The 144,179-nt window shown below is 31.5% G+C and overlaps 4 protein-coding genes, 1 non-coding gene and 1 pseudogene across 13 annotated transcripts in view; 4 read left to right on the top strand and 2 right to left on the bottom strand.

The window, feature by feature from the left end:
- The window catches only part of LOC145329846 (myosin-3-like), a 50,873-nt gene extending 9,900 nt beyond the window's left edge, over positions 1-40,973 (bottom strand). Inside the window, exons 1-21 of one of the 4 annotated variants that reach the window (XM_080174280.1) lie at positions 40,880-40,973; positions 38,641-38,728; positions 38,156-38,254; positions 36,696-36,841; positions 31,745-35,897; positions 30,972-31,046; positions 28,796-28,867; positions 28,081-28,149; positions 27,726-27,785; positions 25,114-25,176; positions 24,724-24,784; positions 24,484-24,562; positions 15,390-15,429; positions 14,663-14,720; positions 12,461-12,569; positions 11,767-11,865; positions 8,393-8,443; positions 8,179-8,206; positions 6,643-6,705; positions 6,065-6,177; positions 1,149-1,269 (exon numbers count right to left, since the gene is read on the bottom strand). In XM_080174280.1, the coding sequence (XP_080030406.1) occupies positions 1,149-1,269; positions 6,065-6,177; positions 6,643-6,705; positions 8,179-8,206; positions 8,393-8,443; positions 11,767-11,865; positions 12,461-12,569; positions 14,663-14,720; positions 15,390-15,429; positions 24,484-24,562; positions 24,724-24,784; positions 25,114-25,176; positions 27,726-27,785; positions 28,081-28,149; positions 28,796-28,867; positions 30,972-31,046; positions 31,745-35,897; positions 36,696-36,841; positions 38,156-38,254; positions 38,641-38,727 (5,646 nt within the window). In that variant the 5' untranslated portion in view covers position 38,728; positions 40,880-40,973. Of the gene's footprint in view, positions 1-1,148; positions 1,270-6,064; positions 6,178-6,642; positions 6,706-7,149; positions 7,178-7,850; positions 7,879-8,178; positions 8,207-8,364; positions 8,444-11,766; positions 11,866-12,460; positions 12,570-14,662; positions 14,721-15,389; positions 15,430-24,483; positions 24,563-24,723; positions 24,785-25,113; positions 25,177-27,725; positions 27,786-28,080; positions 28,150-28,795; positions 28,868-30,971; positions 31,047-31,744; positions 35,898-36,695; positions 36,842-38,155; positions 38,255-38,640; positions 38,729-40,879 lie in introns of all 4 variants that reach the window. The other 3 variants (XM_080174281.1, XM_080174279.1, XM_080174278.1) reach the window with 3 other exon arrangements.
- Positions 22,199-24,338, top strand: LOC145329847 (crustapain-like; annotated as a pseudogene). Its single transcript, XR_013883146.1, has 5 exons — positions 22,199-22,245; positions 22,382-22,798; positions 22,930-22,987; positions 23,053-23,392; positions 23,556-24,338. The product of XR_013883146.1 is annotated as a crustapain-like (transcript).
- Positions 40,974-44,720: 3,747 nt separating the features above from the next.
- On the top strand, positions 44,721-44,792 carry TRNAT-UGU (transfer RNA threonine (anticodon UGU)). Its single transcript has one exon. It is a non-coding gene; the product is annotated as a tRNA-Thr (tRNA).
- Positions 44,793-52,401: 7,609 nt separating this feature from the next.
- Pka-R1 (protein kinase, cAMP-dependent, regulatory subunit type 1) lies at positions 52,402-133,054 on the bottom strand. Of its 5 annotated transcripts, XM_080174273.1 has the most exons (13): positions 132,884-133,054; positions 132,049-132,129; positions 67,754-67,807; positions 65,039-65,143; positions 64,514-64,602; positions 60,436-60,535; positions 59,941-60,095; positions 59,561-59,637; positions 58,741-58,802; positions 57,672-57,733; positions 56,231-56,279; positions 55,786-55,904; positions 52,402-54,589 (listed from the first exon to the last, which is right to left on the bottom strand). In XM_080174273.1, the coding sequence occupies exons 1-13, from the start codon at positions 133,034-133,036 to the stop codon at positions 54,505-54,507; spliced, it is 1,191 nt and encodes a 396-aa protein (XP_080030399.1). In that variant the 5' UTR covers positions 133,037-133,054; the 3' UTR covers positions 52,402-54,504. The 5 variants fall into 5 exon arrangements, with proteins under 5 accessions (XP_080030399.1, XP_080030400.1, XP_080030402.1 ...); XM_080174274.1 differs by lacking the exons at positions 132,049-132,129; positions 132,884-133,054 and adding an exon at positions 128,883-129,034; XM_080174276.1 differs by lacking the exons at positions 132,049-132,129; positions 132,884-133,054 and adding an exon at positions 112,850-112,984.
- An 827-nt stretch (positions 133,055-133,881) lies between these two features.
- LOC145330758 (uncharacterized) lies at positions 133,882-138,337 on the top strand. The gene is made up of 4 exons (XM_080175424.1): positions 133,882-134,205; positions 136,721-137,227; positions 137,690-137,795; positions 138,218-138,337. The coding sequence occupies exons 1-4, from the start codon at positions 134,090-134,092 to the stop codon at positions 138,335-138,337; spliced, it is 849 nt and encodes a 282-aa protein (XP_080031550.1). The 5' UTR covers positions 133,882-134,089.
- Positions 138,338-138,692: 355 nt separating this feature from the next.
- LOC145329873 (uncharacterized) lies at positions 138,693-143,897 on the top strand. The gene is made up of 9 exons (XM_080174319.1): positions 138,693-138,810; positions 139,098-139,254; positions 139,337-139,442; positions 139,651-139,789; positions 139,939-140,127; positions 140,296-140,464; positions 140,865-140,965; positions 142,739-142,939; positions 143,769-143,897. The coding sequence occupies exons 1-9, from the start codon at positions 138,793-138,795 to the stop codon at positions 143,820-143,822; spliced, it is 1,134 nt and encodes a 377-aa protein (XP_080030445.1). The 5' UTR covers positions 138,693-138,792; the 3' UTR covers positions 143,823-143,897.
- Positions 143,898-144,179: the final 282 nt, after the last annotated feature.

Here is a 144,179-nt window from a genome sequence, read left to right as displayed (position 1 = left end):
ATAGTTGCTTCACTTCATAAAATATTACATCCTGCTTATTTTATACGAACGTATATTGTAAATATGTATATGTTAGAAAATAAATTAAAGATTAATTATAAGATGACTGTCTAACACCTCTTCTTAGAATCCATTTGCTAGTAAAGAAACAAGTATATACATCATCCAAACCAAGCATATATTGGCACATTTTGTAGTTATAGTGTTGAGTCACTATCTAAAATCTGGGATCTAAAGGGATAAGACAATGGCTAATAAAATTATGTACATCCCCAATGATGATACACAAAATTCTGTAGATTACAATTACACAAAAACACTTAAATTAATTATCAACCAATCAAAATTCACTAAAGTCCCCAAAGTTGTTAGTCCAACTAATAAGGAAACGTTATTATAAACCTTTGGGGATTAGTGTAATAAATAGCCTATTGTCCCCTCTCTCTCTCTCTCTGATCTAAAATAGCGCTATATAAGAGCACTATAGAGAAAGACATACAGACAGACTGAGTGAGTAAAGAGTAGCTTTATAGAACACATTAAGAGTAATTAAGATAAATTAGATCAAAGATTAATTCCTGAAAAAAGGTTTTTCTTATTATTTTTCCTTTTTCTGCGACATTTGTCGTAAAGACATGTATAAACATGCATGAAAAGTATTACTCAAAACTAGATTTAAAGAAAAGAAAGAATAGTTATTTCTCGCATCGTATTATAAACGGCTTTCCGCGGATATAGAATGTATAATTATGAGATTAAAACTAGTTTTTTTTTAGCCCCGAGGTGTCGAAGGCACCGGCTAAAAAAACTAGTTTTAATCTTATAATTGTACATTTTTATATTCGTAGAAAGCTGGATATAATAAGATGGATGAGAAAACTAAATAACTACCCTATGAGTAGGAATACTAAGGGAGAAGACAATGGAATATAAATTGATGTACATTGTACACTCCAGATTACAATAAAAAAAATTGCTTCTATACATTAAGTTTGGACAATAATGGTTTGTGCAACCTAGTTAAGATTTTAAAAAGTCATCAAAGTTTGAATCCAGTTATTTTTCTCTCTGTATAACAAGCCAGAGCAAAATTTTCAGTTCAATTTCCCCTCCCTTCCTGCCTATTACACCATGTAAAAATGACTGACCTGTAATTTTTCTGCAAGTTCGCCATATCTATTAAATTTCTTCTTATCCTCTTCAGAAGCAAATTCCATCTCTCTAATTCTTCTCTCTGACCGCAAGGCTGCTTTGTGCGTCTCATTTGACCTGAACATTTGAATATACGCTACTTTGGGATCCTATTTTGTACACTTGTATTGTGTATAAAGTTACGCTATACTAGAACATACAAAACAATGTTATAAGCTTTTTAAAACGTGCAAAATTTGGTTTTTCATTAAGATATATGTTATATAAGTTTTGTATTGATAACGATAACAGCATTAAAATAAGCAGCATAAAAATTATTTTGTATTATTTACTTAAAACCTGTATAGAAACACATTTTTAATCAACTTCAGCTATAGAGGAAGCTCTTTATAATGCCTATAAAAAAGGGGATAAACTTATAATCTTTTGGCAGAATTATCCAGAACTTAAGAATAATGGACTATTTTTATAGGACATCATTCGGGTTACTCCGGCCAAACGTTTTTAAATTTAAACCCTTTTTAAAAGTAAAGAGCTTTGCTACAAAGATTAACCAAAAACGTGAAGAAAACAAAATGTTTTTTGGTCAACGAGAGCCGTTTTATTTGTTATGTGTTTTGTAAAATTTCTTTTGATTTTAAGAATAAATATCTCTTAAATTAAATTTAATATTACCTCGCTACAAAATATATAATACTATAAAAGGATATTGGCTTATAAGGCTTCTGTTTTTGGCTAAATAAATATATAAAATCCAAGTAAATGATTAATTTATAATTTATTATACTTAAAGACTTATAAAAGTACGTTTATTGTAAGTCATACTGTGATTTATCAACATTTTCTATCATGATATACACCTTTTTCTTTTCTTTAAAAAAATATTGTTTTTCTTACAGCTACGCCACTGTTTTTTTTCACAGACAGCTAAACATTTCTTTAATGTTTAATAACAAATTAAATCCTTTTCCTCCTAAATCACATTTGGTTGGGCATGGAAAAAAACTGTACATACAGCATAATCAAGAATGAGGGATAATAAAATTATAAAATTTTGTAAATGTGAACTAATCTATAGAGGTAAAAAGTATCTGGAGAAAAACAACAAACATACAAACAAAATACCGAAAAACCAGTTAGAGAGACAAACAGAAAGACAGACAGAAATACAGAAAGAAGAGCATACAAAAAGACAGACAAAAAAAATCAGACAGACATCAAAAAAGACAGAACGATAGGCAAAAAGAGAAAGACATACAGATAGACAGGACAAAAGATATAGACATAAAGACAGACAGAATCACAGATAGAAACACAGAATAAAATACAGACAGAAAGACATACAGACAGAACAAAGACGGACAGAAAGACAGACAGAATGACAGACAAAGAGACAAACAGAAAGACAGACAGAATGACAGACAGAGAGAACAAAGACGGACAGAAAGACAGACAGAATGACAGACAGAGAGACAAACAGAAAGACATACAGAATGACAAATTCAAATTCAAATATTTATTGGGACAAAACAACATATACATTTAATATTCAACATTCATAAATGGTAATTACATTGCATTAAGAATTTATTAATAAACTATTTTTATAAACAATGAATACTATAGGTTTAACACAATATAATACAAGTATCCAAGGACTGAAAAACGCCTGAGGGCGGTGTTGACAGCCTTTTAATTTTAGACTTCGATTTAAATGTTTTTTTTAAGCGGTCTTTTTATATAAGTAATATATGTACACTATATACAGCAATATGCAAGGAAGGATGTTTCGGAAAAGTAGGGGGGGGGGGGGGATAGGAAAGTGGAGAAAAAATAGGGTCTCTGTGCGATTATAAAAAATGTATATATTTTAGGCAATCAAAAGGTAAGCTACAGGTTGACTTGTACAATCATAGATTAATGTTAAGGTCACAGGAGGGACACAATAGCCTGTCACAGGCAACTACAATACTGTCTAAAAGCTTTCTTTTCAATTTTTTATAAAATTTAAATCTAGAAGTTGCCTGTTCCACTATAGAGCTATTGTTAATGAAAAACGCATTCCAGGTGGCTGGAAGAGTACAAAGTGGAAGATTGTTAACCAAGTTTAATCTGGCAAATGGGATGCTATAATCTTCAGACAGAGAGACAAACAGAAAGACAGACAGAATGACAGACAGAGAGAACAAAGACGGACAGAAAGAATGACAGACAGAGAGACAAACAGAAAGACAGACAGAATTACAGACAGAGAGACAAACAGAAAGACAGACAGAATGACAGACAGAGAGACAAACAGAAAGACATACTGGAGATGCGATCCTCAATTTTCAAATTCTTTGAACGTACATATAAGACTTTTATAGAAATGCTTTGCATCCACAACTATCTATCTATGCTTGATATAAAGTCAACACTTTATAGAGCAGATTATGAAGATTTGATTGACGTGTGCCCCGCAATTATCCAGTAGCAATCAGGCGCAAGACACAATTACTTTAGCTAGGCCCAAGGCATTATTTGTATCCTTTTATGCATTTATAGGCCTATCTCTACCTATATGACACCATATATGGGTAACGCTAGCCTATTCATGGTAATTTGTATGTGATTTGCTAATAGTATATGTTTATTAAAGACATTATGTTCATTGTTAAAGTAACCATGTAAACAATCAGTACAAATATGTATGCCTACAACCATGCCTGATTTACGTCACATATTAACATACAGACATTTAATTGTACAGACAAACACTAAGATCCTGGTCCAAAGCTAATGTTATAGCATGTACCTCTTAAATTTAGTTAGTTATTTATTGACTCTCCTACCATCAACTTCTCTTTCTGGCTTTAAAAGGTAATGACTTAGTTGTTTGGCATGCATTGTAGTTTAAATTTAGGCCCCTTAGTACTTAGCATGAATTGAGCTTAGGCCTTATGTTAGAATTCTAACACTTAGCACAATTCACTGCTTGGGACTTAGGGCGCATTTCTGTCCTACTCTACTTATAACTTTAACACTTATCCTGTAAATATTTTCATACTTAACTTATGCACTTGTAATATAAATACACTTTATAAAAACATTTTCCTTCCTTAATACTTAATATACTTATATAATTCTGATTGAATATCAAAACCAACCATTTATTCTTAGATTAAAGCAACATAATACTTCGCGTGGGTCTTTTGTTGAGCTTCCACCAGCTCAACCAAATTCGTATTATACTTGTGGGAATAGAGGGTTAAGCATTCTAAACAAACGAACCGACGATGAGAATGTCTATGTGTATTGCAGTAAAAGTAGGTTTTTAGTAGTACTCATAGAAGAGCGGTCTCCATACCTAAATTTGGACAAACGCCCCATTCGCACACACAAGACAGAATGACAGATAGAATTACAGACAGAGAGAACAAAGACGTACAGAAAGACAGACAGAATGACAGACAGAGAGACAGACAGAATGACAGACAGAATTACAGACAGAGAGACAAACAGAAAGACAGACAGAATGACAGAGAGAGAGACAAACAGATAGACAGACAGAATGACAGACAGAATTACAGACAGAGAGACAAACAGAAAGACAGACAGAATGACAGACAGAGAGACAAACAGAAAGACATACAGAATGACAGACAGAGAGACAAACAGAAAGACATACAGAATGACAGAGAGAGAGACAAACAGATAGACAGACAGAATGACAGACAGAGAAAACAAAGACGGACAGAAAGACAGACAGAATGACAGACAGAGAGACAAACAGATAGACAAACAAACATTTAATTATATAATAAAATATCCCTACAACCATAAAAAAAATGATAATATTGCGTGCTGTTAAAAATTATTCTTGCTTAATAGGATTTTATTAACATGGTGGAAATAATAATTATAGGACAATCTTGTTTCAACCTTCACAGCTTTTCAGTAAATTAATTTTTATATAAATATATATATGATAGTTTTGTGCTTTTTAGTTGCCGCATATCTGCCAAATTTTCTTAATTAATTGTGTCTATCAAGTCAGGGTCAGAAGGGGACATTGCCTGATTATTGCACAAGTCCCCAAAGTATTATAATAACGATTTCTCATTCGTTGGCTTATTAACTTTTATTTTTCTATAATTTATTGAATTTTAATTGTTTGATTCAATAAGTTGTCCAAACCACTAATTGATATCTACAAATATGGGAAATTTAGTGGATCATCATTGGGGATGTACATTAATTTATCATCCAATGTCTTATCCCTTTAGATGCCTTGCAAAGATAAAAAGTTATAGAGTAGCTGAAATGTTGAAAACATGTGATCATGGATAGGATTAACTCTAAGAAGCACATGGACGAACATGTAATTATAATTTACATGTGCATCTGTTAAAAGTTTTTATAACAAATTTCAATTATTTAAATGCAGGGGACAATTTTTTCTGGGGTAATTGGTTCGATTCTGTGAAGAGCATCATCCAATTCTGTTTTTACCCTTCAAGTACATGACGTGCAGAGAAAACCCCCATTATTTTAAAAATGAATTATAAATAGGGTTGTTTTTTTCTCTATGCATAAATCCTGCATGGGGTCCTAACCCTGCGGTGCTACTCTATACCCAATATAACCTTACCTCACGTAGCCTATTTTGATAATTTTAGACCAAAATAAACTATGACCCTCCCTTATTTTAACCTTTTTTAAAATATGGGGGGTGGGGTTTAGTTCTCAACTAAGAAATAATGATTAAGCTGTACAATTACATTGTTTCACCGGTTTACCGACCATGGCATTCCTTTTACGTAAGCTCATAATCTCAAGTGTCATAAATTGCAAAATTAGGTAATTTTGTACATCTTTGATATGATGAGATGTTATCTATACTCGTAAAGATATAGAAAGGTAGGACCAGTACCTGACTTGGCAGGATCCAAGTTCAGATTCCAGCATTCTGATTTTCTCCTCCAGTTTAGCAATCATCTTCCTACCATAGCTGGCGGCCACTATTTCTGCATCCTCCAGGCGTGCCTGCACATAACAATTATAGAAAGGACTTATCGGCCGACAAGATCAATGACGAGTCAGCTGCAATTCTTTACACGGCCGCAAATCCGACAAGTAGGTGCTTTCCCTCAAAGGGCCTGTCGAACACTGAAACCCTGTCTCCTTATTTTTGAATAATGAGAATTGTCGTTTTTCTAAGCCTAACTCATGAGGTGGGGGGAGGGGTTATATAGTGGATCTTTTACTTGCGGTGTCCTAACCCCCTTGTGGGACTACTAAGTACTCAGTACCAAGATTTATGTAACAAACAAACGAACGCAAACCTTTTCAAAAAAATTATTTATATTTAATTTAAGTCAATCAAACCCTCTCTAATATCATGGACATTTACATGAAAGACAATTAAGTGAGAAAAAATAGGACAATTAAAATAATCATATAATAGAATTAAATTATTACGTAGTTACGCTACTTTTGTGAAACTCATACCTGTAGTTCATTGCATTGTGCCTCACTAGTCTTGGCTAATCTTACAGTTGTATTAGAGTGCTCCTAAATAAATAGATAGATAAATAGATTGACAGTAGATCTTGGCTAATCTTACAGCTGTAGTAGAGGGCTCCTAAATAAATAAATAGATAGATAGATAGTAGATCATTGTACTGTGCCTCACTAGTCTTGGCTAATCTTACAGCTGTAGTATAGTGCTCCTAAATACATAGATAGATAGACAGTAGATCATTGCACTGTGCCTTACTAGTCTTGGCTATTGCCACAGGTGTAGTAGAGTGTTCCTAATAAATAGATAGATACATAGATATGTAGATAGATAAGTTGACAGAGAGATAGATAGACAAACAGATATTATGATATAGATATAGATGCAGATATTTGAACAATAGATAGTTGGATAGAGATAGGATAATAGATAATTATAAATAGATAGAAAGTTAGATAGATAAATGGGGATCTTAAAATAAATATTAATATTAATACCTGTTCAGTTCTAAGTTCATCTGCCAACCTTGCGGCATCACTCGCCGCTTTCTTATTTATATTATGGATAGACAGATAGATAGATAGACATACAGATAGATAGATAACTGACCTGTTCAGTTCTAAGTTCATCTGCCAACCTTGCGGAGTCCCTCACCGCCTTCTTATAGATTTAGATAGATAGATAGATAACTGACCTGTTCAGTTCTAAGTTCATCTGCCAACCTTGCGGCATTACTCACTGCCTTCTTATATATATTTGGATAGACAGATAGATAATAGACATACAGATAGATAGATAACTGACCTGTTCAGTTCTAAGTTCATCTGCCAACCTTGCGGAGTCCCTCACCGCCTTCTTATAGATTTAGATAGATAGATAGATAACTGACCTGTTCAGTTCTAAGTTCATCTGCCAACCTTGCGGCATTACTCACTGCCTTCTTATATATATTTGGATAGACAGATAGATAATAGACATACAGATAGATAGATAACTGACCTGTTCAGTTCTAAGTTCATCTGCCAACCTTGCGGAGTCCCTCACCGCCTTCTTATAGATTTAGATAGATAGATAGATAGATAACTGACCTGTTCAGTTCTAAGTTCATCTGCCAACCTTGCGGCATTACTCACTGCCTTCTTATATATATTTGGATAGACAGATAGATAATAGACATACAGATAGATAGATATCTGACCTGTTCAGTTCTAAGTTCATCTGCCAACCTTGCGGCATCACTCACCGCTTTCTTATATATATAAACAGATAGATAGATAGACACACAGACAGATAGATAGATAGATAACTGACCTGTTCAGTTCTAAGTTCATTTGCCAACCTTGTGGCATCACTCACTGCCTTCTTATATATATTTGGATAAACAGATAGATAATAGACATACAGATAGATAGATATCTGACCTGTTCAGTTCTAAGTTCATCTGCCAACCTTGCGGCATCACTCACCGCTTTCTTATATATATTAACAGATAGATAGATAGACATACAGATAGATAGATAACTGACCTGTTCAGTTCTAAGTTCATCTGCCAACCTTGCGGCATCACTCACAGCTTTCTTATATATATATAAACAGATAGATAGATAGACATACAGATAGATAGATAACTGACCTGTTCAGTTCTAAGTTCATCTGCCAACCTTGCGGCATCACTGATCGCCTTTTTATAGATAGATAGATAGATAACTGACCTGTTCAGTTCTAAGTTCATCCGCCAACCTTGCGGCATCACTCACGGCCTTCTTACTCTTTTCGTCAGAATTCTTTACACTAGAATATAAAAGAAGAAATTTTATAGGTAAGAAATGAAATGTAATCCGTATTATTATCGACGTATATTAAAATAGTTTCTCATAGAGGTCTTAAGGTATAGGACAATGGACGATAACTTAATAATTTATAGATTAAACATACCAGTTGGAAAGTTTTAAACATTACTAGTTCGGAATCAACCAATCAAATTTCAATAAGAGTGCCCAAAGATTTGTAACAACTAATTAGATAACAAGGTTTTAAAAATTTGGGTTCTATTGTTATATACAGTCCAATGTTCCCTCCCTCCCTGAGTTACATAATTATTTCAGTACAATTATAAATGATATTTCATAATAGAAAAAAAAGCCTTAAAGTAAAAAAAAAGACTTATAAACAAGATAGTCTTTGGTCAGAAATTAAAGTAATCTTTACAACCTATCTATACAACACACTGAGTTTATAAACATACGGTAGCTTCGCTATCAAAAAAAAATGTAGGCAATTGTAGAGGAAAACGTTTGCTCTCATTTTAAGTGAGATCATTTGAAAATAAAAATATACTAATATACTAATCTTTTAAATATTTAGTTAAAAATCTACCCACAATATATTATATAATAGCGCAGCTATTTTATTACTAGGATATATGTACACTAAGGAGAGCTAGATATACGAGAAGGGAGATTTCAATAAAAAACGATGTTAAAAAAATTCCAATAAAATAAACAGTCGTGCAATAGATAATAATAGATACATATTAATACAAATTATTACTTTTTTTATTTCTAGAGAAGGTTTATCGTCCAAGAAATAACCATTTCAAAATTATCTCAAATAAAACGTTAAAACATTTTAAAATAAACGTGACTAGTTGTATGCTTTAGATATGATCTATTATTGACAATCAGAAAAAAACTTCGCTTTAACAAAACTTTTCAATTAAATATAAAATAAAATCTTTGTTTGAAGATACCTTGTTACAAAAAAAAATAATATTTCAAGTGTTAAGATAAAAGAAAAAGAAGGCTTAAGTAAGTTATTAAGTGGGAGTATTCCAAGAACTAGAGTTCATATAAAAATCTTAATATTTACTAAGTATATTTGCGATAACTTTTATTTAATGAAATCTTCCAATTTTTAACATGTACAAAACGGCCTGCTTAATTGCTTCAAGATCCATGTCAGATCTATATAGGAAATAAATGTCTATAAACGAGCTCAAGTTTTCCAAGGAATATTTGTTTAAAACTCATAGTGCTCCAATAATCCATAATAAACTCTCATTGCCCAGAACGATAAGACCCATTATTTTACTTTTTTAAGAATAAATTCCTTTTTTTAATTTCATGTTGCTATTTACCTTATATCAATGTATTTAATTTCTAATTATAAAAAAGAAAATTTAGATTTAAAATATAATAAATTTAAGAAAACTCTTTTTTAAAAGAATTCGATTGTGGCGACACTTTGTGTGTTCAAATATTAAACTAAAATTGTAATCATCATCATTAACCCTTTGGTGATGGTAATGTAAAGAAAAAAATATAATTTAAAAAATCTTTTTAAAATCATTTTGATTATTAAATATTTACTTTCTTTTAGATAGTAATGCCGGGTGAGGAAAATAGATTTATTGAGAAATAGATATGCATATAGAAAACTAGCCAATAGGGAGATAATTATATCGAGCCAACTCTAGTATATTTATATAATCTAAAAGTAATTCAGTTTCGATTAATAAAATGTCATTCCTAGTAGTTTTTTATATTAGTATTTTCACTTTATCTGGTCGTCAGTCATTTACTTCGTAATGCTCTGGGGGAAATGTGATTTTCTCGGCTGTTATTGAAAATAGACAGCTAAAATTTTCATTGAAGCATATAGTCTTTACATTGTTTCGGTTGTCTGACTGTTAGTCATGCTTCATACACATAAACCTGGTTTTTAAAGGTTTCGTGATTTTCTTTGAGTTTTTCAATATTCCCTCTATCTTTTTTTTATTTGTAATAATAACTGAACAACTGCTCTATAACTCACTTTGTCTGTTTGTCCTTCCAATATTTTTATGTGCTTTACTACTTATGGATGTTGTCATCTATGTTTTTTAATTAGTTCACTTCATAATAATAACAAAAGAATATAAACTAATTAGTAAGATATATAAGTTGGAAAGAATTTTAATGTTAAAAGGAGATTTAAAATCTGCATTAAATTATAAGGATTTTTATTATAAAATTCGTTTTTTGTACAATTCTTTATCTAAAAGCGGAAATACAATTTAAGTTAATTAATTGTGACATCCGTGATAGGTGGATTGAAAACTACCTGGGCTCTAATTGGTTGAATAATGTACGACACTTAAGCTTCTCCAATCAGAGCGCAGATTTTTTTAATCCACCAATTACAGATGTCAAAATTAATTAACTTAATTGTATTTCCGCTTTCAGATATAGAATTATACAAAAAACGAATTTTTTTTTTAAATCCTTAAAATTTGATGCAGATTTCAAATCTCCCTCTAACATTTTAATTCTTTCCAACTTATATATTTTACTAATTAGATTTCCTCTGGGGATTTTACCAACAAGCTGCTTAAAAAATATCCTGTACAAACAGGATTTTGAAAAATTATAGTAACAAATCCTGTTCTAATTAGAAATAAACAAGGATGACATAAGTAGCGAAGCACAAAAAAATAATGTTTATGGGAAGAAGATTTATAGTGCATTTGTTTAAATCAAGAATAGATTTATTGGGGGGGAAATTATGGTACATTTCACATGTATTTTATATCTTGTAGCATGACTGAAACGCCAACGTACAAAGTAAATTACATACTTTATGGTCATTAGTATAGGGAATCTTTAAGAAACTTCAGATGTATATCTTGAAAAGCAACCGTGAAAAGCAACCGTCCAAATCACATTTCCCCAATATAGTAAAGAAAAGTGGATTATAGAGTAGTCTCGACATTAAAACACACAAAAAGTAAGAAGTACTTGAAAAATACCGTGTTTTTAAGATTTATTTGGAAGCGAATATAGAACACTTACTTAGAATTTATATAAAAAAAAAATACATTTCTTGGTTTTATTTAATAACTGCTTTACATAAATATTATGTCATTAAAGATGCACTTTCATTATATGGCGTGTAGTAAACATTAACCATTGTTTTTTGACTTCCCACTTTGAAGGGTAATTATGATAAATTGTTACAGGGGGGCACCAAGAATAGATCTTTTCCCATTTTTTTACAATTGTCATATGTTGAAATTTTGGAGAGAAAAAAATGGAAACCTTAATATTACCGAATGACTGAAAAAAAAAAGTGCTTACCTAATGACTAGATCATCAATTTCTTGTTGAAGTCCCCTGACAATCGACTCCATCCTGCGCTTCTCAGCAACCACTGACAAATTAGCCGTGCTCAGCTCACTAGAAAAGATAGATAAAAAAAGTTGGTTAAAACATTTAGACAAAATCAGTGGCTTGTAGAAGTATTTAAATTTAATCAGCTATGCCCCTAGAGGTCTCTAGGAGGAGGAGAGAAAAAGTAAAAAAAAGGAGGGGAGAACCTTATTTCTTGGACGATATCTCTTTAGAGGGTGGTGATACCCTCTCCCAAAATAGTTATTAACCTTCCCAGCTACACTTTACAGGAGAATCATATCGGTTTAGCGGTTAGTGAGATTCTTTGGTAAACACACAAACACGAAGGCATCCTGTAACTTTTATAAAAGCTAGGATTCCCACATAGGATTATGAATATGATATAAAAAACAAAGAAAGAGAGAAAGAAAATCATGACATCTTTTATTAGGGAAAATTAGGATTATGACAAAATAATTAGGTAGTGGTTTTTATATGAAAGGACCTTAGAACTGTTAGTTTCTCCCCTTTTTCATTGACAAAGCCTGCTTTACAGTTAGAACTTAATGAAGAAGAAAATTAGTTGTCTAAAATGCTTTAGGGCGTGTCAATAAGCCAGCAAAGATACTCGAGAATAAAACCAATCTTACAAGACGCCTACCTCACTTTATCGCGGCATTCATTGAGCTCCATCTCTGCGGCACGGCGGGCTCGATCAGCTGTTTCTACTAGAAGACGACTTTCCTCCACCTCGCTAACCAGCGCATTTCCTGAAATTGAAAGAACAGTTGAAGCATTTAGGAAGATTTAAAAAAGATAAATTCATAATGCCAATCCAAAGGTCAAACAAAATCGTAGCCATGTACGATGCTGTGGACAAATTTTGTGTTTAAAATATTATTTACACTGTTTTTGGTCACAATTGTTCCTATATATTCTTTGTTGAACTTTAAGAGGAAATAAATAGAATAAAATTTAGTTCACACAAGTCTGATCACATCATCTTGGGGCTAAACTTTAACAATTGTTGGAAGAGGAGATACAAGTTTTACTAGACTTGTAATATATATATCAAACGTTTTGTTTAGTTCAAAGCGACTTAAATTCATACGTTTAAATTCCTGTAAAATTGAGAGTACATTTTAATAATTTATTCTTCTATTTACTGCGTTATATTTTGCTCTCATAAGTTTTTTTTAAAGCAAAGTTTACTTATATTTATGGTCGGTCAGTCAAAAAACAAACAGCTCAGTCAAAACAAAGGCGCTACTACTCTAATAAAGAATTTCAAAAGTCAATAATAGTTTTTTAAGAGTAAGGAAAGGGTCTTAGGTTTTTTTTAGCTCTTCTTCTCTCTCCCTCACTCTTTGTTTTGGACATAAATGTTCTTGTTTATTTTTGAATCACCAATGATTTGAGTAAGTAATAGTATATAAGAATAGTTGTAGATCTTATTCCCAAGAGATTTCTATTTCACATAGAACAAAACAAAGCAACCCAACATTTTTAAAATTTTCTTCTAGCGCAGCAACTTTATAATACACTGGCTGTTGGTCTGGAAAGCTTGCATGGCCCATAACATGACAACCATCGAATATTTATTGAATTAAGTGATATATTTCTATTTCAACGCAAGCATCAAGCGAACATCTCTTTTCTTTTTACATCTAAACTAAGAAATTGGATAGTCGAATTCCACCCCCCCCCCCTCCCTCCCCCAATCTCTCCTTCAAGTGCCCCTAGAGGCCTCTAGGTTGGTGTAGGAGCTAATATTTTAAATAAATTATAAATACAGTAAAAATCACCAAACATAAAAAGTTTAAAAATATGAAGCTTTAAAAAACGTTGTTGATAAAAATAACTTTTTTACAAATGAGAAAATTAAATTTATGGAAAAAGGTTAAAGAAATAAATAAAATATAAATAAGTTATTATTTTCTTCTAAATAATCTTTGCAAAAAGATGTCTAAAATATGAAGTGTATTAAATATTAAAAAGTTTGTACAATGACGTATTATTTTTACATTATACTTCTTGACATTTATCCGGCTTAGCTAATAGGTTTTTATATTGAAAACATAAACGATTTGTTCCATGAGTTGCGAAGGAGTTTAATTAAACAGGTAAATATTTTTGTAGGGCATCAACAAGGCCAAATAATGTTATTATTTAAAGTAAAAAAGTTTTTTTGTTTACAGCTTAAGATTTCTATAGAACCGATTAGGTTTTTAATTTTAGGTAATCTTTGAAAAGTTCCTGTGATGGTTTTAGGCTGCCGAATTCTGAACCTCTAGACGCTACGGGCGTAACCGCTAGTATGGATAAAAAGAATAAAAATTGCAAATCATGCTTAAAATATACAAAAATTAATTTTTGTTTTTAAAGGTTTTGTCTACAAATCATTGAAAATCATTCATGATGCGAAACTAATATGTAGAACCATGAAAAGATCAAAACTTGAAGAGTGGCTTTGCTAGCTAAACAGCGCAAGGATGACTACATGAATAATTAGCGAAGCTTAAGAAATATCTACTTACTTAGTGCCTTGAGAATCTAGAATGGAGAGGGACGTAAAATAATATAAAACCATTATGGGGACAACTGAGTGAAGATAAAAAGGAGAACTTTTGTCCGTTTCAAAATATTTCGTTCGCAGCTCTCAAAAAACCTCAAAGTTGGACGATTCTCAAAATTTCTATGGCTAAGAACGAGTATTTTGAAACGGATAAAAGTTCCTGTTTCTACTTCTCCTTTCCTCTTACTGTATAAACTGCCCGACCAATAAATGCGAGGGGATATTGCAACCTAAATTGGCAACAATTCTGTCATAATATCCACGTATGTTTTACATCCATTATCCTACCTCTTCTCTCTGCTATGCCAGCCTTCTCTTCGTTTTCTTGTCTAACTCTCGTCTCCTCCTAATATATAAACAATTTTAGTGGTGAAGGGATAAGACAATGGACGATTGATTTACATCATCAATGACTACCCCTTCTGTGGATAAAAATAACTGCTAGTCTTAACCCACCATCAAGATTTAAATTAAAGATATCCTAAGTTAAGTCATTGAATGAATGAACTTGTTTGTTTATTAAACCTTTTTTACTTATTTTCCAACATAACGGATAGCGAACGCATCAATAAATACAAAGAAGCGCAAAAAAATCATTAATGGACTGAATGAAGGGCAGATTTTCAGTGGTCATATGTAAAAAAAAAGAGAGGAGGGAAAAGAAACAGAAGGATGAGATTGGAAAGAAAATCACAAATCCTTGACATATCATTTTGTAATAGTTGAAAATATAATCAATGTTCTTTGGTAAGGGGAGTCTTCACTAAAAAGCATCAGTTTATCTTAAAGGGTGGGCAAAAATGTGAATCCTTTTTTAAACACTAATTGCGCGACTTATGTTAATAGAAGAAAAATAACACGCATACCGTAAGAAACGCTCTTTGCTTTTTGGAAATATAAATATCATCTTTATCTGTTTGAATAGCAGCCGAGAAATGATAGCGTTACGGACTGACTGACGATTGGAAGTACAGACAAAGTGAATTGTAGAGTAGCTTCACTACCCAAAAATTACCTGAATAATACTTTCTACTTCAGCCAGGTTTCCAGCATACCTGAATATATTTGGTTTATTTATTTGATTTTTAACTAGCGGATACGACAGGTCTTTAAGGCCAATCGAGTATAGGGGAAAGGAATTTTAAAATTAGTTATAAAAAGAAAGTAAAAAGTAAAAAAATAACACTTTTATAAAATACAATAAGTCCAATAAATATCTGCAAAAAAACATTCTGAATAAAATATTCTGGATTTTTGTATAATCAAAAAATCCTAGAAGCTTAAGCTTAAGCCCCTAAAAAATAACATACGCCAGCAATAAATTTTAAAATCTTGTGGCATATTCATTAATTTTAAAGATTATTCTAATTGTTAACTTGTTGTTGCTGCATTAATTATGGACATGACCTCTAGTGGGCTTGGTGTCTACACATCTCCACGCACCTTGAAACATACTTCGCTTATTATAATTTCGGTGTCTTTTCCCCATTAGACAACTAACCCTTTGATTGCACGACCTTTTTCTGGCAGTACTAAATGTTCATAGTAATGAGTTGTGCCTGTTTATGTGCCTGACATAGCAGCAGTAGGTACCATTTTCAACGTCTCTAGTATGACGTAGTGTGAACTAGACTCGAACCTGACAGCAAGCCGACATCTTACCAGTTACTCTAATTCCGCGGGGTTTTAATCATGGACTTGCTAGTGCTGGTTATAAAATATTGTGAATGTTGAAAGTATTGGTTAAAGATGAGAAGAACAGAGAAAGAGAATGAGATCAGATGTTATGGCATACCCGCAAAAGAACCTTTTTTTAACAGCGCAGCTACTTTTTATCTGGGATACGATGATGTTCTGTCAAAGAGTTCGAAACATAACATACATAACATTCTAAAAAAAACCAAACTCCCTCAATGACACAAATATGTTATACGAATTTACATGTATTTATATTTAAAGCTTTCAGGGAACTAAAGGGTATGGAAATAGCTGATAAATTGAGGTACATCCCATTCCCAAATGATGATACACAAAATTAACCCATCAGTAGATTAAACTTAGTGGTTTGGACACTCAACTTAATGAACCAACCAATCAAAATTCAATAAAAATCGCCAAGGTTATTAAACCAACGAATATGAAAATGAAAATTTAAAGCTTTGTGGACTAGTGTAATATACAGCCCAATGTTTCTTCCTCCGTGCAATGGTTTAGTGTTTCTTATAATATTATATTTTAGTTTCTCTTTTGATTGCTTTGGTATTGTTTTTAAAAGCGAGGCTTTTTTATAATTAGGGTCGGTCCGTACGTCCGTCCGAGATAGTTAGCTTTTTTTCGTTAATTTAGGCATGTTAGAATTGTCCTATCGATTTCAAACTTTGCATTGTGATTCCTGTAGTAGTTAGGTACGATTTTAAAAGCGTAGCAACTCTATAATCGTTACCAGAATGTCCGTACGTTCATTCTAAACATGTTGATTTTTTTACTTTTTGATAAAAATTTTTAAGTGATTTTTTGATTACTGATTTCTATTACAATAAGGTACAATATTTTGAGCGAAGCATCTCTATAATCAAGTATTAAAAATGTCAGTATGTCCTTAAACAGAATTCTGTATTTAAGAAGATTTGCAACAAATTTACGTATAATTTTGTCAAACCTTATATTTTCATATTTTGTATATTCAGTTCTGACACTCAACAAAAGTTAATGTTCGTCTATCATATCGTTTCAGAGCTTCGCTTTAATGGACGTTGTCATCCTTGTTAATCTGTATTATTGTAAGATGTTTATTTCTGCTAATCAGAAAAGTGTGCAGCTTTCAATAAACATATTAGATAACGTGTTGGAAATTTAGGTGTGCGAATCTTACAGATAAATACGCAATTAATAAATTTTGCGAACCATTCATAAATGGTATATGTAACGATACATTGTTATTCCACATGGAAGCAACCCTTTATCACCTTTTTAGGGGCCTAATCCTTGCAGGGTATAACCTAATCTAATCATAATAAACCTAAATTAACCTAGTCTAGTTGTTAAAACTATATAGAAATAGACAACTCTAAAAAGAAAATTGACTTTTTTATTTAAATTTAAAATTTTTATTAAAAATGTGTTTATTTTCATGATTATAACATAGAAATAATGAACGAACTGCTAAATCCGGATAATATTCAAAAAACAACTAAAATATCGTCAAGCTAAATACTAGCTTTTAGTATCATTTAATAAATTTTTGAAATTAAAATAATATTATGTTTGACTCATATTGAACTCTATATTTGTCAATGTTTGAATATCCGTCTGAGTTATTGACTTCGCTTATATGGATGTTGTCATCCTTGTTTTTTTTGTGTTTTTACGGGAACATTATGTTGGATAGCGAAGTATAAATATTTAATCATTTGAAAGCTAACCCGGAATTTTAGATGTACAAGAATTACAATTTATACATCAAGAAAATGTATTTCTAGTATTGTTTTATAGACAACTAGCGGCTGCGCTTCTATCATCTAGGAGCTCTGTATTTGAGGGAGTAAGGAAACTAGGAAAATAGCCTAAAACTAAATTAATATAAAAATCAAATCTTAAGCTACAGACATAGAAAACCGTAGTACTTTATGAAATAGGTTTGACCTGGCCTCGTAAATGAAAATTGAATATATAATTTTTATTTTTGGGGACAACAAAAAAAGATTGTGTCGGTTCTTTCACTGAAACCTATTTCTTTCCAAGCAATACCACCCCCATCCCCCCCCCAACCCTGCTTTTAAACATAATATTAGGAATTATGGAGGCCTAAACCCCGGTGTACATTTTCCCTAAGGGGTACTATACATGTGGGACTCTTCTAACCTTTTTTTGACCTAACATAAGCAAAAGATACGTTTTTATTCAAACAGACAAGGATGGCAGCATCCATAAGCAGTGAAGAACAACAAAATATGGATGGGAATGCGGACAAGGAGATTTAGAGATCAATTGTTAAAATACATTAGAATAGAAATAAATTGGACAAAATAGTAACGAAACCTTTCTTTCATAGTTCATATTTTTAATGTTTATATTTTGTAGCATGACTGACAGACCGACGGACAAGGTATATTACATTAAGAACAGCTGAGAAAATCACATTTCCGCCATAGCTTTACGGAATGACTGACTGACGGACGGACGGACAAAATGTGTTTTAAAAAATACCGAAAATATCACTTTTTTATCGTTATGTAAAACAGGAAAGTGATGGGTTTTTTTAGGGAATATGAACTCTCCCAAGAAAAAAAAAACCTTCAATACATCCCTTATTTTCTAAAAACAAATGCCAGATTGGGATGGGAAACCCCACTTCCTCATTAACAATCGAAGCCCCTAGTTGACAGTGGCGAAGTGTAGTATGTCTAAAAATAGACTAAAAACATTAAATCTTACTTTATATAAACTAAACATAATCTAATAATATGTCAGAAGTAGACACACAGAAAATGAGGCAAATGAAAAAAAAACATTTATTTTTCTGTTTATAGAAGATAAAAGAAATAATGTTTTACTTCAGGGATCTAAAGGGATAAGATAATGTCCGATAAATTGATGTGCATTCTGTAGATTACAAATGGTGGTTGCAACGTTAGGACACTCAACTTAATGAACTAACAAATAAAAATTCAATAACACCAAAGTTTTAAGTCAACGAATAAGAATATATGGGAATAGTCCCTTTCGAACCATCGCCCCATAAGGGGCGATGCGTCGTATTTTTAAAACTGCTTTTATAGGTTATTTTAGGTTAGGTTAGGTTATATTGGGTTAGGTGATTGCCCCACAGGGTTAGGTAATTGGCCCCACAGGGGCTAGAAAAAGGAGAAAAGCTACTGTGAAAAATACGAAGAATCGCCTCATAAGGTGCGATGTTACGAAAGGGACTATACCCGAATATATTATTACAAAACTTTGGGGACTGGTGTTATAAACAGCTCAATGTCCCCTCCCACCCTGGTTTTACTTACTAACTATAAGCTGAGCCCCTAGCTCGTTTAGGTTTCTTCAAATGAGTTTGGATAAACTTAGCTCTCAAAAATATAGTTGTAGTTGTAAAAATAACAAGTTATGATACCTAATATTTTTAGATGTGAAGAAAATAAATATAAAGAAGTTTAACAGCCTTTAATTTTAGTATATAGGAAGTATTAATTTAATACCCATTTCTAAAATTTATCAAAATAAACTCTAATCTATTTCTGCTCTGTACACTTCAAACTAAATCCATTTATATATTTTATAGCCATACTTATTATCAATTATTTTTAATAAATTGTCAGTACTGATTTTTATATCCTTATTAAATCTTTATTTTGTATCTTATTTGTTACTATGTCAAAAATGGATATTATGACAGGGAATTTTTTGTCAATTTTGATTGCTAGTATAGTCCTTAAATGTTGGTCAATACGTTTCTTAAAAGTCATAAAAGGTGTGGGGGTATTGTTATATTAGCCAGTGGAAGAAACATTTTATTATGGTACGCGAAAATCTCTATTAATATACACGTATTTTATATCCATTATTCCAAATAAAGATGTTATATAGATAGCAGTTAGAAAAATCTTAAAGGACAGACATAAATACAGATACAATTAAGTACGTTCATTATAAATTAGTCACAAATCTCATAATCTACCTATTGACTTATTAGATCATAAGTAAATTTTGGATACAATCTTTTTTATTCAGATATAACAAAAGAAACAATTGTTTATACAATAATAATTGTTTTTTTTTCCTATTGATTAAATCACAGCAATTCTACAATTTGGTCCTCGATTAATTGATTTTCAGCTTTTTTAGTCTAATATTAGTCTTATGTCTTGTATCAGTCCAATATTTGTCTAGAACTAATGATAAATTTGTTTTGTTTTATTCTAGTATATGTCAAGTTTTTGTCTAGTTTTTGTCCAGTATTTTTCAAGAAATTGTCCAATATTAATTGAATTCATCTTATATATGTCTTGTACCAGTTTAATATTTCTCTAGAATTTATGTTTTGTTTTTTTCTAGTATTTGTCATGTTTTTCTAGATTTTGTCCAGTATTGGTCTAGTGTTTTTCAACATTCATTGAATTCATCTTATATATATCTGTCTTGTTTTATAATACTAACCTAGATTTTGTCCAGTATTTGTCTAGTGTTTTTCAAGTATTTGTCTAGATTTGGTCATTTGTTCAGAAATATCTATTTGTGTAATATTTAGTTGTGTTGCCTTCTTTTCCCTTGTTTTATTTACATTTTTGTAGGATCTGTATTTGTCCTTGTTTTGGCTACTCTAAATCATAATTGTTCTTGTTTTTATAAAGATTCAATTATCAAGGACTAGTTAGAACCACCTAAAACTGGCTTAGAATCGAGAAATTGGTTATTAACAAAGGTAAAAACATCCAATAGTATCAAAGCTTTCTGTATGAATCAATTGGAACTATGATAATCTAATTTTAAAATTCTTTCTTGGCATATAAGTGCATATGTTTTAGTTTAAAGATTGAGTTATTTCTTAATGTATTTATAGAAATACATATATCTAGAATGAAAATATCCATAAAAACAAAGCTCAAGAAATAAGACATTCATGAATCATGACAGAGCTTTTAATAAGCAGAATTACTTAAAATAGTTTTGCTACTTTATTGTGAACTTGTCTAAAATTCAAGATTCTTAATACAAACTTAATTACTTAACAATACTAATTTTTACAAGAATGTTTAAAATAATGGTTCTATCTTGCGTTAATATTCAATGCATTCAATTAAATTTTTAAAAAGGTTAGGTTTTAAAATAGTAAGGATAAAATTGTATCAATAAACCTAAGCAAACTTTTATTCAAAAATAAAATTTTGTAAAATCATAAAAAAGAATTAGTTAAATTATGACCTTTTTTTGTAAAAAATGTTGAGTTCTAATAATCAAATAATTGAAAATGATTCCCAATGTCTTATCAGAAAATCTAATCAGATCCTCCTTGAAATTTAAACTTTAAATGTTCGGAGAAGGGTTTTTGAGTCAAGAATTCCGCGTTTTTTCGATATCTTTTAGACCTGTCGTCTTCCGTCAATCAATCATTATTATGAAAATGCCTCGTTGGATTTAAACAGTGTATACAACTATTTATTTATTTATTTCACTTTTGTTGGTGCGGCTTTTATAGAAGAAAAATAAATAATCTTAAATCCATTTTTGCTATATATTAATTAATGCATCTTTTTAGAGCTTTATTAGACATTATACAAATGGCTAAAATAATAATTTTAAAGTTTTGAATATTTTGTATACTCTGTTTATATCCTACGAGGCATTTTCATAATAATGATTGATAGACGGAAGACGACAGGTCTAAAAAATGTCGAAAAAACGCGGCATTCTTGACTCAAAAAACCCATCTCTGATACCCAGAAAAAGTTGTGACGCCTGTATAATGATGTACTAGGCTGTTAAAAAATAGATACATTTAATGTTTCATTGTTATATTAATTGAATATCTGTGTGTGTTCAATTGTATTTGTTTTACTTATTGATTTGCTTTTAGTAGCAAAGCTACTCATTTTAAAATATCTACATAACTAACTCCTTTTTTGAAAAAAAATAAATTCATTTTTCAATTCTTTAATTGTCAAAATTACTATAAATATCTGCGCAGAATGTTTTCTTATATTTATATTTATCTTTGATGTATCATGACCTTGTGTGGTTGTATTAGCATTGTTATCACTTCTCAATCTTACTTTGTTTTAACAAATAAAAACATCTGATGAAGGATATAAATATGCAGACTTAATTTTTAGAAAATCAGAATCATGTTGCTTTCTATCTTCTTAGTACAGGTATCAACATAGCTCTCTAATTTTCACAACTAATGTTTTCATTCAGTTCATCTTGTATGAGCTGAATGATAATCAACAGTTATATTACAATTTCGAATTATAAAGTACTTTAGAATTGTCAGTTATTTATTTTCAGGCTCTTCTGTTTCAGCTTGCTGTTGGTCAGCATGCTAACTTTGATGACTTGGATCCTAATGATGAGATGAGTGAGGATGAATTTGAGCAGTATTTCCACAAAGAAAAACCTTCTGATCCAGAGGAGTATGAGAAGAGGAAGCAAGCTCTTAAGGAACATGAAAAGCGTATCAAAGAGGACAATGAAAGTTTATGAAAGGAGAGAGCTCATGGATGGAGAAAGTCAATGAATTTTCTGATCTTCCTGATGATGAATTTAAGAAACAGCGTACAGGAGCTGTCAAGACTAACACCAGAGCAAGAGGATTATTGAAGCCTGACCCTGAAAACATGGTTGATCCTGATTCTGAACTGTTCTTTGCAGCTGTTAAGATGACAAGAGGAAGTGCCCCTGACTCTTACAGCTCTGTTAATGAAGGTTAATGTAATTGACTAAAATGAATAAAGCTTAAACCAATCGACTATGTATTCTTTCTTTTTTAAGAATTTTAATATAATCTTAATAAATATTGTTTAGGAATAAATTAATGAATGTGGATTATTTTCTAGGTTTGGTTTCTGGTGTAAAGAATCAAAAAACTTGTGGTTCTTGTGTTGCCTTTGCTACGTAAGTATTTAACATTTAATTTTAAAATCAAATGTCATACAATCATAAATTGTTTTTTGATTTAGTGCTGCTGCTGTAGAGACATGTTTCATGAAGCAGACTGGCAGACTTGGAGATGTTCCTGAACAAGAGTTTGTTGACTGTGGATATGGTCAGGAAGGAGCTGGTGGTTGCAATGGTGCTCAACTTTATTCCTATGGTAAATACTGGGCTGCTAATAGCAAAACTCTATCTCATGAATCTCTGTATCCCTACAAGAATACTGATACTGACTACAAATGTGCTAACTTGGCTGAGTACAAGATGGGAGCTCAGATAACCAGCAACTACTACACCTACAGCGGTGATGAAGAAACTTTAAAAGAGCTTGTCTACACTTATGGTGCTGTTATCGCTGCTGTCCAGGTAAGTTTATTCTTTTTCTTATTTATTTAAGTTTTACCATAATTTACCAATCTTTGTTAAAAGATATGAATACTTTATATATTTTTAAAAATTTTAAATGAAATGCTAAACTTATTAAAAAAAATGGTTTAATTATAATTTTTTTAAATTATGAAATATTTAGGCTGAAGGAGATTTCTCTGACTACTCAGGTGGAGTTTTTGCTGGATGCACTGGCTCATCTACTGATCATGCTATTACAGTTGTTGGTTATGGTACTGAGGGTGGAGTGGACTACTGGCTTATCAAGAACAGTTGGGGAACTAGTTGGGGAACTAGTTGGGGAGAAAGTGGATACATCAAGCTGAAGCGTGGTGTCAAAATGTGTGGTATTGGTACTGAATATTCTGTTCCTATCTGCACCAAAACTACTTCAGGTGCTACTGATGCCCCTCTGACAACTGCCAAGCCCTGCACTGACAATTACTCTAACTGTGCAACTCTTGCTGAATCCTATTGCTTCCAGGATGATATTGCCTCAAAATGTCAGAAATCATGTGGACTTTGTGACGGTATGACTCCAGCTAGCTCCTACACTTGCTATGACACTTATTCCAACTGTGCTGACTATGCCAGCTCCTGTTCCTCAAATGCTGAAGTCAAGTCTGCCTGCAAGAAAACCTGTGGATGTGACAACGGCTCAAGCAACAATAGCTCAGATGATAACAGCTCTGCTGTTGTGAGTAATTGTAAAGATATGGCCAGCAACTGTGCTGATTATTCTGCATATTGTTCATATCAACAGATCTACAACTATTGTGAGAAGACTTGTGGAGTCTGCTAAGTGGATAACAATTAGCATAAAATTGACTTTTGACTTGTCATAGATATTGATTAAGATTATATTTTGTAAATTATTATTTATTGTTAAATTGTTTGATTTTTAAAATAAATTCTGCAAGAATTATTTTTTTTCCTCAATTGGTTTTTAAAAAATAATCTTTCTTATTGAATTTGTAAATGATTAAATTGTTGCTTCTGATGTATGTTGCGGTTTTAAAGATATGAACTTTAATTTTTGTGGTTTTTATTAGAGTGGTTTAAAAGCCTACCTCTTAATCTGCTTTGATTCCTCAGAATTTGCTTTGTTCAGATGGTCAAGAGACATCTCCAGCTCATTAATATCTGATTCTGAAATAAGAACATCCTTAAATAAGTCATTATTAATACCATCAATATATATATTTATGTTTATTAGTGTAGTTTAAAATTCACAATTGTAGAAATTTCCATGTTTTTTGATGTTCCATGACAAAAATATGGAAAACATACAAAAATAATATTAATCTTACCAATTTTCTTCTTAATTCTCAGAAGTTCTTGTTTTGATTTTATCTCAGCATCCAAGGAGGCCTATAAAAAAAATACTTTATTTTTGAATTTGATTAAAGGTTACTTACTTTAATTTTAGGATACTTGTTTTAATCATTTAATTAACCATAACTAACAATATAAATTACACGAACCCTTTTAAATAAAAAAAAAAAAATTCTTTTATATATATCATGAGTATTGGAATAATTTCATTGAATTTAACATTTTGGAAGCCCCATATTGAAAATTTTCTTATTTTTCTTATAGATAAAGATATATAAGATATATTAATATATATTTTATATATAAGCATTTCATGTAGGTCATGTAGGTACCTAAATATTTGATGTAATATTTTTTTAATTAACCTGCATTGAATCAATAGTTCTCTGGAAATTTTTCTTGGTTGTTTCAAACTCTTCCTCTTTCTCCTGTGAACAAGGACAATTAAAATCAAAAGAACAAAAATTTTACATATTATTCTTATTTGTTTTATCTAAACCTGGCTAGGTTTTTGAGAACTTTGTTTGGTGTACCTGAGCACAGAAAACCTTTAGAGATCAGGTTCACGGTAATGTCTCATTTTAATATAACTAAACTTGAATGGCCTTTTGAAGTTGGACTCTATACTTATTAATTTTTATACCTTAACCTGATGTTGATAGGTACACGGACTTTTTATTTCAAATAACCTAAAGGTTTCATTATATCAAAATTAAGTATAAATTTAAAAGTAAATAAATTTTTAGGTTAAAAAATTAGTTTAAATAGATAATCCTACCTAGTTATACCTAACTATATTAAAAGCTAGATGTACTGTGTCTAAAATATGACTGTCTTAAAAATCATCATTGCATTTAAGCTGCAATCATATCTAGATAGGATTTTCCTTTATTATTTTTATTTTACAAGAAAAACTCCAAGATTGATAGAAAATACTTAAACTACTTTATTTGAAATTTATTAAATAAAAATTTTGTTGAAAATATTTTTAATGACAAGATTTAATTTGTAATATCCAAAAATTTGGTAATAACAAAGATTAAAAATTTTAAAAATTCCTTTTTTCTTTTTAATTTGAGGAAAACTCCAACCAATATGATTTTTAGCATTGCAGCTACTCTATGTCATAGTGTGTCATATTGTTGGCATAGAATTATAAAGAATACAGCTTCTACACACTTTCACTGGACAAAGAATCTTATAACTAAAAATAAATCATCTACATATATTGCTACTAACATGCTTTGTAAGTTTAATTTTTGTGTAGTTAATACATTCCATTGCAAAAAACGCGATCTTTGGTTTGTTTAAATGTCCATTTATTTAGCATTTTTCAAGAATGTCAAGCGTGGGAAAATTTTTAGTATGTGGGAACCATTTATTTTGATTTAAATGGTACATATGATTTTCATTTAAATTCATTTTTTGGACCCGTGAGAAAATTTTTTTAACATGAGAACCATTTAATTTTCATTGAATTTCATTTTTTGCAAGTGTGGGAAAAAACGGGAGAAAAAATATGTTTTAGTATAAAGAAATGTTCTATCAGTTTCAAACCTTTTTCATTCGATAGATCATACTGACTTTGGAAAAACTGTCAGACCGATTTTTGAAATTCAATCTGTGAAAAAAGTTATTCAAGTTTTAATTTTTTGTTATGAAAATATTATTTTACATGTATTGACGCCATCTTGGATTATGATAATTTTTTTTCGTTAGAAGATTTTTTTTCTAAAATATTTTACAAAAATTAACTTTTTACAATAAAAAAATCTTTGAACTTAAATGGACCAATAATTCAAAGATTCAAATAAAAACACAACAGTGACAAAAATGAAAATTAAATGAAAAAACGTTTTATGATTTTATTCAAGAAATTATTTGCTAACATCACCTTTTTGTTGCAATAGAATGTTATTTAAGCAAACAAAATTTAGCATAAATGGATATTTAAATCCCTCGGTATTAAATGATGAGCTAACGCTCGATCATTTAATACCTAGGGATTTAAATATCCATTTATGCTAAATTTTGTTTGCTTAAATAACTCATTTAATGAACATACCATAAGCCACTTTTTTATTAGTACTGTGTTACTGTTTACTCCCTTTTTCAATCCACACTATTGTTAGCTTGTTGTTGCTGCGCTACTTATAAACAAAATAATTATTTATGTAATATAAAGATTATTAAAAAATTAATCTTTTCTTTAATAACTTTATTAAAATTCTTATATGTTAATATCTGATTTTTGCTTTAAGTAAAGCCTCACTAAAGTTAGTATTGACATGGGAATCAACAAAAGTTCTTTTTAGAGGATTTAGGGATCCAAGTTGAGAATTTAAAAAAACTAAATTTGATGAATCTGCTTAAGGGTATCCGGATGACAATAATAATTTGTGTAAAAAATCACCCAAATTTATCAAAATAATCTTTAAAATTAGAAAATTTCTTTTTTTACTAACCCGTCTATTATTTTCGAACATTTTTTTAATTTAGAGATTTAAAGAGATAACTTAGTGTAACTGAAATTTTACCTTTCAAAGCTTGAAAATATTTGGGGGAGGAAATGCATATATTTATACATATTCAACTACTATTGTCCTCTCCCCTCCAATTATAGAAGAAAAAACAAGGACGTTTATGTCCATTAGATTACTAATTACAAATATAAGTTAAACAGGGAAAAACAATCAAACTTTCGCTTTATCCAAAAGAGAACAACTGTTTGATTAAAAAAAAGTAAGAGTTACTAGAAATACATGAAAAATCTAGTAAAATCAAAAAAAAGACATTGATGATCGACTTGTTAAATACATTATGAAATTTATTATAGTGAAACCAAAGTCTTTTCTTTACAGTATTTTAAGAAATATATTTCAGTGAACATGGCTCCTTTTCAGCCAATTGCATTTTAGCTAGATTATAAATGTAAACTTTTAAAAGTTTAAAATCTGTAGAACGATTCAATACTTACTTGAAGTCTATGTTCAACTTCTTGTTTGATCTGTTGCAGCTCCAGATTTCCACGGACAACCTATACAATAGTAAACTTTAATCAAGGTAGCTTTCTATCTGTCTGTCCGTATGTTTGTATATCTATCTGTCTGTTTCTGTCTGTTTCTGTCTGTCTATCTGTCTTTCTGTCTGTCTATCTGTCTTTCTGTCTGTCGGTCTGTTGTCTTTATGTCTGTCTGCCTGTCTGTTAATTCTGTTTGTTTGAAGGCGGTGAGTCTGTTTGTCTGTCGGTCTGTCAGTCTATTTATCTATCTGCCTGTCTGTATATCTATCTATCCATCCATCCACCTGTCTATCTATCTATTTCTGCATACCTTATTTTCTTCTTGTTCTAGAGCCGCCTCCGCCTCCTCAAGCGCCGCCTGCAGCTCATCTTTCTCTGCCTAGTGGAACCAACCGCCGCAGTTTTTATACAAGTCAAGATAATAAGAGAAGGCGATAATATTAGATAATATCATCTAAATCTTCTCCAATGTTTTAAAATCAAGGCTAAAGGCAGAAATTAACTTGCAATCTTATCGAATCTACTCTGCCATTCCGTTAGTCAGTCCGTAACGCTTAAGGAGAAATGTGTTGTTTTCAGTGAAGATTACTTTGGACCGTGCTCGCATCATTGTCTATATGGCTGTCGTTCATACTTCAAAAGACTTTTTGCAAACTTTTTCTTTTTGTTTCCTTTTTAACAACTAAACAACTGCTCTGTAGCTCACTTTATCTGTTTGTTTAATCCCTCGTTTTGGTGCTTTGCTACTTTTAGATTTTTTCATCCTTGTTATATAAAAATCTTAATAAGAAATGGAAAACGTTTTTGGATCAAAATTGAAGCTTCTTACAGTGCCTTTAAAAAATGACGTTATACTGGCCTTCCATTAGTCAATTAAAATTTTACTGGCCTGCCATTGTTAATTTAGTCTGTGTAGTGGCATATCATTGGTCATTTGTATTGTATTACGTCACTTTTTTAGGCTTTATCGAGAGCTTCTTCAAAATTAAAACCAGTTATGATAATGATTGTATGAAAGGCCGCGCCTGTAGTCTACGTCGCTGGCGGTCAAGCTCGTGGATACTCTTCCCACCCTCTCCAAGCTGCTCAAGTAAATCCTGGATAAGAAAATGTCAATAATAAGTGGACTAAATAAACAGTAAATCCTATTATATAAAGTTCTAAGCTGGTTTTTTGTCTCAAGCTTAGAATTTTAATAACTACCAAAAAGATGTGAAGTTTCCTTTAAATGGAAGCTTCCTATAGGTGCCAGGATGGTTTTAATCTATGCTCCCTTTAAATACATAGCCCCCTAAATGATAGAGACGCAGACGCTAGTTATTATATACAGGAAATAAGGGGATAAAGAAATGTTACAGCATTCATTATGCCAAGTTTAAAATGGATAAGACAATTCTAACAAGCATAAATTAATGTTTAAAAAATATATATATCAAGATGCAAATGGACGAACAACTTTCTGGTAACAATTATTGAGTTCCTAACTATCACAGGAATCATGTCAAGTTTAAAATCGATATGACATTATTAACAAGCCTAATTTAACGAAAAGAATTAAATCATTGTGATAAAAAAGCTTTCCTTTAAAAATAGGAATATGTTTTGGAGTAAGAATGAGGGGAAAAAGTGAATGTTTATATTTTACTTCTTTTTCTCTAAATTCATAAATGACATAAATTCACTAAAATTATACCAAGTAAATATCTAGTTCACATCATTATATGATTAAATTTTAAAACTACAAAATAAAAAAATTCCATTGTCTTATCCCTGTGGCCTGAGTAAATAAAGTTCAAAACAAAGTAAATGTATAGAAACCTCAAACCAAAGCAAAATTTTACTCTTTGTTGTCATACAAAACTGTCAATCAGAATTCAAATAACTGGATGTTTGTCCCTCAATCATTATATTGTTAAGGAGTTGTTTAAGATTCAAAACTCTTCTTAAAATCGTTATAACAAACATAGCTTTTTCACCATTTGATATATACTTCTTTACCCCTTTGAGGTTCAAGACACTTATGTCCATTAAAGAATATAAATTAATTCTTAAACAAAGATGGATGGATACAAAAAAAACCTAATAAATGCCAATTTTTGATTTTTTGAAACTTAAGATATCCAAAAAAGATAGAGTATTTTCATTTTTTTGCTGTTTTGATTAAATTACTAAAATAAAGTTTAAAACCATAAGTTTGTTTGTATTTGTTGTTTCATTAGGAAAAATTTTAATGTTGTACTTTCAGAAAGGAAATTTACTTTATACTAGTTATTGGATTTAAATCATTTATTTTAGTTCTAGAATAAACAAATTAACACATGAAGAAAACATATATTTTAAAAGAAACTATTTCATTATATGTCACCCCCTCCTAATAATGGAATGTTTTATTAATTTTACAAAAACAAGGATGACAACATCCATAAAAGCGAAGCACTGAAACTGTAGGACAAACGGACATTAACACTTGTATAGTGTCTGAACTGAATAATCAGAATATAAAAGCAAAATTGTAAGTAAATTTGTTGAAAAACTGCTTGATACAGGATAATGTTTATGGACATACTTACATCTTTAGGACTTAATTATAGAGTTGCTTCGCTTAAAATATTGATCTTTGTTGTCCCAGGAATCAATATACCAAAAATCAGATCAAACGGATAATTAGATCACATAAAAATTTGTTGTTAAAAAAGTAGAAAAATCAACATGTTTAAGATGGACGTACGAACTTTCTGGTAATGATTATAGAGTTGCTACGCTTTCTAAATCGTACCTAACTACTACAGTAATCACCATGCAAAGTTTGAAATTGATAGGACAACTCTAACATGCCTGACGGACGGACCGATCCTATTTATAGAAAAGCTTCGCTTTTAAAAATAGTTAAGTTTAAAACAAAAACAGTTCTTTATAAGGGATGTGTGAGTCAGTCAATCTGAGGTGAGTTCTTTAAAAAAAATTTGCCTCAATAAAATAAGTTTGCCCCACTAAAATCAGTGAGGCTCACAAAAAATTTTGAGAGGATAATTTTGCCTCACTAAAATTTTAGTGAGTCAAACTGATTTTAGTGAGGCAAAAGTTTTTTTTTGAGAATTCTGCTTTTGATTTCTTCAGTTGATTTCTTCAAAATAAATTCTTTTTATGTGTTCATGTTATTCAATTGAATTTGTGACTTTTTTTGGAAGGAAAATTATTTACCTTTATTTCTTCGGCTAGATTTTTGTTCTCTCTTCTAACAGAGTCAAGATTCTCAATGCCTTCATCCCAGGCAGCCTAAGTCAATTTTTCTATCATATTTATTTCTAATGTATTATGTTCGAGATTACTAAGCTACACAATTTACCTATGTAAAAATAGTAGCATTATGAGACTCAAACAATTATTATTAAGGAATTATTTTGATGGGGAAACAATAGGTTCTATAACTGTGACTAGCGGCTACGCCCCTAAAGGCCTCTAGGGACACTTGAGAAATGGGGAGTCGAATTTGATATCCCAATTTCTAATTTTAGATTTTAAAAGAAAAAGTATTTTTTAAATTTTTTTTTGGGGGGGAGATTTTTTTTTGGGGGGGGGGATGCCCCCATCATTTTTAATTTAAGTTAAAAAATTTAAAAACTTTATTAAGTTAAAAATTTTTTTAAAAAATTTCTATGGGCGATTTCTCTTGGGACGGTGGTGGTACCCTCCCATAAAATAATTAAAACCTTCCCGGGACCTATGAGAAGCAAACCCGTTAAGGAGAACCCGATCGGTTCAGCGGTTAGCAAGATCCTTTGGTACAAACAAACAGACGGATAGACAAACATCCTTTTACTTTATTATAAGGATTACAAATTGGTTATTTGTGTTATTGGTTATTATTTGTGTTGATTATATGGCTTTAATAATTATTAGTCATAGTCATGACATACTATTATTATTCTAAATACGTTATAACTAATGTTGTAAAAGATGATAGAAATTCCTGCCTTAAGACGGAAAACTTCAGAATTAAGATTCCTGCATTCTTTTTGGCTAGCATCAAGCTCACTTCCAATATCATCACACTTCAGCTTCCACTCAGTGATAATAGCATCATAATTCTTCAGCTTCTTCTCAGACACGGATATGGCAGATGTCACTCTTTCCAGCTCAAGCTGAAGATCTTCAAGATCCATCTGATAGCGACTTCTCAGCTTTTCAGTGGTGTTGACCTTAGAGCTTAGTTCTTCAATACAATCCTCTGCTTCGTTGATCCTAGCAGTAAGCTTGGATCTGGCATTTTCTAGGTCATCTATTCTGGCCATGGCTTCAGTGCTGAACTTTGATTTCCATATTTGAGTCTCTGCTGTTGCTTTAGAAAGTTGGCGCTGATAGTCTGCCTTAATTGAATTCTCTTCCTCAATCTTCTCTCTTAAAGTTTCTATGTCATTTTCAAGAGCTTTGAGTTTACCAACAAGGCTGGCCTTTTCTCTTGATTCTGTTTCAGACAGACGCTTCATATCATCCAGTTGTGTGGACAGAGATGTTTTCATCTTGGAAAGATTTCTGATCTCATTCTCTCCATCCTGGATTTGTTTTTCAAGATCAGTTCTCTCAGTGCTCAACCTCTTCTTCATAACATCAGCTTCATTCATGATTTGATACAGATCTTCCAGGCGATGAGTGGATTCAGTGATATCATTTTGCATCATCTTGTTTTGCTTGTCAATATTGGCCTTGTCTATGTTGATTTCTTCCATGTTATGTCTAACTTGATTCAGCTCCATTAGCAAGGAATTCTTGTTGCCTTCAAGTTTTGCCTTGTTCTTGTTTAGTTGATCAATTTGATCTCCCAGTTGGGATATTGTACTGTTATGCTTTTGCCTCAGGTTTGCCAAATTAGTCTCATGTTGAAGAGTAGATTCGTCCAACTCTTGCTTCATCTTAAACAGTTCAGCTTCTCTCTTCTTGTTTACCTCCAGAGCAGCAGATGTAGCATTACCAGACTCTTCAAGCTTTTCACTAAGCTCTTCAATTTCCCTGCTCAACATATGTCTAGTTTTCTCTGCTTTAGCTCTATTGTTTCTTTCAGCATCTAGATCACTTTCAAGCTCCTCCAGGCGACCAACAAGACCCTTGACTTGCTTTTGCATTTTGCTTGCTAAGCTTTGTTCATCTTCTATCTTAGCTTGTATAGCAGCAAGTTCTTTGTCCTTCATCTGGATCATGACACTTGCCTCTGATTTAGCCTTTTCAAGTTCAACAATTGCTTCTTGAGAAATTCTTAAATCTATCTCAGCCTTCTTCCTTAACTTTTCACTTTCTGATTTTGACTTCTTCTCTTGTTCCAAAGAATCTTCTAATTCATCAAGAGATTGTTCCAGTTTAGTTTTAATTCTGTTAAGATGATTAGATTTATCTTCAGCTGCCTGAAGATCTTCATCTATTTTCTGGCGTCCATCACTATTACTCTTCTTTTCCTTCTGGAGTTTTTCTAGCAGATCATCTTGATGCATTAGCTCATCTTTTAGATTCTTGATTTGAGATTCTTTAGTCATTCTATCTTCATTAGCTTTTTGAAGGCGCAATTCCATCATTTCAGTCTCCTCCTTTCTTTTCTTTATTTCCATTGTCATTTTCTTGACATTGTTGGCCAGTTGGTTGTTGACTTCCTCTTCTTCTTGCAGCTGGTTTGAAGTAGCATTCAATACTGACTCAAGCTGTTTCTTAGATGTTTCAAGCTTCTGTACTTTGTCCTTGATATCATGTAGAGCATGATCACCTCCAGCCAAGACCTTCTCCAATTCTTTCTTTTCATCTTCAAGCTTCTTGTTGACAGCCTCTGCTTGCTTCCTTGCAGCTTTTTCTGCATTAATCTTTGATTCTGCTTCGTGCCTCTTTGCTTCAAGAGTCTCTTTGATTTCAGCAAACTTAGAGCATCTGAGACTTGGCTTCACAGATTTCCATAGTTTCCACCATAACCATGTTTTACCAGCCATGAAATTCCTGATAGTACGCTGTACACAAAGTAGAGCTTGCTTTTGAGTCTTAAGCTTGTCAAACTGAAGCCTTGAAAGTGCTCCCTTGGCAGTACTTTGCATCCAGACAATGATTTTTCCAACCCTTTCCTCTCTGACTTCTTCCATTAGACCTAAAACACCTGCTCTAAAGAAAACCTTTGTGTGACCCAACCTGTACTTTTCTTTTTCAAGACCAGCACTTTTAAGGATCAGCAATGCCATGTTTTGGTTGATCTTCTCCTCATTAGCATAAGATCCTTTGTCACCAAGCTTCTTCATAATATCCTTGACACCAAGAGGATTGAGAATGCTATATCTAGATTGGAAGTCTCTGTATATCATTCTGTTGGGAAAGCCTTTCCTGCAGATTCTGATTCCTTCAAGAACACCATTGCAGGTCAGTTGGTGCATTACAAGAGTTGAATCAATGACACCAGCTTGTTTGTGTGTGTTTGGGACAACACAACGAATAAAATGGGGTTCAGTAGAATGAAGTGTAGTCATAAGAGTGTGAAGCTGATCCTTGTAGAACGATGATACAGTCTTACCACCTCCCTTCTTTCTTTTTCCAGGTTCTTGATCTTCAGTGGAGTGACCAGGCAAGTCTTTTAGAACAACCTGTAGAGTTTTGTTAGGGCTGTTCTTCATTAAATCTACAACAGAATCATTGACAGGATCCTTGTTCTTCTCCAGCCAGTTGGTTAGATTGTAGTTGACTGTTCCAGCATAGTGAACGATAGCAAAGTGGGCATCCTTATCTGGACCTCCTGGTTTGGGTTTGATAAAAGTTGGAGATTTTCCAAGATGGTTGGCTTTCAACTTATCCTCAAATGTTTTATCGGTTGCTTTAGGGAAAAGAGATTCCTCTTCAAGGATTGAAAGAATGCCCATAGGCCTTTCAAACATGTCAATGCAGTTTTGCAAATCCATACCAAAGTCAACCATAGCCCATTCTATTCCCTCCTTCATATATTCTTCCTGTTCCAACACAAACATATGATGATTGAAAAACTGTTGAAGCTTCTCATTGCAAAAGTTGATACAAAGCTGTTCAAATCCATTAAAGTCAAATATTTCAAAGCCAGCAATGTCAAGTACACCAATAAAGGTGACTTTCTTCATGGCTGGATTCTCTAGAGTAGAATTGCATCTATCAACAAGATATCTGAAGAGTTTCTCAAAGAGTGCTCTTGCAATACCTGCAACAGAGTTTTGTGCCTGGGACACATTTTGTCCTTTGGTAACCCATTCAGCTCCAACCTTGATCTTAGGCTTGACAAAGTTTTCATAAAGAATCTCATGATTGACTTTGATTAGGTTTCCAATATTCTTGGCAGCCTTTTCTTCATCCGGTTCAGCTTGATCATCCTTGCTGCTCTTCTTCTTAAATTTCAACTCTCCCAGATGCATCACAAGAGCTGTCATCTTATAAACATCAAGTTTGTCAGTCTTGGAAAAGCCTAGGATGTCAAAGGCTTCATCAACAAAACCCATGTCCTCTTTGTCATCAATGCTCTCAACAGAAACCTTTCCCTGGCTGACATAATGATAATCTTTGATGTTGTTGGACAAGCAAAGATCACCTTTTAAGGTCTTGACAGCATCAGACATAATGTTGTAAAAAATATGATAACCTCTCTCCATTTGTTGTTGATAAGTGATCCTAGATTTTTCAAGAAGATACACTTCCATATCAGCACCACTAACCTTACCAAACTGATTGAAATGAATCCTGATAAACTTTCCAAATCTAGAAGAATTGTCATTTCTGACAGTTTTGGCATTGCCAAATGCCTCCAGAACAGGATTAGTTTGCACAATCTGATCTTCAAGAGAAACATCTCCTTTCTTATGCTTCTCATTGCAGGCAATCTCGGCAAAGTAACCAATAACCTTCTTGGTGTTCTCGGTTTTACCAGCACCTGACTCACCAGTCACAAGGATGGATTGATTCTTGTTGTGGTTAGTCATGGATTGGTAGGCTCCGTCAGCAATGGCAAAAATATGAGGAGGTACCTCATTCCGCCTCTTGCCTGCATAGATCCTGACCACAGTTGGCGTGTAGATAGGAAACCTCTTGTATGGGTTGATGGCAACACAAAACAGACCAGAGTAGGTGTAGATCAGCTTGGAAACATACCTGCAGATTTTAAAAGTATTGAATTGGAATGTTAAACTTTACCCTAAATATTATTTGAGACTTTACATGAGTAACTATATCAAAGGAATTCAAAAGAATGGTGTATGAAAGATAAAAAAAATTATAGAAGGTTATTTGACTAATTCAACATTATTTACACAATTAAAGGTACCAAAAACAGTGAAAATTCTATATTCTATATCCATTGCATGTCCTCATCATCATTTGTAAGAAAAAAATATTAGAATGTAAAATAAAAGATTTTTAAAGAATATTATTTTTTTTTAATTTAAAACAAATTTTTTAACATGCCACAATTGATTTACTAAATTAAATGTTTTTAGAAGAAAAATAAGTATCTTATTATAGATATGTGGCAATTAGTTTTTTAAAATTCATTACCAGAGCTATTATACTATTAATTAGAACGTTAAGTAAAACCACCGTTAACAAGATTGATTTAGATTTATCTTATTGTAAGCAGAACAGAAATTTCATATAGAAACGACGCTTTACTCAAACAGAGACAGAGACAAACATCTCACACACTATTACAAAAACACACGCACACACCATAACGAACACAAACTAACACACACAAATACACAGACAAACGCAAAACACACACAAACACACACCAACACATAAAAACACATACACAAACAAACACACACACACACTAATACTCGCACGCACACACACCAACACACAAATATTCTTATACACCTATTCTATAACAATTTTTTTTCTCAAGTAGCTGCCATACTTATGGACAATATTATTCTTGTTTTCTGTTACCTGGCCTTCAAGTTATGCAGTACAGAGGCCTCGTTCAGGTAGGTCAGGTTAGACATGTCCTCACATCTCTCAAACTTGGGAGGATTCACCTGCTGTACCTGATCCTTGCGGACAACCTTCTTCTCGCCATCTGCCCGCACCGTTACCTAATTTAGTAACAAATAGTTAAATTATATTTAAACATTCATAACAGAATATTAAATGTTGCTAACAATGATAGTTTAGGTTATTTTAAACCTGAGCTGGATCTTTAAATCATTTCAATGGTGCGCCAAATCAGGGTGCGCCGAATTTCAGCCTATCACAGCGCGGCATTTCGTAAAATGCTGTGCTTTCATTGGTGGAAAGTTGGCTGACCCAGATTTGGCGCATCATTTAAATGATTTAAAGATCCAGCTCTGATAAAAAATTCTATGTAATTTGAAGTTAAATAGCTTAAATACAGGATATGTTATATGGACTTACTAATTGTATAAACTTAATTATTGAGATGCTTAGCTAACTACATTGTGTCTAATCATCCTAGGAGTCTTCATAAAATAAATATGGCAATATAACAACTACATTGTTCAAAATTTATGTCAAATTGTCTAAAAAAATAAAATCCTTTTAATTAAAACTGTTCTAAAGGGGTAGTTTCACGAAAGGCATTTGAACTTAATTTAGTGAACCGCATATGTTTTCCTTGTTAATTGGTTAAACTGCATTTATATGGCATATATTTGAAAGAATTTCAATTTTCTACCACGTAGTTTTTAAAATATCAAGTCTTGAAAATCGTCTTTTTAAATTGCATATATCACAAAAAGACGATTTTCAAGTCTTGATATTTTCAAAAGTACGTGGTAGAAAATTGTAATTCTTTCAAATATATGCCATATTAATATTGTTTAACCCATTTACTAGCAAAAAATATGCGGTTCACTAAATTAAGTTCAAATGCATTTCGTGAAACTACCCCTTTACATCTTAAGATTGGATTACATACTTGTTTCGCTGATAACTTTGTAAGTCCTAGGAATCAATATAAATTTGAATTTTACAAAATTTATATAAAAAGCTAAAAAAAAACATCCTGATATAAATTGGTTAAACGGGTGTTCTTGTAACGATAATAGAGAATAGAATTACGATAGAGATAATTGTAGACAAGCCTTATTTTGATTCTTGTTATGTATGAATAAATAACGATATTCTAGAGACACACAATATAAAACAGCCAATTGGAAAAGTAGAGGAATAACAAAGACATATTTTTGGTTAGAAAGTGTACAGATTTTATTGAGATAATTATTTTTTTTCTTTCATTCGTCACTCGTATTATTCGAAAAAAATCGTATATAACAAAAAATATAGAAATGCGTTTGTCTGCTAGAATTTCCTTTTTAAGTTTGACGTAGTATGGGTTCAGTTTGACCATCTATATATATTATATCTATTGTATGAATATGATATCCTACCTTATCTCCCTCGGCTTGTTCAATGATACCCTCTCCGAAGCCTCCCTCTTTCTGGGGGTACCAACAAGACTTCTTAGGATCATACGGTTTAGACAAATCCTAAAATGAAAACAAGATTAATGTCTTATGTGAAAGTAACAGGATGTATGTCTGTCTGTCTCTTTGTAAATAGTTTCTTTACCGAAATGGTTTGAAAATATTTTTCTTCCCTACCCTTCTAAAAGAAAAAGCCCCTGTAAAAAATACCCCCTAAGAAAAATGAATATTGTTCATTTTTAGAAAAATGTCGCAATATATTTGTCAAATGTGTTACTAATGTCAAACAGACACAAATTATTTATCTTACTTTTTGGTGAAAATTTGTAGTCAAAATCTGATTAAAGATGTAAGTTTATAAAAGTGCACCTGTACTTTATATTACGTAATGAAGGACGGAAGGACATATCCTAATTATAGAGTAGCCGTGCTGCTAATAATATAAATACCTTTTGTTTTTCCTCAAATGAGATGAATAGAAAAGGTGTTGGGTCAGGGTCGGGTTCCCCAGTACCACGCTTCACGTGACCAGGCATTCTTGATAGATAGATAGATAGATAGGTAGATAGATACATAGATAGATAGATACATAAAAAGATATATAGATGGGTAGATGGAATATTTCGTATTAAAATTTATTACATGATAATTTGAAATGTCGTCATTTTGTATTTAACATTGAAATAAATATTTTTATAATCTTATATCAATAAAAAAAGTAGAATAATATAAACAATTCTATAACAATAACAGGTTTTTATCTCTCATAGCATCCAATTGAACACAGTAAAAGTGTCGGACTTATTATGACGTAAAAAAATTAGCCAATGAGAGGCCATTATTGACCAATGGTAAAATTTATAGTGGCATCTCATTGGCTAATTTTTTACGTTATAATCAGTCCGACACTTTTATTGTGTTCCATCCAATTACATTTCATAATGGGAATTTGATGTCTCCTATGGCATTAATTATTGACAAGGTTCGCAATGTAAATAACAATTTTCATAATGATCTATTAAAAGCAGCCAAAAATCTATTCTACTTGTGTAAAACATGGGAGAGCATATGAACGTACATACTGACGTGAATTTTGAATTGATGAGCAGCTACGCTACAAACAAAAACTTTTATGACACAATATTTTATTCTATATTTTTTTAATAATCGGATAAGGCCTTTCCGAGACCTGTACAAAGTTTTATAGAAAAAAAAGTTGGGTTATAATCCCTTTCGTGGCAACGCCCCTTAAGGGGCGATTCGTCGTATTTTCAAATAACTTTTGATGGTTATTTTAGATGAGGTTAGGTTATATTGGGTCATGTGATTGCCCTGCAGGGTTAGGCTATTGGCCCCACAGGGTTAGGAGAAAAGCTACTGTGAAAATACGAAGAAACGTGTTGCCACGAAAGGGACTATAAGAGATGCTGTGAGTATTGGTGCAAAAAATGGGAACATGATTCCAGTGACGTCATATTTTTCTTTCCCGAAAAAGGGAAGGGGGGAAGAAAATCTCTTCAAAAGAGATGGGGAAAACCCCCTTTTCTCCCATCTCTTTTTTTCTTTCCCCCTTCCCTTTTTCGGGAAAGAAAAATATGACGTCACTGGAATCATGTCCCCATTTTTTGCACCAATACTCACAGCAACCTATAAGATGAAACTGTAGGTGAAGCTATTTTCGAGCTCTTACTGTAGACACACATAAGAAAATATAGACGATAAAATTATCCTAAATAATGAAAAATAAAATTATTATCATTTATTCTGTAGAATAAATCAATTTTAGGACATAAAAGTACAAGCAATGCTATTATGCACCACCAACAGATTTATTAAATATTCCTAATTCAAGCCAACAAATGAAAATAAATGATTTTTGGAAAAGTTTTCTTATTGCTATTTTATACCAATCAATTCAATATTAAACAAAATTTCCTTAAAGAACATGTCCTAACTTTTATGATTTTTCTAACCTAATCGTGACGACCTAGCCTCTTAAACAAAATTCAACAAAATAGATTTTTTCAATAATAACTCAACAGAATTAAAAAAAGTAAGGTTCAAAATAAAAGATCTTACAATTTTTTTCCTAATGGCAATTTACTTCTATGTTTGTTGCCTTTAAATACCTTAAAACCAACTTATTTAAAAAAAACTTAAATTACTTCAAAAATAAGAGGTCTACAAAAAAGACGATTGCATATCTAAATTCTATGGATCATTTTACTACTTACTAAAAGCACGGACTAGCTATTTTTTTTAAAAATCACAAAAGTTAGGACACGTTCTTTCTAAACCAACGCGACGAATAGGAACAAATAAACTTTGGAATAGTTATTTCTCGCATCGTATTATAAACGGCTTTCCGCGGATATAGAATGTACAATTATAAGATTAAAACTAGTTTTTTTAGCCCCGTGGTGCCGAATTCAAATGAATACGAGAAAGAGAATTAGAGGATTTGATGTCACCTGTAGTATTGCCCACAGGAAGGGGATATTAGTCATAATTACACAGATACATGTCCTCTCATTCGTTGGTTTAAAAACTTTTTACTTAAAAAATATCTTGATTGATTGGTTCCAACCAGCTGTGTCCAAAAAGTATACTCTACATAAGGGTTAAATTCATGGGGATGTACATCAATTTATAATCCATTGTCTTATCCCTTAAATCCCTGCGTGTTACCTATGATGTTGAGCTAAGCTGGGTGTAGGACATGCACAGAGGAACTGCCAAAACTGCCAGTAGCTAGAATCCCCTTCTCTAGGATAAAATAAACAGTGTATAGTATGTACAATTTTGTGGAATTTAGGTCCTTTTTCTCCCCGCCCCCCTTCCCTATCTTGCCCTTTTCCCCTTAGCCTAACCTATAACTCTGTTGATTTTTCATACAGCTAAAAATAACTATCAAATAGAACCTTTTCCACTTTTTGATAACTCCATTTTATTTCTCGCTCTCTCTTTCTCTCTCTCTTACTCTCTCTCTCATTCGTCCTCCCTCTCTCTCTATCTCTCTCGTTTTAAAACCTAAATGCCTCTACAAAAGTTCCCCTTTTTAAAAGAAAGGCAAATCTTTAACTTGATTCATATGTAAGTCTGTAAACTTAAAGATTAGCGGATTTGAAAATTATTTAACCCTTACAGATCGAAGGGGGGGGGGCTCCAAGAGCCCCCCCCCCTCTAGTTTTTTCAATCTCATTTTTTTTTGTAGGTAAGATGGAGAGCTGTAACTTCATGACTTTTTAAGTTTAGTAATTATACGTCGGCAAAAGTTGATTTTATTAGGATATCTGGTCTGTGTCGGTCGTGGTGTCCGGTCAAAGTCGGTTGGGTAGCAAAAAAAATTTGAAAAAATTCTAAATAAATCTTAATTTCTACATTATGACTTTTGTGTATAAGGTAGAAACCTAAAATTTTTTTGGTGAATACTTAGACATCAATGACCTTCTGAGAAAAGGGGTGTTATGACCGTTTAACTGCTCCCTGACCGACTTTATGACCGATTTTTGTCCGGCTTTTACTACAGACATATATCATGAATATCGTGGCTTCTATTACAGCTAGAGACCTATAATTTTTTTGGTAAATCCTTGAGCAATACTAAACAGATAAAAATATTAATTTGCGCCGCCAACCGCCGTTTTACCTCCGTAACCGCCGAAAATGGTTGTCTCCGTTATTTGCCGTCTTTCGGCGATGATCAGAATAAGTAATTTTTTTGTTACAAAAAATAAAAGTCCTAAAATTTGGTCATCCTAGCTGGAAAATTAGCCGCTCTACAGCTGTTTTAAAATTTAGCGGCTGGCCGCTAAAAAGCGGCTAAGGAGCGGTCTGACTGCTATGACTAGAAAAAGTAATTTTCTCTAAAAATACACATGAACCACCAGAAAAAAATTTTACGTCTTTATCTGTACCAGGAGCCGAGATAGAGGGCCCCCCCCCCCCCCCCCCCCCGATCTATTAAGGTGGTAATTAGGGCCCGATCTGTAAGGGTTAAATTAAAATAACTAAAAGAAATCTTTAATATAAGTAAATTGAAAGAAATAAAGGGCGATTTCGTGGGAGGGTGGAGGGATACTCCCCAAAAATAGTTATAAACCTTCCCAGGACCTATGACATGCTTTACTGTAACGGAAGAGCACATCGGTCCATAAGTTATTTATATCCTTCAATAAATATCGACAAACAAACATACTTACATCCTGTTACTTTTTTTTATAAAGATATCATTATTAATTTTCATGAAGAGTTTCATTTGATGTATATTATTATTCTTGATTTTTCTCACTTTAATGTTTTTAGATTTTATACGAGGAAAGTTGAGTAGGGTAAAGTTTTCTTTCAAACAAAAAAGGAAAAATAATATGAAAATATCAATAATATGTAAGCCATGCCCACTTTTATTGATAACATAATATTATTGCCCCCAACCATCCCACCCTAAAAAAAGCTAAGGCATTTTTACTGTGCATAAAAATCAATGTCCCTTTAAAACACGATTCTTGTCTGAAAGACCTTTCTTTTCATGGCAAACAGTAACGCCTGTTCTTAGCCAAGGCATTACTATTAAAACGAATAATGTCACACATCTGATGTAGCAGGAGCAGTTAAAGGTTAAGTTCGAGTTTAAAATTAAAGTAGCGGGTTGTTAGCATTAGCCAATCATTACGTTATTTTTCTTCCGAAAGAATTTCTATGTTCGAGAAAAGTAACCTAAAATTTTATATAAATATTTCTCACCTGTCAGGGGGCACAAAACAAATTCAGATTTTTGTGAATTATAAAGTATTCTCCAAATTCTATAGTTAAACTTTCAGCCATTTTAGAGATTTTAAAGAAATGTCATAAAAATCAACTTTTTGCCCCTGAAATGTAACTAAATAAATTAAATTGACCTTTAAATCAAAATTCCCTATGTTCCTCACTATTCAATTCCCCCCCCCCCCCCACCTAAAATAAATTACCCTTAGAATTTAGCAGGGTTCGGAAGCCGCAGCCGCAGCCTCAGCCTCAGCCACCATCAGCCGCGCGGCTTACGAGAAGCCTCAAAATCAGCCGCGCGGCTTCCTCAGCCACCCAATAAGCCTCAGCCTTAGTCGCAGCCGCGCGGCTTAAAGAAAACATAAGCCACTGTAAGCCTCAGCCGCATTCAGCCACTGTAAGCCTCAGCCACTGTAAGCCTCAGCCACAAAACTCCAATTCAGCCACATTAAGCCTCAGCCGCACTAAGCCTCATTCAGCCAACACCCCTCTAAGCCTCAGCCGCAATCAGCCGCGCGGCTTATAGTTGGGGAAGCCTCAGCCACACTCAGCCGCGCGGCTGTTAATAATTTGAAGCCGCAGCCGCACTCAGCCGCGCGGCTTCAAGAAAGCCTCAGCCGCAGCTGCAAAGTTATGATTATGCCGCAGCCGCAGCCGCGCGGCTTGATATTTGTAAGCCGCAGCCTCAGCCGCAGCTTAATTTTTTTAATTCAGCCGCAGCTTTGACACAGCCGCGCGGCTGAGATATTGTAAGCCCCAGCCGCAGCCGCAGGTGCTAAATTAGTACAAGCCTCAGCCGTCAATTCAGCCGCGGGGCTTAATTTTCATTTAATTTTGTCTGTCTGAAGCTTAAGATCTCAGCAACCACTGAACTGACAATGTTGTCCTTCTCAGGAATCCTTTTACTAAAGTAACAGGATGTCTGTGTGTCTGTGTATCTGTGTGTCTGTACCGAAGGATCTCTCTAACCGCTGAACCGATCAGGTTCTCCTTAACAGGGTAGCTTCTCATAGGTCCTGGGAAGGTTTATAACTATTTTTTTGGGGGTGGGACACCCCCAACCCCCAAAAAAAATTAAAAATCCCCCCCCCCTCAAAAAAAGAAATTTTTTAAAAAATTTTTTAAACTAAAATTAAAAATGAGGGGGGAGGCCCCCCCCCCTAAAAAAAAAAATTCCCCCCCCCAAAAAAAATTTTTTTTTTACTTTTCTTTAAAAATTTAAAATAAGAAATTGGGTTATTAAATTTGACTCTCTCTCTTCCTCAAGTGCCCCCTAGAGGCCTCTAGGGGCGTATCCGCTAGTTATATATATATTGACATTGGATGGTTTTGAGCTAATTTTGGGGGTGGGGGTCAGACATTTCCATCGCAAAAAAATAATTTTTTTAAATGTTATACTTTTAAATTTTTTTATATTCTTTTATAAAATTTTATCTTAAGTTTTTTTTAAAATTACAACATAGAAACTACCATCTCGAACAACTACAAAAAGTTTGAACCTGTAATGTAAGAGCTCCAGTGGGGCAATCAGTTAGCGCACGGTTCTTCTACACTGTTATGCCGGGGTTATAAGTTCGAATTTCACCAGGAGCAATACGTTTTTGAACGTTGATACTTATGAATATTATTGAATACTATTTATAGGGTAACTGCCCTACTGACGTTTGCCTAATTTTATTGTTTTTAAAAGATACAAATTTTTCAGAATTTACTTAATATTCACTATGAATTTGTATTATCTTAAATTTTTTTTCTTGTACAAGTGGCCTATTTAGCTCAATGGTAGAGCACTCGTCTTGTAAACTAGGGACCGTGAGTTCAAACCTCACAGGGGGCAATCAATTTTTGTGATACTCAAGTTATATAGTAGCTTCTCTATTATTTTTCCGTTTAGGTACGCAATACTTGTTCTATATAATTAAGCTTCATTATGTTATACAATTTCTGAATTTATAAGCAATACATGAATCGATATATTATTACTTTGATGTTGTCCATATTTTCATGTACTCTGATAAAGAAATAATCTCAGCTGGCTAAAATAACAATAGCCCCCATACACCCCCTTTAATCCATCTCTCCCCTCTTATGGGATATATAAATGAACTGGCCAATAAATGAGGTCCATAATTTTATTAACAAATTTTCTTTTTTTTAATATATCCACATATTCTATTATATAAAGTGGTAATGTGAAGCTTCTTATTGATCCAGGGAAAGTTTATAATTTTTTGGGGGAAATGTATCTTTTCCCTCCCAAAAAAAGATGACCCTCAAAATAAATTATTTTTGCTTCCCTTAAGTATTCCTAGAGGTTTTAGGGGCGCAGCCACTAGTATCCTTTAACCAGATGACCTCCGAATTAGTTGCCGAATGTGTACGCAGTTTCCTGAGTGTTTCCCCATCCTAGCTCAATATTTACTACTAGCTAAAAAAGCTTCAAACTTTAAAAAAAATATCAAAATTTGAAAAATTCAAATTTATAATATATAAATCGTTTATACATTCAAATTTAGATTTTTTGAGGGAAGTTTGAAGATTTTTAGCTAGTAGTAAATATTGAGCTAGGATGAGGAAACACTCAGGAAACTGCGTACACATTCGGCAACTAGATATCAGGCTATCCTTTAACCATTAACTCATTACATATTAAAACAGGTTTTAAAAGTATGTACATAAGAGTTATACCTATGAAATTTAGCACCCAATAATTTATTAAATTGTGATATTTAGACCTAAATTTTTCTTCAAAATTTCTGTCACCTTTGGTCTAGGGGTAAGTGTGGCAGTCGTGTGTTGGAAAGGTTCTTGGTTCAATTCCACCAAGAATTTAATGTGATTAAAGTTTTTATTCTGCTATGGACATTGGGACAATGGACAATAATTTTTGTTTCCTCTCATTTATATTTAGTTATTTTCCTCTCAAGTTGAAAAAAAAATTTAAAAGGAGGGTGGATATAATGTGTAAAAAAAGATTAGAGGAGATTTGTTCTAGGTAAACTTACTTTATTTGTAATATTATTAACTAAATTTTAATATAAAATTGCTTTACACCTATGTTCTAAGGGTTAGTGCACCATAATGTGTAAGAAAGGTTTTCTGTTCAATTCCACCAAGAATTACATATGATTATTTCTAAAACCTTGTATAAAGTATGGAGAGTTATTTTGTCTGTAGATTAAGAATTCGATAACTACTGAACTAATGAAAACTTTTTAAATTGCCTTTTCCAAGTTTTTGAATTTTTTAAAAAACTGAAATTAAAACTGGTGGGTGCTCAACTAAACTCCCCCCTATTTTCCCATAAAAAAATAATAAAAGTCACCCTTCATCCCCCCAAATTTTTTTTTCTTCTGGGATTCGAACCCGGATGATAGATGGTTCAAAGCTGTTACCGTACCAAAAAGCTATCAGAGCTCCAATATTTCAAAATGAAAATTTGTCTTATTTTTAGATCATTAAGTATTATGATGTCTGTTTGTTTGTCTGTCTATATGTTTGTACTACAGGATCTCGCTAACTACTAAACCGATATGGTGCTCCTATTCAGGGTAGTTTCTTATAGGTACTGGGAAGGTTTACAACTATTTGGGGGAGGGTACCATCACATTACCAGAAAAAAATTGCCTTAGAAAAAAAATTAAACATCACCCCAAAATTAAAAATGGGATTTACTCGCCCCGGCCCTCCCCACCCAATAAAAATCACCCTACCCCCCAAAAAATTATTTTAATTCAGTTCTTCTTTTTCCAGTACCTATTGTTTAGTATTTTTTGTAATAACTTCATAATTACATTGTCATTAAGATTATGTGACATAAAAAGTTAGTCATAAAAATTATACCCATGAATAATTGTAAAAAAAGCACTTTTGTAAAAAAAACATTTTTCATAAGAGGTAAGTTTTTATGACAAATACATTTATTGCAAGTGTACATATGATAAGCATTTTAAAGACAATTATTTTTAAAACAAATTTAACCTGCGTACCATGGCTCAACATGTAGCGCATCTGCTTGTCATCATGGAGGTAATAGGTTCGAATCTTGGCCAGACACTGCGTGAAAACTGAAGACGTTAAATGGTTCCTACTGCAGCTATGCCAGGTATGCAACATGTAAAGTTAGAGTATGAGGATTTCCTTGGCTCATAAACAGGCGTAACTCATTACCATAAAACTTTCAGGCAGGTAGTTCAATAAAAAAAAGTTGGTTGCTGGATAGATGTCACTTAAACTAATACAGAAAAGGATAGAATTGGTTCCCCAAGGTTCAACAAGTAGCGCAAAACAGGCGTAACTCATTACCATAGGACTTTCTGGCAGGTAGTTGGTTGCTGGATAGATGTCACTTAAATTGGAAAGAATTGGTTCCCCTTAATTATCCAAGGTTCAACAAGAAGCGCATCTGCTTGTCATCATGGAGGTAATAGGTTCGAATCTCGGCCAGACACTGCGTTATAACTGAAGACATTAAATGGTTCCTACTGCTGCTATGGCAGGTGTGCAACATGTAAAGTTGGAGTAGGAGGATTTCCTTGGCTCATAAACAGGCGTAACTCATTACCATAAAACTTTCAGGCAGGTAGTTCAATAAAAAAAAGTTGGTTGCTGGATAGATGTCACTTAAACTAATACAGAAAAGGAAAGAATTGGTTCCCCAAGGTTCAACAAGTAGCGCATCTGCTTGTCATCAGGGATGTAATAGGTTCGAATCTCGCGCAGACACTGCGTTATAACTGAAGACATTAAATGGTTCCTAGGTGCTAGGTGTGCAACATGAACAGGCGCAAAGGAAAGATATAATTCCCCTTAGTTATCCAGGGTTGTTGGACCTTGAGTTAATGTCATAGAAACCCTCGACCGTAGCTCAACATGTAGCGCATCGGCTCGTCGTCTGGGAGTTGATAGGCTTTGTACTGCATCATAACTAAAGATGTTGAAATAAATTCCTACTGCTAAAAAACTTGTATAAAACTTTGGGTACCAGTATAAAACTTTGGGTATCAGAATAAATTTTTGTCTATTAGTATAAAACTTTGGGTACCAGTATAAAACTTTGGGTACCAGAATAAATTTTTGGCTATTAGTATAAAATTTTGGGTACCAGTATAAAACTTTGGGTACCAATATAAAATTTGGGTACCAGTATAAAACTTTGGGTACTTGTATATAACTTAAGGTACCAGTATAAAACTTTGGGTACCAATATTAAAACAAAATTTTAGGTATTAGTATAAAATTTTGGGTACCAGTATAAAACTTTTGGTACCAGTATAAAACTTTGGGTACCAGTATAAAACTTTGGGTACCAGTATAAAATTTGGGTACCAGTATAAAATTTGGGTAACTGTATAAAACTTTGGGTACCAGTATAAAACTTTGGGTACCAGTATAAAATTTGGGTACCTGTATAAAACTTTGGGTACCAGTAAAAAACTTTGGGTACCAGTATAAATTTTTAGTACCAGTATAAAACTTTTGGTACCAGTTTAAAACTTTGGGTACCAGTATAAAACTTTGGGTACCAGTATAAAACTTTGGGTTCTAGTATAAAACTTTGGGTACCAGTAAAAAACTTTGGGTACCAGTATAAATTTTTAGTACCAGTATAAAACTTTGGGTACCAGTTTAAAACTTTGGGTACCAGTATAAAACTTTGGGTACCAGTATAAAACTTTGGGTTCTAGTATAAAACTTTTGGTACAAGTATAAAACTTTGGGTACCAGAATAAAATTTGAGTACTAGTCTAAAACTTTGGGTACCTGTATAAAAACTTTGGGTACCAGTATAAAACTTTGAGTACTAGTATAAAACTTTGGGTACTAGAATAAAACTTTGGATACCAGAATAAAATTTGAGTACTAGTATATAATTTTGGGTACTAGTATAAAACTTTGGGTACCAGTATAAAACTTTGGGTACCAGTATAAAATTTTGGGTACCAGTATAAAACTTTGGGTACCAGTATAAAACTTTGGGTACCAGAATAAAACTTTGGGTACCAGTATAAAATTTTGGGTACCAGTATAAAACTTTGGGTACCAGTATAAAACTTTGTGTACCAGTATAAAACTTTGGTTACCAGTAAAATTTGGGTACCAGTATAAAACTTTGGGTTCTAGTCTAAAACTTTGGGTACCATTATAAAACTTTGGGTACCAGACTAAAACTTTGGGTACCAGTATAAAACATTGAGTAACAGTATAAAACTTTGGGTACTAGAATAAAACTTTGGGTACCAGAATAAAATTTGAGTACTTGTATATAATTTTGGGTACCAGTATAAAACTTTGGGTACTAGAATAAAACTTTGGGTACCAGAATAAACTTTGGGTACCAGTATAAAACTTTGGGTACCAGTATAAAATTTGGGTACTAATTTTGAATCAAACATTTGAAAAAATCCTGCTGTCCTCCCCCCTCTTCCCTCCACTCTTATTCTCACAACCCCTAACCACCCTCAACTCTCCAAAAAATGTCCTAGAATGCATTTGAAAAATCCAATTTAGCCGAAGCCTCAGCTGCAAAGCTTATTTTATAATCAGCCATAAGATCAGCCGCAAGGCTTAATATTGTATTCAGCCGCAGCCGCATTCAGCTGCGCGGCTGAATTTAATTCAGCCACAGCCTCAGCCGCACGGCTTTCAGTAAGCCGCAGCCTCAGAATCAGCCGCGAGGCTTAATTATGTTATCAGCCACTCTCAGCCTCAGCCTCACTCAGCCGCGCGGCTTAATTTTCCAATCATCCACTGTAAGCCGCAGCCGCTATGAGCCGCGCGGCTTTCAGTAAGCCGCAGCCGCAGCCGCAAATTAGGATTCAGCCGCAGCCGCAGCCGCGCGGCTGATAGCGCGGCTTCCGAACCCTGGAATTTAGAGTGCCCTACAGAGAACGTTCATGTAACAAGTAAAATATTTAAAATTAGCTAACATTATAGATATCTCATACTTTAGATTAAGATTTAAAAATGTATCAGTTAACAAAGTTGCAGGATATAATTTTCCGTTACTGATAATACCATGGAAAGTTCTATGCAAATTACTGGCATTGCAAATATACAGACATGTTTAAAGAATTAGGGATGCGTTTTTTTTATCTTTTTGCTTGTTAAAAATAAATCAACTGTTTAATAAGAACATTTTTGGGTTGGGTTTATGAACAGAGGCCTTTCTATCAATTTGTTTATGATACAACAAGCATGATCTTGGGAAGGTGTATGTCCCCCCTCCCCCCGAGAAAAATGTATCTCAATGTAGGGAGAGAGAGAAGGTTAATCTTCGGGATCTAAAGGGATAAGACACTAGCCGATAAATTGCTGTACATCCCCAATGCAATGGTGATAAACAAAATTACCCATTCTGTAGATTACAATTAGTGGTTAAAACTTTAAACATTTAACATAATGAACCAATCAATCAAAATTCAATAAATGTCCCCAAAGTTGTTAAGTCAACGAAAAATAAAATGTGATTAAAAAACTTTGGGGACTAGTGTAATAAACAGCCAAATGCCCCCTACCTCCCTGAAAATATATCCAAAAGGGGGAGAGGAGGTTAATCTAATGAATTTGTTTATGATTCAGGCAAAGGGAATTTTATCCTGCCACCTTCAAAGTTATGTATCAAGTAGACTTATTCGTAAGAACACATTTAATTGAAAAAAAATTTAATATTGAAATAAAATAAAAATATCTATAGAAATCTTCTAATTCTTTTGATGTCGCCTTTTTTTCACTTTTTGTCGGCGCAGCTACTCTACAACTATGTATGTGAGTCCACAAGATGTAGGTAAAAACATAGTAGATCTTGAGGGAAAAGACAACAGAGAAAAATTGATGTGTATCCCTAACTATGATAATCAAAAATATCCCCTTCTTTGCACACCAATCAAGATTTCATATAAAGACCAAGGACGTCCAAGCTTTTTTATTATTTGGAGGGGGTAAAAACCTCAAGGGTTGCAAAAGGGGAGTAAAATTGAGCGCCGAAGAACTTTTGTTTGTGGGGGGGGGGGGAAGGGTAGTGGAAAGTTTTTTTCTAAATATTTTTAGGGGTTATCACCCTATTCCTCCCTCCCCCCATGGACGTCCCTAACAAATACCCCAACATTTTAAGCCAACCTGAATATTTATTACATGACATTTAACAAATTGTAAAAATACACAACTTAAAGTGTTACAAAAAATTACCTAAAATTTTTTTTAAACATTTACTAGTTTTAGCCATGCTTGAAATATCAAAACAAAATGTAAAAAGTTCTATAGAAGTATATTTTGTTTTAAAATACTATTAGCTGCTACGCCTTTAGAGGCCTCTAGTGAACGGAGGGGGGGGGGGGGATTTTCTTTAACTTAATGATTAGCAGAAAGAAAAAAAATGGGGGAGGAGAAATTTTTAAAATTTTGAGCGATTTTTACTTGAGGGTGTGGTGGAAGTATCCCCCAAAATATTTCTAAACCTTCGTTGGACATATGAAGCTTCACTGTAAATGAGAACCATAAAAACGCACTCAAGGATAGCCAGACATCCTCTTACTTTCACGTAGGGATAAAAACTAGTATTTCCATTAACCTAGAATATCCAATTTTGATATTCTTTCATCGAAGTCAAGATGACAGCACGGCTATGACAAAAAAATATAAGCTATGCATCTGCGGCTTACTTTGCGAGACTGCAGCTGAACGTATCTGCAGCTGTGGTTATATTTGGCTGACCGAGGCTATAAGATGTGGCCGAATTGATTATTTGCGGCGGAAAAGGTGGGTGGCATAGGCTAGCTAATAGTATAAATAACAGCCCTCTTAAAACTAAAACCTTTCCAAGCAGTATATCTAAGGTTCTCGAAAACTTCTAGACCGATCTTCCAACAACGTTCGGGAAATTCTTAGAATAGAGGGCAGGTTTTATGTTATTTTTAAAGTCCATATTAGGGAAAACGCTGATGTAAGAACGTTAATAAAATTAAATTGCACCAAAACATTGGTTTTCAGAATCCTGATCCCTTGTTATCTTAAATAGTAACCTTTACAAAATTTTGATATTTACGTAAATATTTGTTACACTATGACTCATCGATCTACCCCAAAGTTTTACATTATAAAACTCTCTCTTATTCGTAGGCATTATAACTTTTTATCAGTTGTAACTAACAACTGAAGTAATTCGAAATACCAAATATTTGGTTATCTATTCTTTTTTCCTATTCAGGGTTGCACAACTTTTCCCAAAAAGAGTAACAGATATGCTGAAAGTTACTATGTCATTTGTTCTATTCGTTTTTATACAAACAAATTCCAATGTGATTGTCCAAAGGGTGGAAAATACATAAACTACTCCACCCCCAACTACCCTATCGTTTTGATGTCCTGTAAATCCTGCGTTTTACAGTGAGATATTTTAATTTAAAGACAAAATGAACATCCTTAAACGTATTTTAGAACAAACATTATTTCACAATTCAATCTTTTATTTGCTTTTAAACAAATTTAATTATAAAAACACAAATAAATTATTATTCTTCAACCAATATCGAGGTTTTAACTAGATTTATAAGTTTTTTTTTAACAAAAAAAATCCACTTACATTATTCTTTTCTTAGTCTTATCAAAAACTGATCAAAGACTTTATGTGATGTTGTAAAGAATATTGAAAATTGGATATTTCTTTTATATTCTAATCCTAAGTAATTCTATTTTCAGAGGCTAAGATTTTAATTTTCATTTTTTTAAAAAGTATATTATAATCAAAGCCTATTAAATTAAAAGTTAACAAAAAATGCAGTAGTTTTCATTTTTCTGCTATTTTTTTCTCTAAACAAGAGTGTACAAAAGTGTTAGGTTTTTTAAAAAACTTGTACACTATGTACACTGAAAATGTGTCGAGATTATACACTATGTACTGTACGATATAGTACACCTACGAAACTACAAATAATCTGTTAGTAAAACATAGAATGAAAAACAACAAATATTATTAACTAACATAAATACTTTACTACAAAAGGGAACTTTACATGAGAAGACTCTGTTGAAAATATCCTATTTCTGTATAACTAGCAGAACTACTTCATAATTAAGGTCTGTACTGCTAAGTAACTTAGCAAATTTGTTTAATATATGTTGTACAATTTAGCCAATATAATATTTTGAAAGAATAAGTATTAATATTGATTTTTTAGATTTTTATGTAGAGTTTTACAGAACCCTTACCATATAAAGTTCACTTAAATTTCAAGATGTTAATAGTTTGTTTCCATTGCTTGTAAATTAAAATATGTATAATAAAATAACAGCAGTTAAACCTCTTATTAAATAGAAAATATATTAAAAATTAATTTGAAAATTAGCCAATTTGTCAATGAAAATAAATAAATTATATTTTTAAAAACTCTACAGTATCAAAATTCTCGCATAATGCAAATTTTAAAAATAAAACTATGGATAATTTTACTAAAATAAAACAACATTAATTTAACATTTTTATGTAGTGAAAAATTTGTTTTTTATGATTGTACTGATTAAAATAATTTTTTTGTGTGGTAATAATAAATTTGAAAAAAAGATATTTTATTATAAAAAAAATTAGAGAAATACAGAACAAAAGTTAAACAATTTTTCCACTACATAAATAGTTTTTTTTATAATTATATTCAATATAATATGTTTAAATTACATAATATACCTTAAAATTTACATAAAATATGGCAATTCAATCACTTTACTTTCCAAAAAAAATATTTTCTTCTATGAAATATATATTTAATTTATCATATTAAGTCTTGTATTGAGACGGGGGTAAAGGGAAGGTTTCAAACAGAGCTATGTAACCAGAGAGCTAAGTAAACCTATTTTATCCAAGCCTCAAGCCTACTGATATACAAAACCTGTTTATTAATAACATTAAAAGGTAAATCTAACTATATTATGTCTTATATCATTATGAAAACAATTGACTCATTAATTTACGCTCTTAATTGACTATAGCATAAATCATTATATAAAATTTTCCAAATAATCAAAAATTTACCCAACAAAAAAGTTAGGTTGAAAATTTTTGCAATCATTATTTTAATTATTTTTATGCTATTTTATATATATTAACAATTATTAGTTATACATAATAAGACAAGGTTGATATATAGAAAGCAACAGATATTTAGTCTTTTAATTTTTTTTAATTATGTAATGTTTGGATGAATTTTATCTTACCATCCACATTAACAACTTTCCCTTTGTTGCAATTTGACCCCTTTTTTTCTAACAAAAATAATAAATTGAGGTTTAATTTCAAACAAACACTATATAATTTAAAATAATTAAAATCGGAAAACCTGTTCCTTTCCTTTGGATAGATTATGTTCAATTAGGGACTAGGGGGATGTAGAAACTGTGGCCAACTCTTTATGATTAGTCATGTGGCCATAAGATTATAAGTTGGATTATACATTAATTTTTCACAGTTTGGTGCTATTTTTAGGTTAAACAGGCTAGCCCAAACTTGAGCTGTAAACTGGTAGAAAAACTACTCTATAATCCACAGCAAATAGAACTGGTTAGACAGATAAAGAAACAAAAGAGTTGTAGTGCTGGATGTTTCTTTTCAATATTTCTGAGCAAGGGCCAAGAACTCGTTCAAACCTGAAAAATTTAAAAGGTCGTCTTAGATTGATTTTTTTTTCTCAAGAAAATTATCAAAATATGAACATTGCTGTTGCATGCAGGAATCTAAAGGGATAAGACAATGGCAGATAAGTTGATGTGCATCCCCAATTAAAAATTAACCCTTCTGTAGATTACAATTATTTATAAAACGTTTGGAAAATCATCTTAATAAAGCAACCAAAATTAAATAAAAGTCCCAACAGTTGTAAAGACAACGAATATGAAAATGTAATTTCAAAACTTTGAGGACTACTCCAATAAACGGTCAAATGTCACCTCCCTCCGAGTGTAGCACAGGTCTAGATTAAGCCTTTGGATGTTACAATTAGAGAAATAGGGCCCCTAGAAGCTAAGGGTGAAGTGTAAAGTATTATTTACCAAGTACAGAAATAGCTTCCCTTATCACCAGATTAATTGACGGTATGTAATTTCATTATTACAATGTTTATCATACATTTTTGCAAGGCTCGGCAGCCGTGCTTATGCCGCCTAGGGTAACCAACCATTCACAATAAAACTCAACTAAAGTCTAAAACTTACCCAAATTTTGCAATCTCTCTTTTCAAAACATTTTTAAAAGCAACTTAACGAGTTTAAATTTGAGGCTTAGTCACGGCTGATGCGCAACTGCATTTTTGGGACAGGAAACCATAATGTAAAACACAAACAATTGATTAAGCTATTTCTAAATCGACATAATTAATCGGAGCAATATAACGATTTCTTGGGGGGAAAGGTATAAAATTGCTTTTTTAGGTTAGATTAAGTCAGGATTAAAATTGCCCGGTTGGGTTAGTGCTAAGTATAGGTAGGAAATCACAGATATAAAAACTCCCGCTGGGACTATGAACACTTTTTAAAATTAGGGATAGGGTTGTTAGGGGTTCCCTTGTCTGTTTTAGGGGAACTTTTTAACTTATTGTCTGTGTAAAATCGAGGTTAACTAATTTGTTTTAGTTACTAGGTGACAAAGGAGGAATAAATTATGTAACACATTAAAATAGCTAAAAATCTGCTCCTGTCCGATAAGAGATAATAAAATACGCAAAAAGACAGTAATCCAACTTCTTTACAAAATAGGATATGTATGAAAGTCACTTTTAAATAAGCACATAGAAATGTTTAAGGCTGCAAACAAATGACCGGCTAGTTCGGACCGGTCAAGTCATTACCTGGCGCGGTCAAGTTTGACACACTTGAGAGGACCGGTGGCTGTAACTGTGGCGGCACGGGGTCGGTCAAGCATCAGCGCTATCTCACCAAAGTAGTCGCTGGGGCCTAGGATACCAACCTTAACACAATACAGAGTAAATAAATTATAAACTAAAATTAGGCAGTTTTATGATATCTTCCAATGTGTAGAACATTAAAAAATACTTTGACATTGTCAAAATGTATTTTTACTTCAAAAAAATGTTTTACACTTTAGCAAAGATTGAAACATGTACCTAATCTAAAAGTTTTTGACATTTTAAAATATCAAATGTTTGGTCTAACCATTTAAAATTAAATGTCATATGTTATCTAAACACCATTAATTATAAGTGCTTGGATGTACGTCTGTTTGTCTCCCCGACATAATATACTTTTGTATAAGATGCGCTACTGCTAACTTACCTCTACAGATTCTTCGCCTTCAGATCTGAACTGGGTTACACTAGCAGTTCTGAAATTACAAAAAGGGGTAAAATTGTGGATCGTCATTGGGGATGTACTTTAATCTATTGGCCATTGTCTTATCCTTTTAGATTCCTGATTAAATATAGTAAACAAGGACGATTACGTTTATAAATAGCAACTCTTTGGGACACTGAAATGCTGAAATTAATGAAACTTTTACCCATAAATACAATTTAAGAAGTTCTTTTAAAAAGATTTGTGCTTTCCATTATTTCCCCTTTATAAAATGAAAATAGATCAGCTGAAAAAGGATTTTCTATTCGAGCCCTAGTTTCCTAAAGTGTACAGCAGATAACCCAATTATTGCAGACCCTATTTTCAGCGACTCCGGCCAAATGGAAAAGCGATTTTATGTATAAACGATTTATACATTATACATTAAAAAATTTAAATTTTTCAAATTTTGATTTTTTTTAAGTTTGAAGCTTTTTTAGCTAGTAGCAAATATTGAGATAGGACGCGGAAGCTACGCACACTTTCGGAAACTAAAATTCAGTTCATCTGAAAATAAGAAAGAAAGTAGTTTTTCCCTTTGCCTAAACCCTGAAGGGCCTATACCTACGGTACCATAAACCTGTGCAGCATTCCAGGACCCAATATAACACAACCTAACCTGACCTTAAGTAGGAAAACCTATTTCTAATTTAGGTAAATTAATGGGGGAGGGGGGGCAGCGTGTCTCAGCCGTTCAATTTTGATGCGGCTCCGGCTCCTAACTTAAAATCAATATATCAATTTTTGTTCATTATTGATTTTGATAAAATAAAATAAACAAAATAAAATAAAATAAATAATATAAAATATTTTGCTTTTATTTGATTAAAGCTATATAAAAGTAGAAGGATGTGTGTCTATTTGTTAAGTAACAATAGTTTTTCAGTTTATTATATGGAAATAGACAGTTGCCAAATTATAATATTACTTTAAAAAATCATTTTCAGCTAATCTGGAGCCGGAGCCGTTTTTAACGAAAAATAAGGCTCCGGCTCCACCAAAAATGTTGCTGCTCCCGGCTCCGGCTCCGAAACGCTGGAGGGGGGTCTGTGCTTGACTAGGCACTTAACAGGAACCGCCATAAAGTTAATTGTATAGTTGATATGCATCTAAAAATCAATCATATAAGTCTCTGTCAATGTTTACTCTAAATTTTCCGGTATCGAAAAATATTTTTCAGGAAATTAAAAAAAATACAATTTTGTATTAATTTTGCCAAAGTGAATCATTTATAAGGAATGTTGAAAAATATTTTAGTACTTCTGATAGATGATTTCCAATAATGTATCATGCATCAAAAAACTATAAATATCACAAACTAAAGGGGGTAGGTTAAACCATCATACATTAAATAAAAAGCACAAATACTATATACTTTACTTACCCTTCGACAATGATATAGAAGTCATCACCCGGTTCCCCTTGTCTTACAACCACAGCGTTGTTCTGAAATTAAATAAATTAATAGCTATAGTAACTCTAGATGAAAAAAATCTCTTGTTTGGCAAAAAAGTCAGTGTAAGAACAATTCGACCACATTTTTGGGTAGGAAGTGTACAAAATACCAGAGATAGGTTTTTGAAAGATGAATGCCGCATTTTTTCGATTCGCGAAATTTAAACAGAGTATACAACTATTCATTTAATTTTTCGCTGTTGTTGGTACGGCCTTCATAGAAGACAAACAAATTATCTTCAATCCATTTTTGCTGCATATTAGTTAATGCATCTTTTTAGAGCGGTATTAGACATTATGCAAATGGCTAAACTAATAATTTTAAAATTTTGAATTATTAAGTTGTATACTCTGTTGAAATCCTATCGTCTTCGTTCAATCAATCAATGTCTAAAAAATGTCGAAAAACGCGGCATTCATCTTTCAAATCTCAGGATTAAAGTAATATTTGGGGGGCAGATGGAGAGGTCGTCAATTTTACTATGAGTTGCCCCTAACGACAACTGAATATACGTGTAGGTTTCGTGATTTCAAAAAATTTATTTTATTGTTGGTATAAACTGACACAATAAACATTAAGGTAGGAAAGTTGACGGGATCATAAGATAAAATATTTGATAAAAAGATCCGTATTTTGGAGAAACCATTAATCTGACGTAAAAAACGAAATATATAACTATTTGTTTTTATAATATACCATTGACGTACAATATGTTTTTAATATTTCTATAAAAATAAAATAATATCGAGATAGATAAATTCATAAAGAAATCGTAGATATAGGGAAAATAATTCAATAATATAATAATCTAAATTAATTACAAAAAGAAAGGATAACAGAAAGACAATAGTCAAGGACACAAAAAGCAAATATCTAGAACATTTACTGTGTAATAGTTAAAAAGACAACAAAAGATAATTTGGTCTTGTAGCCATACTGTTAGATAGCTAGCTGCCAAAAAGATGGATGAAAGATATCCAGAAAGATATCTAATTACCTCAAAGCTGACGGCTTCCAAAGCATCAGCCACGGTCAGTCTCTCCCATTTGTCCAAATCCTCTAAAAAGAAAAAATTATATTCAATAAAAGGGAATTTCTCGTATTCATTCGAATCCGGTGGATAGGAACCGGTTCTCATCCATACGAAAAAACTATGTCTAGCATCGTATTATATCCAGTTTTCTACGAATATAAAAATGTACAATCATAAGATTAAAACCAGTTTTTTTTAGCCCGTGCCTTCGGCACCTCGGGGCTAAAAAATCTGGTTTTAATCTTATAATTGTACATTCTATATCCGCGGAAAGCTGTTTATAATACGATGCGAGAAATAACTATTTTCACCTTTTCGCGTATATCAAAAGTACGTCCAATGAATTATGGCATGTTAGACTGATCCTAACGAGTTTCAACCAAGCAAAAAGGTTACATCAAAGATGGAGCAAATATAAAGAAATAGGATGGACCAGGTAGTCCTAAGAGATCGCGTAGTTCAATAAAAATCGCATTAATACGATCCTTTTTGCGACTTAACGTTAGCTGTGGATTTAGAACCTATATACATGGTAATATAACCCTGCGGGGCTAACCACTCCAAGTACCTAAAACTAACCCAACCTACACAAAATAATACTCAAACAAACGAAAAACTCCGCCATCCCCTCCCCATCTCTTATTTTCAATTGATTTATTTATTGATAACAAAAGCAAGCGCGTGTGGTTGTGTGGGCCCGTGAGGGGGTCTCTGCTCCACACTGCATTTAAAGGGAAATTACCAAACATTCCTCTAATATCTGACTTGAACCAAAGTGCCTTACCTAAGATTTTGACTTTGGAAAGGAATCCTTCGTACATCTTCCTCTTGCGAATAGTGGATCCCATCAAAATACGTCTGCAATTTTATTAGAGTGTCATGACAATATTTAAAAGGTAATGTCTGATTGTTTGTACTGAAAACAAACTAGACCTAGAATCTTATTGGTGCCATTTGTAGAAATTAATTTCTAGTTCTTAAGAAGTTTGTGTTACTCATTTAAATAAGTTTTGCTTGCCCTATAAGAAATTAAGCATGCCCAAAAAATAGATGCCTGACCCACCCCACTTTAAGTTGCCACTGAAGGCAACTTTTCGAGCAGTCAATAACAGAACTTAACGAGCCGCGTGTATAAGATTTAAGATGCCACTCTATAATTTCCTGTAACTGTCACGATCAATACCCCACAGCTTGACGTCATTGGCGGCCTTAACTGTAGCCGCGCGGGGGGTGCCGTAGATCAGGGCCAACTCGCCGAAACTTCCCCCTTCGCCGAGAGTTAAGACCTTCTCCTCGTTAACGTAGATCTCCACATCTCCCTAAGAAAAGATATATTTTCATTAGCGTTGTATCTCTAAAACTAGGTCCTGTCTGTATGTCCATATGGCTTTAAAATGAAGATATTCTAGCCATTACAGATAGATAGACATAAAAAGATAGAAATAAATTCAAAGATGATCAAAACTTTAGAAATAGAACACCATATAGTATTTTTTTTAGATAGATGTCTAGCAAGATATACAGACAGGTAAATCGATGGATAGATAGATTTACAAAATAATTTCCTTAATTTTGGTTCAAACAGAGGTGCTGTGTTTGTTGTAAAGTGGCGTGCACAGGATTAAGCCTCCCTGAAACTTGCTAAAAATGTAAAATAACCTGATCAATGATGTAGAAGTTATCTCCCTCGTTACCCTGCTGAATAATCACCTCTCCGGGCATAGCAGAGATGGGAAACATGGCGTCAAAAATGTCAGACCTGAAAAAAAATAAGTTTAAAAGAAACTTTTGTCTAATACCTAGTTATGTATCATAGATAGCTTAAACAAATTCTAAGATTAAAACCACTTATGTTAGGCCCGAGATGCCGAAGGCCCAGTCTAACAAAACTGGTTTAAAATTTATGATTTTTATTTAATATTTGATAAAAATTGTATGTAATACGATGCTATACAAGATTTTTTAGTATCGCTAAGGATTCTAATACTGCGAATATTAATCGGTTATGAAGCCATGGGTTTTTAGCAAAGGTTCAACATGTCCCCACTCTCCGAAATCCAAAAAACTTCTCACAATATAAAGCTAAAGTTATAAAAAATGTATTCTAGTGCATAAAATAATATGATGTAAAAATGCGCGAAGTCTGTTAAAATAATCCTTTGCCGCCTTTAAAAAAGTTGTTTTCGCATTACTACCACTGTAAACTATTTTTTTTTATAATTTATGATTTTGCAGTCATTAATAAAGTTATTTATGTCATTTACTGTCAACTTTTTGACATTTAAAATTGGAAGAGGAGCAATTTTCAAAAAAAATTATTATAAGGCTTAAAGGGAGTGTGAACGTAAATATTTCTCATCTGATTATCAAATCTTAACATTTTCTAAGCACATTTCACTACACTGATCAACCAAAAACGTCCTATTAACAAAAATATCCAGGAATAATGCCTTGATTTTATGGTATTTTGGGAGGGAAAAAGGAAAAAACAGGGAACGTTTTTAATTCTTATAATGTTTGTAGGGATATTTAACTTGTCATATATAGTTGAAACAATTTACTTACTGTTAAGGATTTATTTTATGATATAAAATTGCCAATTAGTTTTTTTATAACGTAGTAATTAGGTAATAAAACACTATTTTAAATTCGTATTATTGACAAAAAGATACCTCACTGTCTACAAAGGGTTGAATCTCATAGGTTATTTAAAATAATAATATCCTTTTTCATTGTGTTGGACAATAATTAACCCACTTTGGAGAATTAGTTTACACTTTTATCAGACTGTTTATAAAGAAATATTGCGTCTTTATTATTTACAAAGGGGGGGGGCGAAAGTGACACTTTTTGAAACCAAAACTAAAAGTCAAAGGAACTCAACTAAAAAAAGAGTTACAGGTCTGACATTTTGCATGGCAGTTGCTTTATAGGGGTACAATATGGAACTGTGAAGAAACGGCGTCGCAACCGCCGAAAACCGCCGAGAAAAGGCAAAAAAAAATTCGGCGGGAAACGGCGGTTTTCGGCGGTTGCGCCGCCGTTTCTTAACAGTTCCATATTTTACCCCTATAAAGCAATTGCCATGCAAAATCTCAGACCTGTAACTCTTTTTTTAGTTGAGTTCCTTTGTTGACTTTAAGTTTTGGTTTCAAAAAGTGTCACTTTCGCCCCCCCCCTTTGTAATAAAAGGTGGGCGAGAGATGGGCCATCTAAAGTTAACTGGATACTAATAAAAAACCTGTTTCTAGTTTGTTATTGTATTTGGTTTTCAATTAAAAAATATTGCTTATTTTATCAATTTCTAAGTAACTATACATTGGTTTAAAGCAAGGATTATGTTAAAAGTCAGCTTAACCGTTAGGAAAAATCATGAACTATGTGAAAAAGTTTAATTTTAGCTATAATAGGAGAAAAAAGCAATTTAATGCACATTTTATATAATACGGAAAATTTCTTCCTTTCCCTGTATCTTATAAAAATCGTCGGAAAAAGCCGTTTTTTAAGCAAACAAAAGCGCGTTTTGCTCTATCTGTGAGATATTATGAATGAGATAATGTTAAGATTTGATATTAAGATGAGAAAAATTTACGTTCACAGTCCCTTTAAAAAGTTAATTTTTTTTATGTTGCTATTTTATGTTATTAGTTGTATTAGCAGCAAGTTTGGTAAAGATAATAGGAAGCCCTGCAATATCAAGATTTACATTCCAAACTTGGCATCGCTAGATAATAAAGGTATACATTTTAGAGGTGTATTTTCATGAGGGGTATTTTACGAGTTTATTTGAAGATTTGCTGTATATAAATAAAATATTGGAGTAAAACACTAGAGGGAAAAGGGATTAAATAACTGTATCTCCCCATCGCAGTGTCCTTTTGAAGACTCTCAATTGGGTCATTGAAAATCAACCAATGGTATTGGTTATATTATCACTGTCAAGTAGCAGAAAACAATTTGGTAAAAGTCCAAAATCAACCAATGGTATTGGTTATATTAACACAGCCAAGTAGCAGAAAACAATTTGGTAAAAGATCAAAAGAAAAGGTCATTGAAAAGGGAGGGAGTTAATTATTTGTATAGACATCTATACTATGGATCTGTTATATGAATATCACTTCGAAAAAATCAATCTTTGTTAAAGTATTAATTATGATATCATTCGATTTCAGTAGAAAGATTTAAAATGTTTTACTGAAAAGATACATATTAAATTCTCAATCTATTTTCAATATATCTATAGTTTTCCCTATACCATCTCTATAAAGGACTTATGAATAGAATATTTAAAATGCTTCGCACGTCAAAGTATTAAATAACACAGCTTAAAAAAAGAATATGTTTGTCTGTTATGCATAATTCCTTTTTAAAACTTGCGACTGCAAAGCCCTGGTTTTGATATTAATTTTATAGAAACATAAAAAAATTTAATAAAACTATTTTTAACTTTCAATAAAGAAAGAAAATTGGAAAAATACACATTTAGATTACATCAATTTCTTTTCATATTATTTTCAAATATTTTTGTTTTGATTTTTCAAAGAAAAAAATATTTTTTGTTGGTAGGTAGGTACTAATTCATACTAAACACTCAAATCTTTCGTTGCTGGAAAATTACTCTTTTTACAAAATACGATAGTTCCAGAAAGTTCATTTGAAGTGATTCCCGTATTTTTCTATTTTATTTTATGGGTATTCATTAAGAAATCTTAAAATAAAATAATAATTATTTCTCGCATCGTAATATAAACAGCTTTCCGCGGATATAAAAAGTACATTTATAAGATTAAAACCAGTTTTTTTTAGCCCCGAGATGCCGAATGGATGACAACCGGTTCTAATCCACCGGATATTAATCGGTTTCGAATGAATATGAGAAAATATTTTATCACGTAGTTTTCAACGTATCAAGACATTGAATGTATTGTGATATCATAAATGCAACTTTTAAATGATTTTTTTTAATTTTACAAAATTATGAGCATGTCGACAATCATGAATATAATTGATTGTTATTCATTTTAATAAAAAATACTTAAATAAAAATACATTAATGTAATTTTGGCTAATAATACTTTTTGAAAGGAAAGGTGACTGAAACAATCATAGTTGCACATTTCTTTGTAATATGCAGCTCTTGACCCTAATCCTTTATAGTGTTTTATACTCCCCCACCTCCCCATTATTTTGAAAACATATTTGAAAATACCGGTGGGGTGAGGGATAGTTGTTTATTACTTTGGGTCAGGTTAGGTTGGGTTATATTTAATACTGGGTAGCCCCATAGCATAAAAGAAAAAGAACTACCACTTTAAAAATAATGGGAGGAGAGGGTGCAATGCTCGACAGGCACTTTGTGGGAAAGCATCTTTATTTTAACATCACCTTGCAAGTGGTTATGATCAATAGTTACTATGGATGACAATCCGTCAAATTTTTGGACCGGATTCGGATTCCGGATTCTAGTAATATTTTAAAAGGCTTTTTAAAAATTAAAAAAATTAAGTGCTAATTATGTCCTAAAAATTAATGTTCTTGGTGTTCTCTATAATTCACTTCCGAGAATCGAACCAGATTTTAAAAGAATTTCTATATAATGATGATAATCTTTGCCTTCAAAAAGGGGGAGTTGAAAGAGAAAACTCAAGACGCTAATCTTAGCCTACCAATTAAGAATCCTAATTCCAAAATTGACCAAAAATTGGGCGGATTCCGGATTGCCAACTCTAATAGTTACCTTTCATTTTCATCCAAGTGAGAGAAGAGAACATTCTTGGCTATAGCCTTGGACAGGCTGGCCATTGTCTTGTAGTCCTTGGGTACAACCTGAAATATATAATTGTCTTAGATTACGAGATTTATACAATATATTGGCCCCATTTTTTTCAATCAATCCCGTTAAAAAGAGTAAAATTACTAGTCATTTAACAGATAAGCCTATTGTTTTAGCCCATTGTCTTTGTTATGTTAATAAGGAATTTAAAAGGGATTTACGAGTCCCCAGGGACTTGGTCAGTGGGCTGTTACAACTGTATGCTTTTATGTAACTAGTATTTTTGTTCATTGAAAAAAATATGCAATTTTGGTTAGGTTGACCGCTCACATCTATAAATTCTTGTCAGTCACTGCATCTTTCTATAAATATTCCTTATTTAGAATTTACTTGTCAGTATCTTTAATCAAGAAGATATCTTTTTCAATCAATCTGATTGGTCCGTCAGTAAAATTTTCTATATGAATCTATCTATGAATTTACTCTGACCTTCTTGACGTAGGTGGCCGCGTCTTCTTCGTTGATTGGTTCAGCGGATACCGCCCCGCGTCTCCGCAGCGGCTGCTGCATCCCTGCGGGCATTGGACTCTCAGCCTAATACAAAGAATTCATTTTAAACAGTATGACAAAATTGTTAATATTTCTATAACGCTTTGAATAAAGATTTTAAAAATTGAAAATTAGGTAATACTAATGAGCTAGTACTTTTACACATATTTACAAATATTTCGATGCTTTCCATCAAAGTGCCTATCGATTAATATCCCCCCCCCCCCCCCAACCCCCCTCTATATTTTTCATAAAAATTTGGAAATTAGTGTGGTAGTATTTGTACCCTAACCGTGCGGTACCCTAAACATGTAGGGCTAGCCATTACCCAATATAACCTAACAAACCTGAAAAATTCGTTAAACTACCAATAAACGAAAAACTAACCCATTCCTTATTACAATATATTGGGGAGGGGTTTGCTCTATGGAATGAGTACATCAATTAATTTATATCATGTTTTGTTAGTGTAAAATCTTTGTAATGGGTCTACTTTTTTAGGGGGATAAAATGAGTGTTTAACGAGGGGGGGGGGAGGGAGGGATAATCTACTATATATTTTTGGTCGATGACAAATTAATTCCACGCTGTATCACGGGATGGGGGCGTGATTGAAATATGTAGTATACTCCTTTGATTAAACTCAATTTACGGGTTTTTATATAATTGCAACGTAGTTATAAGACTTTTGGTAGCAATAAATTGAGACGTTGGGTATCCCTCTAACTGAACCGATTTTTGATTAGTCAACGGTCTAAATTTGTCTCGGCCAGGATATGATTAAAAGCCTAAATCGGCCAAGGAATAGCCGAGTACAATATTTTTAAACTTAAAAAATTAAAAATAAAGAGCTAAATGATTTATTGTGTCTTTCTCTTTTTATCGACAGACGCACTTGGATATATTATTTTCATAATTAATTATATGTATTTCCCATGTTAACGTCACCTTATGTGTAAATTTGGTGAGCCACAGTATTGAGTAGCGTTGTTAAGTTAGGATGGAAGAATTTTGTAATGAAAGCAAAAGTGGGGTAGAGGATAAGGGATGGGGTAAAACAGGTTATCATAATGTTTTATTTTCTTGACTTTAAGTTAAACTCTATCATATTTTTGATAAAATTTTGAGGAGGGTAAAATGAAGGGTTGAAAAGTTTGAGGGACTGTAAACATTAAACCAACATCCCGTTATCATCCCAACTCTTAGATGTATGAAAACAAGCAAAACAGAGGTGGATTCTTAAAAAAAAAAATTAGGATCACTGCATCGCCGGTGAGGTAAAATTGTTTTTTTTTTTTTTTGTGAAAAATCCTTCTAAATCACTTTTAAAATCTAAAAAAACTAAAATAAAACACTAGAAGGGTTATCAACTTAAGATTTTATTTAAATTTTGTGGATTTGTATGGGATTTTTGAGGATTTTTAAACGGTTTAAAACTCATCCATATTTTATTGTAAGAATAAAATAGACAACGAAAGCTTAATAGTTTGCCATGTTCCTGAATAGGTATGCGAGTGAGAATAAATATTGAGATTGGAAAGCTTATTGGATTACGCCAAATTACCAAGAATAACAAGGACAAGTATGCTCTTTAGAGGTGCAGCAATAACAGTCTTATATTAACCCTTAAACATAACCAGAGAAACATTTGTAATGATTTCCAGGGGCGTCCAAGCTTTTTTTTTGGGGGGGATAAAAAAATTTTAAGGGGGGGGGTAATTTTTTTGTTAGAGATTTTTTATTTGGGGGGGGGGGGGTATTTACCTCCCCCCCAAAAAATTGTTTGGGGTTAAATACCCCCTCCTAAATGGTTGGAGGTGCCTACGGCACCCCCAGGGTAGGGGTAAATTTTAAATAAGGGGGATATTCGCCCCTTTTCCCCCCCCCCTTGGAAGTCTATGATGATTTCCCCATTTTTTCAAAGTAGTTTATTATTTTAATTCAGGTAAGGTTAGGTTATATTAGGTGTATGGTAGAGCCGCATTATTAGCCCCCCCCCCCACCCTTCACCGTAGGTAGGTATGGGGCATTAGAGGGAAAGCATCGTCATCGCATTATCTAATCTAAAACTACGTAACATTTTACTTAAAACCTTTTTTCAATATTATTATCTAACTTGGTGGAATTGTGACGTGGTATCCTCTCCTGATTTGATTGTCCCAATGCGTTATATATAAAAAAAATATTATTTTCTGTATGAATAACAGCTCAATAGCGGTTACTTTAAAAATGGTTTGATTCTTAGGCCAAATTTAAATCATGTCATATGTTTATCTTTCAATCATACTATCTATCAATTCATGATCTCTATCTATCTGTCAGACTATTTATATTTTATCTACCGCCTATCTCTCATACTTTCTAACTAATAATCTATCTATCTATCAATAAATCAAACCAATCTATCTAACTATCAATCAATCAATCAATCAATCAATTTTTCATAGTTCAGGGAAAAAAACTAGGCAGGCAGCCAGTTTTCTTGGACTACCTACTTATAACATTGGTTGAGATGGACGGGCTACGATAAAGACATCTACCATACTATCTATCCGTTTGGTATCAATCATACTATCTATCTATCAGAATATCTATCTACCTATCTATCAGACTTTATATCTATCTATCTTCTATGTTACTATCTCAGGTACTGACCTCATCTCCATCCTCTGGTGTGAGAAGAGCAGCTTTAGACTCCTTCACCGCCTCCTGAAACAAAGAAAACAAAATTAGTTTCATTAACAAAACTTATGCCTTTGCATTTAAATTATCATTTGTTAGGTAGTGTCTGTCTGTCCTTCTGTAATTCTAGGAGGTTGTGTATTCTTCATTTTTAGAATTAAAAACCCGTCTCGCAAAATACAAAAGATTCGTTTAATTCCAGTGGGCACAATGTCGCAACTTTTAATGCTCCAGAATTTTCGAATTGTCGCAGCTTTTGATGTTTCATGTTTTTTTTTCGAAATAAATTTTTTTCGACTTTCTGTTTTCTCATATATCTTTTGCTAAATCCTAAATGTTTTGTTACATAATTCAAAGCATTTTCGCTTGTATTGGACGTTTTTCCTGAATTAAAGACGTATTAAACCCACAGAAATAAAAGAAATTAAGAAAAACAAATTTTTAAAACCAGGAAAGATACATAAGCAAAGTATTTTTAAAAAATAATTTAAGGTACACCATTCCACGCGATTAAGAAAAGAGACAGGATGTATGTCTCTCAATATACCGCAAACGGCTGGCAAGCTTCATATATCTTACTTGCGGTGGTTGATCATTTTTATTGTAATATTTCCTAACTGCCCAATCTAGAAGAAAAACAGCTGTTGCAACCATCATTTGCCTATTGTTAGAGTATCAACAACCCAACTACTCTATAATTCACTATCTATGTTCATCTGAAAGTCATATTCAAGTAAAGAAATATTAATTTTCTTACTTTTAGAGTTTAAAACCTTTGCTATCATACGGTTAACACTCTAAATCTCTCAAGAAACTTAATTATGAAGTTTAATTTCAAATTGATGAAAACACGAAATGTAAAATTAAAATCAATGATTGATTTTCAAATATGATTTCAAATCTAAGTTACAAGATAATTTAGGTCATTTTATCTCAAGGAGTTAAGACAGATATTCTTTAATTTTAAGGGATTACATTTAGGCAGAAATGCATAGACGTCACAGGAGGGGGGGGAGGGATGATGTCTTTACCCCAATAAAACGTTGAAACATTAAAATGTTAAAGCCTTTAAATCTATGAAACCCCTCACTACTCCCCAAATCAAAAAGAAAAGCTTGGACGTCCTTGCTGCAATGTTTACTTGAATAAAAAACCTTTGGATCGTTTATAGTGGAATCCCTTATCAAAATGCTAGTGGCTGTGCGCCCCTAGCATCTAGGTCTCTGTATTTCAAGGGGTAAAGAAAGACAGAAAAATTTAGAAATAATCTAAAATATCCCTAAGCCAACCTTAAACACATGTAAAGCTTTCCTAAAATGGATAACTCTTAAGCTACAACAAAAAAAAACTTACTACTTTATATGAACGAATAGAAGCACATTCATAAAATTTAAATTAATTGAAGAATTTGAATGTCTGTCCCTCTTCCTGAATTTTATCTACTGAATACCAATGAGCAAAATGTAAATTTTGAGAAGTCTACAAATCATTAAATTTGAAAAACTAAAAACTAAAAAAAGAGAAAATAAAGAAAATAAGAATAAAGGAGGGGAAATTATTATATGGATCTTTTAATCAAGGTTTGAAAATCATCTTATAACCAAGCCATATTGAAACTAAATATCTAAATCTTATTATTGGCCACTAAAAGATCATCATTCATAGGTTTTTTATTTTTTCCTCAATTACATGCATATAATCCATTGCTGAGTAAAAAAAACCTTCTAAACTAAGTTAAGTAAAGATTCAATTGTCCATTGCATTGTCACCTCTTTCTCTCTGAATTTTACCCGTACAATATAAAAATTAAAATAAAAAAATCGAACTTGAATCCGCTAGTAACTTTAACAAATAGCTGAATGTATACAGTTGTTAATGATAAAATAATTCACCCTTTTATTAAACAGTTATAATCACCCAAGCGGGTTTTTATTGACGGCTTAGAGCCGGCCTCCGTATCTTGTTTAAATCTACATAAAATAATACTATTGACAACTGTAAAATAAATCTTAAATGATTATCTTTTAATATGTTGATTCAGAAATATTAAGAAAAATATTTATGGTATTGTAAAGAAGATAGAGCTATTATCAAAAAACTATCTAGTGTGAAAAAATTATGGATCACTAGTTAAATAAACAACCTTAAAATATAAACACAATCAAAAGATAACAAGTAACTATACTCAATGAAACACTTTTCATGTAGCTATCCCTTAAATTTAACATTAACAAAACTTGTACTATTATAATATAATAGAAAATATTATTTTGTGGTGTATATATCAGATAATAATGGCAAGACAAACTACTCAACTACCGAGGTTCTTTTCTACATATTCTCTTACTCTCTTTTTCAAAAAGGCCTCGCATAGTTAATTTACAATACAACCAGAAATTCATATATAAGTGCCGTAAAATTATTATAGCTAAAAAATGTTATAATACTGTAAAGTTTAAACTAATTTTAAAATTTCTCATCCTCGATATGCTAACAAAATTTGAAAAAGAGGGGGGGGGGGAGGGGAGGGCGTTAGTAAATTACCTATGATATACACGAAAAAAAAGTTTTCTGCTTTTAGCGCATTTGTTCAGTCCTTAATTTTTTTTTTTTTTTTTACAAAATTTGACATTTCTTACCCCTTTTGAGATTTTTAAATCCCTCCTCTCCTAAAAAAAAAGCCTGGACGTCTTTGGAATACTGCTTAAACTAAATATTAATTTGCTAAAACAAAAAAAATGCTGGTTTGATATGCTACCGTTCTTTGTATATGTATATATTTCTCTTTACCCTTTTACTCTTAATAATATTCGACCTCCCCTACCAAGAGTTTTCGTCCCGAATAGAAATCATTCGGGCGTCGCATATGTTTATACATTACAAAAATATAATAATTTAGCAAACTAAAATGACTAATTTTATTATACTTTAGCTAGATGACCTAGATGATTTGAGGTTTATGATTTTACACCAAAGAAACTTATTTTGTAGGACTATCTAATATTTTGTTAGGTGTGTTATTCAATATGAGAAACAGTGCACCGGAAAGGGAAAGGTCCTCACAGAGGCCAAAAACATAAGTTTCTGCTATGTTTAACCGACAAAAAAAACATTCCATGGCTTTTATTGAGCTGTTTATTACACTAGTCCCCAAAGTTTTATAATAACGTTTTCTTATTCGTTGGCTTAACAACTTTGGGGACATTAGTGAATTTTGATTGATTGGTTCACTTATTGTAATCTACAGAAGGGCTAATTTTGTATGTCATTATTGGGGATGTACATCAATTTATTGGCTTTTGTCTTATCCCTTTAGATCCCTGGTTTTTTTAAGCATTATATAAATCCCAACGAAGAAATTTCTTCTGGGACATTATTTGATGTAATGTGTACACACTTTATATAAAGAGCTCAGTGGCCTTCGAGAAAATTATATTTGTTTCTTTAGCTACATATTCTCTTTATCAAAAAATATTCAATTTAATTTTTTTTGTAGAAGTACTCTATACAAAATTTTCTTTTGTAGGTATAACAATGTTTTGACTTGAGGTCGATCTTCTAATATTTAATAGTAAGACATAAAGAGAGAATAAATCATCAATTTGAGCGATCCCTATCTTAATATCAATGCCCGTTTGTCGCCGTAAAGATTTGTTGTTTTTATGACTTCCCCAACGACAATGTATCTTACAGTTTTTATACGCGAAAAAAATGTCTATAAACCTTGCTATACTTTTCTTTCATTATTGCTTATTCAATTTCATGATAATTTTCAATATCAGATTCTCAAGATTATAAATAAATAATAATATTTAAAGGTTATATTATAGTATTTGTATACCAAAAGCAGGGGATGGTTTTCTGCTATTTAAATTATGTTATGCTTGTGCAAAAAGTTAATGGTCCACCACATATCATTTTAGAAAAATAAAAAAAGACAGAAAATATTTTACAGTGAAATATTTTTTTGAAGACAAGTTTAAAAAATACTATCAAATGATTAAGATAGCTTAAAACCTGTATAGGTATGATTTCAACATTTCCTTTTGTCATACAAATTTTCTTAAAACAATGAACTAAAACTACCAATTTTCTATAATAAAACATAATGAATCTTTCGAAAATTGAACTTTCAAATGAACCGGACAATTCTTTTATTTGCAAAAATTTGTAAATAAACGATAAAACTGAATAATTTTTTGCCTTACCCAATCGTTTTATGCTCGTATTTGCAGGGATCTAAAGGGACAAGACAATGGCCTATAAATTGATGTACATACCTAATGATTATAGACAAAATTACCTCTAATTTAGATTAAAACTAGTGGTTGAAACGTTTTAACACTTAACTTAATGAACCAAACGATCAAAATTCACTAAAGTCCTCAAAGTTGTTAAGCCAACGAATAAGCAAACGTTATTATAAAACTTTGGGGACTATGTAATGAACAGCCCGTTGCCCCTCTCTCTCTCTGCGTATTTGTCTGGAATGTTATATTATATAGAAGCTGGGCATACCAAGAAAGATTTAATAAATAGGCCAAGGTTACTTGTGAGACTACGTAGAGAAAGCAAACAAATGTTTATACAAAACAGACAAGTTTTAACACTAGCCAAAAACTTTCAGTAAAATTATCAATAATACCTATATTATCCTATTTATTATTTATCAAGGCTCACTTCTATATAACTTTATATTTGTAGCTTAAAAATATGTAGTAAAAAATGATAATATTTATTTTTTTTATAAAAAATGGATATTTGAATAAATAATAACCGTCTAAACTGGTTTTGGTAATTTTGCATAAACAGAATGCAAGTCTTATTGGGCAGTATCAAAAGTTTTTGTTTCTTGTGTATGTGTTTGTTTGTGTGTTGTATGTGTGCGTGCTTTTGTCTGTATGGTTGGTAATTGTTTTGTGTGTGTGTGTGTGTGTGTTTGTGAGTCATATGCACTTGCAGAAAGATAGACATATTTAGCCAATTCAATGTATTGGTATCATATATTTAACGTATTTGTATAATATTACTTAAACAAGACCATAAGTAGTGAAGTAGATTTACAAAAAAAAAGAAAAATATTTATCCATAGCATTCCATTTATATTAAAGGCCATGTTATAGTCAAGAAAACACTAATACAAAGAATATTTAGGGAACAGTTTTTTCAGGGCCGTGCAGACTCCAGTGGCCGGTTAGGTTAAAGCTATTTAATCTTTAAAATGCTTGGGGTCCTAGTCTTAACACAACCCCATAAAGAAATTCCTTTAAAAAGATCAGTCCAACCTATCAGAAATATTAACGTTTAGGGAGGGATAAATGTACCCCACCCACCTTTCTAGGACCAAGAAAATAGAAAAAAGGGGCAGTGGCACTTTATATTCTAACAAAAAGTATATTGTTAAACATTAAAATTGAACTATTTGAATTCCACAAAATTTCATTTCTTTGAAGACGACATATTGAGTGTTCAATGTTAAGGGAAAATTATAAGTAATCGAAAATTAGAACCATACAAAGGGATTTTATGAGATTCTATCTTATGGTTTTTAACCTGTTTTTACCCTTATTAAAGCATTTAAACATTTTAAAGTAAAAATATATGCATACCATCAAATTTTCAAAATCATTTAAATAGCTTTTAAATATAAAGGGTGTTAAAAAAAATACCGATAGCTTCACTCTTTTTAATATAAACCCTACAGTTTTGGTAAAAAAACTAACAAAAAATGAACAAACTCATGTCCAAGCAATGACAATGAGAAAACACTATTGAATTTTGATTTCTACTCATCTCTCCTGAGCACTACAGCTCGATTCTTAGCCCTTGTGGATAATTTTTCCTTACATGAGAGTGCATATTTTATTACAAAGGGGGGGGGGGGGGGGGGGCGAAAGTGACACTTTTTGAAACCAAAACTAAAAGTCAAAGGAACTCAACTAAAAAAAGAGTTACCGGTCTGACATTTTGCATGGCAGTTGCTTTATAGGGGTACAATATGGAACTGTGAAAAAACGGCGGCGAAACCGCCGAGAAAAGGCAAAAAAAAATTCGGCGGGAAACGGCGGTTGCGCCGCCGTTTCTTCACAGTTCCATATTGTACCCCTATAAAGCAACTGCCATGCGAAATCTCGGACCTGTAACTCTTTTTTTAGTTGAATTCCTTTGTTGACTTTTAGTTTTGGTTACAAAAAGTGTCACTTTCGCCCCACCCCCCCTTTTTTTACAGTTTTGTCCTTAAAAGTACTTAAAATCTTGTAGATAGACCCCATAATGTTAAGAATTTTTGATGGGGCATGTCAAGATCCATCTTAAAGTAAAGCAGAGGGAAGAAGGTTCATTTATTATTACATTGTTTACCAACATTTATTAAACCGACTATGTAGTTTTTCTTTAGAATAAACATGAATCTCTGATTTCTCGCACAAAAAAATTGCTTCCTTTTCTATTTACAACGGAAATTAAATATTTTTATGTGTGTTTTCTATGATACAAAAATTATTTCTGTATGTCCGTTTGATTAAAGCTCACCATTAAACTCAATTTTTTGAAAATGAGTCATGCAAATGTTTGAAGTTGTCCCCGGAATGTGGGGTGGGGGATGGGTTTTATTTTCATAATGATAAGATTGATTAAATAAATCCTGTTGAAGCAAAAGATCTCTCTAACCGCTAAAACATTTGAGTTCTGAGGTGGATTCTTAAAAAATATTAGCCCCAATAAGCGATTAGTGGGGCAAATTTTTTTTAAGAATCCACCTCTGATTTATAGAAATTATACCTACCATTTACACCATGGTTTATCAATGGGGATGGATTAACACAGGGGTGTATATTCTGCACAAGATTTATTTTTTTTCCCCTGCTACAAATTTTTTTCCCCCCTAGATTTTCCCATGCAGAATATACACCCCTGGATTAACATCGGCCCCATTCCAGCAAACAGTGTAATCGAGTTTTAAAACTTACCTAAAAAAATAGGAAATTAGAATTCTCATATAATTCATAACATTAAAGAGTTATATATCTATGTTAGTTGTGTAAGATCTACAAAACGGCTGAACCGCTTGACATTCGCCATGTAGCTAATAGCTTACCCTCTTTAGATAGAGACTTCTTTTTAATAAGAAAATGGATTAATTATATTTCAAATATACAATTCATTTTATAAGAAAAACTTATAAGCAACAATGAAAAAAAAATATAGGTTAACAAGTTTTTTTTAAAGAATATCCTAAATAGAAATGAATGTTCAAAACAAACGTTTAAAGACACTACAGCAAAAAGTTTGCCAAAGCTACCTACTAAAAAATCCATTGTGGTAATTGTGGTTTTCAGAAAATTATGTAGGTAAGAATAATGTGACTTACATATCGTTATTTAAAAGTATGAGGATGTCTGTCTCTGTGTTTGAAACAATCTAGCCAATATCATTTGACTAATATATACACTAAAAAGGGACTTAAAAATTAGGTAAAGTTAAGAGGCAAACCATCTTTTCGTGAGATGTAACCAGGGTTCCGGAGCCGGAGCCGGGAGCCGTGAGCAGCAACATTTTTGGTGGAGCCGGAGGTGGAGCCGGAGCCGGATCCGGAGCCGTATTTTTCGTTAAAAACGGCTCCGGACTAGCTAAAAATGATTTTTAAAAGTAATATTATAATTTGGCAACGGTCTATTTCCATATAATAAACTGAAAAACTATTGTTACTTAACAAATAGACACACATCCTTCTACTTTTAAAAAGCTTTAATCAAATAAAAGCAAAATATTTTGTTATTATTTATTTTATTTTATCAAATTCAATACCTAATGAAAAAAAATTTATATATTAATTTTAAGGTAGGAGCCGGAGCCGGAGCTGGAGCCGGAGCTGGAGCCGGAGCCGCATCAAAATTATACGGCTCCGACACCCTGGATGTAACCACCCTCCATAAATCATAGAAGAGCTTAGAGATAGATTACTCAACTACTAGAATTTAAATGTAGTTAATAACACATCTATAAGACAGTGTGTTTTTTTATAATGAAAAATTAGGCACTTCGAAGCTCCAGTTTTTAGGTCATAATTTGTTAAAAATTATGAAATGTTTTTTTATGATAAAGAATGCAACACATCTATGAAGAAAATGAGATATTGATTTTAACTAATTTCTGTCAATGGTAAGTGGGTTTAATTTTGCGATACTTTGTTTTATTAAAAAAACACTATTTAACTATACCTTCATGTGTTGAATTGTATGAACACTACAAGTCTGGATGACGTATTTCTTTGAAATGTACAAATTCTTCCAACCAAAGTTTTAAATCTTTCTAAATCCAGTTTGCAGAAAATATACGAAGGAGCTCAACTACTCTATGTGTCAGATTTCTGTATTATTTATGTACAATTATTTTGTCTTGTCTGTTAAGATCTTGCTAACTACTGAACCCAACAAGTTTTACATTTTAGGTAATCTTTTTAAACCTCCCAGGATAGTGTTCAATTTTATTTCAAAATTTAAAGACTTGGGATAATTCGAGTTATTTTCCTCTTGCACCTAGAGGCGCTGCCACAACTCTCTCTATATATGACTATCTATACTACAACAGATATTATTAAAGATGATTATTTCAAATAACAAAAATTTAAATGCTTTCTTTAAGTCAAAGAAGCTTCAATTAAAAATAAAACATTAAAAATTCTACAATTTAGTTACTATTGTTACTATTTTTCGTAATTTTATAGATAAAATCTTCTGACTGTAATTATTCTCTATGAAAAAAATCTTTATCTTTACCTAATATTATAATAATATAATAAATCAAAAATTAGAAGTTTAAATTTTTTTGAAAACATTTTACAATGACTAAGACTTCATTAATCCTTTAGATTCAAACCTAATTATCAAGTTGATTAGTGAGAGAAGGAATATGGTCACACAAAAATGGTAACACATACAGACAGATTGTAACTAGAGTAGCTTCGCTACTACGACTCCAGCTTGAGAAAGATAATTTAATCCATTCAGATTCTGCCAGATGTAAGTGGATACAGGGATAAATATTAAGAAAAAGAAATAAACACTACATCTGGAAAGTTGAGGATTTTAAATAAAAATTCAGAAATGTGAAGTTTCGAAATAGCTATACACCTGATAGGCTAAAGATTAGCCTATCTATTATTTATGCATTTATCAAAATCAAACAAATTTATTAAGTGACCTTCTTCTAGGACGGTACATTTTCTTCATTATTTGTTTTACATTATGCACTAACACTGCATGAGTATTAATATACATAACATTTTATTTTAAACTTTAAGTAAAATGCAGAAAGGAAGTGACTAAAACCTTTTGTTGCAAATTCCAAAACACTATTTTTCAGTATACCTGTCTTACACTAAATTAAAGTGGATGGTTCGAATAGGGAAAAAGTTGAGATTTTACTCAATGGCTCGACAGTCTTTGCCAAGGCGTACATTTTAATAGCAAAGACAGTCGTAAAAAAATTGTGGCTGATTGCAGCTACGAACAGAAAATTTGCACAAAAGCTACCTAGTTTTTATGCCTAACCCCAGCAGGGCATATACCTGTGCCTACATAACCTAACCTAACCTGACCAAAATAAAAACCAAACAATAATTTTCAATTTATTTCTAAGTAAAGGGGAAAGGGGTTTGTGTGCTCGACAAGGTATTTTGAGTGAAACCGCCAACACGCATTCCAGAAAATGGCTTCAGTCCTTTCTGAGATTTTTAATAACAGATAGAGTCAACTTAGGTAGGCTCCCTTAACGTGTAAAAGTTTTCACTTTGAAAAGAGTAAAGAAGTAAGTTTAGGATATTAGTATGTTGGACAAAACTTTTTGTACTTGTTTGAGAAAAGTTGTGATAAAATATTAGGAAGTACACCTTATAACGACCACTTCACATAAACTTAATAAATATCATCTTTGCCTAGAAGTTTTAAATGCATATTGCCATAAATTAGGCATGTTTATTGTTTAATTGACTTTAGAAGACAAAATTTTATACCACCCTCCACAAAAGCCAAAATTACTCATTATAGACATATAGCATATGGATATGTTGGTAAATTGTACAATGAAGTTATTTTAAGCTTTCAAAAAAAATTAAGAGCTATGTGTTCTAATTTGTTAAAGGTGTAACAGAGCAAGTAATGTCTAGAATATTAGAATCTTGTTCAAAGGGTTTATTTCATAAGTTTCAATTTTCCAAGAAGCTGAGTAGTAGCTTTGATCTTAGAGTATGACAAAATAGATAACTTGGTTATAGACGGTCATTTATCTAAACTTCTGAGTCAATTAATCTAGGAAATAAGAAATCTACTGAATCAATTTAAATTTCAATACACTAACAAAGCATTGTCTTCAATAGTTTTTGACTATTTAAGACATTTACTGTTACCATAATAATCAAATAATCAAAAAAAATTATATGGGACTATGGAATTTTAAAACATATTTCACTTTCAAAATAAAATTGTCTTTATACATATTACGATTAATAAAACCAGCAGTGACCCTCTATTATAAAGACCTCTCATTTAGGGTAAAAGAGTGTATTAAAATGTAAAAATGCTACTCTTATAAAGAAACAATAAAATACTTACACAGAATTCAAATAATAAAGCAAATATACAATGATTACAATGGAATAATTTTGTAATGCTTATATTTAAAGACTAAAACATCACCACCAGGATTATATATTGTTAGACTTTAAGTTCTGGATCAAAAAAACTTAATAATATTTTCCACCCTACAATATATTATTTGATGAAAAGAGTCCTTTGAATATCAAACATACTTAAAAGGAAATTTCCATGTGTAAATTTAAACACAGAGATTAAAAGCTAAACTAAATCCTTTCAATAGCTCACAATAAACAAATCATCTTTTCATGGAAAGCTCATGATGTGCAATGTTTAGCTAAAAATTTAAAAATTGATAGAAGTTTAATCAGAAACAATCAGTAGGAGTTAAGTAAAGAAAAAAAAACAAGGATGACAACATCCATAAAAAGTGAAGCTCTAAAATGGTTGGACAAACGAACATTAACACTTGTATAGTGTCAGAACTGAAAAATCAGAATATAAATGAATAAGAGACAAAGCAAAATTGTGAGAAAATTTGTTGAAAAATTTCTTGATACAGGATAATATTTATGGACATACTTATATTTTAGAACTTGATTATAGAGTTGCTTTGCTTATAATATTGTACTTTGTTGTCCCAGGAATCAGTATACCAAAATCAGAACAATTGGATTATCATATAAATATTTGTTGGTAAAAAAAGTGAAAAATCAACATGTTTAAAATGTACATATGGACATTCTGGTAATGATTATAGAGTTGCCACGTGTTTTAAATCGTACCTAACTACTACAGGAATCACCATGCAAAGTTTGAAATCGATAGGACAATTCTAACATGCCTAAATTAACAAAAAAAACTATCTGTATTGGACGGAAGGACGGATGGACCAACCCTTTTTATAGAAAAGCTATGCTTCGATTAGATCCTATAAAAATAAGTCTTCAATGCATTTAGAAACATCCAAGAGCTAAAACTTTTTGTATAGATTCCCATAAACTGGTATGAGGAAGATCAGATGAATTTTTTCTTACTTTTGTCAAAAATTTACAATATATATTTTTACCTGAAAAGCATTTGATGGTAATTAAGAGATGTAACTCATTATAATTAATATAAACTGCAGTTATTTAGTGAAAATAAGTAAGATTCAAATCTTATTATTAGATTATTGTCTACTAATTAATTTATGATAATATCTAAGCTATAAAAAATCCAATTATCATATGTAAATATGAATATTCTACTTCTATTGTAAAACTTAGCAAACTTAATTTAAAAGTTTTATTTGAGTTTAGATGACTGTATTTCAAACTAAATTCTGGCATGATTTAAAAGAACAATTAATAGAATAATGAACAAATTTAAACGTAGAACATTTATTTCCACAATCTAATCATAAACATATCCTTGTTTTCACAAGTTTAAGATTAGTTAGATTATCAACAATATATTATACATCATATCAGTTGGAGAAAAGCCAAAATAATATTAATCTGTATCCTTGAATAGAAATCAGGCATCCTTCACAACATTAGTAATATTCATTCTAAGATAGAATGTAGATAATCTGAAATAATAAATATTATTTTTCATAAATTTTCCTGGTTCTTTCATTGAATTACTAGGTACAAACAAGGATGATTTAATAAGTATTATTATCAATCTATTATCAATTACAAATAACCATGCCTATAGAACATGCTATAATATTGAAAAAAAAGAATAACAAGCTAAATAACAATGTTCTTTTGATATTCTGTAACAATTCTGTATAAAAGTTAGCAGACAATGTATAAATTATGTGTATAACTAGAGTATGAAACAATAGATATAAATTTCATTTTACACATGTTAATATAAACATTGTATTTTAGAAGATCATAGCTTAACAAAATCTCAAATAATTATTAGGGTTTTGTTCTAATTATGTAAGATGATAACTGCTAAAATTAAATTAACTCGAAAATTTGTGATAGATGTAATTTACAATTACAATATTTTACTATTAGATTTAGATAACTATTTTCCTATGTGTATCTCTATTCTCATAACTCTAGTTATCATTCTTATCCTTCATCTATGATACAATATAGTATACTTCTGTGTGTAATATACAATTTGCTTAAGAACATGTTCATATATCAATATAATAATAATTTGAAGATGTAACTTGTTGACCTGATCTAGCTTTAAACAATGAAGGATTGGAAAAATAATTTGACATCTAATGCCATATCCACGATATATATCTTCTTAGTATCAAAGTTAAATGCTTGTCAGCTATTTAATTAATTAATTTAATCTTATTGTTCTAAAGGAGGGAGTTGTAAATAGAAGATAGATTCTTTATTTTCCATTTTTTTTTAAAATATCTAATATTAATATATTGAAATGAGAACTAATGGCTATTTCTTTCTAAAGATTAGTTTTTCTAAAAAGAAAACGAGGCTATCAACTGGAATTCAAAATGAAAGGTTCAAAGCTTTACTTTATACCAAATTATATAATTTTATAAACCATAAAGAGTTTTTAAACACTTCAAAAATCTATTTGTAACTTGTTTTCACTGATTTGGTAAACTTTATTCTTGTTATTTTAAGAATACTGATCGTAGTAAAATTGAGGAGAGGGACAGATAGTCAAGGATTATAATCAATTAGAATCATCGAAGCACATATCTATTTTATTCCTGGGTTCAAACCTATTTTCTCATGTGAACTTTTGGATCTGGTGCATTTCAGGCTAAAATCTTCCTGGGATCGATTGCTTAAAAAAAGGTATGAAATTTATAGCATGCTATCATGAACCTACAACATCTTCAGCGATGTAAGAAGGTCTGTATATAATATGGAATAGCATGGATCAAATGAAGTACTGGGAGATCTTAATTAATGAAATGATTGCTTACAAACACTACCTAAATAATTTAAAATACTGAATATCTGTCTCTCTCTTCATAAATAAATCCCAAATTGATTTGCTAACAACAGGTTTGCATGATTGTTACGAGTCTATTTTTAGAAATGGATTATATAAATATGCATGTTCCATTGGATTTACTACTAAATGAAATTACACCTTGTTGTGTAGCTATCCTGTCAGCATATCTGATAGCTATTATTTCAGGGATCTTAAGGGAAAGGATAATATATGATTAATTGAAGTACATCCTCAATAATAATCAAAAATATCAACCCTTCTGTAGATCAAAATATTGGTTGAAAAGTTTGAAGCAATCAATCAAGATTCAAATAACGTCCCCAAACTTCCTAAGCTGTGCAATGAGAAAGCAATTAAAAAAACTTAACATAACAATATTTCCAGAAAATATAGAAAAGTAAACTCTTTAAAAAATCTAAAACCAAAAGCACATCGAAATTTATCTTAGAATAGTTTAAATTAACATTAATTGACTTACAGTTGTTATTAAACATGTTTGTAATGCCTTAGTTTTGAAAATCATCACAAATAAAATTTTTTTACTAAAAGCTTTCTAACAACTTCTTTACGGTTTTAATCCAAAAATTTTTTGACACCATGAAAAACCGCGACAAAACTACATTATATAATCATTACCTACTTGATTCTTTACGTGCAGTGTTCAACCAATAAAAAGTACGAGAAAAAATAGCAATTTTTAAAAATAAGTGGTTAGGTATAAAAGACGATTTTTTTAATTAAAAGTTTTTTATTATAAATTGTTCCTTAAATGGCCGATATATTGATGTACACCTCCAATGATAATACACAAAATCACCCTTTCTGTAGATTACAAAAAGTTGTTAAGACTCTCAACTTAATGAACCAACTTATCAAAATTCCTGAAAAAAAATCCCCAAAGTTTATTTTATTCCAGCGAATAAGAAAAGGCTATCATAAAAGTTAAAACTTTGGGGACTAGTGTAATAAACAGCCCAAAGTTCCCTTCCTCTATAAAAAAAATTAAACCACAGATATGGCTTAGTTAGCAACTACAATCTTAAACTTTGGTTTAAAATAAATAAAAAGCTTCCCTGAAAAATTCAAAGCTAAATGATCATCCATTTCAGGGTTCTTGAATACAAACATAACTACTTAACGATGTAAAGTTAAAATATTGTCATAAAGCATATAATCGGGGGTGCTACAAAAGTTCTAATTACATAAGGTATAATTACATAAGGTCTAAATAATTACATAAGGTCTAAATTACAAATGATCTAAAAATACAAAGAACTAATTTACAAAAGGTCTAATTCTACAAATGGTCTAATGTTACGAAAGGTTAAGTCTTTTGTCACATAATATATTTTGTAGCACTAGACCTTTTGTAAAATTAGACCATTTGTAGGATTAGATCTTTTGTAGGGTTAGACATTTTGTAAAGTAGTCCTTTTGTAGCAATAGATCATTTGTAGTACCACCTAAAAATTGCCTTATATAATTCATTACCACTTTCAGCCAACTTTTAAGCAAAAACATGGATAGGCATTCATGTTTCAATATATTTTCATGTTTATAGTTAGTAATATTTTCGTTGCTTTTGTAGTTTATTATCCTTGTTGTTAATGTTAGTACAACATGATTTGAATGGATTAAACTAGCCGAATATCTGATTGAAAGTTTTTCTGTCCTTTCCTGTTTTGGTCTACATAAATGAGCTATCCAGATTAAAAATTGTACTATGTAAATTCAAAGTACACATTTAGCAACGAGTTTAAAAACATGGATGACAACTTTAGTGGAAGAACACACATTAAAAACAAAAATGAAGTGAGCCGCTGAATTTTAAGCGGCTGTTCGACTGCAGATTACTAAAGGTAACTGAAGATTAACAAATAGTGTTAAATACCAGCAGATGTAATATTAAAAAAAAAATTATTGTTTTTGGAGGAAATCAATTTATTTGGCCGATAAAAAAATTATGTTTATTTGCTGTTTTAAATGAAAATAAATCTCTTCTCAACAGAGATATATTTTATTATACTGACGTATTTCTTCAATATGTTTATACTATTTTAACAAAATGGATTTAAAACTCTTATCCAAGAAGGATGTGTTATTGAAAGAAAACATCTGTTCAAATCTATCTGTGTTAGTAACTAATAAAATCATAAACTCTGATTAATTCTCTAAATATTCTGTTAGTAATACATTATATCTAACTAACGGCTTCGCCCCTAGATTCTTATTTTGGAAGTGAAAATAACTTGAAACCACCACAAAATTAAGTAGGTAAATTCCATGAAGAGTAGAACCCAATAGATTCATCGTTTACCGAGATCTTATGCTTCAGACAGACAGACAGACGGACAGATAGACAGACAGACAACGTTCTACTTTGTATTATAGATAGTGTAATACTTGTGGCTTCTTGTATCCTTTCATCAGGTGGCCATTTAAAATGTCTCAAAACTTCACCCATTCCTAATAAAAAGGTAAGGCCAGTTGAAATTTCCCATCAAAAAACAGAATACAAAAGATCCAACGGTTGGCGTGAAAAATTTAAAATAACTATCTAAGGGATTTGCTAAGCCAAGTAGCCAAATAATGTATTTGAAATAGGCTGTCATTGTTTTTAAATCCTTAGTCCATTGTTATAACTTCCATTAACTTACCTGTAAAAATAAAAACATATTAATATTTTTTACTATGAATGGATTTTTACTACTTATCTACAAATACAGTATTCTTTACTAAACGAATAACAATAATAGCAGGCTAGGCTAATAATGTAAGTCAAAAACATAACTGTACACCACAAATGGGGGGATGGTTTTATTTGTTACTTTGGTTGTTAGGTTAGGTAGGTATACAACATTGGGTTCTTCAATCTTGGTAGTCCCGGAGGTATAGGACCCACAGACACCACAAGTAAAGATTAGGTATAGGATAAAAAATATTACTCCTAACCTTTTTTAAAATTTCATAAATAAATTCTCCTTACCGGACAGTTAATGCTTTAAGAGAAAAAACACAATTTCTTATCAACTGAATGAATTTCGTAATAATTTGGGCGCAAACAGAAACTGTTTCTGTATTGTTTTAAAAGATTGAGTTGGGAAAATCAGTAAAAAAAATTATCATGAACCCTACCAGCAGCCAATCACTAATGTACAAGAAAAATGAATGGGGAGGGGGGATTTTTTTTCTATTCATGGTAATGTTAATGTTAATGATTCGTAAGGAAGGTGAGAGCTACTGAGAGACCACGTAAACTAAGTGTTTAGGTACAATTGTTTTGTTTTTCTGCTGTCAATTTTTTCATTTGTCAAGGAGGGTAAAGCAACAAATAGTGAAAAATTACACTTTTTAGGTTAAATTTTATTTTGGTATTTGTTCCAAATAAACTTCTTATTTTTCTAGAATGTATCTAAATGTACTTGATACTTTGTTTTATGAGATCTTTGAACAACCTCCCTCCCTTTATTAGTGTAAGGAATTAATCTAATTATCATGGTATGTAATTAACATTGTTGATCAATTAATAAATATTATGTTCACATTTATAGTATAGTAATCAGGCTATTTCTAATAGAATTAATTGTATTGAACCATAATATTATTTTGTTTCATAAAAAATATAAATAAACAGGTGGAGGGGAGATTAATTTATCCACCAATGTCTTATCATATATTCTATGTCGCAATCATTTCTTCTATACCTACCTAACACTAAATATCAAAATGGAAAACAAAAAAATCAAAAGAAAAGAATAATAGTTATTTCTCGTATCGTATTATAAACGGCTTTCCGCGGATATAGAATGTACAATTAAAAGATTAAAACTAGTTTTTTTAGCCCCGAGGTGCCGGAGACACCGGCTAAAAAAACTGGTTTTAATCTTATGATTGTACATTTCTATATTCGTAGAAAACTGGATATAATACGATGCTAGACATAGTTTTTTCGTATGGATGAGAACCGGTTCCTATCCACCGGATTCGAATGAATACGAGAAAAGATTTTTAAATACTTTATAAATCTTCTTAATTCTTTAAAGGTTACCTATTAAATCGCTAAATTGACAACTTTACTACAGTAGTAAATGTATGGACAATGACAAGAAATTAATTTATGACCATTACAAAAATCACTAAATATCTATTAATATACCTTGTAAGAAGAATTAATCATTTTGATAATTAAGTATTAAACAACCAAAAGAGAATTTAAGTTTTTTTCTTAAATATGTTATCTAGAAATATTCTATCCTTTAATCCCCTGTCAACTGTGACAATGACATGATAAAATTCTTGTTAATTTATCCAGAAAAAGAGTTCTTACAAGAAGATGTTATTTCCCCAAAAGCCATTTCATTTCATAAAAATAAGGGTTTGGAAAAGTTTTGCTTTTTGCTGTTCAGTTTTCTGTTTTGAATGTGACAGTATAATTAAATATAAATTCTTTTCTTTAGCTCAGTATTCCCCAGCTACCAAAGACAATATTTTAAGTAAATAAAAGAATCCAGAAAAAAAACAATTCCTATTGTATTCCATTTTTTCGTTTTTTAAGGATATGATAAGTTTTATTTAAAAAAACACACAAAATTTATACAGCTGTTTTATTTGAACATTAACAACATTTTAAGTTTGTGACCACTGAATCTTATCAAAAAAAAAGACAGAGGGATTACTGTCAAACTCTCAGCACTGTCTCACCACAGCAAAATGATGGGATGTCACTAAGAAATTGGCAAAAGATTGGATAAGAAAAATCAGTGTTGCTACACACCTACCATAAAATGTTCATGAAAAAGCAATATTTAAATCAGAAGGATAGCTTTGGAATATGCCAAATAATTATTAATTTTTCAATTGGAATATTTATTTTGTACATTCAGCTAACATCACATTGAAAAACATTCTGATTAAAAATTAAATATGCTATATGAATAATCATGCTTTCTTTAAAATTAAGCAATAACATACAAACTTTTACAGAATATAGATAATAGAATATTGATTTTGCCCACATCTTGATAAGACTAGAGTACATGAAGCCTATTAAAAACTACCTACTCTTTTATAAAAGGTGCTTATGAAATTTACTTAATCATAAGATTTTCCTTCTTTTTTCCCGAGAAGAAAATGCCCTTGATTCATCATATCAATTTGTCTTTCACAAATTTAAAAAAGGAAATCTACCTTGATCCTTTAAAACTATTTTAATGCAAAATATTCTTGAATTTTAAAAACGCTGTGCTACTTATATTTAAAGAAGTCTTAAAAATAATTTTAAAAATTAAAATATGTCCTAAATTGTAGAACAACCCCATCAACAGTAACACATGGATGAAAAAATCCATTACCTTAAAAATTTTATGAAAATTTTACAGGTTTTATCTAGAGTATTAATAAAAAGGAGCTTTCAAAGGTATGGACATAAAAAATTATAAATAATTGTAAACAATAATCAAACTAAATACTAGGTACTAATACTTTTTTGCATGTATCACTGATATCTATGTACAAATATATATTTATTTTTTCCCCAGGGAGGATGTTTACTAGATTCCCTTAGGATATTACCACAGCCTAATCCTTAAAAGTTTTAGAATAATTGGAATATTTCTTTTAATTCTTTAACTAATATTGAATGATGTTTATTATAATAACTAGCTTTATTATTTAATGACATTAGATAAGCTTAACTATCAAAGATAGCCAGGCATTCCTTAGATTAGTTTAGGTTTATTTAAATTATAAAGTGTGCATTAAATAAATTTTTAGGGTGAACAAGACCTAATCAAGGAAAGGTGTTTTTTTTAACTTTATCTCATTTTAATCTAAGTTCAAATCTCATATAAAGAATCTGTGAAGGCCATAAATTTCACCAAAATGAGGAAATATTTGTTCCATCCAGTGAAAATATGTACATACTACATACACACATAGTTCACATTTGGAGCAGACAGAGATACCTGCAGAATTAACAGTATCCATGCAGTTTCATATTGACCCATTGGTTTATCAACGTTTTCTTTAAAAAACATTAATATTATTTCTTTTACTTTTCTTCCTTGAATTGATTATATTTTTAAAGAAAAAAATACTCACTAATATTTACATAAATCACAAGATTTTTTTAGAACAAATCAAAAAACTTTGGCACTTAGATATTCACATTTCCCTCTCCCCTACCCAAAAAATCATCTTTTCTAATGTAGCTGAAACTTATCAATAAGGGAAAATGAATAAGAATTTAAGAAAACTTTTCAAAACTCTGATAAAGGTTGGTAATTTGAAAAGATTAATCTTTTAATGTATATTAATGTCTGAATAAAATATTAAATACTTTTCTTCTTTTTGATTTATCTCAGGTATTAAAACATTTAAAGAAATACTGCAGAGATATTTTATCATATTCTGTAGTAATATGTAACTTCAGCAAGAAAATTTATACTCCAATAATTATAATTTAAAATCTTAATAATTAATTTTTTATGATTCAAAAGGTAAGGATTTTGCTATGAGTTTTACTCTTACCTAGTTTGTCCAAAATGTTAACAAATATGTAGATTTTTAATGATAAATTTTTAACCACCTTTTTGGGCTTATAAAATGCACAGTATTGTTTATAGATGATATAAACTAAACTTGCATCAATCCAAAGTTGCAACCCAAAATCAAAATGCCTAACCAATAACAATAATCCTGTGCATGATGCCCACACACATACAATAACACACACCAGGAAAAGTGCAAAAATCAATCAAGAGATTTATTAATGGATTATTAAAATGTGAACAATTCTTACATGTAAAGTATCTATAATTAGATTAATCAAAAAAAAGGAAATTCATATCATTATCACACAATCCTAGCCTTCAGTTACCTAGCAACTGGTCCAAATATGGTGTTCTTCTTAAAGAGCATCTTTAAAAGTCTTCTGCAACATTTTTAAAGATAAATCATGAAAACATTAAGAAGTTTAAATTTATATCGATAATTTGAAATGTCAGAATTTAAATGTTTCTGAGAATCCAAGTTTTTTTTCCATAGTTATTAGAACTATTTGTTCATCAATACTAGCTGAGGCAAAACTCAATATATATGATTTGTTGCAATACAGGATGAAAGGTAATATTTGAAATGAAAATTGATGTGTGCACAGGATTTTGATTCCAGTGCAATTTTAAAATAACTCAATTTTTTGGTGAGTATTGAATATTTTGTTAAATTTCAAAATATGAAAGAAATATTGTAGAATATATAGAATGAATATTAATCAAAATCCTTTAGAAAAAAAGTAATTACAAAAAATAATTAAATTACTCTCTCTTTTTATCTTAATATCTACCTAAAACTTATGTAAGTGTATTAATTTTGATATCAGCATCATGAAAATTATTCTAATTATCCAGGATTTTTATTAGGTACAAACTTTTTCAATCAAAAATGAAGTAGTTTGACTAATAAAAAGCTAAAGAATAATAGATTTAGCCTATGCTTAACAAACTCAACATATTTGTTCAATAGAAGAATAACCAATAATCATTATACCTATAACAATTTACCTGATGGTATCCTTGAATACAATAAACAAATCTTTCTCAATACAAAGCTTTGTTGTTATTGTATTTCTAGTAGCCACTTGAAACATTGTGTAAAACTTTCTGTGTTTTCCTGTTACCATTGAAAATAAAAGAAGAGGCTGTAGAAATGTCAATTTCATGATTTCTGAATTTCTCTACAAAATCTAGTTTCTCTTTTCATTTCCACAAAATTTAGAATTGACTTTTCAAAAACTGATTAGAAACTAATCTGATTAGAGATCAAAAAGTTATGATTTTATTAATGTTGGTTTATTATCATCAGCTTCTTAACATTAATCTAGTTTTAATTGATATTTTATTAAATCTTGTAATATTTGATAGTTTAGTTAATTCTAATTAAATTACTTGTTTTTTAGCTAGTATGTAAAAGAATGTTACGTATAATTACATTCTTAATTTTTAAAATTAATAATTTTGATTCTAGTTGTATCAATCATTTTTATTGTTAAAGAAGAGAGAGATAGTTTTAAGACATTATTTTAAACACCTATCCTCCTTCATGTACTCAATTATTAGCACTATCTAACACTTGGCAACATTCAATATCAAAACTTTAAATTAGATTTTACAACTTTTTTCTAATACAAACAGAATAGATTAAATTTAATTTATATCAACTTCATTACGAATTCTTCTTGAGTAATCTAAAAATGGAAGTTTACAACTTACCATAATGGTTTGAGGTGCATGACTTTGTTGACAGGTTGTGGCAGCCACTATGCTGGGACTGCTTCACTGATGTTTATTAAAAGTTATAACTCTCAGCTGTTTGATTATCACAGGAAGACTAAAGAAAAAGTTTACACGGAAGAAAGACTGTAACAGCACACAACCACCAGGGTATATAACAGAGTAGACCCCCCCCCCCCCACCTCACTCTCTTCTGTCCAAACCAAAAGAGAAATTGAGAAGGAAAGAGAAAAAAAAGTTAAGACACCTTTTTTTGGTGGTTGTAGTTGTGAGTCCGACCATAAGAGAAATAACTCCCAACAGATGGAGGCTGTTGGTGGGTTACTATCTTTTCTACAATTTGGGAAACTAGCAGAATAGGTTGTAGATATTTACTTTAATCAATTAATAACTTTCAAGAATAAAAAATATGTAATATACACAAAAGTAATGTGAGGTTCCAACTGATTTTGATGCTCACAGTTTTAGCCCCAAATTTGCTTTTCTCTAAAAATATTTAAACAACTATCATAAACCTATAGTTTAAAACAATAATATGTGTTACAAACAAATAACTGCAATTAACCAAAAGTCAAAACAAATTATGCAAAATTAATCAACCTTTAACAACAATATAAAAATGCATTAAAAAGAAATAGTTATTGACTGCATAATTCAACTTTTCAAATCAAGGAAAAAAACAAAGTATTGTAAAATCTTGAAAAGTACAGAAATTGTTTGTCTGCGTGGGTACTGTCACCAGTTTTTATCATAGAAAATTAAAGAAGGTGCTCGGGCAACTAAAAACTTAATGGTTTATTGATGGATTTATTAAGTAGGTATAGAATTGAAACCTTTAGATTGCATAACATCAACATATATCTGAAAGCCACATAAATAAAGGCTGTTTCCCTAAATCCTATTATTAAAAGTAATAAGTTTTTTTTGTCTGTATCTTAAGATTACCATTGCTGTTGAATCGATTAACTGCTTCATTGTAGCGAAGCTTCAGATGGGCATCGAGATGGTTTAAGGACATTTTCATCCCTTCCCTATTCCTTTAAAAAAGTCCTTCGACTCTAGGGGCGCATCTACTAGTATTGATATTATGAAAATAGCAAAGCAGATTTAGAAATAAGAATTAAATTAGGATTAGATACTATTTAAATCCTAAACTAATTACATAAACCTGAACTATTTTCTTATTAAAAACTATTCTATGTAAAAACTGCTTAAGATCACGATAAAGTGATGTAACTTCCTATTTTTGCACTGAACTGTCAATATCTAAAATCAAGGTGTAGCAAAACAATAAAATGTATTTTATTAAAAAACAAAGTAGAGATGACAACATTTAAAGGAATTGAATGGACATTCAATGGAAATAAATCAAACAGAAAATAAAAATCTGAAGGTTTTTAAGCTATTATTATTCAAACAATAAAATAATTGTAAACTAATAATGAACAGTTTATAGTAAGGATTTAATAACTTAAAATTTTAAACAATTTCAAGATGTAAAATTATAAAAATTTTCCTAATACAGAATAAATATTTGATCTATGCAAATGTTAATTCAAGTTTTTGTATTTATGATCATGTAATATAAATATTCTCTTTTCTAATATAAACAGAGCAAACAGAAAGGAGTCACTAGATGAAGGGATAAATAAATGTTTTTTTTTTTCTCACAAAATCCTGTAAGTCTAAACATTAGGGAAAGTAATATTAAAGATTGAAAAAGTATAATATCTTATCCCATAAGAAGAATCTGTTAACAACCATTATACAGGATTGGAGTCAGGAGAAGCAATAGCTTTTATTTAATTTTCATATCACCTCTAAAATTGTTGAATACCAAATCAAAAATGTACCATTACTTTTATTTGAGAATTTATTTGGTGTTCTAACTTATTCCTTACTTTGAAATAAGAGTTCGAATAAAATTGTACTGTTTACAGAGGAGCATACCTTGAATTTTGCAAAGATTATTAACAAGTATGACAACATCCATTAGAGTTACCAAGAATAATAAATAAATAGCACTTTTAACAGTTATAAGTCTATCTCAACCATAACATTTATAAATTAGTAACTACTGCTGCTTCATAACGAAATATATTTCAAAGAAAAAAATCTTCATTATCAATCGCATCTCTTGTAGAAGTGAATCAAGCAATATTAGCTTGGTCGTTTTAGATTAAATAGATTAAATGCTTAATGGTTTATGATTACATTAAGCTTGACTTTCAATAGATAATTACTATTACTAAGCAGTCATATAAATTGATTTATGTATGTGAATAGAAAATGGAAGGGAAAATATTTTTTTTTTAATATTTTGGAAGTATATAAGATGAAAATTTCATTTGCTTGGAAATAGACTTATAAGCCTTAGGTATTAACTGTTAAACCCGATATTATAATGATAAGGAAACTGGATTGATAAAATTGACGAGGGAATAAAATATTTGAAACAAACACTACATGATTAAAATACATTTAAGCTGAGTAGAATGTACTTATTCTTTTCTTGCTGGTGTTTACCCTTTATTCGATCCAATTTAAAATCTTTGAGGACAAGAATAAGAGAATGTCCACCTCCCGGGGTTGAAGGGATATACTAATACCTTCAGTGAAAGATTGTTAACCTCAAGCTCTATATTTATAACTACAATTTATATTTAAAGCTGTAGAAAGTGGGGAAAATTGTCTAATTCTGCCCCAATACTTAAATCTAAAAATGAAATATCCATAAAACCATCACAGTACCTATATTAAGCTTCCCTTAAGTGAAGAACTCAATAGGATCTCTAGTACAAATGGTTTAAGATACAGAGAACAAAACCTTACTACTTTATTTAATAGGATGCAAGATTAACTATAAAAGGGGGGGGGGGGGGGCGAAAGTGACACTTTTTGAAACCAAAACTAAAAGTCAACAAAGGAACTCAACTAAAAAAAAAGAGTTACAGGTCTGAGATTTTGCATGGCAGTTGCTTTATAGGGGTACAATATGGAACTGTGAAGAAACGGCGGCGCACCCGCCGAAAACCGCCGAGAAAAGGCAACAAAAATTACGGCGGGAAACGTTCCATATTGTACCCCTATAAAGCAACTGCCATGCAAAATCTCAGACCTGTAACCCTTTTTTTAGTTGAGTTCCTTTGTTGACTCTTAGTTTTGGTTTCAAAAAGTGTCACTTTCGCCCCCCCCCCTTTTTTCTTTTTAATTTTTCCATTTGTAAAATGCATGGATAATGCACTAAAGGATTTCTGTCTCCATTCTAAATGCCATTTAAAGTTGAGACCACTCCATACTGCAAAATACAGTTTCTTAGTCTAACATGGAGTTTTTGGAAGGTTCTTGAATAAAAAAAGTTAACAAGTCCCCATATCCAACAATCATTTTGAAACTTAATTTACAATGCTTTTATCCCTGTAAAAAGTCCTCATGCGCATTTCTATTGAAAATCCATCAACAAGTTGAGTTAGGCGATTTATTTGCAATATCCTATTTTATGTCGGCATTTGAACCACCCAATCCCCCCCATCCCCACTTACTTAAAACGAAAAATAGTACGTAATAACTATGACCCATATAGCAACGAAAAAGAATCAACTATAGATAGAGATAGGTTGGGTTAAGTTGGCATCTTTATCGGTGATTAAAATATTAATCCTTTTTAGGTATTATAATTTTAATAAGTTAAGAAAAAAATAAGAGCAAGTTTTCTTTCATCTACCAGAAAAAATAATATTCTACCCTTTATCTAAGGTTATATTTAGAATGAAGAAATGGGTTTAAAGGGGAATTTGAAACAAAATAGGATTTTTTCTGATTATTTTTTCAATTTCCTCTATATTTGCAATTTCTAGTAAAAAATCTATGCATAAAAATTGCAAGAAATGAAAAAAATATTTATATTGTTAAACTTTATTACGGAATTTTTTTTAGCATTTAAGCTGCTCTATAGTTTACTTAAGCTGTCGTGTCAAATGTTCTTTACTACGTTGATATCAAAGTTAATACCTAGAGTAAATTTTGTTGTTTTCATTTTAGTATATGAGTATTAAACTTTTTTCTCGTATTCATTCGAAGCCGGTGGATAGGAACCGGTTCTCATCCATACAAAAAAAACTATGTCTAGCATCGTATTATATCCAGCTTTCTACGAATATAAAAATGTACATTGTACAATCATAAGATTAAAACCAGTTTTTTTAGCCGGTGCCTTTGGAATCTCGGGGCTAAAAAACTAGTTTAATCTTATAATTGTACATTCTATATTTGCGGAAAGCCGTTTATAATACGATACGAGAAATAACTTAACTCACTTGGTCCGTCTCTCTGTCTGTGATACTTCGAAGGACAATGGTTATGAGAAATGTGCACTTTCTCTACAGTTATAAATGATAGACGGCTAAAATTTATCAAGAAGAGAATACTGACATTAAATATTTTAGTAATTTATATCATTGAAATTAATTAATAAAAGTTTTTAAAGTAATCATTATAAATTTGAAAATTAATTCAATATAATGAATTTTGAAAGAAACAGGGAAAATCAAAATCTTAACAGGGCAGCTGTTGGTTGAAGTATATTTTTAGTCTCAGTCTCTCTAATTATTTATTCATTGGAGGATTTCGTTAGTTTCCCTAGAAGAACCCTGTGGAGCACAGTATCCCCCCCCCTCTCCATCCCCTATTGTAGAGATAAGAAGGGAGGAGGGAAGGTTTTAACTTGTTTGTTAACTTCTTTAACAAAAAGTAAAAATCTTGAGCATACAAATTCGGTGCTTGCTTACATGCTTCCAGTAACAGTATGTAGCTTTACTGAAAAGGGGAGCTATATCGGTTTAGCAGTTAGCAAGATTTTTAGGTTAGTTTAGACAGACATACATTCTTCTAGAATTTGTGGTACTTGCTTACATGTGGTAGACTGGAGCACCGAAACCCCCCCCCTCCCCCCCCCGCTTAGTTTTGACAAAAATAAAAAATAAGGGGGGGTAGTTTTTTAATGTCTGGAAAACGGCAAGGAGGAAAAAAGCAAGGCAAGGCAAAGACATAACCCCCCCCCCCTTAATTTTGAAGAAAATCAAAAATAAGGGGGGGGAGTTTTTTCACTGTACATGTTTTCATGGGGACAGTCCCCATGAAAACACTTCTGATATATTCTCCTTAAGACTACTTGTTTAGGGATACATCAATTACTAAAATCAGTCAATAAATAAGGAAATTATGCCCCAAAACATGAATATCCCTGTTATAAGGTTTCCCCTCTGGTATACTGGATTTACTTGATTTACCTCATTCAACTTTCTGGCGTGTTGTACAGTGAAAAAACTACCCCCCCCCCCCTTATTTTTGATTTTCTTCAAAATTAAGGGGGGGGGTTATGTCTTTGCCTTGCCTTGCTTTTTTCCTCCTTGCCGTTTTCCAGACATTAAAAAACTACCCCCCCTTATTTTTTATTTTTGTCAAAACTAAGCGGGGGGGGGGGGGGTTTCGGTGCTCCAGTCTACCACATGTAAGCAAGTACCACAAATTCTAGAAGAATGTATGTCTGTCTAAATTAACCTAAAAATCTTGCTAACTGCTAAACCGATGGCTTGAGTCTACACTTTCAAACACAGAGCCCATATGTGCTATGAGCATAGCCGCTAATTTTCTTTTAAAAAATAAATAAATTGAAGAAATGCTTTGAAAACGTGAAAAAGATGAATATAATCAAATTTAATTTTCTTTATATTTTCAAAATAAAAATAGGAGAAGAAAGAGAAATAAAAAGGTTGGTATGTAAAACAACTAAAATTTAATAATAAAATAGCACTAAATGAAATTTGAGTAGGTATTTGTTAAAAATTATTGGGAATTTAAGGCCATTTTAAAGTAGCAGCAGGGTTTTTATGTGTCCTAAAATTTAAAAAAAAAAAACAAGGTTGACAACATCCATAAAAGCGAAGCACTGAATCGGTAGGACATAAGGACATTAACACTTGTATAGCGTCAGGACTGAATAATCAGAATATAAATGTATTTGTTGAAAAACTGCTTGATACAGGATAATGTTAATGGACATATGTACATTTATAGACTTGATTATAGATTTGCTTCGCTTATAATATTGAACTTTATTGTACCAGGAATCAGTATACCAAAAATCAGATCAATCGGATAATTAGATCAAATAAAATTTTGATGTTAAAAAAGTTAAAAAATCAACTTGTTTAAAATGGACGTACGGACATTCTGGTAATGATTATAGAGTTGCTACGCTTTGTAAATCTTACCTAACTACTACAGGAATAACCATGCAAAATTTAATATCGATAGTACAATTCTAACATGCCTAAATTAACGAAAAAAGCCATCCGTTTCGGACGGACGTGCGGACCGACCGACCCTAATTATAGAAAAGCTTAGCTTTTTAAAATAATGACCATGCATCTATTTCTAACGAAATTAACATGAATTTAATTTCTGGGGATAAAAAATATTATTTTCTGTTATTTTGTTTGAACTGAAAAGAGAAATATTTTCTTTACGTAAAACAAATGATTGAAAAAAAAATCTTTTCATCAGTTTTTCAGTTTAGTTTAGATAAAAACAATTTTCTTATAAATATCAAGGGATAAGAATAATTTTATCTAAAACAAAAAAATGAACGGCTCACATGAAGGAGACTAGCACCGGTGCTAGTTTCCTTTATTCTACACCATTTGGTGCTAGGGTTCTTCATCCTTAAGATTTACAAGATTTCTAATAGTGGGAGGAATTTTAGGTGATTTAGGATTTTGTGTGAGAAAGAGGGAGGAGCAATTTATGCATTACTAGCGGCTACGCCCCTAGAAGCCTCTAGGGGCACTGCACTGGTAGGAGAAGGAAAAGTCGACCTCATCCTATTTTAAATTTGAGTTTCCAAAGAGTTATAAAAAAAAAATTTGGGGGGGAGAGAGGGGGGTTAAGACACCCTCTCGAAAAATAGTTTAAAACCTTCCCAGGACCTATAAGAAGCTTCACTGTAAAGGAGAACAATATCGGTTCTGCGGTTAGCGAGATCCTTTGGGACAGACAAAAAACAACAACAACAACAGACAAAAAACGCTTACTACTTTATATAATAGGATTAATTAATACATAATACAATTCAGAAGAGTCAAAACATTAGGTGATAGCTTTCTTCATTCTTCGATTTCGGTGCTAGTCTCCTTCATGTGAGCCAAATGAACAAAACAAGAAAGACTCTCGCCTCTCACTTTTATGAGGTTTTAAAAACATTTGAAGCTCCTCAAATTACAAACCAAGGAATTCAATTTTGAGCACTCTTCAGTTTTTAAGAATACTTGTTCTTTATAGATAAACGTTCAGGAGCTTAAACCAGGGATCTAAAGGGATAAGACAATGACCGATAAATTGATGTACATCGCCAAAATTAACACTTTTGTACAAACAATTAGTGGTTGAAACGTTTGAACACTCAACTTAATGAGTCAACCAATCAAAATTAAATAAAAGTCCCCAAAGTTGTTAAGTCTCAGAAAATAAGAAAATTATGTTATTTAAGTTTGGTGACTGGTATTGCAAACAGCCCAATGTCCTCTCCCTCCCTGAGTTTAAATAATACTATTATATAATGTAGCAGGATTTTTTTTATTTTTGTTAAGACCTCCCTGACTCAACTGATAGGGTTCTCCATTTTATGGAAGCTTTATACGGGTCCTCGGTCTTAAGCTATTTTATTTAGGTCTTACGATTTTTTAAGACTTCTTTCTGTCTTCTCACTTGGATTATAGAGCCCCGGCCCTGGAAGCTAAAGGAGCAGTAATATCATAAAGGATAACCTAATTATACAACCTTTTCTTTTCCCAATATTTAACATCTACAAAAGGCAAACTTTCAGACAAATTAATTCAGGAGATCTAATTAACTTTCGTCTGGTTGTATTATATAATGTAAAGTAGTAATGTTGTGTGTCCGTTAAGACCATTGAACCGATTAAGTCCTCCGATTTGGGAAAGCCACCCATTGGTTCCAGGGTGTTGTAAAGATATTTCTAAATTTAAATAAGGTTTTTAACAAATAGCAAATTTTTATTTTTAAATCTATGTTTAAAGGTAATAACATCCAAATCAGTGAACCAAGAAAAATTTGGTTTTATTGTCAACTTAGAATAGCTAGATAATAGGAAAATTTGTCCAATCTTTTCTTTGTTTATCTATTGATAGAATCATGAATAATTTCTTTAAAACAAGGACTTTACAAGAAAATTTTTTATGTATCTGCGTCTAGATATTATCTACATTTTTTTGTTGGTTAAAAGTAAGACAATTGTATATTAAAATCATTTGAAAATTACATAGTGAAAAGTACCTAATTGTTATTTTTAATTTAATTCTTTCAAACAAAATAAAGGATCTTTAAAACAGGGTTTCTTGTTAAATCTTACACTTTTCTCCCAAAATGCTCTTATTTAAACAAATACGTTTTTCTCAAAACAAAAATATACAATAATATCTAACAATAAGAAAAAAATGTTAATAGTATTTCCTAGATAAAAGTACTTGTTAGATTTTATTACTTTTTAAAATCAAATTATAAAAATCATGAAGCACCTACCATTCCTCAATTTTTTTTAAAGTGAAGATTAATCTGTAATCTCACATTTTTTAAGATGAAAATTTTTTTAGTATACCTATCACAAGTAACAGAACAGTAATAACTGATATTTTCTTAAGGAAAATAAATGCCATCGCCTAGAGTGATACAAAATCAACAAGAATAATAAAGATTTTATGTGACAAAGCTTCATATATAAAATAAGATTAATATAGTTTTGGATAATTTTATAAAATAACGAAGTTGCGGGTTTCATCGCATTTTCACAGTAGCATTAAAAGGTTATTTTGGGTTATGTTAGGTAAGTGTTAATGATTGCCCCGCAGGGTTAGAGCCCCCCGCAGGGGATAGAAATTGGAGGAAAGCTACTGTGAAAATGCGACGAAACCCTATACTTCGTTTTCTTTCTATGATCAATTATTTTTGATAATTTGTAGCTTGGCTACAAGATTAGCTATTAGAAAAGAGTTAACTTAGAGTATTGATCTCAATTTATTTACTTCTTAGTCTCAGAAATTGTAATTTTAACGGGATGGGGGGGATATGTCATTTGAAGAGAAACTCTAAAGATCCAAGGGAGAGCAATTTTACTGTAAATAAACATTAAACCAAAAGTTACATTCCCTACCATTCATTGGCTGAAATTTTTTTTTTAAAATATGAATAAGGGTAATTTTGTTTATCATCACGGGGAATGTGCATCAAATTATCTTTTGAGATCCTTAAAATATGTACCCATACTTTTCATCAATTTGGTGTATTTTTAAAATTCTAATAATTATTGTTTGTGATTTGTCTAAATTTTAAAGTACAGTACATTGAAATACTAATGTAGTTTTCTTACAGTTTTAGACAATTTTTCTTTGCAGTAAAATAAACAATAGAGCAAAAACTGTCTGATTTTGAAAAATAATACCAAGTAATATCTTGCAGGCGACTAAATAGTTTGTCTTCTTTCAAGAAAGCTCTATATTGGTCATGTGTATGAAGCTACTTTTATATATTTGGCATAGCTAAATTTGGCTATTTTAAAATTGTGTTGTTTTACAGAAGATGCTCGATAATGAAAGCCTTCATTGTGAAATATGAGATGGCGTTGAAAGGAATCACTTTTTTCTATTTTTATTACTGACAGCTGCGCCCCCATATTCAAATGAAATGTGAAATTTTCTCTATGCGTTGGATTAGCGTTGTAAGAAAGGGTGGGGGCCTGGGTGGTTTTTTACTGCTTATGATTAAAAATTGGCCAATATAAATACAAAGCTTTCCTGTAAAAGAGAATCATATCGGTGCAGTGGTTTGTGAGATCATATTAAACATATACTGTGGTATGTTAGATTATTAAAATAGAAAAACAGATAAAAATATACCTATCTAAAATATAAAATGATCATTCGTAATAAACAAATTGACAATCTAGCTGCAAGTTTGGGAATTTAAGCTTTAAAAAAAAATTCTATGAGAAAAAAATATAACATTTCGGAAAATTTAGCTTCGCTTTTGTTAACTTTATCAAACTTGTTTTTCTAACACAATAAATTCAAACTAATTTAAAGTTTCGTCGTTTTTTATTCAAACTTAAAAGCTCTTTTGTTTAGGTTTATACAGGAAAACTAATAAAACTTAAATCTATGAACTTTTTTGAAAAAATATTATAAAATCAAAGTTAATCGCCAAGCCAAACCATCTAAAAAAACGATATACATACATTTTAACTTAGATTAAATTACAATTCATCCTTAGGGTTTAGAAATAAGATTAAAATAAAGGAGTCGGTGCAGTGGTTAGTGAAGTCATTTAGCTTAATAAAGATTTAATGAATTGTGAAAACAAAAAAAATAAACTTAAAAAAGGACAATGAAAAGGAAAAGTTAGCAGAAGTTTGAAAATTAACATAATTTTCATGAGCAAAGCAACTAAAAAAGTATTCTTAAGAGCAAAGACGTTTACATTTTTTCTTGGAAAATTTTATTTTAAAAATTGGTACTTAAACGCAAATTACGTTGGTGAGAGCTAATCATCCCTCTACCCCTGCCTCATTTTTTGAAATATATTAAAATTAAATTTTTGCCTAACCCCTGAGGAAATGCATATGCGGTGTCCTAACACTGAACGGCTCCCCAGTAGCCTAACCTAAGGTAATAAACAAAAGAAAACCAACTTCCCAACTAACTTTATTTCTTTTGAATAAGAGGAGGGTTATCAATGCTCACCAGGATACTTAAAGAGAAAGCGCCCAAATGGGCGTAAACGTTCTTGTTTATTTTTGTCTTACTTTTGGTGTTTTATAATACCTCTCCTAAAATTTTCATAACACTTACCTAAAGAAAAGAATAGCATATCATTAATACAAATTCAAAACTTAAAAATAGTAAGATTTATCTGCGAGTCTGTTAGTCTACCCCTCCCCCCACGGGACCCCTCCTCTCCCCATACACCATAGAAGCTGAAAATCTACCCCGAAATATACAAAGCTTCCCTAAAATTTGTAAACCAATTGGTATGACTACAACTACAACTTAAGTAATAATAAAAACTTTCATAATTTATACAGAAATATAAATATAAAAATAATCGTTAATAAGGAAATAAATGGATATTGTAATGATCATTATTTTTGTACACATATGTATATATTTTTCTATTTAAAACATATAACACTGTTTACATTATAGTTTTTATTCCTTAATATCTTTCGTCTATTATTTACTTCTTTAAATAAGTGCTAGCAGCTGCGCCCTTTAAGAGGTTTCTATAAGATACGATAAAACAAACTAAATAAAACGGGTATATTCCCTTTCGTAACATCGCACCTTATGGGGCGATTCTTCGTATTTTTCACAGTAGTTTTTCTCCTATTTATAGCCCCTGCGGGGGGCTCTAACTCTGCGGGGCCAATTACCTAACCCTGTGGGGCAATCACCTAACCCAATATAACCTAACCTTACCTAAAATAATGTTGAAAAAGCCATTTTAAAAATACGACGAATCGCCCCTTATGATGTTATGAAAGGGACTATTCCCAATAAAACCTACCCCAGATATTTATAAATCTTCCCAAAATTGGACAATACCGATCTGGTAATATCTTAGCAGTCATATTGAAAATGATCAGATTGACCCTCTACAATAACTGATATCTGTATTAGTATAATATGCTTAATACTGTATTCAGATAGACCCTATACTATAACTAATATCTGTATTAGTATAATATGCTTAATACTGTATTCAGATTGACCCTCTACTATAACTAATATCTGTATTAGTATAATATGCTTAATACTGTATTCAGATTGACCCTCTACTATAACTAATATCTGTATTAGTATAATATGCTTAATACTGTATTCAGATTGACCCTCTACTATAACTAATATCTGTATTAGTATAATATGCTTGATACTGTATTCAGATTGACCCTCTACTATAACTAATATCTTTATTAGTATAATATGCTTAATACTGTATTCAGCCAATGTAAAAAACACCATTACTCTTACCAGCTTATACAACTTTACATATTCTTGTATACAGGAGCATAGCATGTTCTTCATTATAGCTAGTTAGCTTCAAAACCTTTTAGTCTTTTTGGTTGGTCCAAAGATTAAGGCTACTTTTGTTTATCACAATTTGGGTGTACAATTCATCTATTTATCAAATATCTATCCCTATTTGTACAGTATGATTCTCCAAGCATCCTTTAGATTTACTTTAAGCATATCAGAACTAATCTTACACCTACCCCCCTTTATAATAAGGGCATAGTTAGAGTTATTAAAGTATGGGGTTACTGGTGCCCTCCCACCCCCTTTAAAAAAATAGGACAATGATATAAAACAAAGTCATAAACATAAAGTTATTTTTGGGGGTTTTACTTTTACGAGGCCCTACTGAATCATTCTTAACCTAACCTAATTAATAGAATGGCGAAGAAAGTTAACCCAGGCTTATAGTAAAATAAAAAATAATGAAACATAAAATAGATTAAGATTTAAGGATCTATGAGAAGCTACACTGTAAAGGAGTATCATATCGGTTCAACGGGGAGGGTACAACCCCCCCCCCCCCCCAAGAGAAATCGCCCTCAGAAAAAGATCTCAAAAAATATATATTTATCAAACACTAAAGTAAAAAATGGGGGTTGGGATTCAACTACCCTCTCAAGTGCCCCTAGAAGCCTCTAGGGGCGTAGCCGCTAGTGTAACTAACTAACTAGACAGCTCTTCTTTGTCATGTAGACATGGTTCTTTTGACCCTTAAGTTTGGTGATGATTCATTGAAACCAGGGTAATCTTATCAAACCCAGTTTTTATAAAAGTACACCGACTATTATTCAGCTATTTATATCAACTTAAATCTTGGAACATTCAGTTTTAGATTTTTGGAGTTTTATTACCCAAAAACTAAAATGAAAATAAATCAGACGAAGGGAGGGAAAAACTTTGTCGTTTTATCAATCTCAACTCCTTTCCTATCTTAATAATTGAAGAATATAACTTATGTATGATTCATTTTACAAAAAAAACTACCAATCTTGATTGTTTTAAAAATACAGAATATAAGCCGTTCTCCCACCCTTTACCGTATAAACAGCCTTTATGTAGTTTCTTAAAATGTGATTTGGTATATATTTAGCCATAGAAAAGCTTTTTTCTTAACAGAAAATAATTGTTAGCAAAATAACTGCCTCATTAGTGAAAAAAAAAGTTTAGTTTAGTGTCTGTTGTAGATATTTTAGCAAACATTTGTTTTATGCCCTCACCTGAAACCCACTTTAAACTTTTATAATTCATTTAGAGCATTGGGAAAGATAGTATGTGATTTTAAACGATTTTAACAAAATAATATCTTATTTAAATAAAAATGTTTTTAGCGCATTTTTCTTATGCTCAAATATTCAACATTTTGCAAGAATGGCTGCTAAACACTTCAAAGTTGAGATATAGAGCTAAAAATGATTACAGATACTATTAGGGACATGTACTAGAACATATCAAAGTTTGAAGGTCATATCTCAACAAATCTAAATTCTATGTGATGTTTTTTTTTTCCAAAAATTCTAATAGTGTGGCTCGCTTTGTAGCTTAAACATTACATTTCCAGAAATATTACTATAATGGTTTAAAATGAATAGGACGATTCTATTATATATAAACATATATTCAATATTAAAAAAGCATTCAAAGAACAGAAGAAAAGTATCTGATAGGGGTCTGATTTGATTCTCCACCTTACTCAACTGGGAAATTATTGCCTAGTTTGTATCCTAACTATCTAACAAACAAACCATCTCATCTTATAATTAAACCCTTGGGATAATTAGACATAACCAGGGACAGCTCAGGGTAAGGTATTCTTTTTAAAAACTAACTGGATGTTTTACAGGTTAACATAAGGAAAAAGGATAAGAGGATGAATACTCACCCCTTTTTCATGGTAAAATACTACTTCCCCATTCCAAAATTTAGAAGCAGACGAAAATCAAAAGACGCCCAGGGCTTTTTGTAAATCAATCATAAATAATAATGTGAATAAAAAGAAAAGCGATATTTAGCAAACAGCCGTGGGCGGTCAGAATCAGCTGAATGTTCATTATGAAAAAAATTTCCCCCTTTTTAGAAATAGAAGGATTCATCTTTCATTAACAAATTTTTTTAAATAAAAATAAAATTCTATGTAATTTTTAATTAAAACATTAAAACGAAAATATCTAATCTAATATTCTTGCCCTAAATATGGAAATAGTAAAAAGTAGAAAAATATTTTTTTAATAATTTTTAATCCTCCCATTTGAAAAGTAGTGGAATAGCAATAAATTTTAGCGCGGCAACAGCGCTGAGTAGGCCTCTAGGCCCACTGCCTATTTTCGTCTTCTAGTTGCTTCGATTCCTCTCTTTTATTTTTTTCTCTATGCAGGTTAACAATTTTCTTTATTGCTCTTTATTTTGGTTTGTATGTAAAGGCAAGGAGGATCTCGCTAACAGCTGAACCTTTATGGTTTTCCTTTACAATGTTGCGTCTTCTATGTCCTGAAAGGATACCACCAGCCTCCTAAAAAAATGCTCCCCCCCCCAAAAAAAAACCCTAAAATAGAAATATGTCGTTAGAGTCATTAAGTCATTTCATGTAACTACTACTTTCAATTGAAATCAAGATAAACTAATTTTTCGAAGTGAATTTAAAATAACATTTCACCATTAGGTAAAGTAATTCAATCTTAAAAACAAGAAATTCAACATCCATTAATGCGAGCAAAATAATTTTTTTTTTCGTTTTTAACGATAAAAGAAAGCTTCTTTAAATAAAATAGATATATCGGTTTACAAGTTTGAAAGTTTTTAGGCATTACACAAATCAAAGAGTTTATGTATGACCGAATTATTGATTTTTTAACAGCTAAAACGAAAAACAAAATACAGAAAAAAATGATATAAAGCGGCTGCGCTGCTATGAGGAATGAACAAAATTGGTTGAGATTAGAAATATCTCACGAGAAATATATAGTGTTTCTACCTACACTCATTCCTTTACATAGCGGAATAATTCCTGTAACGACGAGGTATAATTTTAAAACACCTATTACTAGCTATAAGTTTATTCTAAGAATTTCGAATTTAAGATAGTTTTAGAACATAGAATAGTTTCAATGTATTTCTTCATTAAATTGGTTTTCAATACATCAATTGCCTGGTTCTACTGGGACTAGTTTTTAAATGGATGTTTTCATGATAAATATTGCAAAAATTAGTTTGCATTGGTTACAAAAAGTTAGTTTTAAATACCTAAGATGTCCATTGTCCATTGGGGTAAGGTTGATTCCATGGATCTAAAGGGATAAGGTAAAGAGCTATAAATTGATACACATAATTTCACCTTTTGTAGAATACAATTAGAGGTTTAAGCCAACGAATAAGAAAATTATATGATAAAACATTGTGGACTAGTGCAATAAACAGCCGAATGTCCCCTCCCCAATCCCTGGGTTGATATACATACATGTAAATAGAAATGAATCTTTGTATATGCAGTAGCGTACGCACACCAGAACTTTGTACGCATTGCAGATCAAACCATTGATTAACAAATACTCGTCCAATACAAAAAAAAGGTATGATGTCTGTCTGCCTGTCTATTTCTTTCATAAAATCTTAACTAAATTAATTTTATTATATGAACCTCTCCCCCCACCCCCTACAAAAGAAAAGGTGAAATAATTAGCATTTAAAATTAAATTACATAATAGTTATTTCTCGCATCGTATTATTAACGGCTTTCCGCGGATATAGAATGTACAATTATGAGATTAATACTAGTTTTTTTAGCCCCGAGGTGCCGAAGGCACCGGCTAAAAAAATGGTTTTAATCTTATGATTGTACATTTTTATTTTCGTAGAAAGCTGGATATAATACGATGCTAGACATAGTTTTTTTCGTATGGATGAGAACCGGTTCCTATCCACCGGATTCGAATAAATACGAGAAAATATAATAATAATATTATGAACACGCTTTGAAAATGTCAAAAATCAATCAAAAGTTTATTTTAACAGCAACAGCTTCCCAATAAGAAAAACATGTCTAGTGTAAGTAAAGTTTTAATCCTAATTAACGAATAGATTCGCTCAAAACTAGGGTTGGGCCGGATATCCATTTTCAATATCCGGTTGGATACCGGATATTAAAACTATCCGGTTACAGGATATCCGGCTGATTTTTTACGCCGAATATCCGATTATCCGGCCGGATATCCGGTAATTTGCCGGATATCGAACGTTGGCCAGATATCTGGCCGGAACCGGATATCGAACGTTGGCCAGATATCTGGCCGAAACCGGATATCCGACTTTAGAAATCAGCCGGATATCAGGTATCCGGCAAAAAAAAGTATCCGGTCCAACCCTACTCAAAACAATATTCTTAAATAGGGGGTGAAAGTTAGAGCCAAATTGCAGCTACATTTTTCATAAACTTGATATTTATGCAAAACCACCAAAAAAAGTTTAATATCAAGATAACAAGCGATTGTTGGATTCGGAAGAAGTTCAGCAATATAGAAAATAAAAATTGAGGATATTATGAAAATGTTAAAAAACATGTCTTAAATTCCTTTAAGCAAAAATATTTGCATAAAAGTATTACTAGCTAGGAGCTCTGTACTTAGTCAAAGTGACAAAAAAAACTAAAAAAAATATCTTAAAACGAAGACTTAAATATGATAATTAAATAGCCTAGAACCTATATGAGGCTTACTAAAAATAGATATCCCAATCCAGTTCAATAGTTACTGAGAATTTCAGAGAAAGAAAACCTAAGTACCTACTTAATATAATAGGATAACAGTTGGAATATATACCTATGTTTTAGAATATTTAAAATCTGCAAATATACAAGGAAAATTCAGTCCTTTTATAATATATCCTAGCTTAAAATTATTACTTCTTTTAATGAACACTGAAAATATTTAACAGATACCCATCTAAGATATTGAGCAATAAGGAGTTCCTACATTTATGCAAAAATTCTTAATTATTTCATCTGTTTTGAGATCTTATCCCACATCTAACTACTTTGATGTAAAGCTTTTGCTATCATTGTTAGTTAGAACTAACAAAATTTTTTTCATTAAGACATCATGATAAAATGTTTAACAAAATTTAATACATAATGTATACAAAGTAATTTGCTAAACGTTAGTTTATGTTCGGTCAAACGGTAAGTCATGAAAAACAATCAATACGCCTTTTATAATTAATAAAATATTAAATTCATAATATTTTATTTTTGTTTTTTTTTTGCTTTATTTACTGGAATAGGTACTAAAAAATGGTTGCAAAAAATCTGGCAATTTCGAAAGAATCTGAAACAGTTTTATGCTTTGGCAAAATGATCAGCAAATATTTTCTAAAATATGGCTCTGTATGTTAGTATAGTTCGAGGAGTAAGGACGTTTTACAGGGAGAGGGAGGTAAAGGAACAATAACCAACATCACAAAAAGGGAAAAGGCACTACTAAGAGATCCCAGTGCAATGTTTTGTATGTTTACAAAAATGGATATAAAAATTTCATGTTTGGCCACTAAATTATCCCAACTTAGCACTGTTTATTTACATTTGTATCCATATATTAATATCAAACGCTTTGAAAATAGAACCGCCAAGATCTTTCTAATGCCTTTCAAGAATCTATATAAGTATCAGAAATAAGGTAAAAACAATAAGCTAATAAATCTAAAATAATATGTGGGTGGAAGATGGAAATGTCGTTAATTTTACTATGTGTTGCCCCCCAACGACAGCTAAAAAATAGGTTTCGAGATTTTTTTTTCGAATTAATTTCGTTATTGGTATAAGCTGATATAGTAACCCCTTAAAAAACATCGACAAAATATTTTCAGAACATTAAAATAAATTATAAAGCTTTTGTTATTAAATACTTAAATGCACCTAATATAAATACAATACTAATATATTCAACGAAATGTACTCTATTTTGTTCTTTTCCTACACAAAATTTACGCACAACAAAAATGCTGAACGTGTGGTGCTTTAATTAGCTTTGAAAAAGGCATCCGCAAAAAAAACAAGAATAATAATTTTAATAGAACATACATGAATAGTATAAAAATATGGATAGTTTAAAAGAAGACCAACAGTAATAGAAATTTACATTGTTTTTTTTTTATTTTTGCTTATATATTTAAACGAATGGACATATACCTTTAATATATAGGAGCTGCGCTACTGATAAGTATTCGATATATTGAAGTAACAGGATGTTTTTTTCTGTATGTCAGTCCACTTAGATATCGAAAATGGCTGGGCCTATGGTTTTTACAATATTTAGGGAAGGTTTTCATCATGGGATATTAAGTTTAAATAATCATGTATGTGTGGTTGAGATGCCCCCCCCCCCCCCCCAAGAGGATTTAGCGAGGCCGCTAGTTGAAAAAATAACAAAAAAAACTTTTTTATACAAAGGCAACAAATTTTATTACAGAGTAGCTTTACAATAAAGTTTATTGAATACTATGGAAAAATTTCAATTGCACAAATATTAAAACTATGACGGGGATTAAGAATTAAAAGGCAGGGATGAATATTTTAAACACTATCTCTTATTCGTTGCTTAAAAACTTGGGTACTTTTTTTAATTCTTGTTTGTGAACACAAATCTCCAGTGTCTACACTTTTCCACCAATACTTATAATCAAATTTGATATTTGAGTACTTTTATGGTATTTTCAGGATTAAGATTTAAATTATATCAATTCAAATCTTAACTTTCATAATGATGGTCTTTAATTTTTTATGGGGTTGCCCATCAGCTCCCATATGGTTTCCAGAAACCGAACTACTGCATGTATGGTTAATTAAAAGATGAAAATAATGATTTATCCAAGCATACTTTATTATTCCAAAATTGAAATAGTTCTTTCAGTACAGCCATTCACAAGATTAGAAGTGACACAAATGACAAAGTTCATACTTCCTTTACAAAAGAATATTTAGTTGAGAAATTTGTTTAAAAGTTGTATTTACCCCTGTAATGAAATTTGTTTAAAAGTTGTTTTTACCCCTGTAATGGAATTTGTTTTAAAGTTGTATTTACCCCTGTAATGAAATTTATTTAAAAGTTGTATTTATCCCTGTAATGAAATTTGTTTAAAAGTTGAATTTACTCCTGAAATGAAATTTGTTTATATGGTGTATTTACCCCTGTAATGAAATTTATTTAAAAGTTGTATTTACCCCTGTAATGAAATTTGTTTCTAATTTGTATTTAGCCCTGTAATGAAATTTGCTCTCTTTCAAAAGTTTTAAACGGTGCAAAACGTCAGAGCGGGTTGGCATACATAACAAGTAAAATTCTTTTCAGCCACCAATAAAAGAATTCTTAACAGCAATTGCACCCTCTAACTTCCAAGAAAATTAGGACAATTGCAACATTATTACAAGGACAAAGGAGTGAAGTGAATGACAGGCATTGTTAATTAATCATTAAATATATATACTAAGAAGCTTATGTCTTATTTTTGATTTTGCAAATAACAGACGAACAGAAAGTCTGTGTATGTCAGTCTGTACCGAAGGAGCTTGCTACACGCTGAAGAACCGATATGGTTATCCTTACAATGTATCTTCTCATAGGTCCTGAGAAGGTTTATATCTATTTTAGAGAGGGTAACACCACTCTCCCACGAGAAATCACGAGAAAAATGCCTCCAACCCCCCCACCCCAAAAAAAAAAAAACTTCTGATGTTTTTACCTTTTTAAATCAAATTTGTAAGTGAGGGGGAAGATATTTACCCCAAACCCACCTCAAATTCCTAGGAGCGTAACTGCTATTATCATCATACAGTAGTTGCGCTTCTTAAATATGTTTTTGGTTCACGGGATGCGATTTAGATCTATTAAAACTTTTTTTGCAAAAATGTTTTGTATGAGCCTATACACAAAAAGTCATGTGACAAGAGATAAAAGTTTTTAAAGGAATTATAGAGTTAAGTAAAATCCCAATTTTGTAATTGGAAGATACATATCCCATAATTTATTTAAAATTAACTAAAAGGGGGGAATTAATAATGGATTTCGCACTGAATGAAAATAGGTTCTTAACCGTAATAAGAAAAAAATGGTTTAGCCCCTAGCAAAATCAAATTAGGGGGGAGGGGAGAGGTGTATAATATTTCCTGTTAGACTCAGAATCCGAATTATTTCTGCTGGATATAGACTGGTTTTGAGTCATACTAAAATAACATGTATATATTATTATCACATTATAGAGAATTTCCACAAAAAAATAATAAGATGGATTACTCCGAGTTCCGAAGGTCAGAGCCAAAAAAACTGGAATTAATCCTAAAATTGTTTTTCATTTTACCATCCGCGGAAAGCTGACTTTAATACGATTTGATATTACACAAATATTCTGCTTTCTATCTTCTCAGACGTGCTGTAACATCTGCTGTAAACAACATAAAAACTTACCTAAAACATTTATCAATGGTTAATTTTTAATTTTCGAGTATTAAGATGAAAAATTATAAGATTAAATCCTGTTTTGTTAACCCCTAGTGGACGGAGCCTGGCTAACAAAACTGGTATTAATTTTAGGATTACATTTTAATATCCACGGAAAGCTGTCTTATAATACAGTGCTATACATGATTTTTTAGCTGAAGACCGGTTTTTATCCAGCGGATGTCAACAGGTTCCGAAGCCATACTGGAAAGTATTTTTTACTTTATACATAAACGCAAAATATTTCATGACACAAGATCAATGTATTTTTTTCTAAATACTTTTCTCTTATTGATCCAAATAATCTTTGAGAAACTACTTTTCATTTTGTAAGCCTATAATTTATTATCAATTTTGGGAGGATTTAGTTTCTAGAGTGTTCTAATGATTTTGTTAGAAAAGCGACTCAAAAATTAAAACCTAGCAAGGTTTTTTTTTGACGGGGGGGGGGATAAGGGATTTCAAAGTTTGAGGGGGGTAATCACCCATTTACCCCAACCCTTGGACGTCAATGCCTAGCAAACCCCCGTGCACCGATATGTAGTTCTATATTATTTAGGGCTTTACATTACAAGGCTTTAATCTACTATGAGAAAATAGTAATATTTTCTTATGTTTATTGCTACGCTATATAATGAGTGTAGTATCCTTGTTTGTTTGTTAATTTTCGTCTATTTTCACAAAATTAACTAATAGCACAAAAAATAATTGAATTTTACAAAAATGGAAGAAAACATGACACGAAGGTAGAAAACTACAGGGGATAGGAAAATGAAAGATAAATAAATCATCCCCAACACACACAAAAAAACGAGATTAGGATTATTTTTTAAATTTGGCAGATTTATCCAGAAAGGATTAGGATGAAACTCCTCATTTGCGCGATATATTCTTATACGGATTCGGAAAGCTATCCCTGCAAAAAAAATCCAGGAGGAGTCACTTCAGATTTGAATAATAAATCAACCTAACAAGAAAAATTACACGAACTCAAACTGAGCTAATTAATTTTATTCAAACTTTAGATAGATAATCAATATGAATACAAGGTTCAAATATTCATAGTAGCTCAATTAAAAAAAAAATTTAAGACAGATTTAAATGGAAGATTTTAATGCTGTTACCGATCCAGGACCAAATGTAAGTAGGAAACAACTCGCCATTTGATTGCATAACGTTTGTAATAATAACAAGTGAGGCATAACAGCATTTGAACAATCAAAATCTCAATCTTAACCCTGTCAAACTTTAGGCCTTAAACAATTGTACCTACTGCTGCTATGTCATTGTCAGATGCGTGACATTTATAAAAATATATTAGGAATTCTTTACCATACAAAGTTCAAAGGTCAAGTAAGACGAGGTTGATTGTCTACTAGAAATATTAGTGTCTTGGGATAAAAGTACAGCTCTACAATTTAATCAACCGTTTGCAAAAGTATTAATCAGATGATCTATAGAAAAACTACGCACAAATAAAACAGGCGACGCACGAAATCGTATTTCTAATCCTACTTTATAAGATCACGCAAAGGGCCTGTAGTAGAATTTAGGAATTAACCTAAAGAATCAAAAGAACAATAAAAAAAACTACAAAAAATCTATCCTATAGTTTGCAGAAGTAAGTTTTATTGTTTGTCCATTTAGATCTCGCTAACCACTCAACTAGTTGTGTTCTCAATTATATTCAAGCTTTACATAAGTCCCGGGATGGTTTCAAGCTATTTTAATTCTAAATTTTAGTCCTGTGATGCTCTAAGTCTATATATTTCAATTGTTTTATCTTTTTTTAAAAACATAAAATCTTCTTTAAAAAGTTTATTTTTATACAATTTTTCCTCTTCATTTAAGACATATTTACAGACAAACAAATAGACAAACAGACAAACGAATATCCTACTACTTCAATACCGATAGAAATTTACCATGATCGTGTGCACAAAAGTAAGCGGAAACGAATGAAAAGAAACAAAATAGAAACGTGACGAAACAAGTAAAAATTGTTGTTTTTAAAGTTAATAAAAACATTATAATCACAGCCAAAAAAATCATAGGAGTAGCAGAATAAGTACTGTTATATTTCACTCACAGTTTTTTTCAAAGCTAGGAAAAAAGATTTATAATAGATGTTTATATGATTAAACAAAAATAAACAACAAAAACAAATGATAATAGAAAATATTTTGCTTTATAGGAATGATTTTAGTCGAGACCATGTAACATTAATAAAAAAGAAATACAGCAAAAGTATTTTGCTTGGTAGTGGCTTTTTGTAATACAAAATGGTGGAACCGCCATTTCCTGTTTTTTTTTGCAATTTACACCGGGAGGTGGCGGTATACAGGGTAACACCGCCATTATTTCACTTTTTAGTGTACTACATTGAAGCAACCGCCATTAAAAAAGTTACTCTGTAGTAATTCTATTGAGTAGCAAAGCTACACTATAATTCGTAATGTCCATCGGAAAGAAACATACATTTGTTGGTTGAGATTTCATATAATAATTTGCAATATATAATTTACTTGTCCGTCTGTCTGTTGTTAATGCTACAATAGACATATATAAATATTATACAAAGGTTTCGTGATTTTCTAAATATATTTTGTTTATTTCTCACCTGAGATTTCAACTGTATATGGAGGTTCTCCATTTTCTGTCTAACATTGTCCCCGCTCATTTTTAGATTTAATTTTAGTCACTAAGATTTAATTTAAAATTTTCTTTTATATCATAATATTATATTTTGTATTTTCTAAAATAGTTCACAAAAATTTTAAAATCTAATACAGATTTATGTGATTAAAGATCTTTTGAATCAGGAGACAAAATTTACTTCTTTTAATATCTCTTGTATATTGGTTTTATGTAAATCATGCTACAAAGTCAGAATTTCAATCTAAAGGGATTGAAATTAGTGTCAACCCGATTAGGATATCTGTTGTATACTGTCGACATTGCATACATTCTAATATAAATTTAACACAAAATAAACTCAGAAATGCCTCACATATGAGCTACAAACTTGTAGTTTCTATCCCAGAAATACAGCGGGACAGATTTATATTTGTGAATTTATCCTCAGGATTAATTTCTCGAACTTTGGATACATATTTTATTTGAAAAAGAAAAATCTCACACCTAAAGCAATGCTACTTTTGTACTTATACATTACTAGTGAATAATCAAACAAACAAGACTATACTTTTCCACACCCTCCCGTCCTGCCCTAACTACTGCAGGGATGGAATATTTATACTATTGTGTATGAAATGAGTTGTTAGTCTTTATCTGGTTGATAATCTATCTTAGTTTCACCAATAAGGACCTGGTCACATACACATCCAGGGAGGGAGGGGACATTGGAATCTAAATTACACTGGTAGTGGTACCCAATGTTTTATAAACACGTTATCTCATACGTTGGCTTACAAACTTTGGGTACTTTTATCAAATCTTGCTTTGTTAGAACACTAGTAGTAGAATATGAATCAATTTGAATCAATAGAAGGGTTAATTTTAATTATCATCATTGTGTGTGCACATAATTTTATTTGTACGTTGGCTAATCCCTTGATGTCCCTGGACGTTTCAGGGATAAAACAATGGAAGATAAATTATTAATTCCCCCCATCCCGTTTGTTGGTTAGATTTCAATTATCATTTAGGTTTTGGATTAGTTTAAATTTGTGTATACTCAAAATCACTAAAATCACTCCATAATATTCAGGTAAGTTAAGTTTTAGTCCAGGGCATAAATTAGGCTATATTAGCATTTTTAAAAAATTTAACCCCCCCCCCCCCCAACAAAAATTGGGGTTGAGGGGGGTTTAAATAGCACAAAATATTACCCCTCAAAACCAATGGCGTGCGATAGGCAGGTAAAGAACCGATCTTAAAATTGAAATTGGGAATCCTGCAGTCCCCATTTTTATCCTTTAATGCACTGTTTTACACCCCTTGGCGAATCTCTGTGCACGTCACTGCTTAATACGTTATTGCATCTTAAGAACATACAAAAATACACATAGTAGCTACGATCCTAAACGTTGCAAGCAGCATATACGTACATCAATCTTTTTTTTACATCTTACACAAAAATACAGAAGTAACATTAACATTTTGTGCTTGCATCTAGTGTAATTTTAATGAAAGTTGATAACAAAAATGTTCTTTAGAACCCGCGTCATGCCTTTTATCATCAGTCAAAAAAGTTTGAAAAGAGAGATGGAGAGATAAAAGGCCTTTATGGCGTTAAAATACGTGTCCTTTAAAGTTAAACAAGGTTAAAAATGTCTAAAATAATATTTATATAGGTAAATTCAATTATTGTAGGGCGAATCCATTTGAGGGTTACACAATAAAATGAACGCATCTTAACAATTTTAGACAAAGATTGGTTTGGAAACTAAGTATATGAATGCACAAATAGAAATATAGAGCTGCAACGCGTCTAAAATAAAATACCTATGTCAAGATTAAAATGTACGCATTTAAGCGACTAAACAAAAATGTGCGTATTTTTAAATGCCAAGCTTTTCCACTGTTAGGGGATGTAAGTCAATCAATTAAAACCGTTTAATCATATGGCTAGGTAATCTTTCATTCCTTTTTAAATAAACGTGATATACTTTTATTGCTTCGCTAATTGTCCTTATTTAAAGTAATCAAGTATTGTATGTAGCATAAAATGACTAAGAATGGAAAAATTTTGTATGAAGCAAGATTGTATGTTAATAATCTTACTAAACAATTTCTATAATTTGACAAATTAACCCCCCCCCCCTCCACAAAAAAAAGTTAGTCACTTTTCAAAACCAAGAGCAATTAAACCCTTAAGTAGCGCAGCTATGACAAACTACAAATAAAATCTAATCAAAAAAGAACATTTATTTGTAAGAGATGTTTGTTTCAACATTTTTAAAATTTGTTTATAAAAAACAAGGATGACAACATCCATATAAAGTTATAAGAGTCAAAGCAAAATTGTAAATAAATTTGTTGAAAAACTGCTTGATACAGGATAATTTTTATGGACATACTTACATTTTTAGGACTTGATTATAGAGTTGCTTCGCTTATTACATTATACTTTGTTGTCCCAGGAATCAATATACCAAAAATCAGATCAATCCGATGATTAGATCACATAAAAATTTGTTGATAAAAAAGTAAAAAAATCAACATGTTTAAAATGGACGTAGGAACATTTTGGTAATGATTATAGAGTTGCTACGCTTTTTAAATCGTACCTAACTACTAAAGGAATCACCATGCAAAATTTGAAATCGATAGGACAATTCTAACATGCCTAAATTAACGGGAAAAGCTATCCGTTACGGACGTACGGACTGACGTACGGACGGACCGACCCTAATTATAGAAAAGCTTTACTTTTAAAAAGCTAATGTTAATCTATGTAATTGTCACGTTTGGACAAAAAAAACCAACCTAACAAAATTTTTTAATAAAATGAAGGGGGGATTCATTTAAATTTGATGGAAATTGACTTATTAGTTACTTACAAAGCTACTTTATTCTTATAACAAACTTTATAAAACTTGTTTATTGAAGAATTATCAGCTTAACGCTATTTCATTTGTGTCAGAACAGAGATATTTATTAAAATATTTTAATTTTAAGTAAGGAATTTTTGTTTACATTTACAATAACAACCATCAACCGAATAATACCGCTGGATTAGAACCGGTTCTCAGCCATGCTAAAGCATTATGCATCTTATCGTATTATAGACTATTTACACTAAAAATAAAAAAATTCTAAAATTAATACCAGTTTTGTAGGCCCAAGCCCCTCATGGCCAAAGAAAAACTTTTCTGGAATAAAGTTTAAATTCTGTTTTTTGGTTTTAATTATAACATTTTACAATTAAATAAGATTATGCATTAATGGAAAGTAATTTCTTGCAATTTCAATGACTTATTTTAACAATTCATTATAGAGATCATAAAAAATAATACGTATAAGGAAAACACAAACTGGTTTACAAAAAGAGTTTAAAGTGGTTTTTACCACAGTTTTTGTAATAATTGAATAAGCCTAACTTTGTTTCGCCATCTTTTAAAAGTGTATGTATTGACGATAAATTAATGTACACATCCCAAAAATAATAATAAACAAAATTTACCCCTCTGTAGATCTAAATTATTAATTGAGAAGTTCGGACATTACTCGATTGAACCAAATTATCAAGATTTAATATAAGTACTAAAAATAGGTATCTTAAGCCAGGTTTGACATTGAGCAAAAAAAGCTTTAAAAATTGCCAATGAAACAACCTTCAATCGTTTTCCGACTTAATACAAAGAAATGTTCAAAACTATTTTGACAAGTTCTTGGCAGCCGTGCGTTTGGCGCGACTAAGCCTCAAATTAAACCCGTTTGGATGCTTTGAATATTTTTATGAATAGGGATTTTTATATTTGGACCAGGTTTAGACTTAACACTGATTTTGAAAATTGTAGAAGGGGGAACCTGACGCTTACAGGGAGCTGCAGAGCCCTCATTTTGACACCTATAGATAATTCCAACAACAACAACTGCACTATTCTTATGTAATTCAGATTTTGTCAAATCAAGTTTTTATATGTAGGCAAGCTGCTCTATAACTATTAACTATATCCATGGGTATTAGGTATGTCCTTACATCTATTAACTATTGTCTATTTTAGATAAATAATATTAGCATTGTTTTAATGCGAAACTTAGCAAAGGATATTTTGTTTGTATAAAAAATTGCAGCCAGTTTTGCTGCCAGCAAAAAAATATATCATTATATCAGAATGTATTTTTAAGCTTTGTGAAATGTCTCAGTGAAATTAGAATTGTATTTCGTAGTTAGTAATAAAATTTTCTTCCTTACATACCTAATCCCACCCCCCCCCCCCCCTTATAAAAATATGGGATGGTTTCAGACCACTTTTTCTCTGAACCTCTTCAGAAGTAAGACCCCTAACGGTAAGAAGCAAAGCCCTAAATGATAAAAAAAAAAGATTAAGTTAATAAAAATCAACAATAAAAAGGATAATTATAAAAACTTTGAACATCACTCTCATAAGCAAAAAAATGCTTAAAAACATCACAAAATATAACTTTAACTAGAGCCATCACGAAACATAACATGTTGTCTGTATGTTGAGACTATTCTTAAACATAAACACACATACACAGCTATTGTGTATATTTTCATATATGTAACTATATAAGTATATATGTTAGCTATATCAAGGTCCGCGTTTCACTGCCTACTATATTATATACACTGCCTCCTCCCCCCTCTATCACCCATTTCTTCAATATATACCCTTTCTCATTTTTCTTTTCGGAAAGTTTATACAAAATTTCTATTAACAAGTTATAGCTTAAGTTAAAAATATTAAATATTAGATATTTTCATAAATTCATATAGTCTTTCCTATTATATAAAGAAAGAAACCACTGAACCGATTGAGTTTTTAATTTCAGGGAGACCTCAAAATTCTAAAAGTTCAAACTCCTAGAGGCTAGGGGCGAAGGTAAAAAAAATTACTTAAAACTAAAAGTATTACCTACTTATTTTAACAGATTGTTTTATCAGTAAAGTATTCTAATTAAAGCAAAGATTTGTATCTTTATATTTGAAGTACATTTCTGCATAATGTTTTGGTAACACTGTATAAATACTCTTTTTCTTGACTTTAATTTCCTCAATACCCCTATCACCTCTCCCCCCCTCAAATTATTTTTCAACCTATCCCCCTCTCATATATTTTTCTTTTATCCTGCCATTAGGAGGCCCATTTGTAGTGGTCACACGATACCCCACCAAAATTTTTGCCATATATACACCGCATCATACATTAAGATTAGGAACAGTATTAATTTTCTTAAAATTGAATTATTACATATATTTCGATAAGCGCGGTTCTTCGGCCCCACGGGACCTACATAAACAAAAGAATTGCTCCACTAATTCTAACTTTTGAATTCTATAACACCATGCGATAAAATTATACTATAATATAATTGTATTGTCTATGAATCGTGTACTGTTTAAAGCTGCTTTTAATATATTGTTGTCATAATTATTAGTAAATCAGTACATACAATTTGCTACAATTAATAATGTTTAAAAAGAGGACCACCACCCATTTGTAGTAACTCTAAGAATTCAAGTTCCTTATAAACCTCCTTCTTCATAACACACAGTAAAATATTTTAGACTTCCAAAAAAAGAATATTATTTAATTTAATTACATTAAAAGTAAAAAATAAAATTTTCGCAGTAAAAAAGAAGGAACAAAATTTAAACTTCTTTAGATTCATTTTTTAAACATCCAATTATATCAGTTTTTTTCCATCGTATTTACTTCCCTTCATGAGTTGACTATAAGGCAAGTTATAACAACATATACATTGGACTGCCTATATTCTTAAGCCCTGACCATTTACAATACAGCTACTATATATAGATAGATAGATACGTGTAAATTAGTTAAACAGAAATAAAAAAACAACTTATACAGATTTGATATTATTATATCTTAATATAAAAGTAACAGGATATAAGTCTACCTGTCTGTATGTCTGTAACTTATGGTCTTGCAAACCACTAATTTGATATCGTTCTATAGGCCCTAGAAAGGTTTTTGACTATTTTGAGGGAGTGTGGTTCCTCAACAGTCCCAAAAGTCATCGCCCCTAAAAAACACACACAAGACGCCCCTAGAGAAAACTAGGAAAACTAAGGTTTATGAAATATATTTACTTTCAGTATTATATTTGAAAACTATTAATCTATGTAATGTTATTATCCTTGATTGTTGTAGCACTGCTACAATATAATAAAGACATGTCCGTTCGTCTGTCTGTCCTTCGTTTGTTGCAAGACAGATCTATTCCTCTATGAGAAGTAACTGAATTGCAAGACGCATGAATGCATTTGTGAGTATCTTTTATCTGTTCACATTTAGGAAGAGATTTTTCATCTTAAGAAGAATATTAATCTTAATAATTTCTTTCTTGATAACAATAACAATAAATAACAATACAGAGAATCAAAATCAACGATTCTGTCTGTCGCAAAGAAAAAGGCAAAATTGTTTTTCTCTGTTTTTCTGATCAAATGTCCCCCTGCTGACATCTTAAACCGGCAATGAAGCTGTATTTTTGATAACGTTTCAATAATAGAAATTTTCTTAATCTCAAAGGACTATCTTTATATATAAAGTAATAGGATGTATATCAACCTGCCTGTGTGTGCAGTAAAAGATCTCGCGTTCCGCTGAACCGATATGGTTCTTCTTTACCATGAAGTTTTATAATTACCAACATCATAAAAGAAATAGTCACAAGAAAAATGACACACAAAAAAATCTTTATTACTTTTCTTTTTAAAACTAAAATTAAATGTGAAAGATCGACTTCCCTCTATCCTCCTCTTTTTACTCAAATGCCTCTAGAGGCATAGTCGATAGTTTGTCTATAGCTGTAAAAAGCTTTAAAGGTAACCAATTTCGGCTCACATGAAGGAGACAAGCACCGAAATCGAAAAATGAAGAAAGCTAGCACCAAATCTCTTAAAGTGAAGAAAGCTAGCACCTAATTTTTTTACCCTTCTTAATTGTATTATGTATTAATCCTATTATATAAAGTAGTAAGCGTTTTTTGTCTGTCCCGAAGGATCTCGCTAACCGCTGAACCGATATTGTTCTCCTTTACAGTGAAGCTTCTTATAGGTCCTGGGAAGGTTTTAAACTATTTTTCGAGAGGGTGTCTTAACCCCCCCTCTCCCCCCAAAAATAATTTTTATAACTCTTTGGAAACTCAAATTTAAAATAGGATATCCCTCCCACTATTAGAAATCTTGTAAATCTTAAGGATGAAGAACCCTAGCAATAAATGGTGTAGAATGAAGGAAACTAGCACCGGTGCTAGTCTCCTTCATGTGAGCCCCAATTTCATTTATATATTAAAAGATCTTAGGATCCATCTGATTTTGCTGTGCTTTTCAGTGGGACATTTTACTGGTCTTAATTGATGTCCTTTTTATTATTAGTTTTATTTCTAAGGAGAGATTGAAGTACAGACACGAACTTAAGAAAAGCTTGGCTTTTAAGATGATAAAAGTGTTAATGTTCAATTTTTGCCTAATCGTCTTGCTAATGATTTCTCTAGATATATATATATGTAAAACCTATTTAGATGCCAATATCTTTAAAAGCGAAGCTACTCTATAATCTAAGATAACCGGCCATGAGAAACTCACATTTCTCGGTTATTTTACAGCTGAAATTTATTGTCCAGATAGATTCCCCATTACGATAAGTATCTACAATTTATCTCACTTGCAACGTTAGTTTGTCGATAGTTCTATAGAGTACATTGGATTCAGGGAGTAAGGGAGGGGACAATGGATCGAATATTCAATTTTTAGGAGTCTCAGACTTTGGGGACTGGCTTAAAGGGAATGTGCAAGAATTTAGCAGTTTCTGACTGAGTTTGGGGACTTGCGCATGAAATGCCGTTACTCGTTATGTATGTTTTGAATATTGCAGACGGGGAGAAGGGATAAGGGAAGTGGGGGGAAGGGAAATAAACACTCGTTGTGTTAGTTTGGAATGTAGCAGACGGGGATAAGGGAGGTGGGGGTAAGGGGCAAGGGAAATAAACAGAATAAAAAGGGGCAGTCATATTCTTGCTAGCAGCTGGCCGGGTCCAATAATCTTTTAATATAAAAATCTCACCAAAAAACCTCAATATATTTCATCAAAAACAAGTTGTGATTTCACTTTACATGACGCTATGGAAATCTATTATTCAATTAACAATCCCTTTATAATTTCCTAAAAATGTATTAGATTAAACTGGATTTCATGCCCATTCTTTGATAACTCTTATATTGAATTAATTGCCCATTGTCCCCTCCATTACTCCCTGCATTGGATTTCAATATTTGAAAAGTAAATTACTCGGTTGTGATTTGGAAAAAAAGATAAATTATCTTAAGATTCTCCTGATCAACTTACTTGGTCTGTAAGTTTATCAGTAATGCTAAAAAGAAATCGATTTCATTTTTGGCTGATCTTTAATTTCAGTGGTTGGAACTAACCAATCAAAAAAACAATTTCGCACGTAAGAAAGATTTTTTTTAAATATATGTACCAGTATAATTTACAGTCAGTTGTCCCCTCCCTTCCTAGTTATATCAATCTTTTTCCCAAATAAAAGCTATAGCACTATATATCATGTTTTTAAACGTTAAGAAAGGAATATTTAAAAGTAAATGCGTACTAGCTAAAACGTTCATGATGTACATTATAAACAAATCTCTAAAAATTTATAAAATATAATTTAAACATAATAGAATTCTAACCAAAGATTTAAAATACTTTTTGTGGGTTCTTTGTTTTAAGTGCAAAAATTAACACTTACGTTTACGTTGTTTTGGGTGGGTAGGTTGCTACATACATAATTGTAATAAGTAGGTTTAAAGCTGTAAAATCGCACACACGAAAAATCTTTGTCAAAACGCATCATAAAAGAGCACAAGTATTCTCTAAGTTAAGTATTCCAAAAGTTAAGCTAATACAAATTAATAGGAAAATAAAATAAAACTGATCTTAACCCAATTAATTTCCTTATAAAAGGCAGTATTTAGTTGACTAGAAATGGTATAATTTGATTGACCTATCCCTGAATCCATGATTAAACCCTTACTATGAGTCACCTACATATAGTTCTAAAGATTCTACATCAAATAATCACAATAGAATTTAGGCCTTTCATGCCCTTAGTTGATGTAGTTATTACAGTTGAAAAATTGTCCCCAGTAATTTTATCCTTAAAATACCCCAACAATACATCCATGCACTTCACATAAAATGGTAAAAAAGGAAAACAGCAAAATTAAAGGCATAATCCCTGGAACTGACGAGAAGAACACAGACCCCCCCCCCGGTCCCCCGCTACTCTTTCTCTTTCAAATGGAAATGTTATCTCTATGAAATGAAATGGTAACCATGAATATAGAAACAGGAAAATGTATCAGAAATTCATTATTTGTTAATCATGGACCTAATGACCTATGGACAACGCAACTTTTCTTATTTTATCAAATTTCTATAACTTTTGATAATAGTGCAGAATGCTGTTTCATAGTCTTTCTTATATCAGAACAATGAACTGAACACAAAATATTTACAAAAAATAAAGTTTAAAATAACCAAAATTCAAAACAAGATTGTTTCGTTTGAAGATATTCAAATGAAAAGTTTATCTAATATAAGATATAAGTAAAAATCTTCTTTCAAATTTTAAAAACTTAAACATTCTCTTGATTTTTATTTACAATTTCTACAGTTTTAAATGACAACCACATGTAACAAATGATATTGCACCTTCTCTCCTTAACCCAAGCCTAAAAAAACCTGTTCTTATTTTTGCACATATCTGCCTTTTATGGTTATGTGTCCTTTTTCATTCCACCCCTTCCATCCCCTTTTATAGACCTTTAATTCTTTATGATAAAACTTAAGGGTGACACAGTTTTTTATGATATTTTAAGGGTTATTTCCATGAAAATGCATTAATAAAGTTAGAAAATTAAACTATTTTTCATTGTGGAAATGTTTGAGAAAAAAAGAACGCAATGTAATATAAATAAAAATCTCTTTTCAAAATATTACTTTATGTTCATTTCTCTTCTGTCTTCGTCTTTCTTTGTAGTTGTACCCCAACAAATTAAACCAAAAGGCACCACGACTTTGGATTATTATAGTGTTCATCGGCTGCTAAATAACAAGGAAACCAAATAATTATTTATGCTTTTATTTAAATAGTTGCACCCTTGACAAGTTTGATGCATAAATCAGCATAAATGAATGCATTTAAGGGATGCAAGTTTTTACAAAGCTGGTTTGATAATTTAACATAGCAAACGAGTACAATTATGCTCACTGGTAGCGAAGAAAAAAAGCATTTAGACATGAAAGCAATATTAAAGAATTTGACAAAGGACGTTATATATTTTAGTACAATTATAAAAAAAACTTAAAGTTTGTGCCAAACAATCAAGGTGATCTCTTTAGAAGTTAAAGCAAGTTTTTAAATTTCTATTCTGTAAAAAAAGTTACCTAATTTTTTTCAGATTACTTTTTAAATTTGGTAATTCTTTCTTTAATAGAAAAGTTAAGTAGGATATTTTCAACTCGTAAAAAGTTAAAGTTTCCTTTTGAGAGGGTTTGGGCTTTATGTTACACTGTTCTTATGGCTAATAACATTATTAACTGTAAAGCAAAAACAAAGGTTGCAATAATAAACCACGGTATCATTTTGCATTTTGGTATTTAATATCAAACCATCAATCTAATTATATGGCATATTTTTCTTTTACTATCTATCCTAAGACATCTTTATAAAGTCCTTCTGGCATTTTAGGTTTTTATTCAAAATAGTTTATATATATCAATCAACTTATAGCCATTTAAGAAAAGTCTCCTTCAAATTCTACTTTTTAATATTGTTATCCTTGTTGCTAATAAGGGTCAACTGTAATCAAATGCCCTTTCATAATTAAATTGCGCATTTTAATTTAAAAGTTTGCTTTAAAAATATTCTCTTTTGGTAGAGATATAAACTTCCCAAAATTAAACAAGGGTATTTTTATACAAGAGCGCGGATAAAATAACAATCCACTATAAAAGGGGGGGGGGGGTTTAATGCAACCATCTCGTAATCAATGTATAACTGGCACTTAGAATTCGAATTTTGATCTGTAATTATGCATGAGTAATCCTTGGTAGGTCTATTTTCCCTAAATTGAACAAAAGGATGAAAAAGTAACGGCTAACGGCACAGCCGTTTAGCCGTTTTTTGGCTATTTTTAGGGTAAATCTGTCATAAATTACGTAGCAATCAACTTTTTGAATCATATTTTTGCTTTAAATCATGTGAAATGATACAAAAAAACATTTATTAGATTTTAGTACCCGCAACTACCGGCTAGAACCGTTTGAAAACGTTTTGGAGTGGAAAAGAACATTATGTGGAGAGAGGTTTCGTGATGGATTTCTCTTGAAAATACCCAAAAAAATGGCTACACAGCTGAGTCGCAAGCCGTTAGCCGCTACTTTTCCAACTTTTTGTTCGATTTAGGGAAAATAGACCTACCAAGGATTATTCATGCAAAATTTCAGATAAAAATTCGAATTCTAAGTGCCATTTATACATTGATTACGAGATGGTTGCATTAAACCCCCCCCCCCCCTTTACATGATAACAACTGTACATATATGGTTCTCCTTTAAAATGTAGCTTCTGGTAGGTCCTGGGAAGTTTTGTAACTTTTTTGAGGGTAACACCACCTTCTGAAGAGAAATGGCCCCTAGGAAAAAATTATCCCTAACCCCCCCAAAAAAGGAGAGTTGGGAAGGGTCAGCTCCACATCCCATTTTAGTGCCCCTACAGGAATCTAGAGGCGTAGCAGCATGTATGTTTATAACAATACACTGTTATACATTAAAGAAAGATGATAAAATTTTAAGAACAGTTGTAGAAAATAACGTGTAAAAATTCCTTACGATTTTTTGAGTTTTTGACCTTCAGAAAAAGTTCAAAATTAAAAAACAAAAATAAACTATCTAAATAAATAAAGAATTCAAGGGTAAATTATCATAATGATATCTTTCATATTTAATCAAACTTTCCAAACTGATTAATAAAGATTTAATAATCGGGACATATCTTATCTTATTCTTTTCTGTTTGATATAAGATAATGATTTTATTGTTCCTCTTTTGAGAACACTTCTTTTGTTCTAAGATAATGAAATTATAGAGATGGTTGAGAACAAGAGAGTTATACTAGAACAATCTTAATAGAGTTAAACTAGAACAAACTTAATAGTGTTCTACTAGAACAATTTTAATAGAATTATACTAGAACAATCTAAGTAGAGTTACAATAGAACAAACTTAATAGAGTTCTACTAGAACAATCTTAATAGAGTTCTACTAGAATAATCTTAATAGAGTTATACTAAAACAATCTTAATAGATATACTATGACAAACTTATTTTATTACTGCTCCTTACAGCTTTAGCATAGTTGAAAAAAGAACAAGTATGGACATTTGTAAATAGAAGAGAAGAAAGGAAGACCCATATATTTAACATATTAGTGGCTTCGCTTCTAGCCTCTAGGGGCTCCACCCCAAAAAATTTCCCCCCCATCCCCCCCATTGTTGTTTTGTATGTTGTAATCTGCGTTGTATAATAACTATTATAGTGACAATATTCCCTTTTTTTGGGGGGGTGGGTGGCATTTTTTTATTTTTTCGGGGATCCTGAATAGGGGTGTCCCAAACCGCAAGAAATAGCTTAAAACTACCGCAGGACCAGTTTTCTTCCCTGAGAAGCACAACCTTTTAAGTAGGATAAATTATCATAAAAAAATTATGAAAATTATACGCCCAGTCTTCTTGACTTTTGTCTCTTAATAAAACAAAAGACACACTTTTAGGATATTATTTGAATATTGAATTAAACAATAAATAGGCTCTAAGATTAACTAAAAAAAATAATGTACAGTTTATTTGCATCTCTGTTTCATAATTCATGTATGGTGTGTGAGGATTAATATTATTAATGGTCTGTCTTTTCTTCTTGCAGACAACATTAGCAATATTAATTATGAGCGTAGATATCATATAGTTGAGGTATTCAATGTGACAATAATAACATAGATAATAAATTAATCTTTGTCTGTTTCGGTCGCTAATTCTATCAATATTCGCTGAATAAAAAAAGAGTTCTGTGACGTGCCGTTTTAAAAAACATGTATTTTATAGTATTACTAGCGGCTTCGCCCCTAGCCTCTAGGGGCTTTGCCCCAAGAGGTTTGTTCAAACCAATTTTCATATTTTAGATTTAAAATAAGAAAGAAAAAGAAATTTTTTTTTTATTTTGGGGGGGTATTTTTCATTTTTGGGGGGGTTGGGGGTGTCCCACCCCCCAAGAAAATAGTTATAAACCTTCCCGGGAACTATGAGAAGCTACCCTGTAAAGGAGAACCCGATCGGTTCAGCGGTTAGCGAGATCCTTCGCTACAAACAAACACACAAACAAACAGACAGACATCGTTCTACTTTTTATTATAGATTAAAAATTTCAATGAAAACGTAAATTAAGCCTGAAGGATTTATCTCTATTGTTTGTTCAGTCCTTCAACCCCTTGGGGCCGACAAAACAAGGATTTAACCCTTAATTTTGTTTTCCATATGTGAAACCATACTATAAATATAAAACTTTGGAATTTTGGCATACTTGTTAATCAAGAGAAAATCTATTTAGCGTGTGTGTCTGTATTTCTGTTTAAACAAACTAAGTAAAAAGATTTAGATAAAAATGAAATTTGACATTGGAATTCAATCGGTGGATTTTATCATACTTGTTAATCAACTGAATATCCAAAGTGAGTGTCAGTTAAAAAATACGAGCTTTCATTTTTATAACACTATCTTTTTAAGTTATTTTTTAAATTTTTTTGCCAGTCAAAAAAGAAAAGAGAACTAGGTACCTACTTATAAAATATACTTACTACTACTAGCCTCTTTGATTTAGGCAACTTATAAGATAAACCTTTTCCAATATAATCAGTACTTACCTAAAAAATCAATAAATGTTAATGTTCATGAATAGAAGTGAGATACAACCATTATACAACATTTTTATTAGGGTTGGCAATCCGGATCCGGAATCCGCCCAATTTTTGGTCAATTTTTGAATCCGAATTCGTATCCGGAATCCGTTTTTTAATAGCGGATTCGGATTCTTAATTGGTAGGCTAAAATTAGCGTCTTGAGTGTTTTCTTTCATCTTTTTGAAGGCAAAGATTATCATCATTATATAATATCTTTTAAAATTTGGTTCTATTCTCGGAAATGAATTATAGAGACCAAGAACATTAATTTTTAGGACATATGTAGCACTTAATTTGTTTAATTTTTAAAAAAAGCTTTTAAAAATATTGCTAGAATCCGGAATCCGGAATCCACCACAAATAAGAATCCGGAATCCGCGGGAATCCGCCTTTTTTTTTGGACGGATTTTTGTAAGAATCCGGATCCGGTCCAAAAATTTGACGGATTGCCATCCCTAATTTTTATACTTTGAAAATTGAATTTTTCACGCTGTCTTTCTAGGGGCTAATGGGGTAAAAAAAATAATACCTTTAGTGTTTAAGGAGGTTTTTTACCCCACTTGCCCCTTGAAGAAACGTGCCAAAATCTTAGAATAAAATAAAATTTTATGTAAGTGTACAAACTTCTCCTCGCCCCCTAACCTTAATATTTGCCAAAAACTACCTATCATAATAAATAAAATAAATCAATATCATTTGTAATTAAATATTTGATTATCTGTCGGAACCAATTCAATTATAAATCAATAAATATGAATATCAAGAGAATGTCAAATATAGCCTTCAAATTATAATGAACGAGCTACAAAATTATGAAAAATTATAAAATAAATATTTTAAAACAAGGTTATGTCCATAAATAGCGCAGAATAAACAAATTAAAATTTAAAATAGGTTACTGGCTTTTAATCTAACCTCCGTTAATTCAATTTTTAATAATGAAATGATTTTAACAAGATTGTATTATTTGATGTTTTTAGTAGTTCCTGAAAGAGTAATATCTTAAACCTATTTATTTTGGGTGAAATTCCTAGAGACTAAGCATTCAAAGAGATAAATTTAGCTTCATTATTTAGTTTTTATTTTTAAAATTCTTATATGTATAAAATACCAAGATGTGCTCCAATTTGTATGTCCGCTAAGATCTCGTAAACGGATGGGCCAATCGTTCCACAATTATCAGTTGAGTTTTACATTTGTCCAGGGAAGGTTTCAGGCTGTTTAGATGAATGATTGAAATGCTTAAATCTTTTTAATATATTAGTAGCACTCCCTCTCACAGAAATGATAAATCCTATCTGAAGATGATAAAACAAACTTTTCTAATTTAGACTTTAACAGAGATTTTCTAAATTCGTTGTCTATATAAAACTACAACAGAAACATGATTTTTATCCAATAGATAATAACATATGAATACAAGTAATATCTCAGGAACCACTTAGCCATTTATTTCAACTATTCAGGGAATCTTTACTATGGTCTAAAATATATACGTTATAAGAAATAACCCCGACAGACAAGGACTACGGGGGTAAAATGAGGCGTTTTAGAGGTTTTAACGGGGGTAATCTAATGTATTTTTAAAAGTTGAAGGGAGGTAAAATGAAAGTTTTAAAGTTTGAGGGAGGGGGGGGGGGACTAAACACCACTTTACCACCCCCTCCCCTATGGACATCTATGCCAACAATGATACCCCAAATCAAATTTTAAAATAATAATTTTTATTGTCTAATCTATAGTCCAAGGGCAAATTAGTTCTTGTAGCTTTAACTAAACATCAAATTTAGCTTTCTAATTCGTCATAAGAAGATTGGAATCAATTTTGTTTCCGAGAAAACTTTAAATTTGTTATAAATCCACTCTAATAAAAATATTAATTTTTTAAACAAATGAATTAGATTATAAAAGCGTAATGGTTATCAATGACTTGTTAGGAACTATATAAATCTAACCTTCGTTGTAGTAACATTAACCAAAACCGGTTTATCCGAGTTCTTTTCTTTTATATTTAACAATCTAACTCTTACTTTCTTTGCTTTAGAAAACATTTTGATGTAAAAACAACTAAAATTTATGTTTTATCTCTAGGCCACAAATGATTACTAAACGATAAGGATAATTTGAAAGGTTATTGTGATAAGAATAATCACAGGTTTCTTTTATATTCTGTTCTATTTAGTCATAATAAATATCATGTATGTAATTCTATCTTATTATATAAAGTAGTAGGTTTTTTGCAGGGAGTAAGGGAGGGGACAATGGGCAATTAATTCAATATAAGAGTTATCAAAGAAAGGGCTTGAAATCCAGTTTAATCCAATAAATTTGTAGGAAATTATAAAGGGATTGTTAATTGAATAATAGATTTCCATATATGCGTCATGTAAAGTGAAATCACAACTTGTTTTTGATGAAATATATTGAGGTTTTTTGGTGTGATTTTTATATTAAAAGATTATTGGACCCGGCCAGCTGCTAGCAAGAATATGACTGCCCCTTTTTATTCTGTTTATTTCCCTTGCCCCTTGCCCCCACGTCCCTTCTCCCTTCTCCCCGTCTGCTACATTCCAAACTAACACAACGAGTGTTTATTTCCCTTCCCCCCACTTCCCTTATCCCTTCTCCCCGTCTGCAATATTCAAAACATACATAACGAGTAGCGGCATTCTATGCGCAAGTCCCCAAACTCATTCAGAAACTTCTAAATTCTTGCACATTCCCTTTAAGCCAGTCCCCAAAGTCTGAGACTCCTAAAAATTGAATACTCGATCCATTGTCCCCTCCCTTACTCCCTGGGTTTTTTGTCTGTAGCTTAAGATTTCAATAACAACTGAACCGATTGAGTATTTATTTTAGTGAAGATTTCTATAGGCCCAGAGAAGGTTTTATGCTATTTTCAAACCTCTTTTCTTGTAATACAGAGCCCCTACTTAAAAGGAGCGCCGCCTCTAGTACTACATATTTTAACAAAAATTTTACCCAATGGGGACATATTTTATTGAATTATTAGAGGAATTTATAGTTATTTTGGTTACAATATTTGGAGCACTCCTACTCTAAAACTCAATCACAAAGTATATTATATCCATTGTATTACTTAAAAATCTTGTGCTGAAGTTTATATACTAGTATATATAAAGAACCTACTCGATAAATGTTTCCTAAAGATTAATACAGCTATTGTTAATTTGTATGCTTTGCTTTTAAGGATGTTCATGTTTGATACTAATGTAGAGCCAGACCTGTATGGTCCTCCCATGTCACTACCATCCTACATATTGCAGATAAACAACCCATTGATTGCACGACCTGAAAGTCCTAACTGTATGATATTCAGTTGCGCTCTTTTTGAGCCAAGATAAATTCCCCCACTCTTGCAATTGATGTAATACATATTACATAACAGCAGTAGGCACAAACAATAACGATTTTAGTTTGTGCCGAGATTCGAACCCAATAGCTCCCCATTGGGTCGCTCTCGCTAAGCCTCACTCGCAGTTTTAGCATCATCCTAAATGTTTTATTTGAATTCTATAAAAAATATTAATTTCTATTATGACAAAAACATTCATGAGATGAAAGAAAAGTTTATTTTGATTTGGAAAAAAATAACAAGGATAGATAATTAGATTACGAAGCGCAGCCATAAAAAAAAACAATGTTTGTAGTATTTATTATTCCATTAACAGATTTTTTCTCTTTCATAATGAAAATTATTTTAGTCGATTTCAAAAAGGTTTGGATGATAAATTGAACACACAAACATTATAATCGAATTAAATCCCTAAATATCTGTCTATGATTGTCTTAGGAAAATTTTCAAAACAACTAACCATCAATACACTGCAAGAGTAGCTACACTCTCAATGATTTGAAAAGAAAACTAATCTACAAGGCTGAATGGAAATGACAATCTATGACATGTTTCTATGATAACCAGGGATGAAAAGATGTGCCAAAAATAATTCTATTCTTGTCCTACTTTAAATTGTAGACAGTACGGTTCTACCATTGATTAACTTGAGAATTAAGACTTTAATGGAAGCAGATTAATATATTTTTATTTATCCATCCATACACGCCTGATAAAACGTACAAAATCTTATTATTTATCTTGCAAAATAAAAACATTTTACCAAGGATAAAGTGACAATTGATGATCAACAAAAATTCCATGATCGTATGCGTCAAATTCTACTATTAGAGACAATAAGGGAAAAAGATTTTTTTTAGAGATTCATCTTTGAACCAAATCTTGCTTAATGATGTGAATGGTTAGGTTATATGGGCAAACGTCCATCAGACAACCAACTCTTTGATTGCAAGTCCTTTCCCTGGAAGTCCTAGCTGTGCATGGTAATAAGTTGAGCCTGTTTTGACGAGGCATTCCACCTCCTCTAACAACTTATGTCACGCATCTGTCATAGCAGTAGTAGAAATCATTTTTAACGTCTTTAGTTATTACGCGGTGTCAGACAGATTCTAAACTATCACCTTTCCGAGAGGATACACTACGTGTTATTCCATTGTCTTAGGTTTAACGTCTTCAACTATGGAAAAGGAAGATACGAGAAAAGTTATAGGAAGCCCAGGTGAACAAACCCATAAAAGAACCAATAGTGACAGAGTGTAGGAAAGTGGTTTGAAAGCGTACGAAAGGCAGTTTTTTCATTTCATTTTACATACTACGCTAAAAGGTTAAACTCTTTCCTTAAGTAAATTAAATTATAGCTTTAAAGGTATTTTCTTAATAACTTGATAAATGTAGTTTTATATAGACCCCAAATCAGTAAATTGTACCAATAAGAACACAGTAACAGAACAATCCGGACATATTATTAGTTAGAATGTGTACAATAATTTCGACGCTCGGATAATTGCTTTAATTCGAGAAGGTCGTTTGTGAAAATCCATGTGACTTTGGAGAGAGAAAAAGGGTAGGCAAGGGAAGGATAGAAAAGGAATAGGATAATCATACTAGCAAAATGTTCATTATTGCGCCCACAGACAAATATAAAAAGAATGGTGATTAAATATATCTAAAATACTTTTCCAAAGTTCCGGATTTACATCCTAATATACACTAAATGATAGGTACCTATCCAAATATAAACTTACCCTCTCAAGCTTCTGAAAGTACTCCCTAAGAAAGGAGATTGGATTCTCCGGTCTGGAGACGCACAACTGCACAATACACTCCTGAAAGTAAAAATCGTTAATTTACATAATCTTAAATATTTTTTGTCCCAAACAATCGTAAACAGCTGTCTTTCAGAGAAGTTTTGAAATAATCCTAAGATGGTTTTTTACTATTAAGCGACTAGTACAAACCTCTACCTCATCCCTACACCTAATTAATTACACCTGAATGTTAATGAAATCATCAGCTTAATAATAAAAACCTTAGGTACTACTTTAAAAAATAGGTTAGAAGTTACAAGGAAATACAAATATCTTGTGATTGTGGAGCATTAGAAACTCATCATTTTACATAACTTAATATATTGATTATTTTGTTTGCCTAATTTACCCAGACATCCCAAGAAGGTATATAAGAATCTAATCATCGACCCAATAGATTTGGGTTAAATTAGTTATAGGATTTATTCTTGTATTATCTAACTTCAGAGAGAACACATTGGATAGGATAATGTTCGGTATATTTATTTATATATTTAATGATAAAAAGTAAATCTACCACTTCTGCACATGTTTAAACAGTATATTTAGGATCGATTAGGTACTCTGCCAATAATTAAGTATACAAAAAAAACGTACATTATGAATGTAATTGAAAAGCCCCAATATTTTTAAGGTCAACAAATGAGAGAACACGATTTTAAAAGATTAGGTATATCGATCAGCATAATCTAAAGCCCGAAGTCCCGACCAATCTAAGTCCTTTAAAACCAAATATTACACTTTAATAATATAAAAAGCGGCCAAAAGTCACCTTCAAGATCTTCTGGATATCATGCTTTTGGACATAAGCCTCACATTCACGTAAACTCTGTTCCTCATCCATTGTTATTTCACTTTCTGTATCACCAACAATACCTAAATTTTGTCTACTTGTTGTTGTTGACAAATTGATGGAGGCGGCCATATTGGTTCCTCGGTCAGGGTTTCCAACTTTCTTGTACACACAAAATACGGGAATCTTTTTTCTTCAAAAATACACGAAATTTGTCTAAAATCTCAGGGATAAGACAATAAAAAATAAATACATATATATTATTAATGATAGTTTTTTAAAATTACGCTTTTCAGTTCATTAAAATTGAATGTTTTTTAGTTTATTTTGGACAATCAACTCAATGAACTTACTAATAAGCTTTAGTAAAAGTTTAAAGTACCCAAAGTTTTTAAGCCAACGAATCAAAAAGTTTTAATACAAACCTTTAGTGTATATATGAGTTTATCAAAAACTAATCTAAAAAATATAAAATTATAAAAGATTTTTGTTAAAATTTTCTGTGCATATAACTAACGCAAATGGGGTAAATTTAATTATACAAATTTTAAATCTCAGTCCTCTTTCCTTGAAAAGGTTATTATTAGAATAAAACTTTACTAATAAAAAACAACAACAATGAATCAAGAAGAAAAATCGTACAAGGAATTGTTTTTTTTTTAAATAAAAGTTGGCAACTTTGCTTACTTACGAGAATAGAGCAAAGGGATATTTTACTTTCCAGAATTTTACCATTATAATTATAAAACTTTTAAGTAGTTAAATTTCTAAAATGAAACATATTTTTCGTGCAAGAGAAAAAAATTTGGCACATCCCTGTAATTTAGAAAGGCCCATTCGAAGCTGCCTGTAAAGACAACGACATTTTATTTTGTTTAAAAAATCAACGACGACGTTGAAAGTTTTATTATTAACGCGGCATAATGAGCGATGTAAACAAACGCCGCGAAATATGGCATGCCGAATTACGGAATTAGTCTTTAATTATTAGTTTGATAGACATTGATAATTTCTTTAAAATTATATATTTTTGATTATCTATTAGATTCCAGTTTTTAATATCAGTAAAATATCTCATATCATACCAAGTAATTAATAAAGTGAAATATAGTGAATATATGATGAATAGGTTTGTTAATTAAAAACCAGACCATTTATACAAAACACTTTTCAGAGGACTCCAAAATGGAGTTCTTTCCAGTTGTGCTAAGGTGCGGGAATGTTAGTGTGGCTGTACCTATTAAAATATTGACGCAAGAATCATCTGTATTCTCTGCCATGTTCAGTTTAGATAGTAACAGGTATTAGCTACAATTAAGTCCCATCTTTAAATCATTCAATATATATACAGGGCGATAAAATAAAAACTGCGTTTTCCGGGTTTGGGAAAAACCAGTAGGAGTATGAAAAAAATGATTTTAGGTCCATATTCTATGTAAAAATGTACACCAGATTTGCTTAAGGTGTTTTTTAATATCTCTAAAAATACGGCTTTTCTGATAGGTACATGTAGGAGAAAAATGCTTGATGTTAAATTTGATATATCAATTTGATTGAAATAACTTGTAAATTTTTGAGAAAAAAGTTTTAAATTCCCATTAATAATATGGTAAATGGTTAAATGAAAGTGCATGTTTAATTTTTTGTCATTGTTTCCCTTTTTTTTCTCTGAAAAACGCTTTTTAGATCCTTACAAATTGCAATATTGCTTGTTTCTCATGGTTGAACAAACTTTAGGTGACTAACTCTTTATAGTATTTTAGATTATAACATAAAAATTAAAATACTTTTTATCCCAAGCAGTTATCTTTAAAAACAAAAAAGTTACAGCAGTTTGTTTTATTTACTTAAAAGTGCAACCTACAAATTAATAGCTTAAATGTTGATGTATGCACTTGAGATTTATGGTTTGACCGTAAATATTAAACATTTGATCCGTATTTGAAGGGGGGAGGGGTGGATTATAAATGTCCGTTAAGTAGTTCCAGTTCAATAAGATGCCAAAAGTGGGCGGAGATTTTAAAGTTTGACCGGAATTGTGTAACATTAGGCCCTTAATATAAGGTGTTGGAGGGGGGGGGGGGGATATAATATTATATTCAGTTTTGATTACATCTTAAAACTATCAACAATGATACGTGAACAGTTTACTCCAGAACAAAGGACTTTTCTTTTACTTGAATAGGTACTCTAAATTAAGTGAAAGGAAAAAAAACTTTTGGCCAGATCTTCTACAAGGATATATGGAAAGATTTCCTACATCGCGACCACTATCAAAAAATACAGTGAGAAATATTATGAAGAAACAATTATCTAATTGGACTATGCATAATTGTAACAGTAAGAAATCTCCAGGGCGCACTTTTAGTGGCCGTAAGCGCACAGCAGTGACAGAGAGAAACAAGCGAAGAGCTCGCCATTTGATGGATGCGGATTCTAAAAAAAAATTAAAAAACATTGGACGTGACCATTCTCCAATAAATCCATGCCGTCGAAACAGACTTGGAATTAGTCCAGCTAGCTGGCACAGAATTGCTAAGGAAATATTAATAGAATATCATCCTTATAAAGCTGTTAGAACCCAGCGGTTATTGGACACAGATTTTCCTAGACGTGTTAGTTTCAGTGAATGGATTGAGAGAAAATCTGTTCAAGAGATGAGAAACATGTTGTTCTCAGACGAAGCCTATTTTGATTTGAATGGGCATGTTAATTCGCAGAATGTCCGCATGTACTCTGCAAAACACCGAGGGCGGCCAGAAAACCTTGCACATGAGCGGTTTGTTTCCCAAAAATTGCATGTTTTTTGTGGCATTCGAATGTCTGGACTGTTTGGTCTAAGATTTTACCGCAACGAAACAATGAATGCTGCACGATACCATTCACTATTGCAATATCATGTGTTACCTGAGATTAGAGAATTAAATGGTGGCAATCTGGCCAACCTTACCTGGACACAGGATAGAGCTCCATGCCATACAGAGAGGAGGAATATAGCTTACCTGAGCCGCCAGTTTGGGGGTCGGCTTGTAAACAAAGGAGCTGATCGTGAATGGCCACCAAGGTCACCTGACCTTAATCCTTGTGACTTCTTTCTGTGGGGCTATTTAAAATCCAGAGTTTATTATCCCAAACCTACTAACCTGGATGAGTTGCAGGCAGCTATAGAACGAGAGGTTAGGCAGCTTGATCCTGCAATGTGTTCCAGAGCAGTGTTGGATATTCAAACACGAGCTAATATGTGCATTGATATGGGTGGAAAATGCTTTGAAAAATAGTCCTGTCTTGATAATAACAAAGCATTTGATATGATATTTGTGATATTTTGTCTATGATAAGAAATGCGTTTTATGTTTTAGTAAACCTGTAAATAAGTTGAATAAAAATTGAAATGAAATTAAATATGTTTGTTTATCATTTTAGACAGATAGGAATAGTATTTTTTTATAAAACAATATAAAAAGCCTTAAAAACTGGCCGAAAAAATTATCATTCATGCTTTTTAGAATTAATCAACTCTAAAATGCGCCGTTGTTTTTAGAGTAATCAATAAACACCTTTTATAAAATTAATCCACATTTTTGTAGAGAATAAAAATATATAATTTTTTTTTTCATACTCCTGCTGGTTGTTTCCCAAAACCGGAAAACGCAGTTTTTTTTTAAACGCCCTGTAATTTAAAAGTCAATTTTAATATTACAGCTGAACAAAATAATATATATGAGCACTTTTATAAAATAACTGGATAGGAGAAATATACAATGGCATTTTGAAACATTAAATTACAATTTTTAGATATATTCCGTATATGTTAAGGGAGCAGCTAGAGAAATCAACAGATAAACAGCCAGCAGATGGTAGAAATGAAAAGAAATGTAGAAGTGATGAATCCAGACTTCAAGTTGATCTTATTGACATTGAAGGGTATAGCGGTAAAGCTGTCAAGATTCTGATAGAGTATCTTTTGGGATTTGATTACTTGTTAAATACACAAGAAGACTTGAAAGTTTTTGCAGATATGTTAATGATCTGCTGTTCCTATGATTTGAAAACATGTATCATTAAAGTTGAAAAAACCTTAAGTGATGTTCCTATAAGTGAAGAGAATTTAATGGATGCCTTAAATTTACTAGAAGTTATCCAAGAAGTTGATGAATATCAGCAAACATATGAGGAACTTTATGCCAAATGCTTATTGGTTGGCCAAAAGAGTTTTTCATCCAAACAAAAACTAATTGAATTTGTTGTAAAGAACAAGTCACATACAGTCAAAATCTTCAATCTATTGGCAGATAATTATTTTAACCAAAGAGAATCTATCAGGTGTATTTTACTATGATGTTACAGACAAACCCTTAATGTAGAAAAGCTTTGCTCATTTATTATGACAACATAAATGTAGTTATCATTTTAATTCTATTTACTTAGTGTTAGTATTACTTTTATGAAGAAAATCATAATATAAATGTTTGTTATGCCTTTTTTCAAAAAGGTATCTGGTGTTCACTTGTTCCACCAATTGAAAAAAATGTTCAATGTTTTCTTGTAATTTCTATTACCTTGGGGAATTATTTTAGAAAGGTGGTACTCAAAAGGTTTTTTGGATCATGGAAAGAAAACAAAGTAGCAGGTTTCGTCGTATTTTCACAGTAGCTTTTGAAAGGTATTTTTTTTATGTTTGTCCCACAGGGGCTAGAAATAGGAGAAAAGTGAAAAGCTACTGAGAAAATACGATGAAACTTGCTACTTCGTTTTTTTCTATGACCCAACTATTCTTGTTTTTAGATTTGTAGCTAATCCTTTTGAAATTAAAGATAATGCAGTTTTGAAATCCCCTACACATCTGATCAACAATATACCTTTTCACATTAAGATTGATGTCACAGAGCAGGTAACTTTTGATAAGGAAAACTATTCAACAAATCGGAAATTCCAGTGTAATAAATAAGAAAGCTTTTGATACTTAATGGACACAGAATGTTTTTAGGATGTAATATATGTTTACATGAAACATAATATAAAAAATGATTGAAAGTAGTTTATAGACACATAAATAAGATAAATCCGGTGGATAGGAACCGGTTCTCATCCATACGAAAAAACTATGTCTTGCATCGTATTATATCCAGTTTTCTACGAATATAGAAATGTACAATCATAAGATTAAAACCATTTTTTTTAGCCGGTGCCTCCGGCACCTCGTGGCTAAAAAAACTAGTTTTAATCTTATAATTGTACATTCTATATCCGCGGAAAGCCGTTTATAATACGATGCGAGAAATAACTATTCATATTCTTTAATTGTAATTTTAGGAACCAAAAATGTTGGGCTTCTACCTTGTATGTGAAAACAGTGAAGAAATATTTGATGAATCTATTAGCTTAAAGTTTACAGTCCCTGCTACTTGTAGAATAACAAGGAATGGCAATTAGAATCTGTTTAGCATATTCCACGAACTTTTAAAACAAAAATTAATCCTGTAAATAAAAATTAAGTTTTTGGAAAATAAAATAAATAAATTTCGGTTTTAAATTTAATCTTTTTAAGCACAACCTAAGGGGGAAGGTAGGTTGTGCCAAAATTCTGTTATAAGGCTTAAAACAGTAGTAGAACGATAATAATCACTAAATATTTTTTATAAAAAATTTTTGTCCATAGTTCTTTTCAATAAGAAATACACATATTTAGTGAATATTATCGTTCTACTACTGTTTAAAACTCACACCTTTACGAAATTTTAGAACAACCTACCCCAGCCCCCCCCCCCCCCTATTTTCTCAGATTGTCATCCCTGCTAAATGTTAGATTTTCTTCCAAGACAAAGGTTTTATCAGCAAATTTCAAGAACCAAGAAGAGATAGGTTTTAAGGAATTTATTAGTTTGGATATGGCAAAAAATATAAGTGTAAGTTTTTTAGTAATTACCTTACAGAGTAAAACAAATAAAAAATTTTGAACTAAATCTTTATTTATCATTATCAGATGGGGAAGGTGTTTTTTTTTGGGGGGGGGGGAGAAATATTTCTAAAAGTAACTTGAGGTCTTTGCTAATTAAATTAATTAAGTTTGCTCCTCACAACTCTGGGGTTTGTGAGCAACACCCAAAAGTATTAATCAACAGACCACATTTCCCTCACATGGGTCAAAAAAATATGTTTACCAGCAATTTTCAACAATGATATGAATATTTAGAGTTGGGACATATCATTTGAAGTTGATGCTGACTTTGGATCAAAGTGTTCTCCCTACATAAGGAAGAACGTGGTTGGTTTGTCCACTATACCCAAACTTAACAATGCACCTGATAAATGTGAGATAGATAATGCCAAGGAAAGTCGAAACAAATCAGGTAATTTTCATCAAAGTACACTTCACATACCTATCATTTAATTTTTTCACATCTAATAAATTTTTTTATAAATGGATTATAGGTGATCCAGTGATAATACAATGTGAAGATTTGATGATAGCAATCAGTCAGTCTCTCTTAGTGGAAGAATCAAATGTTTTTAAGAGTATGTTCAGTCAACTTTGGAGGTATTAGTCATTTGAAAGTTTAAATTATAAATCCCGAAAAGACATGAAAAAATATATGCCCTTTAGTTCTTGAAAAAAAATGGATGTCTGTTTTAGATTTGTTTTGTAAAATAGCATTAAGATTAAAATGTTTGTAATTAAACTTTAACATTAACAATTTATTTTATTGTTTTCTCTAAAAGATTACACCAAGACTCAACTGTTTTAGGCCTGAAATTGAGAATCAGCCAAATGAAACAAATAATGATAAGGTCAATAATAGCACTAGGCCAGGAAAACAAGTTGAAATTGTTCAAGTGACAGGCTTTGATCCCAGAGTTGTAAAGTTTCTCTTTGATTACCTTCAGGTTGTATTATCATAATAATTTATTATTTATAACCCTCTTGTAAAGTTATATATAATAAATAAATTATATAAATATATTTATTTTTGTAAACTAATTTAAACTTTGATATTATTTCTCTATACTTCAATATATATTTCAACAATATTTAGGGTTACACATGCTGTTTTCCTTCTGATGTGTACATGCTTGGCAAGATTCTCATGCTGTGTGATTACTATGAGCTTAATAAACCAGTCAAGAAGATTTTCCAAGCCATTATCTCCATTGAAATAACTTTAGACAACGTATTAGAATTTTTTGAGACAGCAAAAATGTTGGAGCTAGTCGAATCTTTCGAGGCATACATAATGATTTTTGAAATGAATTTTTAATTTGTAAGATATGACCACCAAGTTAAATTTTAAAATTAGTTTTTATAAGACACCTAACTAACAGTTTTAGACTTCCTGCATATTTAACTACACATATCATGATAAACAGCTTTCAAGAATCATTCCAATCAACAGAATATAGCTGCAAACCTTACTAGAAGATGTATACAATTTGCTACAGCTAACCTTTTATCAGCCAGTCACATTGTTGAATTTATTATGAAGAACCAAGACAATCTAGAAAGTGTTGTGGAATTTTTGGAATTTTACAATGATGACAATGTAGTCTATATCTATGCTAAGGAAGGTTTAGTGTATTACCAATAAAAAATAGATTTTGTCATTTTTGTATAAATATTCTTCTTTAAAAGGTGTGTGAAATATAGACCTCTTAATGTAGATGTAGTATCAGACAACTACCTGAATTCCCCCGTTGGGGACCTTTTTCATCTGCCAGCAAATTGCTTACTACTCTTTTTGTATTGAATTGGCTGTGTTAATTTTGCCGACGCTATTGGTTGATTTTCAAAGACACAATTGTAGCCCTTGGGATGGGGACATACAGTTTATAACCCCTTCCCCCTCTATTATTTCACTACAATTGGGAAGTTTTTTTAACAACCAGGTCTTTGATTTTATGAATTTTTTCTTCTAGTCTTGAAATGCATTGTATTGAATTATCACTAAATTGCATAACAAACAGGTTGAAAACATCAGCAAGATTGATAAGAATATCAGTTTTCCAGAATTCATCTTCAAAGAGAAGAGTTGGAATGTTGATATTACAAAGAATGATTTGTCAGAGGTTAATATTATTTTCTTTATTTCTCTAACTATATTTTTCATACCTATAATACAAAGTAGCTTGATGCCTGTCCGTCTGTTTGTCTGTCTAAAGCTAAAGATCTCTGTAACCACTGAACCCATTGGGCTCTACTCTTCAGGGAATATACGTACTGGTCCTTTGCAGGGAAAAGGGAATGTGTTTCTGGCAAACAATTCTAAGTGAAAATTTCCCCACAACCCCCTTCCCTTTTTTCTCCCATTATTACCCACTTCCCTTCAGTTACATTAAAAAAACAAGTTTTACGCCAATAAAATATTTAATTTCCGAAAATTTTAAATAAAATTAATTAGCTGAATAGCCTCCCCTGGTCCTGTGGTCGTTTTAAGCTATTTTAAGCTCCCCTTGTGACTATGGGTGAAGTTACTAGTTTTACATGTATCCTTATACTAAAGTAACAGGATGTCTGTCTGTCTGTTTGTGTGTTTGTACCGAAGGATATCGCTAACCGCTAACTAAAATTAAAAATGAGGAGAGGGGCATCCCCACCCCCCGAAAAAAAAATACCTACGTTTTTTAGAAAATCTAAAATAAGAAATTGGGTTATCAAATTCGACTCCCCCCGGCCCTCCTCAAGTGCCCCTAGGGGCCTCTATGGGCATAGCCGCTAGTATTTAATAGTTGAGTTGGTACCAGTATGAAAATTATTTTGAGTAGGTATGCAAATAGTTATGATATCTAAAAAACTTTGTATTTTGATGATTTAAATATTAGATATTATTTTATTGATCTTTTAAATCTACCTATATTAGCCTGTCCCGGATTTTAAAAATTTTGTTAAAATTTTTGCCCCCAGCCAAAATATGGTTGAGTTATGCAAAAAAATGATCCATGCAAAATATTTATTCTGTAATACAAAAATTGCGACGGTACAAGCACTGCAGAGTTTTTCAAATGTGCAAAAAAAAAACTGTTTTTAGTGCTTTTGTACCATACCAATTTTAAAGATTTTCTAGTGTGTCGATATAAACCTGAAATTAACCAAAAAAATGGGGGAGCCCTGATTATAATATATGAAGGTGTAGCATGTAATCTTCCAAAGTCAAAATTGAATACGAGTTTCAACTCTACATTAGCCTGTCACGGATTTTAACAATTGTGTTAAAATTTTGGTCCCCCACCAAAATATGATTGATTCATGAACAATGACCAATGCAAAATATTTTTTTTCTGTAATGCAAAAATTGCGACGATACAAGCACTTTGAAATTTTGAGGCGTCCCCCTTATGGAGGTCAAAAATTCATAGCATCAAAACTATGGTTTCATGGTGCTCCCAGGAAAGGCCTTGAGGAGTAGAATCAGGAACTTTTGTCCATTTCAAAATATCTCTTTTTTTCTAGCCTGAGAAAATCACAAAAAAAACATCAAAAATCTTCTACAAATTGGACAATTCTCAATAAACTCTAAAAAATGGTGGTTTTTTCGTCATTTCTAACTTCCTGATTCTACTCCTCAAGGGCTTTCCTAGGAGCACCATGAAGCCATAGTTCAACTTCTGATGCAATAAATTTTTGACCTCCATGAGGGGGGCCTCAAAATTTCAAAGTGCTTGTACCGTTGCAATTTTTGCATTACAGAAGAAATATTTTGCATAGATCATTTTTTTTGCATAAATCAACCATATTTTGGCTGGGGGCAAAAATTTTAACAAATTTTTTCAAATCCGGGACGGGCTAACCTATATGTATTTGATATCAATTTTAAATAATATTTTATTTATACCTTTTTTTAGCCTTACCTTGGTTGCTTGTTGAATCTGTATGCAAGTGCGACCATCAGATTTCATATGGATATAAGTATTTATAACTGGACAAGTGGCGAGTTCATCACAATTAGCAGTAGATCTATATCTCTAAGTTTTGCAAGATCTACAGGAGTTAGAGATCTTATTAAGTGGAATGATCTCCTTGATGAAGACAATGGATATATCCAGGTTTGGTTTTGTATTATCAATAGAAGTGAGGTGGGGGAAGGGGGGAATAAGAATTCACATAATATGAAAAGTTTATATTTATATGAAAGAATAAGTTATCATTTTATGTCCTTACTAAAGAATTTTTTTGGGCTTCGCCCCTAGAGTTGATGATTGTTTCCCACAAATCTATATTTATTTAAAGAAAAGGTAACTTAGATGCATCAAATTCTAATAGAGGCCATGGATATCAGCCACTGGAGTCCGGAATTACGGGTGTGTGAGCAGACGTGTGGCAACCTCAGTTTATAGAGAAGCTTCGCTATTCTATGTGTAACAATATGTCAGATAGAATTTGACAGTTGTTTATTTGAATATGGTCTTGAATATACTAACTACCTTACATGATAAAATACACGGAATTAAGGATACATATCAAATCAGAATTACATGGCAAAGATATAGCATAAATATGATAATTAGGCAAGGCTAGTTCCTTCCCTGCAATTGGGAGGTACTAGCAAATAATATTAATCAAATATACGGTTATAAACATAATAAATGTACACAAACAAATATACGGTTATGAACATAATAAATACACAACAAACAAATAACTTTATTGGGGGGATAGATTACACAGCTTCACCCTTCGCTCAAGGGGAAATCAACAAAATAGGCCTAGAGCTGGAAAGCGAAGCTACACTATAGCTGGTAGAGTAAGGAGTATACCACAAAATCAAAAATAAAGTAGTTTTTATAAGATTCCGTTAATTCAACAAAATATACGTTTTATATGTATATAATTCTAGTATCTGCCTTTTTAGATTAATAAAAACAAATTGTTTAGGATGATACTGTTTTGGTTGAAGTGATATTGGAGTACAATGGACCAAATTTTTAATTCGTTGCATCTGTACCTACCAAGTTTTTATTTTATAAGATTATTTTATGTTTTCGATATTTCTTTTTCAGAAAACTCACAATGAAGTCCCTTCCTAAATTGTTAATATGTGAATATAGCTAGTCCAATCAGCTCCCTTATAAAGGAATCATCTGTATTTAAAACAATGTTCCTGTTACCTTCAGAAATCAGGTAATTTGATTCTATTAAAGTGGTAGTTCCACGAAATGTTTTTGAACTGTCAGGGAAAGTTGCATGAGGGGCATTTAACGAGGTTGGGTACTTGTTCTTTATTATAAATATTGGTTAGCCATGAAGCATAAGTTACATACCATATAAAATATTGTTTAAATGCAT

Source organism: Acartia tonsa, chromosome 10, assembly GCF_053477335.1.
Source record: "Acartia tonsa isolate MP-2025a chromosome 10, ASM5347733v1, whole genome shotgun sequence".
In the NCBI taxonomy this organism is placed as follows: Eukaryota; Metazoa; Arthropoda; class Copepoda; order Calanoida; family Acartiidae; genus Acartia; species Acartia tonsa.
This window is presented reverse-complemented; position numbering and strand designations above follow the sequence as displayed.

What these genes read in the sequence shown, in the direction of transcription:
- LOC145330758 (XM_080175424.1), top strand. Translation starts at nt 134,090, where the DNA reads ATGGAGTTCTTTCCAGTTGTGCTAAGGTGCGGGAATGTTAGTGTGGCT. An exon ending in AACCAAAGAGAATCTATCAG is followed by an intron (nt 137,228 to 137,689) that starts GTGTATTTTACT and finishes TCTTGTTTTTAG; the next exon opens with ATTTGTAGCTAATCCTTTTG. An exon ending in AGATTGATGTCACAGAGCAG is followed by an intron (nt 137,796 to 138,217) that starts GTAACTTTTGAT and finishes TTGTAATTTTAG; the next exon opens with GAACCAAAAATGTTGGGCTT.
- Pka-R1 (XM_080174273.1), bottom strand. Translation starts at nt 133,036, where the DNA reads ATGGCCGCCTCCATCAATTTGTCAACAACAACAAGTAGACAAAATTTA. An exon ending in ACTTTCAGAAGCTTGAGAGG is followed by an intron (nt 67,808 to 132,048) that starts GTAAGTTTATAT and finishes TCTTTGTTTCAG; the next exon opens with GAGGCGGTGAAGGAGTCTAA. An exon ending in CACTTGGATGAAAATGAAAG is followed by an intron (nt 60,536 to 64,513) that starts GTAACTATTAGA and finishes ATTTTTTTTCAG; the next exon opens with GTCTGACATTTTTGACGCCA.
- LOC145329873 (XM_080174319.1), top strand. An exon ending in ATGTTCAGTCAACTTTGGAG is followed by an intron (nt 139,443 to 139,650) that starts GTATTAGTCATT and finishes CAACTGTTTTAG; the next exon opens with GCCTGAAATTGAGAATCAGC. An exon ending in AAGACAATGGATATATCCAG is followed by an intron (nt 142,940 to 143,768) that starts GTTTGGTTTTGT and finishes CAAATTGTTTAG; the next exon opens with GATGATACTGTTTTGGTTGA.